At 33.1% G+C, this 136,411-nt stretch overlaps 22 protein-coding genes across 22 annotated transcripts in view; 10 read left to right on the forward strand and 12 right to left on the reverse strand.

The window, feature by feature from the left end:
* The window catches only part of TRIADDRAFT_26822 (uncharacterized protein), a gene marked incomplete at both ends in the record, with an annotated part of 7,517 nt that extends 3,320 nt beyond the window's left edge, over positions 1–4,197 (forward strand). The window contains 17 exons of the mRNA XM_002113250.1: positions 108–211; positions 446–563; positions 792–902; positions 987–1,084; positions 1,369–1,483; positions 1,656–1,737; positions 1,819–1,972; positions 2,063–2,143; positions 2,337–2,461; positions 2,550–2,737; positions 2,827–2,940; positions 3,034–3,159; positions 3,253–3,322; positions 3,413–3,471; positions 3,567–3,666; positions 3,804–3,903; positions 4,063–4,197. Coding sequence (XP_002113286.1) covers positions 108–211; positions 446–563; positions 792–902; positions 987–1,084; positions 1,369–1,483; positions 1,656–1,737; positions 1,819–1,972; positions 2,063–2,143; positions 2,337–2,461; positions 2,550–2,737; positions 2,827–2,940; positions 3,034–3,159; positions 3,253–3,322; positions 3,413–3,471; positions 3,567–3,666; positions 3,804–3,903; positions 4,063–4,197 — 1,880 coding nt within the window. The remainder of the gene's footprint in view (positions 1–107; positions 212–445; positions 564–791; positions 903–986; positions 1,085–1,368; positions 1,484–1,655; positions 1,738–1,818; positions 1,973–2,062; positions 2,144–2,336; positions 2,462–2,549; positions 2,738–2,826; positions 2,941–3,033; positions 3,160–3,252; positions 3,323–3,412; positions 3,472–3,566; positions 3,667–3,803; positions 3,904–4,062) is intronic.
* Positions 4,198–6,588: 2,391 nt separating this feature from the next.
* Positions 6,589–8,013, forward strand: TRIADDRAFT_57282 (uncharacterized protein; the record flags this gene model as incomplete). Its single annotated transcript, XM_002113251.1, has 3 exons — positions 6,589–6,864; positions 7,300–7,476; positions 7,735–8,013. The coding sequence occupies 3 exons, from the start codon at positions 6,589–6,591 to the stop codon at positions 8,011–8,013; spliced, it is 732 nt and encodes a 243-aa protein (XP_002113287.1).
* Positions 8,014–12,072: 4,059 nt separating this feature from the next.
* Positions 12,073–13,794, forward strand: TRIADDRAFT_57283 (uncharacterized protein; the record flags this gene model as incomplete). Its single annotated transcript, XM_002113252.1, has 1 exon — positions 12,073–13,794. One exon carries the CDS (start codon positions 12,073–12,075, stop codon positions 13,792–13,794), a length of 1,722 nt encoding a protein of 573 aa, XP_002113288.1.
* Positions 13,795–15,158: 1,364 nt separating this feature from the next.
* TRIADDRAFT_57284 (uncharacterized protein) lies at positions 15,159–15,657 on the reverse strand (the record flags this gene model as incomplete). The annotated part of the gene is made up of 3 exons (XM_002113608.1): positions 15,159–15,245; positions 15,328–15,458; positions 15,564–15,657. 3 exons carry the CDS (start codon positions 15,655–15,657, stop codon positions 15,159–15,161), a joined length of 312 nt encoding a protein of 103 aa, XP_002113644.1.
* Positions 15,658–16,080: 423 nt separating this feature from the next.
* On the reverse strand, positions 16,081–17,903 carry TRIADDRAFT_57285 (uncharacterized protein; the record flags this gene model as incomplete). Its single annotated transcript, XM_002113609.1, has 2 exons — positions 16,081–16,304; positions 17,228–17,903. 2 exons carry the CDS (start codon positions 17,901–17,903, stop codon positions 16,081–16,083), a joined length of 900 nt encoding a protein of 299 aa, XP_002113645.1.
* A 7,822-nt stretch (positions 17,904–25,725) lies between these two features.
* TRIADDRAFT_57286 (uncharacterized protein) lies at positions 25,726–27,704 on the forward strand (the record flags this gene model as incomplete). Its single annotated transcript, XM_002113253.1, has 5 exons — positions 25,726–25,779; positions 26,128–26,815; positions 26,906–27,052; positions 27,360–27,471; positions 27,662–27,704. The coding sequence occupies 5 exons, from the start codon at positions 25,726–25,728 to the stop codon at positions 27,702–27,704; spliced, it is 1,044 nt and encodes a 347-aa protein (XP_002113289.1).
* Positions 27,705–44,336: 16,632 nt separating this feature from the next.
* Positions 44,337–45,765, reverse strand: TRIADDRAFT_57288 (uncharacterized protein; the record flags this gene model as incomplete). The annotated part of the gene is made up of 2 exons (XM_002113610.1): positions 44,337–44,929; positions 45,390–45,765. 2 exons carry the CDS (start codon positions 45,763–45,765, stop codon positions 44,337–44,339), a joined length of 969 nt encoding a protein of 322 aa, XP_002113646.1.
* Positions 45,766–47,386: 1,621 nt separating this feature from the next.
* On the reverse strand, positions 47,387–48,783 carry TRIADDRAFT_57289 (uncharacterized protein; the record flags this gene model as incomplete). The annotated part of the gene is made up of 2 exons (XM_002113611.1): positions 47,387–47,979; positions 48,414–48,783. 2 exons carry the CDS (start codon positions 48,781–48,783, stop codon positions 47,387–47,389), a joined length of 963 nt encoding a protein of 320 aa, XP_002113647.1.
* A 2,153-nt stretch (positions 48,784–50,936) lies between these two features.
* TRIADDRAFT_27275 (uncharacterized protein) lies at positions 50,937–52,222 on the reverse strand (the record flags this gene model as incomplete). The annotated part of the gene is made up of 3 exons (XM_002113612.1): positions 50,937–51,514; positions 51,757–51,774; positions 51,853–52,222. The coding sequence occupies 3 exons, from the start codon at positions 52,220–52,222 to the stop codon at positions 50,937–50,939; spliced, it is 966 nt and encodes a 321-aa protein (XP_002113648.1).
* Positions 52,223–54,258: 2,036 nt separating this feature from the next.
* TRIADDRAFT_26230 (uncharacterized protein) lies at positions 54,259–55,965 on the forward strand (the record flags this gene model as incomplete). The annotated part of the gene is made up of 2 exons (XM_002113254.1): positions 54,259–54,637; positions 55,376–55,965. The coding sequence occupies 2 exons, from the start codon at positions 54,259–54,261 to the stop codon at positions 55,963–55,965; spliced, it is 969 nt and encodes a 322-aa protein (XP_002113290.1).
* A 1,291-nt stretch (positions 55,966–57,256) lies between these two features.
* Positions 57,257–58,731, reverse strand: TRIADDRAFT_27118 (uncharacterized protein; the record flags this gene model as incomplete). The annotated part of the gene is made up of 4 exons (XM_002113613.1): positions 57,257–57,495; positions 57,611–57,703; positions 58,021–58,188; positions 58,602–58,731. 4 exons carry the CDS (start codon positions 58,729–58,731, stop codon positions 57,257–57,259), a joined length of 630 nt encoding a protein of 209 aa, XP_002113649.1.
* A 4,189-nt stretch (positions 58,732–62,920) lies between these two features.
* TRIADDRAFT_57293 (uncharacterized protein) lies at positions 62,921–66,041 on the forward strand (the record flags this gene model as incomplete). The annotated part of the gene is made up of 6 exons (XM_002113255.1): positions 62,921–62,939; positions 63,836–63,934; positions 64,147–64,241; positions 64,567–64,682; positions 64,893–65,030; positions 65,147–66,041. The coding sequence occupies 6 exons, from the start codon at positions 62,921–62,923 to the stop codon at positions 66,039–66,041; spliced, it is 1,362 nt and encodes a 453-aa protein (XP_002113291.1).
* A 1,534-nt stretch (positions 66,042–67,575) lies between these two features.
* TRIADDRAFT_57294 (uncharacterized protein) lies at positions 67,576–70,588 on the reverse strand (the record flags this gene model as incomplete). The annotated part of the gene is made up of 9 exons (XM_002113614.1): positions 67,576–68,664; positions 68,823–68,903; positions 69,115–69,201; positions 69,343–69,396; positions 69,566–69,646; positions 69,925–69,972; positions 70,217–70,288; positions 70,432–70,484; positions 70,534–70,588. The coding sequence occupies 9 exons, from the start codon at positions 70,586–70,588 to the stop codon at positions 67,576–67,578; spliced, it is 1,620 nt and encodes a 539-aa protein (XP_002113650.1).
* A 3,083-nt stretch (positions 70,589–73,671) lies between these two features.
* TRIADDRAFT_57295 (uncharacterized protein) lies at positions 73,672–76,286 on the forward strand (the record flags this gene model as incomplete). The annotated part of the gene is made up of 8 exons (XM_002113256.1): positions 73,672–73,758; positions 74,041–74,122; positions 74,318–74,389; positions 75,014–75,081; positions 75,329–75,427; positions 75,629–75,914; positions 76,048–76,154; positions 76,221–76,286. 8 exons carry the CDS (start codon positions 73,672–73,674, stop codon positions 76,284–76,286), a joined length of 867 nt encoding a protein of 288 aa, XP_002113292.1.
* Positions 76,287–77,761: 1,475 nt separating this feature from the next.
* On the reverse strand, positions 77,762–78,277 carry TRIADDRAFT_57296 (uncharacterized protein; the record flags this gene model as incomplete). The annotated part of the gene is made up of 1 exon (XM_002113615.1): positions 77,762–78,277. The coding sequence occupies one exon, from the start codon at positions 78,275–78,277 to the stop codon at positions 77,762–77,764; it is 516 nt and encodes a 171-aa protein (XP_002113651.1).
* A 2,341-nt stretch (positions 78,278–80,618) lies between these two features.
* On the reverse strand, positions 80,619–80,945 carry TRIADDRAFT_7660 (uncharacterized protein; the record flags this gene model as incomplete). Its single annotated transcript, XM_002113616.1, has 1 exon — positions 80,619–80,945. A coding segment is annotated over one exon (327 nt), but the record flags the coding sequence as incomplete, so codon positions are not given.
* Positions 80,946–84,773: 3,828 nt separating this feature from the next.
* Positions 84,774–85,482, forward strand: TRIADDRAFT_57298 (uncharacterized protein; the record flags this gene model as incomplete). The annotated part of the gene is made up of 2 exons (XM_002113257.1): positions 84,774–85,075; positions 85,416–85,482. The coding sequence occupies 2 exons, from the start codon at positions 84,774–84,776 to the stop codon at positions 85,480–85,482; spliced, it is 369 nt and encodes a 122-aa protein (XP_002113293.1).
* Positions 85,483–88,532: 3,050 nt separating this feature from the next.
* On the forward strand, positions 88,533–99,134 carry TRIADDRAFT_57299 (uncharacterized protein; the record flags this gene model as incomplete). Its single annotated transcript, XM_002113258.1, has 43 exons — positions 88,533–88,601; positions 88,777–88,887; positions 89,066–89,187; positions 89,303–89,363; positions 89,470–89,547; positions 89,639–89,704; positions 89,829–89,967; positions 90,102–90,206; positions 90,429–90,472; positions 90,584–90,640; positions 90,716–90,757; positions 90,861–90,945; positions 91,039–91,117; positions 91,248–91,353; positions 91,443–91,571; positions 92,256–92,369; positions 92,447–92,512; positions 92,633–92,709; positions 92,824–92,860; positions 92,978–93,041; positions 93,149–93,276; positions 93,368–93,423; positions 93,504–93,606; positions 93,696–93,741; positions 93,828–94,064; positions 94,172–94,263; positions 94,435–94,670; positions 95,123–95,290; positions 95,426–95,472; positions 95,587–95,677; positions 95,742–95,900; positions 95,986–96,086; positions 96,190–96,271; positions 96,364–96,424; positions 96,548–96,635; positions 96,732–96,787; positions 97,222–97,369; positions 97,496–97,577; positions 97,670–97,812; positions 97,880–97,982; positions 98,189–98,266; positions 98,351–98,623; positions 99,026–99,134. 43 exons carry the CDS (start codon positions 88,533–88,535, stop codon positions 99,132–99,134), a joined length of 4,338 nt encoding a protein of 1,445 aa, XP_002113294.1.
* Positions 99,135–101,553: 2,419 nt separating this feature from the next.
* On the forward strand, positions 101,554–104,750 carry TRIADDRAFT_57300 (uncharacterized protein; the record flags this gene model as incomplete). The annotated part of the gene is made up of 4 exons (XM_002113259.1): positions 101,554–101,634; positions 102,876–102,919; positions 103,307–103,371; positions 104,257–104,750. 4 exons carry the CDS (start codon positions 101,554–101,556, stop codon positions 104,748–104,750), a joined length of 684 nt encoding a protein of 227 aa, XP_002113295.1.
* Positions 104,751–106,704: 1,954 nt separating this feature from the next.
* On the reverse strand, positions 106,705–116,082 carry TRIADDRAFT_57301 (uncharacterized protein; the record flags this gene model as incomplete). The annotated part of the gene is made up of 19 exons (XM_002113617.1): positions 106,705–107,228; positions 107,493–107,564; positions 108,457–108,570; positions 108,694–108,834; positions 108,944–109,323; positions 109,584–111,661; positions 112,118–112,167; positions 112,307–112,420; positions 112,548–113,006; positions 113,143–113,256; positions 113,332–113,448; positions 113,918–114,031; positions 114,184–114,300; positions 114,493–114,609; positions 114,770–114,889; positions 114,998–115,114; positions 115,416–115,529; positions 115,706–115,825; positions 115,932–116,082. 19 exons carry the CDS (start codon positions 116,080–116,082, stop codon positions 106,705–106,707), a joined length of 5,133 nt encoding a protein of 1,710 aa, XP_002113653.1.
* Positions 116,083–116,574: 492 nt separating this feature from the next.
* Positions 116,575–121,504, reverse strand: TRIADDRAFT_57302 (uncharacterized protein; the record flags this gene model as incomplete). Its single annotated transcript, XM_002113618.1, has 11 exons — positions 116,575–116,732; positions 116,815–116,931; positions 117,484–117,597; positions 118,365–118,481; positions 118,736–118,852; positions 119,259–119,372; positions 119,723–119,749; positions 119,783–119,839; positions 120,011–120,137; positions 120,235–120,531; positions 121,478–121,504. The coding sequence occupies 11 exons, from the start codon at positions 121,502–121,504 to the stop codon at positions 116,575–116,577; spliced, it is 1,272 nt and encodes a 423-aa protein (XP_002113654.1).
* Positions 121,505–135,203: 13,699 nt separating this feature from the next.
* TRIADDRAFT_57303 (uncharacterized protein) lies at positions 135,204–136,130 on the reverse strand (the record flags this gene model as incomplete). The annotated part of the gene is made up of 1 exon (XM_002113619.1): positions 135,204–136,130. The coding sequence occupies one exon, from the start codon at positions 136,128–136,130 to the stop codon at positions 135,204–135,206; it is 927 nt and encodes a 308-aa protein (XP_002113655.1).
* Positions 136,131–136,411: the final 281 nt, after the last annotated feature.

Here is a 136,411-nt window from a genome sequence, read left to right on the forward strand (position 1 = left end):
ATGATTTGCATTCTTCTCAAATTACGTAATTGCGAATTAAAAGCTTCATTAACTAATTGGAAGTGATGGAGCTTATGCTAACGGGTGATTCTCTAATGATTTATTAGGCAATTATCAAGAGTTATACGAATGGTCTGTTACAGAATATGCGGATTTTTGGGGATTGTTCTACCACTTTAGCGATATTGTTCATTCTCAACCATATACACAGGTAAGTTCATAAACTAATTATATAATCGGTAAAAATAATACTATAAATAATAGGTGTCCATCAAAGAGGTGAAGCTGCGATTCATATTTACTTGCGGCAGTTTAAAGTCCACTCTAGCGAATGTCTTGTACCATCAACGCTGTAGACAAACCATTTTATATCAGCTAAAACGGATTGATTACAATGCAATAGCAGTATCCTCCACACTTAACCGCTAATAAACATTCATCTTAGGTTGTGGATAAATCTAAACGCGTTGATGAAATACCTGAATGGTTCCATGGAACGCGTTTAAATTTTGCTGAAAACTTGCTAAAATATAGAGATGATAAAGTAGCAATATATTTCACTGGTAAGCTGTTTAATCCTTACATTTTTAATGCTAATGCTTTGCCTTTATATTTCTAGTAAATGGGTTTTTTTTATCATTTTGATACGCTTTCTCAAGTAGTAATGATCTGTAATAAAATAGCTTGCAGTAATTTTTGGTCTAAAATCGTTGTTAACTATTGAAAGCAAGCTCGATCTGAGTCACTTTGGTTTTAAAAATTTAATGCATCATTGAAATGTTATATTGTAGGGGAGGGAAGAGAACTTACCCAAATGACTTATCAAGAGCTATATCACCAAGTTCGCCAATATGCTGCTGCATTGAGGAAATCTGGTGTACAAAATGGTGATCGTGTTGTTGGTAGGTTACAATAGAGGAAGCATTCGAATATTAAACTGCATAATGGTACGTGTATACTTAGCACTACCATAACACTCTTCATAGGATATATACCAAATTGTCCTCAGGCTATTATAGCTATGTTAGCTACAGCAAGTATAGGAGCTATATGGAGTTCAACTGCTCCTGATTTTGGTACTTCGGTTAGTAAATTGATTATCGCGTATTATTATCTATATCAGTACTTTATTAGTCACCATAACTACGAGATAGACATAGAGATAGCGAAATTTCTATAGTTTAACCTTAGTTGCTTTCATCAATGTATAATGCTTTGAAACGTCTACGGTAATACATATAATAGAAATTTAGGCGCTAGTGTAAAAAAGTAGAACGACGCTGAATGTGATATTTTACAGCTAGCTACGAATTTTGTATACAAATGTTTAAAATTTTAATTCAAATACTTTATTATAATTATTTTTAGGGTGTCCTTGATCGATTTAAACAAATTAGTCCAAAGATTATCTTTTCCGTCGATGGAGTAACGTATAATGCAAAGCAACACACAAATTTGGATAAACTAAAAACTGTTGTCAATGGTAACTAACGATAACTATCATTTCTCAGAACGCTTCTTGCACTTTTTCTATTACGCAGTATGCAGTACAGCACTATTTTAACGCTAGCGTTGAAATAAATTGCTATAAAGATATCTAAAAATTGATCTTATTATTCTCATTTATTTTTACTTTTATCACCTTGTTCTTTTAGGTTTAGCAACTCTAGAAAAGGTTATCGTCATACCGTATATTAATGAAATTGATGGTGCAACAACCAAGAGCATTCGTAATTGGTAATGGTACAATTCTTTGTAATTAATCTAGTAAATTTGTATAACTGAACATGATAATAATTATAAATCTATTCCTTTAAGTATTTTACTGGATGATTTCTTAAAAACTGGTTTGGATGACGACGATACACTACCAGAATTAGTCTTTGAACAAGTACCTTTTAATCATCCCTTGTTTATAATGTATTCATCTGGTACCACCGGAATTCCGAAATGCATGGTTCATTCAGTCGGTGTAAGTAGCATGAATGTGTTCTGGATGTAGTGCAGATGTAAACAAGATTAGACCAGTTCCAGTTGAAAAAAGTCTTCTTTCTAAACTTAGGGTACTTTAATACAATTACTTAAAGAGCACATCCTACATGGGGATATGAGAAGAGACGATGTTATGCTATTCTATACTACAGTAAGTGAAATTTTTTCCAAAAGCTCTATTAATCTAAATACGTTATCGTAGTTTCCATACCTATCTATTAGTATCATGTTTATATAACAAACGATTTCTACTTCGGTAATAAATTTTTAACTAACTACGGAATAATGACTTTGGACTAGCGTTTTCCATTCTTAAAAAAGTTGTTTTACTGGATTGTTATTAGACCGGGTGGATGATGTGGAACTGGCTTGTTGCTGTATTAGGAACAGGAGCAGGTATTGTTCTCTACGATGGTTCTCCATTTGTCCCAAGAAAAACAATACTGTGGGATTTGATTGATGAAATTGGGTATATACTTGATGACATAGTAGTCGATTACTATTACTCTGTTCAGATTTGTTTTCGCACTGTACAAGTTGATAAATTTTTTCCTTAGTGTTAGTTTTCTTGGTGCCGGTGCAAAGTGGTATTTGGTTTCTGAAGACAATGATATTTATCCGATGAAAAGTCATAAACTAGAAAAACTTCGTTTTATCGCATCTACTGGATCGAAATTGATGCCAAGAAGTTATGAATATATATATAACCACGTTAAGAAAGATGTCATCCTTGCATCAATCACAGGTTTTTTATTACTTAGATATTTAAACTAAACCAAAATTAAGTTTTTAATTATAATAAAAGTATTTAACCACAGAATATTTGTTTAACAGGCGGAACAGACATTATATCATGTTTTGCTGGGCATAACCCATCAGTTCCAGTGCATCTTGGTGAAATACAAGCTAGAAATCTTGGTATGGCTGTAGAAAGCTATTCTGAAGTCGGTAAGGGTTTAAGTAATCTACTGTTGTATACGGTATGTAAACTTAATCAGTTATGATACTCTTTGACATAACAGTATTAATCATCTGCTATAGGAAAACCAGTATTTGGACAAAATGGCGAACTTGTATGTGTTAAACCATTTCCTTGCCAGCCAATTTACTTTTGGAATGATGAAGATGGCTCCAAATATCAAAAGGCTTACTTTAGCCATTTTGAAGGTAAATTTTTATGATACTGCAGTAAAATTTTTATTTAAGAAAGATTATTTCCGAACCGTTTAGTAATAAAATATATTGATTGTAATGTTATAGGCGTTTGGCATCACGGAGACTATTGTACAATTATTCCTAGCACTGGTGGCATTATCATGCATGGCAGAAGGTATGAATGTGATATAATATCGCAATTTTAATATGATATATTTGTCTCTCGGTTTTTCTTAAAACACGATTACACTATTTACTTTCGTAGTGATGCAACACTTAATCCAAACGGCGTCCGATTTGGCAGCGCTGAAATATATCGTGTTGGTATGTACTTTCATTTTATGCTAAATTGACATTTCGGCTGGTAATTGTAGCGATAATAGCTGGTAATTGATTGATTTTTCTACACATTATTTAAGTATCTAAGATACCAGAAGTAGCTGATAGTTTATGCATTGGTCAGCCTATACCTGATGGAGAAAGGGTAATTTTATTCTTAAAGATTCGGGAAGGAGAAAGGTATGCTGTAGTTTGCTACGTTGACATAATTAGTCAGTTAAAAGGTTTAGGATTGTAAAGTTTCATATAACCGATATTGTTATTCTACATATGCAATTATGGTAAATTCGTCATATTTTTCTTATCTTATAATAAAGATTTACTGGTGATCTTATTAAAGCTGTCAAAGGAAAAATCAGAAGTGAACTGTCTGCTAGGCATCTTCCAGCTATTATTTTACAAACTCCAGATATCCCAGTATGTATAATTGATTATCTGTGGATCACCTATAGGATAGTATTTGGATATTATTTAGAGGTTATCGTTGTATCACCAAAAATTTTAATACTGTTCTGATACAACACATTGTCATCAAAAAGTGCTTAGACGTAGTAACGTTCATATCTATAATTTCAGTACACGCTTAGCGGAAAAAAGGTTGAAGTCGCTGTTAAGAAAATTATATGTGGAGAAGAAGTGTCTTATAGGAACGCTCTACAAAATCCTACATCTTTGGATTTTTATCAGAATTTACCAGAATTAAGTGTTTAAACACTTACATCTGACACAAGTAACGAACTGAAATGTTTTACTTACACATCTTACGGCCTGATTAGCATGTTGAAAAATCTGGCTTATCTCTATTGCAATTCTACGCGTCTAAATGCTGTTAAGAAAATATAGATCTTTAGTTATAGATTTATTTGATACCATTTTTATGCGAAGCAATCGTCTATAAGCTGCAGCGATTAAGGTGTTGGCACTTATTATTGACCCTGGATTTGGCTAGCAGTGATATAATTACTTACATGATATATTTTATTGGTATTAAATACGTACATATAAATTAATTACTATTTAAATTTACAAAAAGTTATAGTACCTGTAGCAGACATATTACAACATTAGCTTAATTTATACTATTGGTAAGCAAAATTGAATAAAGTGAAGTTTTTCCATACGTACGTAGTACCTAATCAAAGATGAAAAATTTTATCAGTGATATATTCTGATTGAAGAGATTACAATTTTGCTATTGTATAGTGTATACCCTGCTGGATATTCAACAATTCAATCTAACAAGCTATGGAATGCAGTTAGATAGGTTCGAATATTAATACTGAGTGTTAAAATCACGGTATTCAAGCCCAGTACTTATATCAGGTCATTGACCTTACTTCATAGCTGCCATGAGGAGCTATTAATAGTGCACGCTTGACTTGAGAATATCTTAACTCTCAAGATCTCAACATGCAGATTGATTATATCTTTACAGCCCAAAAGGTCATTAGAATTGTTACTGGATCCAAATTGATGTTGATTTCAGGGATGTTTAGTCATTAGATTAAACTCAGTTGCAAACTCATTACTCCTCCTGTTTAATTGACATATTTTGTATATTTATTGAATTTTGGGGGCAAAGATGAGAACTTCCTTTGCCCATGCCCTAATAAAGTGATATTTCATGCTATCCTCGAGATAAATTGAGAAGTATCACTCCGTGTTTTAGGCTCTACATTACACATGGGCTACTAGAGAATTTGGTAATCCGTGACTGTCATCAGTAACACTGACCAAACTCATCAGAATGCACGATGATGAAAAATATAATGATAACTAGACAATTTCATGTCATTCAGAATTCATATTTAGTCCCAAATTCGTATTGCGCGTGAACTTTCTACACACCAAAGTGGCGAATTCACTCCAGTACAGTAAATCGTATACTCTACTGTAGTACTGTTTTCGATACATAGTACAGTCGCAGTCGAAATCCGCGACTGTCATCTGTACAGGCAACACTGACCAAAATCATCAGAATGCACGATGATTTATTTAAAGAATAAATAGCGATAAAGATCATTCGGAATTCATATTTAGTCCCAAATTCGTATTCCGTGTGAACTTTCTACACGCTATACTGTAGTACTATTTTCGATGCATAGTGTAGTCGTAGTCGAAATCCACGACTGTCATCGGTATAGGCAACACTGACCAAAATCATCAGAATTCACGATGATTTAAAGAATAAATAACGATAAAGATCATTCGGAATTCATATTCCTAGTGAACTTTCTACACACCATACTGTAGTACTATTTTCGACGCATAGTACAGCCGTAGTCGAAATTCACGACTGTCATCTGTACAGGCAACGCTTCCCAAAATCATCAGAATACACGATAACTTAAAGAATAAATAACGATAAAGATCATTCGGAATTCGTATTTAGTCGCCAATTCAAATTCCGTGTGAACTTTCTACACACCATACTGTAGTACTATTTTCGACGCATAGTACAGCCGTAGTCGAAATTCCCGATTGTCATCTGTACAGGCAACACTGACCAAAATGATCAGAATGCACGATGATTTAAAGAATAAATAACGATAAAGACCATACTATAGTACTATTTTCGATGCATAGTACAGTCGCAGTCGAAATCCACGACTGTCATCTGTACAGGCAACACTGGCCAAAATCATCAAAATACACGATGATTGATTTAAAGAATAAATAACGATAAAGATCATTCCCAATTCATATTTACTCTCCCCAAATTTGTATTTTGAGTGAACTTTCTATTTGATGCAACAGCGAATTCACGGCAGTATAGTAGCTAGAAGTAATCCTGTTTCCGATTTACTGTGTAGTGTATACTACAGACTACAGTCACAGCAGCAAACCGTATTCCGTCTGTCCGAGCATCCTTGCAAGAGGCAGCCAAGGCAGGTTCTGGCCTTTACGAATTAGTGTAGTCTCTTTGCTATGGAAGATCATGGTCGAGAATCTTGCTGAGTTATGATGCAGTAGATTGGCTTTTATGTTGTTTTGCCGCCATTTACTCACAGTCCCTTACCTATGTATATTATTATCTGATTGATTCGATATTAGAACAGAGCTACAACAACCGTTTATATACTATAATTAATAACGATAACGATGTTGCGAAATTTAGTCGGATACATATCCAAGAGAGCTGAAGCTCGCGTCATTGTGCCTCAAGACGAGAAAATCATATGGAAATTTAATTCCGATAAAGTAGTTAAAGAATTTTATTGTTTCACGGATGCCGACCTTGGTGGTAATTCAGATGGAAAATTTACATTAAATAGCCAAAACAAGGCCTTATTTTCTGGTACATTATCTACAAAGATAAAGCCTGGAATGCAATTAAAATATACTGGATTCTGTTCATTGCGATCGATTGTACCACGAGTAAGATTCATCCATTCTTTACTTGATTGCCAATAATGTTGATTATAAATTATTTGATAACTAATCAAGTGTAGTAGACTAGTATTGCATGATAGCTTGTCCAAAACTTGAAGTTAAAAGTAGATGTAAATTAAATTGAATAGAATTTTTTCACGCATCGTTTGTGCACTGTGCAATGCGTTTATGACCAGACGCGTCCTAGTCTCTCTTCTAGTACTAAATTAGAGTAGTAATCCCCAAGATACTGTAGTAGGATTTCAGCAATTAGCTACATTCAGTGGATGTAATGCGGAATAAATTCATGCATGATCTTACAAGTGATGCGCCATGTCGTTGTCCGTTTCATTGCATCGATTTCTTGTCCTATGTATTACAACGATTTTGTGGACTACATCGCGACTGTAATGGCAATTTTTTTGAATGATTTTAAATTAGCGTTTCCCTCGTGGAGAAATACTGCAAGACTGGAGCAATTTCGATGCTATTGAATTTCGTGTACGTGGTGACGGCAGAGCTTACCTCGTCAATCTACATCATCAAACTTTCCGTCCCGACGATTTATTTCAAGCTTTCATGTTCACACGCGGTGGACCCGACTGGGAAAGCGTTCGCGTAAGATAATCACATAACTACTCTATGGAATGGTGTATTCGTAGAATACCGTTGTAGCTATAGAGGATCACCTACTATTGCGATAACTTAGTAACTTTTACTGAGTTAGAGGAGATAGATAATAACATAGCATCTGCAATATAATATTTACTAGACTTTGGAGAGAATCTAATGTTCACTATCCTGAGCATGGATGGATAGTTATGCTTATCGTCGCTTTTTACAGGACATGAATTACAATTTTAATTATTTTTGTAGATCCCATTTTCCAACTTCTTCTTGGCCAATAGTGGTTATATGCAGGATAAGGATGCAGATATCTCATATGCTATAGCTAGAATCCGCACTATTGGCTTACTGTTGGCAGATCGAGTTGATGGCCCTTTCCAACTGGAAATCGACAACATTAAAGTGGTTCGTAGCGCTATGCATATAACTCGTGGATATCATCAAAATTTAACGTATAAAGTGAATATGGATCACTATCGTAAAACAGAAAAATACATGAAAAAAAATTACGGACCAGTGAGCGGTTAAACTAAGTGTCCTATTATTAAGGAGCTGTCTTCCTCTAGTTGTGATATTGCACTGAAGGTTGATGATCTCTAACGCGTGGACATGTATTGCGCTAGAACACTGTTTTAGAACGGCTGCATTTGTCCATTCTCTCTGACAAAATAGGTAATAAATTAAATTATAAATCTATTATTAATATACTAAGCGTACCATGATTAATTACTAGAACTACTTTCTTGGACTACTTATCAATTCATAGCCTGTCTTGTATACAATTTTTTTTATCATAGGAGCTACAATATTTGCATCATTAAATACTGTATGCACTGTACTGCACTTTGACAGAATAGCCTAGCAAAAATTATGTCATAATACACATATCATGATGAATGACAGCAACTCCTTTTTTGCACAACTGATCAATTTATGACTTGTCATGTGTACAAATTTTTATCGTTTGCGCTATTTACATGGCTTAATATTATTATTGTTTTGTTTTTATGGCGTAATGTCTCATCATTTATACCAGGCATGAAATATAGCGCATTGATTGCAACGATTACTGTTACAGGCTAACGTTATTGCCGTGCTGATTTTGATTAATATTCTTCAAATACAGTAGAATAGTAATAATAAATACGTAATCTGTGGTCGCCATGCTATCGAAGATCATGGATTTGCGTATTATTTCAAAAGAATTGGAATTTTAAGAATGAAATATTATCCTTATTACTTGTACGTATTGTATCGTTGATTACTCAGTCGTTCAGCGAATAAGAATAGTTCATGCAAACTCTATACTGTTAAGAATGCTGTAGTCAAGTCCATAAAGCCAATGGCTACGTCCATGCAAAATAAATTTCTGTATCGCCAAGTGTACCATAAAGAGGCGAACTTAACTCTGTCTCATCCATAGAGCTAAGAAAAAACCTCGATGATCCCATTAGAGAAATGAAATTCGAAATTTCAGCGTGCACTACAAGATGAATATATCCCCATATGAACTCCTTAGCCTACACTACAGGTCTACAGACTGTACACTCGCAACATCATTTTCTGTCGATGTAATTATATGTAATGGTCTGCCTGTAGTACAGTGATGCTAAGAATATGGGGCAGCTTCTATCATTATCATGATGTTTTGCAGTAGTTTGCACATCCCAGTTAGCAAAGTACGCTCTATCTTACTGAGATTAAATATTGCTTAAATATCCGCCTAGTACAATTTCAATTTTACTGTACTATCCTGGAGATTTTACCGAGCGAGACATGGTGCTGTCTATATCTATATATTATATAGAGGCCAAAGAAAAAGACCTCTGCCTTTTCTTGATCTCTATCATACCCATCAGTGCCGTCCACAGGTTGACAAAAAAGAAAGAAATCCCAAGTGTTGTCAGTAGGGTTCCGAGCATAATAACTATTTCAACAGCATGCTTGTTCATTAACCGTCAACAGGTGTCATGATGAGGCACTACAGGATAAAGAAAAATCCCTTTTGCTGTTATCATAGCTCGTATATACCGGTGTTGACACTTCCAACGCAATATTAAGTTTGCGAATTGATTAATGCCTTCCTTGTCAATCGTCTATACCAGTGTTGACACTTCCAAGGGCAATATTAAGTTTGCAAATTGATTAATGCCTTCCTTGTCAATCGTCTATACCAGTGTTGACACTTCCAAGGGCAATATTAAGTTTGCGAATTGATTAATGCCTTCCTTGTCAATCGTCTATACCAGTGTTGACACTTCCAAAGTAATATCAAGTTTGCGAATTGATTAATCCCTTCCTTGTCAATCGTCTATACCAGTGTTGACACTTCCAAAGTAATATCAAGTTTGCGAATTGATTAATGCCTTCCTTGTCAATCGTCTATACCAGTGTTGACACTTCCAAAGTAATATCAAGTTTGCGAATTGATTAATGCCTTCCTTGTCAATCGTCTATACCAGTGTTGACACTTCCAAAGTAATATCAAGTTTGCGAATTGACTAATGCCTTCCTTGTCAATCGTCTATACCAGTGTGGACACTTCCAAAGTAATATCAAGTTTGCGAATTGGCTAATGCCTTCCTTGTCAATCGTCTATACCAGTGTGGACACTTCCAAAGTAATATCAAGTTTGCGAATTGATTAATCCCTTCCCTCTCAATCTATCCTGTAGGAAGGCAATCGAACAATGACAGAATATACGTATAGCCTAGTAAATAGTGCTGAAATACACTATGTTTTACCCTTTAAGCCCCTTCAAATAAATTGAATTTCAAGCGATTTCATCTCAATTTTAACATTCTAACTGCAATCTAAAATACAGTGCCATCTTTGATAGCCAATTGATGGATTCTAACGTTTAGAGTAGAGAAGCATGGACGCCATGGACGACAGTACTAGATGGTCTTCTGGTTGTAGTCTACAGTACAGTAGGCACTAAGTGATAGGACTACTACTAACGTAATAGACCGCACTATACACTATATAGCTATTTCAGCGATGTCAGTGTACAGTGTACAGTACGAGATCTTGGTCTTGTTACTACAGTGTACAGTATTTTACTGTACAGTACAGTACTGTACTATACTGTACTGTAGGATCAAGATACTGTACGAACTATCATACCGAACCGCACCGTACCGTACCGTACCGTGCTCGGCGTAGCAACCGTAAAGTACTGTACTTACTGTACATTGTACGCTGTTATTAAGCAGGCTATCACTAGACTGCATGCTGATTGGCTAATTTCACACGTTGGAATAATTCAAATCGATCGAGGACCTCCTTCCATACTAAACCATAATATGTTGATCAATCCTTCCAAACTAAACCATAACATGTTGATCAAGGTTTTTTTGGTGGATAGAAATTTTTCTTGCTTCTACTTTGCACTGTATTATTAGTATCATTGCTGTTTATCATTGAATCTCATTGGATAGAGAGCTGCGAACAGACAGGATTGACTATTTCATATTCAAGTATTTCCCTATTCTCTCGTTCATTCTTGTAGAGACGTCGTAGAACCTCCTGATTGAAACTGATTGGAAACAAATCAAACGGTAAGATGTGATATTCAGAGTAATATTGAAATTCAAAAGTGAGTCCATGATTTATATGCCAATAAAACAGTAAGTAACGAGCAATATTATTATCCATCGTATGTGTCACTAGCCATCATCTACTGTACACCGTCTTGACAACTTTTGATATTGCTACAGATTTCAACATTTTTTCCTGTTCCCATTGAATATTCAGTAGCATGTTGATATTTAGTCGAAGACTGTAATACGATGCCTTTACAATCTGGATCTACAATAGAGCCGTAAATTATTGAATAATGTAGGAGTCGAATATCCATGTTAATCCATTGATAATGACACTATATCTTTTACAAGAGGAATAAACCTAGTAATGGCCTGCTTTCATTTAAAATACTGCACGGTACAACTACGCTTGATCAAATCAAACCACTTCGCGGATATTTGACCTGCCTTCTGAGTAGAATGCTTTACCTACTATAACTATACTGTAATATGCGCGCAAACGATTAGTGGCTGATCAAGAGGATCAGTAGAATACGCCGATAAAATTATGATGAGCTCTATCGTCATGATAAACTTTGACTTTTATGGCTAATTGCTATCGTACTAGGCCTAAAATGGCACACTACTGGCAAAATTGTTACGTATTGCTTATATAGTGCTGACTAACAACTCAAGAAATACCCTGAGAGTAGACAAAAACATGTGTTACTGTACAGTAGAGCACTCGTATATCGATTATGTGAACAAAATGCGTATGTGAATCGGATCTGCCTCCATTATAAAGGTATAAAATCGGGAATCTCCGCTTACAGTTTGCGGTGAAGTATTGAAATAGGCTGTCTGCTATAGAGTATTCAGTATATACGATAAGATACAGCATCATGTCCTTTCTGTAATACTATCCTGTCACCTTACACAACTACTATATTCAATTTTGAAATTAGAGTCGAAATGACTCATTTACAGTGTATCACCTTAACTTGTACCTATTCTATGGACGCGTATAGAATAATTAATTATTGATCAATTTTTAGATTCAACCATGGCTACCGAGAAAGCATTGCATGATGAAATTGATAGGCTTACCAAACTTCTTGCTAACAATGAAGAACAACTAGCTTTGGCAGCTCAAATTGGCCAACAGTTACTAACCGATAATGAAGAAACAGAAACTCGCTTCGAAAAATTAAGAATTGAATCAAATCAACGTATCGAAGAATTAGAACAAGAAAATCATATTTTAAACTTACGAAATCAAACTATTAAATGCAAATATGAAGATCTTGCTAATGATATGGATATTCTAAAAGGTCGACATGATGAAGATGTTGCTAAAAAATGCCAGGAATTAAATGAAGAGTTTAAAAAGCAAATGTCAAAAATAACAAGACAATCTGAAACAGCAGCTGAGGAAGCTGATCGTTATCGCACATTAGTAAGTCAACTAAATGAAAAAGTTGAGGTGTTACAAAAAATGGTCACCGAAGAACGAAATCACAATCAAGAAGAACTTACCACCAATGACGACAATAGCGAGTTACTGGAAGAATTACAACTCAATTTAGCCAAAGCAGTTGAAATCAATAAAGATATGGAGTTGGAAAATGTCGATTTACGTCATGACAAAGATTGCTTAAATCTAAAATTAGAATCAGCTGGTAAAGAAGTTAAATCATTACAAGAATATCAGGAAATAATAGAAACAGAAGTAGATACTTGGAGAACTAAATATAACGACATTCGGATTGAGTTAGCATCAGCAAGAGAACAACTGATGGACTACCAAAGTAATTCTAATTATCAAAGTAACCCCAGCAAATCGTTATTTTCTGAAGTTGAAGATCAAAGAATTCAATTAGAAGGAAGTTACAAATGTTTAAAAGTAAGATTTGATACTTTAGAAAAGCAATATAACGACTGCAGACAGCAAATGCAACAGCTGAAAAGTCGATATTCAAGCTTACTTGCTATGGGTAGCTTTAAAGCGGATGAAGCCAAAATGAAGAATTTAGAGCAAAATCTTTCACAAAGCGAGGCTGATCGTCGAACGTTATCCATCAAAGTACAAGAATTAGAAGAGCAACTTCAAGCTGTCACCAATAGTAATATTGAGCATGCAAAATGTTTAGAATCGGTCAATTTAAGTGAAAAAGACTATATTGATTTCCTTCGTCGCGATCTCAAAGAATATAAAAGTAAATTTTGTAAATTATCCAAAGAAATTGAATCCTTACGGTTAATGAATGCTAGTGAATCGCAAAAATTACGACAAACTGAATATTCGTTATCAGAAGCGCAAAAAATTGCTGACAAACTTAAAGTTGATAATTTAAGAATCCGTTCCAAGTTGGAAGAAGAAATAATCAAGAGAAAAAAATTACAGTATGAATTAGATGTCAAGCGAGAGCAAAATTCCAAGAAAATAGGAAATAATGACGGCAAAAGTTCCCAACAAAAAGAAAATCATCACAATAATATCAACAGTGACATTGAACAAGCAAATCTAATGAAAGCTACTGGAAAAAACTATCGGAAGGACCTTCTTGAGACTAAACAACCAGTTACAAAACATGTAAAATTTGCTGAAACTACTACTATCCATTATCAGCCTTTACAGGAAGTAAATGATGAATCGATCAATACTTCTAATGTTGATGACAGCGATCCAGGAAATTTACAACGAGATATACGAAATAAGCCGAAGCGTAATATAATCCACGTTCCAGCAATCGACGATAACCCAAACAACTGTAAACAGCAATAATTATTGTGATTCAATCAATTATAGTTACAGCATCTAATTTGCGAGCATGGGAGTAAAACTAAAGCCTTGAGCTTTTTCCAACATACGGTATAATTTGTATATAAAGTATGTTTTATATACCCTACTGGATTACCTTGATATTGAATTTTTAGATAGGCCATGATATGCTCGAATAATTTGATAAAATTGGAGACAATAATTGTATTCTTATCGTTCTATCATATTTCACTAAGTCTCATAATAATTTATGATCGTTACGCTAGAAAGTGTATTGCAAACAACGAATGCAAATTAAATTGATTCTATGCTACTTAATTACTTAGCTTTTCAATTATAAGATTAAATATTGCATCAAGGCTAAAGCTTAAAAAGAAATTTAAAATCTGTGAAAGCAAAAATATTTGTCTCGAAAGTTCAGTCGCATATATAATGTTGTACGGGTAGAGTATACCATATCGCTTTATTGTATTTTTATACTGTACACATACGCGTATGTTATAACTAGATTCTAAGTTACTTTTAGAAAACTAGTTGCAATTTATATGGTTGATATCCGTAAAATATAAAAGTGCAAGTTAATCTACATATTCGATTAAACTATACAGGGTCTTTATTGTTAATGTGATAATACAAGGAACCAATTTTTTGAAGCAATCCACATACAATACTACTGCATATGAATGCGTAATACCAACGGCAATGCATCAAGATAAAAACAACTTAATGCATGACAACTGCCCTAGAAACTGCTTAGCTATCACTTAGCAAACAAATAACATACAAGTATTGGCGTAGGCTTCCATTTGTTTAAAAATTCATTATGTTATCAATTATCTTGCAATATAACCGCTTCTATAATTATCAAACTGAACGAAATATGCAGTTCTCAACAACCAAAACTAAACACGTGAAATCTTTCGCTTATGGTAATACAAATACCAAACAATACCATCAGTTTTGGTACCTACATTTATACAGATATAAAGCCAATGCAAAAACTGATTAATTTCATTTTCATTGTTATTAGATAAAATAATTGCAAAAGGCAAAAAGCGTATGCTTAAAACTGACATAGAAAGTATGATTTTATGATTCTTCGTACATAAAGCAAGGAGAAACTTTATCATGTTAAGAACTCTCACATTTTCATGTGACAGAGATTTGAATACCGGATGTATCAAAATTTTAGCATAAATAAACAAAATTTGCGCATTTGGACTGCACTATTAACAGTTTATAGGTTTATCTTGAATATCATATGTGATATCGGTATATAACCTAAATATTTTAAATTGTTTTATATTAAACATAGTTAACTAATGCAGGATAGCATGAATTACTAGTAAACCAGAACGAAAAGATTATTATCTTCGTCCAGTAAAAGGATCTACAGGCTCCAATATTCTACCAGTTACGGGATCGATACGATTAGGAACGGTAGAATTTGCGTTCTATAAGATAGAATAATTAAATTAGGACATCTTGAGAATGGTGGTAGACGTTACAATTTAAAATAGAAGCTATTATGCTTACATTAACTGCATGACTCTGATCCATTTGATTATTTAGCTGGTTTGATGCTGAATGATCGGTTGCTGCACTACGAGTTGGCGATGAATTATTATTATTCATATAGTCTGGAGTTTCTGGTGACTCCGTAGCTCCTTTTTAAGGAATAAATTGCGTTAGTTCAGCTAAGCATGTTAACAAACACCCATATACGGTATATGATTGAAAATCTCTGGTACTTTAATTCACTAAGAATTTACCGTAGTCCATATCCGATTGATCAGGAATTATATCAAAGTCGTCACAGTCCAGGCTGGAACAATCATTAAGGACAATAAAGCTGTATACTCTCATAGTGCTATGAATATCATGTTGACAAGCATGTAACCTACTCAATTATTCAATCCATTACTGAAATAATAGTATCTGAAATGAATCAGCATATATATACAGTATATATCAAAATAGAATGATAGTACGTTGCAAAACTATTTGTCAATCTACTGTAGTTATAAGTTTTAATTTGAGCAGGATACAGTAACTGTCTAGACGAATTGGGTTTCTTTTTTCTATTAAATTTATTGGCCAACTGGTAAAACTTTTCTCTCGTACCTAAGATGAAACGAAAGCATTGCGCTCAATTTAATACGCCGGTCAATTTATCACCACTTTCATTTTTGTAGATTGCTTTACTGATTCTATGCATTATTACTAGAGCCGGACTTGTTCTTATTTTAGAATAATCTTTTAATACGATTATATTAATTATGCTATCCGCTAACTTGATCCCATAGTCTTGAGTTTTTCCCTAAATTCCGCGGTAGATAGTTTTTTCTTATTATAAGATTCATCTTCATCACGACCACCAACGGCTCCTGCATCTTCGGTATTTCTAGCAATTACTTCTGTTGGAGGTATAGTATGTTGTTGTGGTAGTTGTTGGTATTGTTGCTGTGGTCGATCGCCTTGGCGCCGCGAACGTCGATTATGATGATTATGCTCTAAAATGTATATCAGAAGTTACGAATGAATGGACGATATAGCCGTATATAGCTGGCATAATTTTATTTTCGAAAACAAATTTGCCTTTAATTACTTTATCATTCATTGATATACTGTACTGTAGTAGTTGTATATAATCGGGTCAATTTATATTATTCATACACTATCAGCAGCCTGCATTTATTTCAGTTTTTAGGGCATCGAAATAACTAAGAAATGTAAGTATCAAACGGAACGTCAATTAAATTGATATTATCAACCATGAACTCAATCATTCAGTTGCTTATAATTATACAGTATAACTGATTGTGATGATTGCTTGATGCGATTACTTTTATCGGATGTTAAAAGATATTCGTTACTTACTACGGTTTCATAACCTTATTGCCCTAATTGAATTAAACTAATTGATAAGATGACTCAAAAACTTTTAGTGTAGAGCTTCCATATCCATTACAGAACGAGAAAGTAACAACAGCAGAATAATATCAACCAATTTTTCTTTCACAGAGCCATAACATACAGTGGAGTACAGGTTTAACTACAGAAAGTGCATTTCCATCAAAAGAGATGCTTTCTATTATTTCCAGTTTCATGCACGCCTAAGCATATGACGTATAATAAAGTACTTTGAGATTAATTGACGTTCTAATTTATTTCTTGCATTACTCTTTCTCACTTTTAAATTAATTACCAGACATATCGGCGAAAATTGAGTATTAACACTATAAAATTTGCCTAGTACTGACATGTAATCTAGTCGTCCATGTGACGTTATTCAAATCGATATGGCTACGTTATCATTGATTACATTATACTGTAGTAAACAATCGATATTTTAAAAATGTTGAAAACGACATTATATTGCAGCTCATTGATGAACTACAATTGATAGGCAATATTTTACAAAGTATGTCCATACCGGTTTCTAAGCTTCGAACAAAGTCTTCGTTACTTTGTAGATGACGCATAAATTCTTCATTCTGTAGCCATTTGGCTAATCGTTCATCTTCCATCATTTGTAACGCAACAGGATCATACGTTGGTGTCTGACGGTGACTACTACGTGTGGGCTTAATACGTAAGAAATCATCGGGTAATCGACCAACTAATGGAGGATGATATTTTGAAGTATAAGTCGTAGGCCTACCGGCATTATTATTGTTATGAAGGTTCAGATTATTGTCGTAGATGTTGTTATCACGATTATTATTGTTATTGCCAAAGGACTGATCGATGGATAAGAGCATGTCAGGATGATTATTTTCTGTCGATCCGAGCGGCAAATTAGTGCTATTGGATGAAGTGTCTGTATTGGCCGATAAACTTACAATTTGAGGTTGATCGCCACCCGTAAGTATTTCATCCGTAGGCGATGAATCAGTCATGACCAATAATTTATCGATAGTTCGTTGTATATGGCCATTACACGAGCGTAATACAGCTTCAATAATCGAGCGATCCATGGTTGGAAACATGGTAGAAAAATTTTCCATCGCTTCTTGAAAGCCTAATCGAGGCCGATTACGCGATCGTGATTGTTCACTACCAGGTGGGTAGCTAGACAACGTTGATGTTGGAATATGCGATGTAGACATGATGCTTCAAAATGATCCCAAAAATGGACTCTGTTCTAAATCGTATAATAACAAATAATAATTAATGAATAGTATATGGTTGAATGGCGATAACGATCTCCGATTTTTTTTTGGAGGAGGGGGGAGATTATTCTTAGGCTTTGCAATAATATTATTTGTCGATAAAGAGAATGATAGATAGTAATTCTCTCTCTCTTTCCTCCTTTCTTCCTTTCTAAAGCGTCCAAGTACTACCAAGGGCCACTTTGATTTCTTATTTTAACAAGTCCACGTACAATGTAAAGTAATCGAATGACTAACTAGATTTAGAGTTCTCGAGATTAGTTTTGTCTCGATGATGGGACCGGATAGCCTTTAGGGGTATGTCTTGATCCATAGTCACGCATCACTCCTTTGCTATCATCGGTACCACTTGGCTGTGATAGATACTGAAATGGATTGTGAATCGTACCGTACCGTACCGTGCCATACCGTAACGTGCCATACCGTACCGTATCATGCGCAAGGCGGTCCAGTCTGCCAGTCAGAGAATAGTCTTCTTCTTCTTCTTCTTATGCGCGAATGCATGAGGGCATGATTCATACTCTATCCTTAGCACTGCTAGGCTACAGCTGTTGATGGCATCAAAACAAATAGCCAGTCTACAACCTCCTTTTTTGATCATAGGATTATATCTTGTAGAAGGTCGCAAACATGGCGCTTTATTTGTAGAGTACAGTATGCTAGAAGGCTAACACAGCAATTCTTTGGGCGTAGTTTTCCAATGACGTAATCGTTGTTCCCAGGGACCAGCTTGGAGACTGATCAATGGATGTCAGCACTACCGATCCCTGTTCACTAGAAAATCAACATATAATACTATATAGAGACTAGATTAAGTCATCCCAAATGTTTCTTTCCTTTAAAATCTCCCTATACTGCCCTACAGTTCAGTTGACCTTCAACAATTCGGCCAACTTAAAATGAAAAGGTGGTCAAATTGGCCGAAGCTGAGGATAGATTATATTATAGAAAGCTGTACACTAGTATGGAAATATATATATATATACTCCACTAGAGATTTTAAAGTCTTTTCTATCGAAAACTATAGAGTATGGTTTACTGTCATGCAGTAGCCCTCTTGACCTTTTGCAACTTTGGAAAACATACAGTAGACACGGTAAGAATAAAATCATATTTGCGGCATAAAGAAGTATGCTCAGCATGGAATGATATTAGGGTAGCCCAACGATCAAGCGACCGACCTATCGAGTATCAACTCAGTGTACTGTACAGTGGACAAGAGCACTTTCAGAATTTTTCTCTTGGAAGTCTATGACTGTTTCAGATGTTGACTGGATGTTTCAGATATATTGGAGGCGTTTCAGCACATAATCCGAAACATCAAGTATAAACCTGCAGGATCTAACACGCAATCACGGATTACTAGAAATTATCTTAGGATCAGGTCTCTTCCTAGTGATGCTGTACAGTGTATTACTACTCATGCAGTGATAACTACTACTGTATGAACCATTATGCCAGAAGAAAACTAGCTTTTCTCTCCTGTACAATGTACATATTATAAGACAGAAGTATCATTACAACGATGCGCCGAGTCCATTGTACATACTGTACTAGTAGAGCCCACATTTGCTCTGTCCTACTATGAGTAGTATGCACTTTTTACTTTATGTTATCGTGACAGAAGTACATATATGTATATATATATATAAATAAATATCAACAGCACCGAGATTATACAACATGTGCTTATTACATCATATTATCGTGGTAAATATCAATGTAAACAGCACCCAGATTATTCAGTATAACCTTTTTACTTTATATTATCGCGGCAAATATATATATACAGACTGTATAGATATAAATATAAACGGCACCGAGATTGTACTTTATATTATCGTAGCAAATCTCTCTCTCTCTATATATATATAAACAGCACCGAGATTATACAGTATATCCTTTTACTTTATATTATTGTAGCAAATATATATCTCGTATATGTTAAATGAGCACATTATCGTAAACCGTCAGTAAAGCGACGGGAGTTTGCACTAGTATATGTATGAAAAGTGTCGAGATTATACAGTATGTACTTTTTTACGTTATATTATCCTGACAAAAATACATACAAGTATGTTTAAATATAAACACCACCGAGAGTGGGTTGATTACCTCGCTTGACTAACTTTGTACCATTAGTTCCAAGTACTTCATATATTATATGATTTTTCAAGTCAAATCACTGAAGGATATTTCTTGAGTAATTTTCAACATCGAGTATTTATATGCAGTATATTCAGAGTTGAATAGAGTGCACCCGGGTATTCTACGAAAACTTTGATGCCCATACAATCCAATACAAACGAGTATATTAATATCATGATCAAGTACATCTTGTCCAAATAGTTTTTTCAAACTCAACTTTCCTATTTTCAAAAATAAGTACATCACGTCCAAATATTCCTCCCAATCAACTTTCAGCATTGTACCCATTTCAGAATTGACTAGGATACCATTATTCAGCTAAATTTTTTATATAGTCTAAATATCCAGCTTATCGAATTAGGATTACAGTATATACATAAATCGTTCAGGACATCTGCAATGGCGTATTTTTAAAATTAGCTGCTGAATATTAAAGCAATACCAGTGTTTTATAATTTCAATCTCGGCATCAAAATTTCAGTTATGTATTTTAAACAATTCCAATCGGTTATGTTCAGCTAAAATTGTATATAATTCAATCGTCAAGTTTGTCAAATTGGAATTTTTTATAAACTGACTATTTCCATTATTTCAACCTGTGCTGAAGTAGTACCAATATGTGCTAGCGTACCATTTACTATATATTATAAAATTTCAGTTTTTTGATAACCTGATAGTAAGCTACAGTATCATGCAGATATTTCTTCTCTTTTTCTGTAAAAGCAATATTGTTTATTATTTCATGTTTACATGCGATTCTCAAATTAATCTACCAATACTGACTTTCAAAAATTTTTATTTTAATTTGCATCCAGTATTTATTCTTTCGTAAAAAACATTTTAAACTCTACCCAGTATTTTAAGTATTTCCAATTAGCAATAGCTAACTAGTCTCCACAGATCGTGCAACGATCACTTTACTACTTATAGAACTACCGGTAGCTACTCATCGCTGTAATTTTAATTTTATCAAGAATAACAACTCTATCATTTTGTGCTATGGAACAATACATGCATGATAGATTCTTTCTAAGCTACAAACTCGTTACTTCCGTTTAGCAGCGTTATTTTACAATTATGGAACTTGATGCCAATCTCTGCAATTTTATTAACTATAACTCCCATTTTCTGCAATATACATAATTGTGAACGCTCATCTTGATAGAGTCCTTGCAGATACTAGTCGCAAGTTCTTAAAGTCTATTTAAATTATGACTAACATTAGTTAGTTTAAATAAGAGCGATTAGTCTATTCCGTATATTTAATAATTCGGTATTAGCTACTGGAAATAAATAACAACTAATAAGCAATAGGAAGATTGTCGATTTCTGTCTGGTATTCTATAAATATGGAGCATTCCCGATGTTCAATAATAACATAAACAAGGATCTAACAAATTCTGTTAAAAGACTAAGATTAATCCTATTTATTTCAAATATTACCGTAAGTAATCAAATTGCATTATTACAACTGTGGATTGTTTCTGCTATTTTAACCACTTTATGAAGTATCCTTATCCTTTGTTTTTCCAATGTAACTAGGAATCGAGCAATTTACGTTAAGAATTAATACTAATTATACTTATTTCAAACATTAAGAACGGTAAATTAACAAGTACTGCATTAGTAACACTATGGTATATCTGCTACTTTAGCTAGTTTTTACGGAGGGTCAAACCTTATTCTTAATCTTATAATTGAAGCGAAAGAATGAAACTTAATCTGATTATTCTACATATTAGGTAATCCAATAAAGAATGTGCTATTTCGCTTTCGTCAATCAAAATCGATGTGATGTCTTATAAACCTACACTATATGCTCTCATATTATCCCATCTACTATAGTTTCGATTACTACATACATATACCGTATGTAGCTCAATATCGCAACTAGCTGCTTCGGATATCGCTCAGAGTACATTTTAGATCGCTATAAATTAGATACTTGACTGCGATAGATTAATTTTATTTGATAATGTAGCGCACACAGTAAAACTATAGATTTCGCTTAGTATTCTTGCCGTATTCTTTACTATATTAATCTGCAATACCACGGATTTTTCGACTATCCCAGCGAAATTTCATATTGTATGCTTACTGTTTTCCTTTTTATAATTGATACAAGAACTTATCCTATTTTGTCCAAATAACAGCGCTAATTACACTTTGTACGCATATTAAGCCATTACTTAAGATTAAAATGCATCATTTTTAGGACAATCCTTGGTAAAATCGACATCAATCTATTCTCACGGAAGGGTAGAAAATAATAGTTAACCTCAAGTGCCTTTTCCTTTCCACATTCTCCTATAGTAAAGTCTAAAGTATCCAACACGTCTATTGTAGTTATGCAACTGAATACAGTATTTCAACTAAATTAAAAGTACTAGCCAAAAAAAATAAGAAAACAAGCAATCAAAATAGACTAATAATTAACTACTTTTTTACCCACTATCCTAGCAAGATTTTGTAAAGTATACTTCATATATTCTTATCATTTAAATTAGAATTTACCCAAATCCATTTATATAGCTATTTTCTGTAATATTTTCCATATCTATTCAGTAATAGAATAAAGATTTTATCATTTCTTATTTCCTTAAATTAATCTGTACGATAAAGTCTAGCAAATCGACATCAATCCATTTCGTATGGTAGAAAATGAATAGTTTCTCTCTAGTGCCTTCTACTCTTCTACAATCTCTTAATTTATAGTATAGTCTTGATTACTCTCGATATTGTATACGAGTACAAGTGAATACAGTATCTAACCAGGTTGAAAGGAGTGGTGAGAAATAAGAAGATAAACAGACAAAAATAGACCGTTAATCATTGTTATTCTATCTTTTATCTATTCAATTCTTGTGTTATACCAACCAATGAGATTATAAGAGATTTTTTTATTTGTCCTCATTTAAATTACTTGCAATCAAATATGTCATAACGGTAGCCGTCCAACCAGTAATAGAAAATTAACTGTTCAATAAATTCAATTTTATTACTTCTCTACTTGACGGTAACGTTTCCAATCTCGACACATGACATGACTTTTAAGACTATTATCCTATCTAAAGTCTATTAAAGAGTTATAACGGTGGTTTCTATAATTTAAGTGGATCAACCTTATTACGATTACTTTAGCCACATGCAATTTCTAAGTTCCATTTCTTACCTACAATCTTGACTATTGGTAGTGGATAGAAGAGGGAAAAAAACAATTTAACTTCTAGAATTAAGAAATTAAATGATATTAAACAGCAATTTTCATATTGATTACATACAATTGCCTATTTAACTTTCCGTCATTTTGGATATGAAACGATTAAATCCTTATTGTTAAGGTAAGTTATACTGTATAATTTTAGAAAAGATAGAGGGCTAAAAATTATTTAAGAATAGCGCATGAAAATTGGGCATGTAATCTTGGTAAACTAATTATTGATTATGAATTTATAAAAATAAATTTCTATTCTCTGCCATGCTTACACAACTTAATCAGCCTATTAAATGAGTAATATTTGACTTTATAACCTTTCATTCTTTTCTTCCTTTTTATTAAAATTAAGAAAAAAATATAGCATGACGTTCTTTCATAGCAGGATAAACGAGATGTTTTAAAATTTAAACCTCGTTATGTACAGTATGCCCAATCTTTGCTCTTCGTCCATAACGCTATCATCAGTAATATATTCAATTCTTTTTGATCTTTTCACCCAACTACTTAAGCCACTTTAAGATCAATATACCGTAGTTTAAATTGACTACTGAGAATACGATATGAGTTCTATAATCAAACAATACATGAAGATAAAAAAAACTCAGCTTGAAAATTGCACTCACCAAACGAAAACTACAGTCGATACGCTATCTATCCCAATAGCCTTGCCATCATTTTTCTCTACAACACGAAGCATAACGGCCAACTTTAGATAATTCTTCTTATTCCATTCTTTAGAAAGAAATAATCGACAATCACAGTAATCCGTCAACCATTTATATGCAATATTGAACAGTTATTCTTACGCTGCAATGTTTAGTAAAGTATGGCTATAAAATGGATAACCATTATTTTGACTGAAGGTTAGAGTGCTTTAGTCGAAATTGTTTCTACTTTACAATATTAAAAAGTTATGATTACCTTTTAATCCATTAATAAACTGTGACTATATAATGGATAATTATTCTCTTGATTGATGGTTCGAGTTTGGTAGTGAAAATGGTTTCCACTTCATAGCATAATATTGAAAAGTTATTATTACCTTCTAATCTGTGAGTAAACTATGGCTTTAAAATGGGTAACCATTATCTTGATTGATGAGTAAACTACCGCACTCGAAATTGTTTATACTTAAATGCATAATATTAAAATATGATAATTACTTTTTAACCTGTTAGTAAACTATGACCATCAACGATCATGACTGTCATATGTTGAGTTTAATCTGTCTACTTTCAATGGAAATTGTTTATACTTTAAGAATAATATTGAAAAGTTATGATTACTTTCTAATCTGTTAGTAAACTAGGGCTATCAGTAATCGTGACAGCCATGTGTTACATTTCATCTGTTTACATGTAGAATATAAATTACTTTTTGCTCTCCAAGAATAATATTGAAAAGTTATGATTACATTTTAATCCACTAATATAATACGACCATCACACATAAAAATGGTACTGTATTAAATTGAATCAGTCCACCTCAACTCGATTAAAATACGCTAAATTACCAATCTTATCCTCTCAATTTTTCAACAACATACGGATCTGGCGTAGCTCACAACTAATTTAAAAGAAATTGTAGCATTTTTTAAATCTGGAGTAAACAGGAAAGCTTGTTCCCTCTTGAGCATAGGCTAGCTATAACTTTTTATTCTTCAACATACTTGCAGCGCAGTTAAATTGACTATAGAAACAAGAAAAATCTAATTCTCGGTTACTCCATAGAAACTTTTGCAACCACGACTAACTTTAAATTGTTAAAACCCAGTAGTATATCTTTACTCTCTTTCAGAAATTCATTTTTTGCTCATATCTGCTCCAGCGACTGAAATATCAATAGGCACAGTTATTTTTCTCCACATTACAGCACTAACTTGTCAACATCATCTATTTAAACTCAATGCTATTCTTATTTATCTCTTTCATATTCATTACCTCTAAATTTGTAAGCATCCGATTGATGACAACTACATTTTTACAGTCTTAAAATAATTACTTAATTATCAATCGATATTAAGGATGGGAAAGTTAAATAATTTAAATATTTGCTTGCAATCTTATTTCGTGTAGCTGCTTTGCAAGTTATATTTAAGTTGCTTTATAAAGTGATTTTATAAACTGTATCCTATTGATGAACTACTCGCAATGCATTGCAGTAGAAGTAACAATAGTTTAAATAGTTTAAAAAATCTCCATAGAAGATAGATTGATATCGGTAGAGGTAGTAAAGTCAAAATAGGATTGCAATAAAAAGAAATTTTATTTTAAGTAATAACTATCCAAACAGGAAGCTATTCCTTCTTATTCAAGATGGTGATTTAATCCCCTGACCATATTGGTTAATCAATTAACATTATAGGTGCTGTAATCTGATTAAGTCTAAACAAAAATGAACAAAAGTGGAAGCAGTAAAATTAGCTTAAATACAAGCCAATATGAACAAGTAAGTAGAAAATGCTTCGATAATCCCACTTTGTCTGCTTGCATCTTCCTCTAATAAATTTTTGGTCAATACTATGTTGCTTTTGAATTATTTTAGCTCCATGAATAGTTACAGATGTTCAATTTCTTTCAATAGAGTAATGGCGTTATTGTTTGCAGTTATATTGTCGTTCAATCTATTTTTTACCAATTAAAATAACGTTAGTAAAGTCTTGCCATTTCCATGATGAAGTAATACACGATACGGTCATAGCTTCTAAATTATTACTTTTGCCTTATTGATGGTAAATGATTGAAATCAGTTCTTTCTTGCCTGATCTATTTTGTTTGTGTGCGTCTTAATTTGTAGAAATTTTATGGGAGTCCACTGAGCAAAAACTCGAATTTAGACGATACTGACGAGTTACTGCGGTATAAAATCGGAGAAGACAATCCATCTATTCATAGTGCCAGCCGAATTAGTGGTAGTTTTACACGCTATCGTGGCGGTAGTAAGTTATCACGATATCAATCTTCACCCAATTACCCTAGCCACTATGATGAAAATTACCAATATCCTATGAACTCCAATTCGCAATTATCTTTCTCGCCTAATCACTTTGCTAGTAACCCTGTCAATCGATATGATTTAGCATCGACTCCAGATAGCTTAAGAAATACCAGTTTACATGGAGAATCTGTTCTTGATAACAGCGTAGCAAATCCAAGCCTGGTCTATTCTCATCGAGGTGATGATTATAGCAAGAATTACTCTTTAGAGCAAAAGAAACACGATGAGCCAATTGAAGCTACAAATGGGCAAGCTTCGGATACAGCATCAACTCAACAGCAAACTAGTGATAGCCTTCATGATGGATTCGATTCAAATAGTCAAGATTTGCATCGATTTGGTCATCTCGACAATGAAGCACTCGTCAAGAGGACTCAAAAATTACTGGATGAGACATTAGAATCTTATGATAAAGAAGCTTATGTTCAAGGAACCCAATGGAGTGATCAAAGATATCAAGGACATGCGAGTATCACTACAAGTCATGGTAAGTCATTACTCTCCTTTATTACTAATATCTTGCAACTTTTATGCTGATGTAAGGAGAATTCTAACCTTGAAAAATGAAATCCTTCAGAATTGAAACATCGTCAAAAACAAAATGTATCGATGGAACATGATAGGTCTTATTCGAAACCTAAGATAACGGATTCAGCAACTAACAGAAGTGCTAATTATTATCCTGATCATCATAAACTCTCAACCAATACCAGTATCAATATAGGTAAGTTTCGATCAAGTCTACTTGGACTATATAAATTCAGTAAAGGAAAAACTAACATTTAATGTGTTTTGCTAAAGTTGCGATCTTTTAATTTGAAAAAAAATTTTAAAGTCATTTTGCTTAAATCGGAAATTAATTGTTAGACTTTATATCTTCACCGCTTTGCAAATATCATCACTAGTATAGATTATACTTCCCCCTACAGCTTTAAACCGGTTAAATTTCGACAGATTTGTTCAACTTTAATAACAAATTCTTATTCAGCTGTGTTTGATAGCTTCATCGTTTTGCAATATTCCCTGTGTAGATTATGCTTCGCCGAACGATTCTATTGAAACTGCCGATTTGGGAATTCGAGAGGATATGGAAGTTATATCGAATGTTTCATCTATACCGATGGATGCTGATTTATTGCAAAGGTAAGATTCTTCGCGCATTGTTGCCTATTAATTTTTGAATGTGCTCGCTAGATATCGATATACAGCACAAGTAAATACCTATCGAAAAATCAGCATAAATTTAAGTCTAAAACTACGATCTAGCCATGGAAAAATAAGATTCGACATTATAATATCACACGCATTCTAACGCCTTATCTTTCGCTCTAAGGGTTTACAATCATAAGGATAAATTCGTATTGATACAAAGGTAGCATTTTCAATAAAGGGATTAAATGTGAGACTGACAAGGGTAAATCTACTTCAGGATAGGTTAGGGATATTTCTGCGTTTGCTGCAAGCTTATATATCAGCATTACTGTAGCGTTGGAACCGAAGATTATGTTTCTTCTTGATAAATTTATTTTAGATTAGGCTAAGTTGTGGGATATTTCTAGATTGCTGCAGGTTTTCCTATCATTATTATCATAGTATAGTATAAGAAATGTCTAATGTTTCTTCTGAGCAAATTTATTTTAGAATAAGTATAGCAAAAATTCTCAGATTACTGCGAATGTTTCTATCAATATTACTTTTGTGCAGAATAGGGGATTATGTTTCTTCTGGATAAATTTCCTTTAGAATAAGTGAGAGAATATTTGTAATTGCTGCGAGCCTTTCTCTCATTATTACTATAGTTTCTTTAGCGAAAATACTAAAACTAAATTTCAAAGATGGTCCAGTTCATAGTATTTTACAGCTGTTATCCCAGACTAAATTTACAGTTGCATTGTATAGCATACAACTTGGCAAAAAAGTTTCTATACTTTAGCATAGGTAGTAGCCAATTGTACGTCTATATACACTGTCAAAAAATTAGACAGAAAATACTATTTCTGTAATAGTTAATAAAGGGAAGGAAATTTACTCTAGTGCTTGCCAACACGCATCCAATGGGCCATCAATCTTATAATCACCTTAAATTATAATTCAAGTAGTAATGAATCAATTTCTTCCTTTAAATTGAGAACTTTCCGGCTCAAATAGGCATAATGTCATTTCGAATTGAGCTTTGTCTCATATTTACCTTAGCTGCAGTTCAATTTTTACTGCCAACATCGTAATGTAGTAATTTATGATAACCTTATTCTACAACACTCAATCTATTCAGAATTATGATTATAGTCCAGGGATATCATCAAGGTAGTGTCTAATCTTCTCGAACTAATATAGTTTTATCTTGAAATTTGATTATCATCATGTTTATAACCAGGATTTCCGATAATTATAACTGACTTATTCATCATCATCATCACTCGAGCTCAGCAAATATAAATCATCAAATCATTAACATCTTACTCAGCCATCGCTGCTACTACAGGGTAGATAGTATAATCCATGACTATCATTCTATGACCTTAACATCTTACTTAACCATCCTACCATTAGATAATGAATCTATCGTTTTGATCGAAACTAAGTCCATCAATTTATCGAAATAGTTTATGATATGCTCATATGGTAGGGTAGATAGTATCATGGATGGGCTATCATTTCCTCATTCTAACACCTTACTTAACTACTACTACTGTAAAATAATCAATCATTTTGTTTGAAACCAGACCTATAGTATTGGCTGGAATAGTTTAGAATATAGTATGATGGATGGGCTATCATTCCCTAACTTTGATATCTTACTTACTGTAACCATCACTACTGTAAGATAATCCATCATTTTGTTTGAAACTAGGCCAAATAATAGTTGTTAAAATAATTTATAATAAAGTAGAAATCGATAGTATAATAGATAGGATATCATTTCGTAATAACTCTGATATCTTATTTAACCATCACTGCTATTAGAGAATTAATCGATCATTTTGGTTGAAACAAGGCCCTTGAATTCGTTCTAATAATAATAGAGTAGGGTAGATAATATGGTGGATGGGCTAGCATTCCCTCACTGTAATACTTTACAATTACTACCGTACTCTTCGAGAATTATATATCGTTAATTAATCATTATGGTTGAAACAAGGCTAATGCATTTGTTGAAATAATTTACTATACAGCGAGGGGAAGAGGAGATATAATTATAGATGGGCTATCATTTCCTCACCTGGCCATCTTCATCACGATAAGATAATATCCATCATTCTATTCATACTCAATCATCCCTACCGTTTCGATAGTTCATCATTCTCGTTGAAATCATATCCATTGAAATAACATGCAATAGAATAGATTCGACTGCAGAATGGATGGGCTATCATTTTCATGCTACAATAATGTTATACCAGCATACTACAATAGCTATCAAGATGTAAATCTCATACAACAACAGTTTAATACCAGCCGATCAAATACATAAATAACCCTTCCCTCCATTATTTCCTTCCAAAATGGGCTATTAGCAATCGATCCGTTATGCCGACAAGCCAATTATCATCACCAAGAGTTGAACAAGCTTTTGACCACGATAAAGTGATTGCATCTACTTTAATTCAACCTCATCATCCAGTTAAGCAAGAGGATAAAAAAGAGGATCACAGCAATGTTCAACATCTTCCTCATGATGCTGCTCATCATCAACAACAAGATCAAGCGAATCGTCCCAACATACAAGTAATTGATATGACGGATAAATCATCTCGACCAAATCAACTTAGCCAAGAAGAAATTGTCGCTGATGAGGATCGCATAGCTCAAAATCAACCAAGGCAAAAAGAAGCTGTAGTGAATGGTGAGGCTTTAGCTCAAAATCAACCAAGGCAAAGTGAAGTGGTAATGAATGATGAGAACTTGGCTCAAAATCAACCAAGGCAACAAGAAATTACAGTCGATGATGAGACCTTGGCTAAAAATCAACAAACCCAAGAAGAAGTTATACGAATATGGCGAGATATAACACGCGAAGGGAAACTGAAACGTGAACTATCCAATAATAATATAGCAGAAATGGAAAATGAAACTAGTCATGATGGCAAGACTATCAATACGGAAAAGAAAGTTAAATTTTCTATTAACGATATCAAAGATGATGATGATCTTAAGAAAACGATAATATCCTCTGAGGATAGCAATCAAGTTCAGAATAGTCAACATACACAAATCGACGACGATCTGGATAGTAGTTATAATAGCCAATATGGTCGAAGACGGCGACCATCTCGAAGTTTCCGTCAGCGAAGTTTAGAAATTAAAAGGCTAGAACTACGAGAAACTACGCATTCTGAATTTCGCAATCATGTACAAAATTTAACCGAATCACGTAAACTTAGCTTACCTACCGAATTAGATATGAAACTTCGAATGAATACTGCTGTTGCATTGCGACGACGTTCTAATAATGTTGCATTGCCGGCAGAGGTAGAAGAAAAGTTAAAACATTTACAACGATATCCCTCGATCGATTTTGGCGACGATCTGGGGATTGATGAGAAATTAATGCGATTATTTGAAGATGATACTGATTCAGCTGAAGATGTCCTTATTAGTTTAGGTTTTAGTTGTGCTGATGAACGCTTTATACCATCACGATTTGGCGATTCTTGGTTTCAACGTTTTCAATCGCCTGTCATTGAATTATCCAACTCCATGTTAACCGATAGTCCATCAGAAACAGCCATTTATAGTAGTAATTGTCGTGAAGTTACCATGGAAGAATTAGTTGAAACTATGGGTGATCGAATATCACTTTATGCATTACCACCCGATGCTGACGATTATGATGGTAGTGAAGAAAGTCGTATTCGATCTACATCGAAACTTGAAAATAAAGTCAAATTAAATAAATGGACTCGAGCTTTATCGCGATTAACGAAAGAGAAACGTGAAGAAATTTTACGCTTAACAAGAAGTGAAAGAACTGTAGCACGTTGGCATAAAGCTTTCCATCGATTAAATAAGCGAAAACGCCGAGAAATATTAAGTTATTATAATCCGCCTAAAGATACTTCCTTAACACCTGATGGCCAAACCGAGCTCAATGATCATTCTTCATCCTTGTTGAAACCAAGCGAGACAGGAACTCAGTTAAAGAGAGCAGTATCTGATACTGATATTATTCGACAAATTCGATCGGAAAATTATTCCATGCAGCTTCCATCTAATTTAACATTATCACAAAGTGATCATGGAGAAATGAATCTCAACCCTATCTCTATCAAGACATTAAAAAGTGAGAACCAAAAAGAAAAAAATCAACTTCAAAAGGATACTACACCATCAACAACAAGTAAAATAATCCATCAAGAAAATGATCAAGTTAATACTGAAACGATCAACGATCATCAAAATAATGAGCATCAACATCATCGATCATCAACCAGAGCGAAGAAAGAAAATACAGTTAATATTATGGATGATAAAGTGGACAATAATAATAATAATAATTATAATAATATAGCTAGATTACGTTCATTTACATTAGATTTAGGAGATGGTATCGACGATGATAAAGACGATGCAATTGCCTTGACCAGAAAGCGTAGTGCATCGGCTCATCAGAAAACAAAATCCAAAACAGCTCGACCTAAACTATCAGCAATTGGTAAAAGACGACAATTGGATTTTGGTAGTCCTAAGAGTATCGAAGAAGATCAAGCTGTATCATCAGCAAAAGCGGATATTTCTATTACTAATATCAATTTCAATCCAAGACCTCTTCTATCGAATCGATCTCAATCATTAGCGCAGAATTTATTGAATGATGGCCGCCAGCTGTATAAACAACCTCTAGACAAGCCAAAAAATGCAGAGGATGATTCCATTCAGTCTAATTCAAAGTCAGTACCTCATTCTAAGGATAATCCATTAGTTCTAGATCCTCTTAATAGTCAAGAAAGTCACCAAGGCGATCAAATATCATCATTGGCAATACCTGATGATAACCAAACGAGTTCCAATTCAATCCATCAACAGAGTAATGATCGAGTAGATTCGATTTATAATCAGAATGATCGATCAGAGGATAAAGTACCATCATCAGCAGTATCAGATACTGCTACTACAATGAGTCATGATGATCTTAATCTTCCTGTATTAAATCCATCATGGATGGAGGAAAATATCAAGGATCAAGATCAAGTGAATCAAAATAGAACGACTAGCCATAATGATAACAATCAATGTATAAATCAAATTAATGTTATACAAGCAAGTGGAAACGATCAACATCTTCTACATGATAATCAAGTCAATAGAAAGGATTTCAAATTGAATCAGCAAGATGGTCATGATCTTCCACTCTTTGGGAATGATTCAAAGATTGATCAACCAGTGCTTAATGATGATGATGATGATGTTGCAGTAGTCGTTAAGGATGATAGGATAGCCAATATAAGCTTGAAATCAGATAGTAGTCAGGGTTCAAGAAAGAGTCCCTTCTCCAACTCAACTTGGCATAGTGATAGTAAAAATAGTTGTAAAGACGAAAATAATAATTTAACAGATGATCAAAACAAGCCTCTACTCCATCATGAGTCCAAGCCACAAGAATTCATCGAAATGATCAACCATGATGGTAGTAATCACCATCATGATTGTAAATTAAATATACAAGATAGTTTAAACCTAACTAATGTTAATCGCAACCCATTGATAGTTAAGCAAGTTCTAACCGACCCAATTAGATCCAATAAATCAAGTAACATGAGCCATGATGATATTGTAGACATGGAGAATAAACCTGAGATGTCAGGGTTCAACAAGGGTAGTCCTTCTCGAGTTGACGACTGCCTATTGCAAAAGCAACAAGTACAACCACTACCACCAGAGCAACAACAGCAAATGCAAGATGTTGTCGATGTTGATGAAAGGGAGAGTCAAGACTTTCCTAACCACAATCATGGTGTTAAAATAACTAGTACAACAGCACAAAACACTAAACAACACGCAAGTGTTTTACACTCTGATTTGACATCACCATTATCGCCAAATAGGTACATGGATGATTTAGTCATATCCAATGGTGATGGCGTACAAGAAGACTCCAAGCTAAATCAATCCGGCTTAGTGGGCCATGACAGAGTATCCGAACATCCATCCGCTCAATTAGATGATTATGATAGCCATCCGATTAAAAATCAAGTTACGGATAGTAGTCGCTCTGGTGTTTTGATACCTTCTTATTCGCCTGCAGCCAATCCTTATGGTCGCTATTCAAAGCAAGAAAATTCAGCCTTTTCTTCATCCTATATCCCTTCTTCATCGATAGCAGGGGTAAGAAAGAACTTTCTATTATTTAGTATTATGTGTGTAATCTAGTTGTCGTCTATAACATATTTTATACATACTATAGATATCATCTAGAAACAGATATTTTTTATTGAACGTATAACTAGAATTCTTCTTTCATTATCTCAATATCTACTACTTGAAGCCTTCTTCCGCATATATAACGCGCAACTTGAATTCTTCTTTCAATATCTTAATATCTAACGCTCAATTTGCAATCTTCTTCTGCATATCTAACGCACAACTTGAACTATTTTTGCACCATCTTAATACCTAACGCACAACTGCAACTATTCTTGCTCCATTTTAATATCTAAGGAGCAACTTGAACTTTTCATACACCATCTTCATATCTCAAAAGCAAATTTTTTGTATAATCTTTAGCTTTAATTTAAGCTATATTTCCGAGCTATTTTCCCATTGGTAATCTATGATTTCCAGCTTTGCTTTCATCTTAAAGCCTATCGTGACTATTTAAAAATTGCTTTAGTAGTAAATTAAGCTAGTGATCTTGGATTAAGACAAACTAATAACGAGAAATTAGAGATTGAAAATAACTATGGATCTTAATCCTGTTTCTATTTTTAGAAATCACCTGGACATTCCAAATACCAATGGAGTAAGAAAGATTCAGCAAGTAGCTCTAACGGAGCACAAGAGGTATATAGATGCATGTTCAATTAGAATCGAAACAGTGTATCATTAATGTTATAGTTAGAATAAAGTCAGATTTCAGGATTTTATTCGTACCAATCATTTCTCTATGTGGTCGATGAATATTAGGATGGATCATCTGAGAAAGCTTCGGATATTTTGATGTTGAATAATATACGGTTGGATATAAAAAAAGCAACACAAGAAAAAGATGTTAGTACAATTTTATTTGATTCAATATTTAATCTTTCAATTTATATGACGATAGTGGATTAGTGCTACCTTTCAATTTTCATTCCATTCTCCATCAATTACAATTTATATCATAAAATAGAATAAAAACACAAGTATTGGTACATTCCTATAGCGTAGATAAAGAAAGAAAATTCTCTAGAATAATCCATTGATAACATTATAACGCGAAATATATCCATATTATAAAATATATTTACTAGAAATAGAGCCATAGGACAGTCAATTCATATCCTTAATTAGTTCAGAATTGCAAAAGATACCCAATGAGATCTAGTGGCTATAAAAAGTAGCGTTTGAATAGCATCTTAGTATAGTCGATTGACATCCTTAATGGAGTAGAAAATGCATCGGATATTCGTGAAAAATAATGAAATCAACCGTAGGAATAGTGCCTAAGATAGTCAATGGACACCCTTAATTGAGTAGAAAATGCAAAGAATATCCATCAATAGTTCTAAAAGGCATCATAGAGAAGCTTCTCGATATAGGGAAAAGAGTGAATCTCATGAAAAATCGAATATATGATGACACTAATGCTCTAGCATCGTCAATCTACTTTATTTGTTCGTAAAAAGACAAGGGAAATTCAACATAGTAATGAAATATAGCTGTAGATAGATCATTGTCTAACAGAGTACGATCTAGTATCATTAATTAAGAAGCATATTTCGACGAGAGCATATCACAAATAGAAGATATCTATGAAGAAGCAAAGTAGAACTGGATAATTCGCTAGGATAGCAATGTCCACTAAAAAAGAATAGTGTACACTTATAACGTAAACTATAGCTAACATATGATAATTTTGAAGAATTATAAAGGTCAATATCATGACCAAAAATGAATTTTTTTGATCTTGCCGTAATTTTATTCTTAAATGACAATCTTGTAGATTGTACGTCGCCAACTTCAAGTCCTACAAGAAGCGATATCACAAGCAAAGAAAGAGCTTGATTCCTATCAACAGCAATTAAAAGATTACCAACGTAAAATAAACGAGGCCAGGTAAAAAATTGATTAGGATAAAGCGACATTAATCATAGTAAATATTTCTAACTACATGAACTTTCCTCTATCTTGTCAACTTTTATTATATCAATACTGAATTTATATAATATTGTCAGTATTGACGTAACTATGTTGAAAGAGAAGAAAGAAGTTATACAGAATCAACTGGAAGGAGCAAAGCAAAAATTAATTCATACAGAGGAATTACTCCAGGATAAGGAAGATCGCTTGAGCTCCTTGACTCGCCATCAACCAACTTCTACAGACAATGATGACGATGATGTAAAGATAGCCAAAGAAGAGGTAAATAAGGATAGTGTACACATCAATATGGATATTTACTACAGTATCTACTTCTATTAGCACTTGATTTAATGGACGGTATCGATATTATTATCAACTTATATCTCTATCATTTATGATTGACGGTATTGTGTTCATTATGGCACTAGGTATTGCAGTTAAAAGAGGAAAAAGATCGATTAAAACGGGAGTTAAGAATAGCCCAATCAAGGCCATGGAAATTGGATGGTGGTTATAGCTCTTTAGAATCCAATGAAGTGGAATTAAATCGATATAGTCAAGAGGAATTTGCTAAAGAACAAGCTAGGCATGCCGAAATTGTCGATATTTTAAAAGGGGTTAGTATCTGTTAGGTGTCTAAGTTGTTTTTTTGACACGATATTATTACGGTATTTCAAAAGTAGCTTGTAAATTAGAACTTTTTATTACTATTTGCATAAGAAAATAAAATATGGCATAGAATTCGCGAACCTTACTACTGTGTTTATGATGATGATCTAGGCTAAGATATTTCATAGAGTCAATCTTACGTATTCAAATTAGGAGTTACAGAATGATTACATCAATAAATTTTATACATCTATATTAATTAATTTAATTAAGAGTTACAAAATGATTGTAGTCTGATATTGAGTATTATCATTATCACATTTTACCTTATATAATGAGTGATAATTATCTATTTTCATAATACTGTATATTTCAATATCTATATTGTCTATCCACAAATTTTCTTTTAATATAAATGTATGAACTAATTCTTACATTTTTGTATCTATTTTCAACGATCCGATATTGTATATAGGAGCTGGAATCACAGAGAAAGTCGAATGATGAAATAAGGAAGAAATATAGTACATTAGTTCAAAACATGGAACACCATAATCGTGTTGAAGATGAAATTGAACGCCATCGATTACAAATTCGATTAGAGTACAGTCAACAAGAAGTAGATCGATTGAAAGAGGAGCTTCAAAACTATCGCTGCGAAAGTAAAGAAGAGAATGATACAACTAAGAATTTAATGAAGGTAAGCATCTACATTCGATAAAATTTTTGTATTTTCACTAGTGAATTGTTCTATAGCTAATTCGAAGTAATCATTTGATAATTTAAACTGTTCTACCCCATTTTACTATCCGCTTTATTTCTGGATATTAGATAATTTAAATTATTATACCAAATTTAATATCTGGTATATTTCTTGATTAATATCTTTATAGCTCAACGAACAACAGATAGGCAGATTGGAAAGGGTAATTGATGACAAAGATCAAACTATTGCAGCGCTAAGTGATGAAATTGAAGTTCTTAAGCAACAGAATGATGAAGATTGCGATCGATTAAAGGAATTAATCAGTGAAACGCAAACTATTATGGTCGTAAAGGTAGGTTGGCTAATAAATGATTCGTGATTTTAATATTCATTCCAGTGAAATATCCTTTATTTTTGATATGGAAAAATTATAAAATCGTTGTATATTCCATTGCATTTCTAAAGAATAACATTGATAATATTGTTTTAGTTTAATAAAACTCAATGGTCATGTTCAATGATCGACTAATTTAATATTGTGATTTAACCGCAGAGCATCTATTTGATACAAAAAAGCTATAAATGGTTATACTGTAGAAATAGATGATCGGGATAGTCGCGTAATAATTCAACCTCCAAGATTACCCAATAATTGTTAAAGGCAACAATTTTAACGTAACATCAGTTTTATCAAGTTTCGTAGCAATCGTTTATTTTCTATTTTTTAAATGATGTAAATCATTCGCATGACGACTAAATCACGAATCCTAATTTCTTTCTAGTTTTATTAAATATAAAGTATTTTAATGTTATTTTAATCAACATTATAAAATTCAAAAACTTTCACCTAATTTCAACGTGAGAATTGTGACTTTCTTCATTTAAGTGGAATATTATACCACAGTTTAATTTATAATGATATGATTTGTATCTTACAGGAATCGGAAATGGAATCTCTTAAACAGCAATTTGTAGAAAAGGAATTAGCATGGGAGAAAGAGGTAAATAGACAATTTAATGATTAAAAATTTTTCTTGTATACTAGCTTAATGTGTCTGAAGTAGTGTAACTCAATAAAAATGATAATACAGATGGCACCTAGTTGCAGTTTTTAATCTATTAAATCCAATATTGAATTGCAATTCTCTATAATGGAATATATAGAAAGAACTGCTAACTCTTTCCCAGCAACAAGCGGCTGAAGAAAGATTAAATAAAAAGTTATCTGAGGTCAATATTTCTTAATTGTCTCTGTACTCTAATGGTTATTTTTAGTATGGTTTAGTGAAAACTCTGAAGTAGAAGATAACTGCTATATTGCTTTATGCCTACTTTTAGCTTCGAAAATCTCATGAAAGCGAGCAACAACACTGCCTAAGCGAACAGAGACTTTTATTTACCGCTCAATTAGAAAACAAAGATAGTATTATTAAGGTACAGAATCTCTCACTAATTTGCCATATATTCTATCTATATTGCCATGGATTATGGCTATTTCTGTTATATTCTAATTGTTTATTTGTTTTTAACTCTCAATAAAATTATTTTTGAATGATAGAAAAACAGTTTTCTTTCACGCCAATTTATTCAGATTCCATTAGATCTCTGGAGTTTTAATTTTATTAGTAAAGTTAGATAATGAATTTAATACTTCATATAATATTGAATAAGGTCCGAGAGAATGAAATTGCTCATGTTCGAGAGCTGTTAAAAAAACAAGAAGAATCAACTAGAGCTTTAGGTGAAAAACTACGAGCACAAGCAAAAGAACAGGTATGTTTAGCCTTCTACTTTTCTAATTCCTTGACTGTTGACCGGTAAGCGATGAAATCAATCTTTACATTCTCGTTGGTGTTCCTATGAACTTTTTAATAACAACATGATGATAATTGCTATCAAAATCTCTATAATTATCTTTAGTTTTACTGTTTCTAGGCACTCTTTATCGCTATTTTCACTTATTCTTAAAAGTATTCGCAGTAGTTGTTTGTTAATTTCCATGATGGCTTTAGGCATGATAAAACTTTCAAACTGATCTTGTAGTAAAGAGGTAGAAATAGTTCGCGGCTCATTTCGTACTTTCCTGTTACTTCAGTTGTATTAAATCTACTTCAACCATTGCCATAGTTAGAAGCAGTTAAAACTGTTGTACCCAACTTATATATCCATAAACTACTGAATATTCCGCAGTATTGAGTAATCCATGATATGTCGAACGATTGAATAATTTTTTGCTTGGTGTTAAAATTAAATAGTTCTTGACGGTTTAAAGCCCTTTTATAGAATTTATATCTAACATTACGTACTTGATCAATAGATTTAAATAATCTTTGCAATAAAAATATGCAGAACATTTGCTAAAATTAAGTGAATCTAATGCTGTCGTTATGATAAATGAAAATATTGACTAGATTGAATCTGCTATCAACAAAGAAAGGGAGAATAACGAAGAGGATACTAAGCGGCAATTAAATCGAGAATTAGATGCTGCAGCTAATAAATTTACAACATCATTGACTCTGGCAAAAGAAGATTTATCTAAGGAGCGACAAAAAATTCAAATTTTAGAACAAACTATCGCTCAACAAAAATCCGTAAGAAATGCTTAGCTACCTGATAGAAAATACCTCTCTGTTCATCCTATAATATTAATTAGAGTATTATTCCAAATAATTTCCAACAGCAATAGTAATCATCGGGCTTATTTTAAGTTATATTTATCCTTTCTGTTTAATAGGAAATTCAGGAATTATATTTAGAGAAAGAACAACTCGAATTAGATGGTAATGATAGACTTTTACAAACCGAAGAAAATTTAAGAAAGAAATTGGATGCTCAACTTGAAGCTGCTCGTGATCAGTTCCAATTTGTAAGTTATGACTAAGCATGAAGTCGCTCTTTCGGTTTATTTGAATTATGTCGATTAGTAGTTAGATACATAATAGTAATAATTTATTTTAAGATATAAAGTGCGCTTAAATTACCTTAATAACTAGAATAGATTTATTCAATTCTGGTATTTTTTTTCATTTTACTCAAGGAAAAAGAGCGTGATATTGAAAGAATAGTCGATGAAATGAAAAAGAAACATTGGAAAGAAATCACCGATTTAAAGACTGATAACCAAAATGAATTGAAGAAATTGGGAAGAGAAAAATCGAATGTAGATAAAATTGATAAATTGATAATGAAGGAAATCGAAGAAGAATGCAAAGAATGTTGCCAATTTCTTGGTTTAAGCAAGTCTTGGCATAGTGAGGAAACTGATAATGTTAACATACAAGATCGAAAGATCAATGCACTGGTTAGTTGATGATGGATATCATTCTGATATTGCCATCTTATGGCTTAGATTACAGTTCAAAGGTGTTTGTTGATCAATATATCTGCATGATATTATGCAGCAGCTTAACGCAAGAATTCTAAATTTCTACATGTAAACTCATTGATCTGTATTACTAAACTGTCGGTAGCTTAAAAATCGTAAACTTCTTCACGATCATACCATTCTATTTGCGGTCAGTTGTTAATTATCATGATTCGGTAGTTGTATTCAGTAGTTTAAGCATCGCAAACACTACAATTGCCATACCTTCCACTTGCAATTAGTTACTAATTGTCGTGGCTTAGTTATTATAAATTTCACAATAGCTAAAATTCTGCAATGCTTATTCTTAGTCGTTAAACTTTTGCATGCTAACATAAATAATTTCCTATAATATTCTTCTCTATATACATATGAGAATTAGCACAGTCTTGTGATACGTATGATTCAAGTGAGCGAAATAGGATAGATTTCGAATAGCTCTGATTGTAAATGATTCACTTTTCCATGCATTTATGTCGTAGCAGAATTAGTTTTGCATCTCACTGAACTTTATCTAATATTCCAATCTATAAATTACACAATTTGATTCGTTTTTAGGCAAATTTACGTCGATGCAATGAAGATTTACGTCAACACATGAGCAACCTACAGCACAAATTGGCATCAGACAATAAATTATTAGAGCAAGCTCGATTAGAAAAGGTACAAGTATAGAGTAAACTTATACAGTGGACATGAATATCTCACCAATACAAAATCAATTTTAGAATCGGTATCTCTAGATTCTAAACTGAATGCAAGTTTGCTAAATATCATTATTTCTATATTATAAAATAAAAATTTTATAGATTTCCGAAAGGCAAGCACTTGAAAGAAATTTTGAAATTCAAAAAACTAAGGAATTTGAAGCTTTTCGGGAACAGTTAGTTCGGGTACGACGGTAGCTATTTTGATATTGAATACTTAAGTAGCTGCAAATAAAGGATTTAAATTAATACTATTGTAGATATCCATGTCTTAAAATCAGATTTAATTGTTCTATACTCTAGGATCATTTAGAAGAAATAACAAAACTGCATCACGATGTTATTCGTGGCAAAGATGAGGTAGAACTACGTCGAGACTTAAAAGAAAAGGTAAATTGTTGCATGAGTGTATCTAATTATATTATAATCTGAGAGCACTGAGATGTACATCTTTCCCAGCGAGGCTAAAATTTCATTTAAAAATTATCTTCAAAGCTTTTAAAGTACTCTCTTCTGCTGTTATTTCATATTTAGGAGCTAAAAATCAAAGAATATGAAAGAGAAATGCAGAGTTGGAAGGAGAAAACAAGTAGAGGCCTGAAATTAAAATTTCAGCATGAATTTGATATAGAGATAGAGCGGTAATGACAATGCTATTGGAATTGCAATATCAAAATATTTTTGCATTGATCTTGCTATAATATAAGGAATAAATTCTCATATGGTCATAAAATGCTTTTAAATAGGCGCATGAAAGAGATTCAACAACAGCAAAACATAAATTTAAGAGTGAGCTAATGTCTTAATTTGCGCATAGTGGTGCTAGTGTAGTAATTCCACTTCGTAACCATTGTCAACGTTGGCTTTTTAGGTTAATGTTAATAATAATGAGAAACATGATAGCAGCCATATTAACAACAGCTACAACTCTCATCCATCAGCCAATACAAGCTATATAAGCAATACTAGTAGTTCTACTAGCCCAAATACTTCACGGCAAGAGAGTACGGCAAAATTATTACGGCATCTACAAGGTCGAGTAAAAGAATTACGCCAAGCAAATGAAGATTTGAGGCGTGATGGCTTAGTTGGCTCAACAAACAATTCTGAGGTAAATTTCAACAATTTTTTTATAGTAAATGGTTATACTACTTGATAAAGGTAAAGTTATTACAACTATCCTATATTTACTGCAATTATCATACTATCATACAGGTAGAAAATAGAGAAGGAAGTGGTGAAGTTGTCCAGCTTCGTAATGCCATTCCGTTGTCAGAAGATAAACCTCAGCGATCTTCAATATTATTAAATCAGAAATTGGAAGAATTAAATAAAATGCAAGTAGCTCTGCAACAAAAAACTAAGGTTAGTAGTAAATTTAAGCTCAATCTTTATATATTAAATGTACATAATATTTATTTGATCATAGTTATGCCAAACGATTAATTCCTTATTAAATTTCTTTCCATTATTCATTTTAGGATCATTTGGCCCTCGAACATGCTTATTCCGCGCTTAAAGAGAAAATTTCGTGATGAAAAATCAATAATTATACCAGTCAAAATAGAAGCCAAAACGCAGTAGATCAGTGGATTGGCAATTAAATATTATCCTCTTCAGTCAGTAGTACTTGATAATTTAAATAAATTATTTATACCTCGGTATGATATTACTATTTAATTATATCATATTCGAGTACGCTATTTTATTATTATATCGGATTCCTGTCACTATACTTTCTTGATTCTTAATGATAATAGGAAATTATTTTATATCCAATGCTACCAATAATTGAAAAAAATCCCTCAATAGTAATTAACTTAACTTTCTATGATGTTGTAATAAGTATAGTAAAGATTATCTGTTTATATTCATTCTGGAAGATGATTATTTCCCGATAGTTAAGGTTACCAACATGCCACTCAATAACATGTATAAATGCTGATTTTATTTCCTTTTGACCATACTACCCATAGGATAGAATATGTAAATAAGTAAGTTACCCTTTAATTCATTACTGTTTCAAGATCTAGCACAAGTCTTCGAGATCATACATTTGATTTAGGACTATTAAAGTGATAAGATTTATTAAAACAATACCAATTATGGATGTTTTTATTCAGCGCTATGAAGTACAGTTATGAGAAATTGCCTATATATCCGAATAGAGTTGCTAAAGTCCTTACAAGTTTATGAAGTGCAAAAATCGAGAAATTTCTTTGCTGAATATTTGCTAAATATTGAATAAATCCTTTTAGCAATCTTAATCGCATTATTTCACGTTTACGTTCTCGGTATCAAATAATTTTTGACTTAAGATAGTGAAATTAAAACCAGAAGTCATGATGGAAAAGTTGTAACTAATAGTTGCACTGCCATATACGTGTATATTCACTTAGATAGCTGTGATACTTTAATTTTTCTTAATTAAAATGGTACAGTATGTTCAAAATCTTAAGTTCCGATCGAAAAGTCGTAAGTAGTATTTGAACCGCTATATTTCTTCCAAGCGGTTTTACTACCTAAAATTTTCTCAGTTAAAATGTTACTGAACTCCAAAGATACCAAATGCTATATTTAAAACCTTAAGTCATATATATAAAATTGTCAATAGTATTTGCAGCGCTATATTTAGTCCAAGCAGGTCATAATACTTTAATTTTTAATTGAAATCTTATGAAGCCTTGAAGATATTAAAAGGTTGTATTTAAAAGTTGTAATGAATATCTGCACCGCTATATTTCCTCTAAGTAGCCAGAATATTTTAATTTTCTTGAATTAAATATTATTGTTAAACCCTAAAGATACCAAAATGAAATATTTAAAATTTGAAGTCATAGATAGAAAACTAATGTAACTGATAACGAATATTAATTATTAATATTATTATTGTAACTAATATTTGCATTGCAACATTTCAGCTAAGCAATTATACTACTTTAATTTTTTAATTGAAATATTAATAAACATTAAAGATACCAAAAATGATATATTTAAAATCTTAAGTCAAAGGTAGAAAAGTTGTAAATAGTACTTAAACCGCTATATTTACTTCAAGCTATTATAAAAAATTAATACTTCTTAAAAAAATGTTGTTAAACATTAAAGATACCAAAAATGATATATTTAAGACCTTAAATCATAGATAGAAATTTGTAATGAATATTCGCACCGCTATATTTACTCCAAGCAGTTATACTAGTTCAATTTTTCTTTAATAAAATGTTATTAAACCTGAATGGCATACATTCTTGAGTGAGAAAGTCAAATATCTGTATCTTACAGTAAAAGCTGCATTTTACTTTTATCGAGGTAAAGTTATAACAAAGTTGGTAAAGATCTATGGGGATAAATTAACTAGTTTTTGACTAATATCCCATAACATCTTTGCTTCAGTTTCGTTAGTAGCGGCTTCTGATGTTTCATAAATTTCACATTCTTCAAAGAATTGACCAGATACAGATTGAAGACTTTTATCGACAGCAAGGCAAATCACTGTTTGTGCTCCTTGACGGGCATCTCTTAAAACTGCCGATAGCATCCAACGCAAAGCTTTATTTATAAAAGACGGAAGTTGCAGGTAATCTTCAAAGTATCGAAAAACCTCTGTCATAACTACTCCAGGATGTAAAGAATTTATTGTTACAGAAGTACCTTTTAATCTTCTACTCATTTCGAATGAAAATAAGACGTTGGCGAGTTTACTATACGCATAGGTTGTTAGGACAGAATAGGACTTTTCACTCATAAGGTCGTCAAAATTCATGCCGGGTACCATGGTATGAGAGCCCGATGATACAACGACGATTCTGCTTGGTTGTGATTTCTTGAGTAAATCTAATAGCAAATCTGTTAATAAGAAATGTCCGAGGTGATTAACACCTATCATCCTTTCGAAACCATCTTTAGTTGTATCTCTGTAAACAGGTCCAACTGAAAAAAGAAATGCAGAGTTGGTAAACTTAAAAGATCATTTTAATTCGGCTACTGTAGAGGCGCTATCTTAATGTATTAATCTAAGTTAGAATACAGATTGTAATGTCTACTTCAGCCATGTTACAAAAGTAAGTTATCTTTATAACTACGCTCTATATCCATATCAAGTATAACGACTGCAATGTATACTAGCATGATTGGCAATTCATTTATAAACTAGTATCCATTCTATTGTCCACTATCCATATTAGAATTACTATTTTAATTGTTCTAGCTTAACCACACGGCGTAATAATTTTAGCTTAATATACAAATATGTGCGTTGTTTTATTCTAAACATTTGCATTCTAATAGCTGTGATGGCTCTATGCTACAATTTCAAGCATTCTTTTAAGCAGGTAGCGTAGGTTTCTATCGATTGTAATAGCTGTAGTCCAAATAGTTTTGATATAGTTACCTAATCCAGCATTATTGATTAAGACATCTAATCTTTCCTCTTTTGCATAGATATCCTTGGCGAATTGTCGCACAGACTTTAAGGAACCTAAGTCTAACATCATTAAAACTACGTTATTACTACCGCTAGTCTTTTTTATATCTTCTATAGCTGCTTCGCCACGCGATTTAGATCGACAAGCACAAATCACTCGAGCACCACGTCTTGCTAAATCGATCGCCGCTTCTTTTCCAATTCCAGTATTAGCTCCAGTAATAATGACAGTTTTTCCATCTAACCTTTCACTTCCTTCATATTCCAATCGTCCATAAATAAAGGTAAAATATCCGTAGATTATCATTGCTAGCACAATCATGAAAATACTAGACTTGATCATTATGGGATTGAGTTATTTGAGTTATGAATTCTTAGCGAACCAATGGAAGAATAATGATATTTTTAATTTCTATTTCAATGACTAAAGAAAAGTAATTTTATGTTGGATCATGCACTAATCGTAAAACTACTGATGAGGACTTCAAAATTTCGCGAATATCTTTCGATAGAGGCAGATGCCATCCAGAAATACAGTTCATTAGACAGATCCGATTACAAGATCATATCTAATCGGTCGGGAAAGACCCTAAAGGGAATTGTTATAGCTTTGATCAGGGAGATTTCTCAACTTCACCATGAGCAAAATGTGTGATATAAATTTTCGTTTCAAGTCTATACTATAGCGAGATAATTATATATGTTTCGATCTAAATTAACTTATAGTTGTGTATAACATATACAGTACGCAAATATTTTACCACATTATCAATAATAAATAAATATACTATGTAATGTAATGTAGTGGCTAAAGTTGAGAATAACGGAAAGACGGCCACCTGTTTTGGTCAGAGCATGGACTACTAGATAGACTGACTTAATACTGTATGTTCCTGGGACATTCGCTTATGGTAAAAGTAGAATTTACCTTTATGCTTAAAAGGAAGATTTATATCTTCTTGTTTTCATTTGTAAACTTATTTCTCCCATTAAATTGGCCATCTTAGTACACATGATTCATTGTTTTAACCGTTCAATTTTGACCCATATAATGAGTATCAATGCTCTAACCGCTATGGAGTCGATTTCCATGTTAACGCATAAAAGACAAAACATGGCCCATACGTATTATGGATTACTACAGATCTAAGCCACTGAATACAACATATTGTAGTTATAGCACATTTTATATTAAAGAGAAAACATGACCCATATTATAGATTATTGCAGATCGAAGCTACCAATACTAATATTATATTGCCATGATTTTAGTATAATCAAAGCTTGGTGATATTTTAACTTAATGGCAGCAATTATCAACAGCACGTAGACATTGCTCTCACAACACAACGTTTGACAAGAGCTGTTGAGTTACAGACCTCCAAGGTATAGAATTTCTTTCTATCAACAGATAAAATTGAATGGTTGTCTAAATGTTGCATGATGTTATGTACAACAGAAAAACAGCGATAGCTTATGCATCTGACGATGAGCCGTATCTGCACTATACTATAGTGATCAAAGCGTCATCTGCAGCAATCGCTAACTTATACTGTAAGCATTTATGAAGGGTCTTTACCTTTCCAGAATCAATCATGATAATCGTTACAGAAAAATAGAGGTGACTTAATTATCATTCTGGAATAATAGGTTATCGTAGATTTATTGATGTATATTTAATGTGATCCATTGACTTGGATATAAGCGTACTTGCATATAACTTCATTTTTTGGCAGCTACTTAATGAAATAGCTGGATTAATCATCAATCCAATTCGAATACAATATTGCATGGTAATTGCTATACAATCATTTTACGACACATGCTTTAAAATCTAGAATTTTATAAATCTTTGTCTAGTTTACCTAAAATTCTATCATTTTACATTTTGCAGTAAGGTACTGTGTATAGCTATGCGAATAGGCGTTAATAATAAACTTCCAGCAAGAATGGTTTCTAATGATTTAAGCAGATGGATTAACTAATTTTTCACTAATATCCCACAACATCTTTGCTTCAGTTTCGTTCGTAGCTGCTGCTGTTGTTTCAGAAATTTTACATTCAGCAAAATATTTGCCAGATACTGATTCAAGATTCCTATCGACAGCAAGACAAATCACTGTTTGTGCTCCTTGACGGGAATCTCTGAAAAAAATTGACATTGTCCAGCGCATAGCTTTATTTAAGAAAGGTGGTAATTGAAGGTAATCATCAAGGTGTCGACCAAGCTCTGTCATCACGGCTCCCGGATGTAAAGCATTTATTGTTACAGAAGTACCTTTTAACCTTTTACTCATTTCTAATGAAAATAGGATGTTGGCAAGTTTAGAGTACCCATATACGCTAGTACCAGAATAGGATTTTTCACTCATAAGATCATCAAGGTTCATACTAGATACCATCCTATGAGCGTTGGATGAAACAACGACGATTCTGCTTGGTTGTGACTTCTTGAGTAAATCTAATAATAGATCTGTTAACAAGAAATGTCCGAGATGATTAACACCCATCATTCTTTCGAAACCATCTTCAGTGGTATCTCTGTAGGCAGGACCAGCTATGAGAGAAATACAGAATTGGTCAATTTATAGGATTATTTGGACGTAGTAACTCCAGAATAGCTAACTTACTTGGAACATGCAATACAATAGCAATAATACAACAATAATTTATCTTTAGCTCCATCGTAGGTCTATACTGTACTGTACAATGTACACAATTCCGTATAGTATACTCATCTGTGTGGTATTCGCAAATTCTACTTACTAATTGCTATCACTTAACGAATTAGCATAATGATGCTAGCTTAATATGTATGAGTTACGCCATTTTGAACTTTTGTATTCTAAAGTTGTGCTGGTATATATATATAGTGTGGGCGCATGATTGAAATTGTATCGTCGAAAGCAGTTTCAAGAATAGTGATAAATGCACTAAGTGGATGAGATCTGCATGATTTCTATTGCAAACAAATACAATGAGGGTTGTTACCTAATCCAGCATTGTTGATTAACACGTCCAATCTTTCTTCTTTTGCGTTAATATCCTTAGCGAATTGTCGTATAGAATTTAAGGAACCTAAGTCTAACATTTTTAAAGCTACATTGTTATTGCCACTAATATTTTTGATGTCTTCTACAGCCGCTTCGCCACGCGATTTAGATCGACATGCACAAATGACTCGAGCTCCACGTCTTGCTAAATCGATTGCCGCTTCTTTCCCGATTCCAGTATTAGCTCCAGTAATAATTACAGTTTTTCCATCTAATCTCTCATCCCCTTTATATTCGCATCGTCCGTGTATGACGAAATAATAGATTGCAATTGCTAGAATAATAATGAAAATTCTAAACTTGCTCATGGTGGAATTGGGTTATTGCTGCTATGCAAAATCCTGTACAATACATAAAGAATAAAAAAAAATCAGGTTGATTTCTCATTTCGTGATGGAAGCAAGGAGGAAAACAATTTAAAACTTGCGTAGTCTATCGTTTTATCGTGGACACTTTACTGGTATCTTTACAGTACAGCACAGTTAAATCAAGCTATCAGGTATATTCTTAAAACTTGAATCAGGTGGCGTTATTTTCAACTTCAGCACGTGTAAAATAGCAAAAAATACAGTAGCATCTTGTCCAAAGTTTTGCATTGCTACGAGATAATTTACAGTGCTGTACCTACGTTTTATCTACATTCATTTATATAAATGAAATACGTGCAAATGTTGATTATAGCATGATGTATAGTCAAGACATGACTGCAATTTCTTATTACCTGTATGCTGTAGAAGGGTTAAATTGACGACGATCAGCTTCGGAGGGTAGAAACGCTGATTATGTAAATTGGAGAAAATTACAAGCTCGTAGCTGTCGAAGGTCCATTTAAGGTATAGTACTGACTGTACCGTATTGCCTACCTGTACGTAGGTGGTATTAGCCAATAGCTATAGTAGTCTAACTGACCGGTATCGTTTAAAGTAAATACAGCTACGGTTACTACTGCACTTCGCTACACAAATAGCCCTCGGCCTCTCAGTTATGAGCTAGATTACTGAGTTCCATCAGCAATGGTGGCTACTGTATACGTCTTTTTCCAGTTGCCGTTGTACAGAGGCAGCAGGTTATATACAGTACTTGTACAGCTTATTTACCGCATATTTATTCATTGCATTTACTTCTGGTTAAACTTGTGCAAGATAGAACTAGTACAACTATTTTCTGCTTTTCTTTCTATCCAGCTAAAATGCAGCCATACAGCTGTAACAGTTAAACTGTTGCTTGGTAATTTACTTACCGTTAATAAAATACACTTGTACAAGAAGGAATCCGTAAAACTACTACATTTTCTTCTCTTCTTTCTATCCAGCTAAAATGCTGCGATATTGCTATTCTGCTCTTCTTTCTATACAGCTAAAATGCAGCCATACAGCTGCAACAAACTGTTGCAGGGTAAATTGCTTACCGTTAATAAAAAACACTTGTACAAGATGCAATTAGTAAAACTACTACATTTTCTTCTCTTCTTTCTATCCAGCTGAAATGCAGCGATATAGCTACTCTGCTCTTCTTTCTATACAACTAAAATGCAACGATGCAGCTGCAACAGTTAAACTGTTGCTTGGTAAATTGCTTACCGTTAATAAAATACACTTATTACAAGATGCAATCAATAAAACTACTGCATTTTCTTCTCTTCTTTCTATCTAGCTGAAATGCAGCGATATAGCTACTAACTGATGCTTGATGACATTACTCGATTAAACATTGCGTTCAAATTTAAATAGTTAATCATAATTATAATCAAAATATTGCATGGGTGTTACTATGCAATTATATAGTATAATCTGAACAGGTTACGTATATCATTTAGTTGAATTACCTACATGAAAATGAATTACTAAAATAGCACATTTCCTTTATTTCAAAGATTGATAATAGCTTAGATAACAAATAATTGTAAACCTAAACAGGAAAAATTGAATTTTGAAAACATGAAGAATCGTATTATAATTAACTAATAGTCACAGTAACGAATGCATGTATTTGTTGTATAACATTATCATGAATGTAAGATAAAAAAAGGTGATATTATGATCGTGATCGCCTACAAAAACTCGTATATAATGGTTTCTTCGCCAAATATCTGGATAATAGTGGAGTGTAGTAAAAAAGTTACGATATATTACATTTCATAGAGAAAGCTCTGCAAAAGGTACTGTACTGTAGTATATTGCATGCATGTATTCATAGATAAAATTTTGAGTATTTGAAATAATATGCTATCCATATTTTATGTTATACTAAATAGTCTATCTTATACTCCAAAGTTTTAAACTAATGCTAGTAATCATTTATTCCTAGTTAATGGCATCTCACGGTATGAAGTATAGATCATAAATGTATTGAACCGAACCGAACCTTTCTCAGGTCTAGTATGAACTTCTAGAATCTACAGATTCTAGATGTCTACGCCTACACTATTAATAAATTTCGAACAGAAAATACCGATTGCAATTTAGGTAGATAGATTAACTAATTTTTCACTAATATCCCATAGTAGCTTTGCAGCAGTTTCGTTCCTAGCAGCCGCTGATTCTCTCGAAATCTCGCAGTCAGCAAAATATTTACCGGATACTGATTGGAGACTCTTATCGACAGCAAGACAAATAATTGTTTGTGCTCCTTGACGGGCATCCCTTACGAAGATTGATAACGTCCAACGCAAAGCTTCAAGTAAGAAAGGTGGTAAATGTAGGTAATCTTCAATGTGTCGACCAAGATCAGTCATTACTGCTCCAGGATGTAAAGAATTTATTGTTATAGAAGTATCCTTTAATCTTTTGCTAAGCTCCAACGAAAATAGAATGTTGGCGAGTTTACTGTGCCCATATCCACTAGTACCAGAATAAGATTTTTCACTCATAAGATCTTCCAAATCCATTTCAGATACCAAGGTTCTATGAGCTTCCGAGGTTACAACAACAATTCTGCTTGGTTGTGATTTCTTGAGTAAATCTAATAATAGATTTGTTAATAAGAAATGACCGAGATGATTAACACCCATCATTCTTTCGAAACCATCTTCAGTGGTATCTCTGTAAAAAGGTCCAGCTGCAAAAATTAGGAAGTAAAAAAGTTTATATGTTATACGAGTATACGTTAATTATGCGTGCCCTATTCCGAACCTTAGCCAGTATAGTCTATACTATAAAATTCTTAACCACAATAAAGTCAATAGGAATAGCTTTTTCTATTGTGTTAAAACTACTTCTACGGTACAACTATTAAAGCATTAACAATATTTTAAAAGCATGTTTCTCTCTAGATACGCGTACTATAGTTTGGGCAAATGACTAAGTTACTGTTAGAGAAGATAGCGATTGCAATATGAGATATAATGTTTACCGACGGTTATGTGTAATGATTATTACCTAAACCAGCGTTATTAATTAACACGTCTAATCTTTCTTCTTTTGCGTTAATATCCTTAGCGAATTGTCGTATAGAATTTAAGGAACCTAAGTCTAACATTTTTAAAACTACATTGTTATTGCCACTAATATTTTTGATGTCTTCTACAGCCGCTTCGCCACGCGATTTAGATCGACATGCACAAATGACTCGAGCTCCACGTCTTGCTAAATCGATTGCCGCTTCTTTCCCGATTCCAGTATTAGCTCCAGTAATAATTACAGTTTTTCCATCTAATCTCTCATCCCCTTTATATTCGCATCGTCCATGTATAAGGAAATAATAGATTGCAATTGCTAGAATAACAATAAAAATTCTAAGCTTGCTCATGGTGAGACCGAGTTCTTAAAGTTCTTAATTCGGAGTAATTCTACCAATAAAAATGCAATACAAAATCGATTACATTTTACAAATAGATTTCAGTGATAGTCAGATAAGATAACTATGGAGTGGATGAATCTATTCGTTTATGCAGCAATTCATTGAATCATAAATACATTAAATCACGTTAATACAGTAGAAGACATGTCTATAAAATGTCTTGTATGCAAGCATCCTTTTAAAATTGAAGCTCAATAGACCGATCGAGTAAGAGTGTCCTTACATAAAAACTGAATGGATGATGAATATTTTGAATTATGCTGATATATGAGTATCTACACCAATGTACAGTATGGTATGTATCAATTTAGTAATATATCTTATATCCAAAAATCAATCGAATAAAAGGTAATCACTGTACAGTACACTGTATTTTCAGTTTAGCAACATGTGAACATTTAAAAATAATCCATTCTCATGGATAGTTGGATGTTGCTATGCCCTATACTGACTGAATACTTCCAACTGTATACTTCCCCTATTGAACATTATTTCAACTACAAGCATTTGTAAATCAAATCGCTCGCACGCCTAGCACTTATAAAGTAATGTTATTTGGTTTTCAGTAAAGCGACTCTGCTTTATCGATGAGACGCAGACGACAAGGACTGCCCTTAACCATGGATTACTAGAAGAAGACCTGGACTTGTCCAGGGACTACTTCCTACTCTTCTAAAGAGAGCGAGAGAGAGAGAAACGCTGAACGATCGAAATGTGAGACACAACCTAACTTAAACAACATTTACGGTCGTATATAACTGTTTTCAAGTAGAGTTTAGCAATAGACAATAAGATTCAACGTAATACTACTTAATTTAGAAAATCAGTCAGTTCAGAATCGACCGTCTGCACACTAAGGTACTATCATAAGGAAGTATTTAGCACAATCGGTTGACGAGGTGGGGCCTTGTAGTAGATCATATCAAGGTAAAACATACGATGATGCGGAGATAAACACTGAATATTTTATTTTAAATGGCAAGCTTTTCCTCATTGAACATCATTTTAACTGAAAGCATCCATATATCATATCCCCTGCATGCTCATTTGCTCATTAATGATCTATAGTACATACTGTACTACCCAATACTCTCTGAGTCGTACTTTAAATTGTAAACTTTTCCTTATTGAACATCATTTAATAACTCGAAAGCATCAGATCACCTGCCTAAATTGGTCGGAAGCAATATTTTAGAGCTGGAGGGCTTTCTTGAGGCTGATTTAATGCAAAGTGGCATTCAATATTGTAGCAGCTTCCAATGGTTTCCTTGTCTCACAACTTAAGAGCTCTATGACGTAAGCTAACAGTGTTGTAGGGCCCAACAGTGCTCCAACCATTTGTTTCTTTATAGTAATAATTAATTAATTAGTAATAGTACCCCATGCATAATTAGAATATGCAAAGTACTTTGTACTCTTCTGGTATCTGCATCCGGACGATTACCTCCCGGACAACTGCCCTCGAACATTGTACAATGTTCATTTCTAGTTAAATCACTTCGATTAGATTTAACAATTTCATAAGCTATCTCGCTCAATGACAATAATTTCCTAGGTAACCCTCCTTTGCGGAAGGCAGATCGATTGCATCATCCATAAATATCGATCATCGAATGCTATGATAGTGTACACGGCCTACAGTAGAGTAAATATCATTTTCCTAGCATGGATAGATCACAAAAAGGAAATTTTTCTCGTGATCCATCTTGCGGTGCAGTAGTGCCTAATTAACAGGATTATCTATAATAATCTACACAGGGCGATTAAACAGTAGATGAGGGATAAGGATTTGACTAAAGCGATCAGAATCATAATTGTCCCTTTAAAACGGAACCCTGCTGCATGCATTCTATTCAAAACTCCCCTTTAGTATAGTAGATGCAATACTGTTGGCCTATCATAGATTTGTCATTAGAGGACTTGCTCCTTGTCGAAACAATCAACATTGCATTTTGCTACCCCTATTCTAAAATTCACTTCGAAACATGTTAAAAACTGCGATTATCGTTAGTGTTATTGGCATTGGATTGTATTATTTCTTCATTCCTTTCGCTACAGGTAGTTGTGAGTATTATGGTAAAGAAAGGTTAGATGGCAAGACCGTCATTGTAACCGGTGCTAATACTGGCATTGGTAAAACGGCGGCGGCCGATTTAGCCCAACGAGGTGCTCGAGTTATTTGTGCTTGTAGGTCCATGGAACGTTGTAATGCTGCTGTAGCTGACATCAAAAGAGAAACCAACAACGTGCAAGTTGTTGCTGCAAAATTAGATTTAGGTTCAATGAAATCAATACGAGAATTTGCACAGATGTTTAAAAATACTGAAAAGCGTTTGGACATTCTGATTAATAACGCTGGCATAGGTGAGCTAACATTACATAGACGATTAAACACTCAGGAGTGTTCGCGTTGACGGTTCCTACTTGTACAGTAGCCCATGACTGAAAGAGTACTAACACCAATAAAAATGGATTAGATCAGTGACACAATCCAGCTTTCTTCTCAGTGAAAAAATGCGTAAATTACTTGTATGATTTCAATTAAAACTGCATTACTGATGAGATGTGTAATGTATATGTTTATGATCTTACTAATGTGCACATACTACTGGTATAGCAGTGAAGCAATTTACAAAACGAAGCAAGAAATCTATCAAACTTTGACTTGCATAGTTTTAGTATAATGGCGATTAGATTGATACTTTTGATGGAGGTGTGAACACAGAAGCCATCGTATTTACAGATAACAGATTAATAATATAATATAATTAAGAGTGTAATCCTCTGATTAATTAATTATCATCTCTTCATGAAGCAATTATATGAATTGCATTTGCGTTATACTAGCCTAGTAAGAGTAGAGTTTGTAGGGCCTGCTGTGAGTATTCCATATTAGCAGGGAGATATGACTTGATTATAATATTATAAATTGAGGTAACGCAAACCTATTTTATTTTGTAGTATGATGTTTAAAATTAGATACGTACATGACTCATGGATACTAAGCTTGCAAAATTATTCTAGCATATCTGTGGACAAATGAACGGATGCTTACTGTGCAGTATGTACATGATTTAACAATATTCTCCTTCTTATCCGCAGGGTGCAGAAACGTCGATAAGAAAACTGAAGATGGATTCGAAGACAGAATGGGTGTTAACCACCTTGGACACTTTTTATTAACAAACCTATTACTAGATATGTTAAAGCAGTCACAGCCTAGTCGAATTGTATGTCTTACATCTCTTATTCACTGGACGACAACAGATCTCGATTTTGACAATTTAGCCAACCATACATCTACTAGTTCATGCGATAATTACAGCCGTAGTAAAATAGCTAATATATTATTTGTACTGGAATTAAGTAAACGATTGAAAGGGACAGGTGTTACCGCCAATGCCGTTCATCCTGGTTTAGTTCAAACAGAAACACTTCGATCAGCTCGTGAAAGTGAGGGTTTCCTTGCTACCAGTTATACAAAATTTATGGAAGTGGTATTTTTGTTAGTCGGCAATGATGCTCGGCGAGGCGCACAAACTACTGTTTACGCCGCAGTAGATCCATCGCTGGAGAATGTTAGTGGTCAATTCCTGGCTAGGTGTAAAATCGATACTCCATCGCCTTATGCAAGAGATGAAGCTGTTGCCAAGAAATTATACGATATGAGTTTAAAACTTGTAAACTTATAGATATTGTACTGTAGTATTGTCACTGGCATGTACACGATAATATCTACGTGTAATAATTTGTAAAACAAAAGTATAAGTAAAAGATGTAGTAGACGTTCTAATACAACCATTGAGTAGCTATCGGTCAAAAAAGAATAAATTCTACTTGTTTTTAGGTAAAGAGATTTTGGGCCTTAGGTTTACTTATCATGAGTTATAAATTGCTAAAGAATTTCATCATGCCTCTATTTTGTGATGTTAATGTTGAAAGAACCCATATAAGTAACTGTATAGTCGTATATCATATTCACTCTATAAATCGGATACAGGTTTGAATTTCTGTAATTGAAGCCATTAGAAGTTATATACTACTTTAGACAAGTTTCATAGGGCGTCTGTATCTAACTTCTTATATCTGATTTACAGTTTTAATTTCTTTAACGTGCCAAACTACGACCCTGTATATTTGTCTGCGTGATAATTTCGCTCCTATAGTTGGTGTACATTGACTATTAGCCGTGCTAGCTACTATCATGCTATCCATTACCATCTCATACGGTATACAAAATAAAGGATTTAGTGACTGATTTAAAAAATTATCTATTATATGGTGCCTGTAGTCATGCATTGCTACTTAGCCTAATTAGTGGTACTTAATCCTGCAAGTTATGAGCTCTCTGAAGAATAGCATAATCCTCATAATGAAATCATAATGAGGATTCTGAATTGATTCAGGATTTGAGGATCCTCATCCTCATAATCCTCGTTCATCTGGGTGATAACTTCGCTCCTATAGTTGGTGTACATTGACTATTAGCCGTGCTGGCTACTATCATGCTATCCATTCCAATCTCCTACAAAATAAGGGATTTACTGACTGATTTAAAAAATTTTCTATTATATGGTGCCTTTAGCCATGCATTGCTACTTAGCCTAATTAGCGGTACTTAATCCTGTAAGTTTTGAGCTCTCTGAAGAATAGCATATTTAATGGGAACATTAGGCATAGCATAATAACTTCAACCTGTTAATTTTATTATTTCTTGTAAAGTATAATTATCCTGCTATGAAAATAGCTTTATAGAGTTCAGATTTCTTGTTACAAAAACAGACAAATACTAGAATATTAATGCAGCATCATTTACGGACACGTCTTGGCAGTCCTAATTCACACTACTGTAGTTTAAATTGCTGAAACAAACTATCTAAATGTTGTAAGCAAAGTTGCAGTTAACAAAGTAAACTAGTAGTTAATCTTAGTTATGATTTTTAATTATAAAGAGGTTACATTCAAAATCAGTAATCGCGTATATTATGGACAACGCTTTTCATCTGATCGGTCTGAACAATCTTCAAAATTGTCACAAAACCTTCTTGCAGAGATGCATCTCCCAGTCCTCCTGCATTCGAATTTAAATAAGCTACACTGACCGCAAAATTTCTCATCCGATCGATCTGGGCAATCAAAGCGTCGGTTGCATACTTTCCGCCTAGGGATACATTTGCGACCATCGAAGCATGCAAATTGCGTTGATCTGCATCGTACCTTACCTAGATATCAAAAATAATTTTAATTTAAACGATACTGTAAAAGTTACACGAATCTTTATTCAAAATATTGAATATCTTGTGGCGTAAAGCCAATTCAAGACGGAATGAAACCAACAGTTCCTTTCGTCTGAGCCATCTCGACAATCTCGGTGATCATCACATACGAAAGATTTTGGAATACACTTGCCACTGCGCTTGCAGCGAAATTCTCTTCTACGGCATCTACCTAAAATATTGAAAATCAAATAGGAATGCTTTGGGTATCTACCAAGAAATAGATACGTGGCGCTGCCAGTGCTTTAAGATACGTCGTTATCACAGTGTAAATAAAGCTTACAGTTTTTCTCGTCTGATCGATCCCGACAATCACGAAAACCGTCGCATCGATATGCTTTTGGTATACATTTACCGCTACGTCTACAACGAAATTCGTTTCTTCGACATTTTTTAGGACCTATTCAGAGTATCAATAATAAAATCAACGTTTGAAGAATGAACAGATTGTACTATGCCTGTTTTAGCTACGCTGATTTTTTGTAATATAGAAAGAGTAACAAGATCTATTGTTCAAAGACGTACAATTTCTTTCATCCGATCCATCCCTGCAATCGCGATGAGAATCGCATTTATAAGATTTTGGAATACATTTGCCACTTCTTTTACATTGAAACTCGCCTCGCCGACATGTACGACCTAACTCCGTCAATGCAAACTAGTAATTAGGGCTATTATATTAACTGCTATTAGCATAATGTTGAGAAGTTTACAATTTCATTCATCTGATCCATCTTTGCAACCCTAAATTTATCGCACTTGAATATATCTGGAATACATTTACCACTACTTTTGCATCGAAATTTTAAAGGTGACATTGTCTTTCACCTTTAAAATTGCAAATAGTAACTATTAATTGTCTTTAGCTTTTACTAGATATATCTGGCCTTTTTATCATAACGAGATTAATGAGAGAGCAAATGAGGTAGAACAAATCTCAAACGTATTACGACAACATTTGCATAATACTATTAAATGCTTTCCTATCGGCGTGGTTTAAGATGTCAATAAGATTCCAGAATATCAACGCTATATCGAAATGCTCCACTTACAGTTACGTTCATCTGATCCATCTCTACAATCTCGCCTATCATTACATCTTCTAGATGCCGGGATGCATTTGCGACTACGTTTACATCGAAATTCATCTTCCGAGCATCCACGTTCACCTAAGTAGGACATTTAAAATAGACAGCTTAGCGCTAATAAATGATGATTAGAAAGTAACAATATTCTCACAGTCTTCTCCATTTGATCCTCTAAGGCAATCAGGATCGGCGATGCTCATTTTTTGAGATTTTTGTATACATGCTTGATCGCTGCAATTCTTTACGTTAGATAATTCTACAACAAATACAATGCATTGAGTGTGTTCCAATGATAAAGATTGGTGGTTTGACTAGCCATTTGCATGTACGTATACAGTATCTTGATATTATTTCTAGGTGAAACAGCTCTGATAGAATTAAAAAAACTATTTGGCCTACCTTTTTCCATGCAAGTAGTTATTGATTCATCGGTCATATCATCGCAATCTTGGGAATTATCACAAACTTTGGACATTTTTATACAAGTAGAATTGTTGTCGCATGCGAATCCTGGACATCCCAAAACTATGAAAACATAGTAGTGCCTGTTACTACTTAGCGTACATCACGATCTTAGTATTTAGAGTGGTTCAAAACAAGCAAGGTAGGCAATACGTTATCAATATCGTTTACCGGCAATAGGTTTGTCCAATCCAAGGCATGCGAGCATCATCATCGCAAGTATGAATAGCTTTAAAGACATGTTTTCTGTTTGATTTGGTTGGTACGATATTTGTTGGTAATTGAAGAATTTTAGATAATCAGCTCAGCTCTTAAGGAAGGAATAATACTGCAATATTTTAAGCAGGAAGAGGTACTAGCATCATTTCTAGCTGGGCTTTTTATAGGTTTGTACTATGCACTAGCGTGATGTTAGAATACCGTAACTATTGTGGTGCAAATAGCTTTAGATGTATTTTCGTATATACGCATTCTCATAGTTATATCATAAATTTAATTCTGTGCATAGAAAATCAAATGTATAGTAATAAGCCTGTAAATGCATTTATCAGAGGTAGAAATTGACCGACTTGGCCTTTGGTGCATACCTTTTGCAAATATTGCTGTCATTGTTAGTAACTTCTTACTAGTGTAAGGTTACTTGTAGACTGCACTGGTCTAAAGTTCAATTGTTAACACAAACAGTTAGTCTACTGTAGATTAGTTCAAACATGTGTGATTATTGATATCTTGTTATTATTAATAAATTAAATCTTATACAGTTAAATTTATTAGCGTATAGTAGCAGCTTCCACGGGTCGAATAGCTGTATTATGATCGACTTAATTTTTTCAACCCTTGAATTCTGTTATTATTCATCATTCTATTCATCAATTAAATGTTTAAATCTTTTCTGCTAGATACATTAGCGTATACTAATAGCTTGCTGTCGCTGAATAACTGTATTGTTAGTTTGTTACTTCACCCTTGGATTATTCAGTTAATTATCCTGCAGTTAATTAAATCTTGCAGTCCTTTTCACTTAGATACATTAGCATTTACTAACAGCTTTCTTCCGTCTAATGGCTGTATTTATGATCGACTTAATTTCTTCACCATTGATGCGATGAGTTCGGGCATTGCAAAGGTAAAAATTTTTTGCCCAGGGCCAGGTACCCGTTTCAGATGAGTTATTAGCCATTGCCCCATCACATACGTATTGATTATAGGATAAGCTTTAGGATCAATTTCTCGAACAATGATGATAATATTTTATGCTTCATTGATGCTTGTCATCCTAATATGAAAGGTATTAAGGGTTTCAGTTACAATATTTTAAAATTTATGAATGTTGTAGGGACAAAAATTGAGGTTTAAATGATATAGCGACTTAGATGATAGTCATACATACGTTTGAGTATATTATACACAGTACATATAGATTACAGGTTGATGCTAGATTAATTATTACAATTCGGTTGCTTTGTAAAATAAAGTTTTGCGATATGATAAGCATATAGATTACGAATCGACTTAGGGCATGGATAACTGCTTGATACAAGTGGACTGGGAACGGAGTTGGACGGTCGGATTTTTGCCTTATATACATGGGTTAAATACATATAAAACATATATATTATATATCGTCAAAATACTGTTCCTATTCGTAAACTCTCCTATTGCCATGACGCAAATATGTCGATGCTCGGATTCTGTTACTAGTTGATCATATTTTCCGAACAAAGTTTGACTAACTTCTGCTTAAAAGTAGCTATGCAGTTCGTCATCAATTTCATTTAAATTCTTAGTAGTAATTGAAGAAATCAGACTCAGAGAAGATCCATACTAATACTGTAAGTCGCATCTTTTCGACATTTTTAGCCTCATTTAATCGAGGAAAGTCCGTCCATCCGAGATAGTTTCTTTTTTCAACCATTTGCTTCCGATTCAACTTCAATTTATAAAGTTTGAAAGTTTAACAACAAGCAGCCTGGTAAAATTATTTCAGTTCCATTTCTGAAGATGTTAGCTACATGGCAATAAGAGATGGTTGCTTATTTCTTATTGTCATGTAACTCTTAATCATTTCTGGATTTGCCAAGATATGGCTGAAGTTAAAAGAAAGAGAGAGTAATCAATTTTGGGTGAAATTTTACTAGTCCATGATAGTGCTCTACGGTAGCAGTGAAACCGCCTACCGTATTAGTACCAAACCAACCCGTTTATTACTACTTACGACTTTTTACTACCACTGTACCGCTTGGGATGACAATGGTAGACAGAGTAAACAGTACGTCAGTCGACCAGTGGTCAGTGTTACGTGTTACACCTAGTTACGGTTTACGGTACTGTACCGTCTTGCAAGCGCTTCAACCAAAGTACTATGATAGTACTGTACCGTCATGCAAACGCTTCAATCAAAGTACTATGATAGTACTGTACTGTACCGTTATGCAAGCGCTTCAACCAAAGTACAGTACTATGACAGTACAGTACTGTACCGTCATGCAAGCGCTTCAACCAAAGTACTATGACAGTACTGTACCGTCATGCAAGCGCTTCAACCAAAGTACTATGAATGTATTGTACCGTCATGCAAGCGCTTCAACCAAAGTACTATGACTGTACTGTACCGTCATGCTAGCGCTTCAACCAAAGTACTATGACTGTACTGTACCGTCATGCAAGCGCTTCAACCAATCACCTTGAGGTAGTGGACAAGAGGGAAAGTTCAAACATTCAAAGATAACAAGCATTGCCAAGTTTGGTCTAGTAGTGTACTGAAACAAGACTCGATCACTCATAGCGTCCTATTGATTTGAACAGGCGAACGCTGTGTTTGCCCTCAAGGGAGGAAAAAAAAGGAAAACCTTTCTCGTCCATCTTCCTTCTCAGTGAAATATTGAGAAGGAAATTTGTTAATGTCGTAAAAATTGACATTGGATGCCACATTTTATCCTGAAGATTGAAGAAAATCCAGGCAAGACAAGTTGGAAAACACTCCTTTCCATTGATATAGATTAATACGTTGACGTAAATTGGCTCAATGATTCTTTAACTTGGGGAAAATTCAAGTTGTCTCTTTTTTTTATCCATTTGTGGCTACCTTCAAAGCAAAATCACTGGGTAAGTATGCCGTAAGCAGGACAGAGTTTATCATGATGTTCAAATAGTAATCACCAATATGAAATGATAAATAATGTTAGTAGAGACAAAATAGATCCTATTTCTACGATAGAATGTTAGGCTAACGCTATCCTAACTGGCATAGTACGTTTGAACAACAAAATTCCAATTACTTTTATCATGGTTGTTTATAACTCAACTAACACCTTACGAGTTGGATCACTGTACGTTAAGATGACTCTAGGATAGTAATGTTATTAAGTCCTAGAAGTAAACTCCACTCCAATTCATCATGACGACAACATCAGGATAATCGGCTATAAAATAACTAGATCAACATCAATAGACCATCAGTCCTTTACTTAGATGTTCAATAGGAACATCGATCCATACTTGACTCCGCGAATGATATAGACTAACTGATGATGAGACATGATCAACTAAGAACAAGGAAACTTGATATCAGTTCTTCGTCTGTTTAGTCTTTCAATAAATCAATGGAGTACATTCAAGCTAGATGGCATGAACAGTATCTGTAGACCATTGCAATATTGTTGCTATGAAAAAGTTCAAAAAAGTGGTATACAGCTAAATACAATGAAAATCATTGATGAAATGGATCATCCCCACGCAATAATTACACTACTGAAACGGCAGCAATATTTAACAGAAATACTGTACTGTAGTTCATTTTTAGACTTAGTTAGAGCGGTAAAATGATTAAAATAATAAAAAGTAAGAAAAAATCTGAACTATGCATTGTCTTCAAGTCTGGCACACTAATAAACGAAGCGGTTGCTCATTCTTTCAGGCTGGTAGTGCTGTTCGTTTAGATGTTGATCTGTACATGCGATACTAATTTTCTGTGGTAACACTTCAACGTTGAAAAAGACAGGTGTTAATGACAAACCGCTATAGCTTAGTATGAACGTAATACAGTAAACGGAATAACGTTGACATACAATCTTGCCATTGAGTTTCAACAGTGAACGTAGTAGCCATCTGTGTGTATACTAACGGTTCTTGGTGGTAGGATCAGAGTCATAGTTGTTAAACAAGTTGGAAATTGGAAATGATTTATAACAATTGCACGTGTTTTAGACCATGAAAATGGATAGGTGCAGATGTAGTCATTCTTAGCGCTTCATAGATGACAATGAAAGTGTTTAGAACTCATATTCTTAATCTGACTAAAGACTACTAGAATAAAATGTCCTATTCCTTTAGTAATCAGTAATCTGATGCACGTATAGAATATTGCTAAATCATAATTTGAAACGGTAATCACATAATTATCATATAAGATATTGATTTAGCAATGTACAATGTTCTAATGATCATAACAAAATCTTTTCTCAGCTCCGGTTTGAATGGCAGAATAGCCGGAAGAGGTGTTGTTTAGTAGGTAACCCAATGATTACCCGAAGCAAGAAGGCCGAGACCAGTCCTAGCTCAAATGGAACAATTACCTCACCTTTTGCTAGTAAATGATAGAATTTACGAAGGAAATTATTCAGGGCTTAGTTATGCCTGTGTTGATTAGTTTTTACTGATACTGTATCTAGTGAATCACCAGCAGGTGTCTAAATGTTGATAAATTGTAAATATGTTATTTTTATTTTTAAATTTAGGCCCTCTGCAGAATACACAGTCCTCTAGTAAAGATCAAGAAACTGAAATAACATGGGATAGCAGTAGTCCAAGCCCCATTCGATGCGTTCTATCCAAAGGTTAGAAGATATAGTTATAATTACCATGAAATTTTTATTACTTGAGTTTAATGAGCTATCGATAGAGGTTATAGAGTTGTAATTGAAAATGATAGCAACTATTGATGTTAGCAGTACAGCGAAAAGATTGTAACAAAATAGATCGTTCGATTACTTTGGTGATTATACTGTATTGTTGAACAGTTATGCTTATTCCTTAAATTATCTTATAGGTAAAAAGCTTAAAAGGTTAACGCTAGGTAGCCATAATCGTCGTAGTAGCTCTGTTTCGGACTTGGTTCGGGTATTATCAAAAACAAGCTCCAACGTAAGATGTTAAGAGATAACTTATAGGCAATGCTAAATATTAATTTATTTAAATTATTATTATACGTATAGAAAAATTAGTGTTATTTGATGAGTAGCCTTTTGATCGCTACGTAAGTGTCAACCATTTTTAAGTTGGTTTACACGAATATGCATGTAGTTTTACTAAATAGCTAAAATGTACCCTTAGCAGGGTACTGCATGATACCATAAGTACTCTTGCCCCTAGTCGTGTTAAAATAATTCAAATTGAACTGGTGTTGCTGTACTTACTGTTACGAATCAATTGTAACAAAATTATGACATTTCATTACAACGTTACACAGAAAAATAGCCAGTTACAACAAAGGCCTAAGACTCCACTATTAGGCATCTGGATGAATAAAGAAAATCAGAGGGATGAAAATATCGATGTTCAATTAGTGAAAACTTCTAAAACCAGGTAAAAGCATATTATCTGGCTATAACTGTTTTAGAGTTAGCAGTTCTAGATTTTGTAAACGCTATCGCCAATATGTTTTGATTTACAATTTTAGTAATGCAGTCAAATGCCAAATAAAAACTTTCATTGACTTACTGTATGTGTGTAAATAAATTGTTGCTTTGATTGTAAATAACTTAAACGGTTGCGTTGGCCTAATTCTTTATATAGAAAATTATTCAGAAAATCGAGAGAAAATAAAAATGATAAGTTTTTAGAAAAACTGCGAGAGGTCGTAAAGGATTTAGATAATTCTGACGATACAGCCAATATCAATGTAAACGAAAGGATACAATTGCAGAAACTTTGGTAAGTATTATTTTAGTATTTAAGTTTACCTTTATCGGAATGATGTCACGAAACCCATACAGAATATTTGATGTCATGATTTCTAACGTGAAATGTACGAATGTTAAATGTCGCAGTCAAGCACCAACGTGTCGAAACGAAACTGAAGTTACGCCAATTAGGAAATATAATGAAATAGAAGGTACTGAATCATGCTCAGGTAATGGTCTTGATGTTAAAAAGGGAAACGCAAATGGTAGCGATTCGATGTTCCAACCACACTTGCCCATAGTCGGGGAAAGCCCAAGTTGCAACAAAAGAGTTAGAAGTGATGATAGTGTATGTAGATCTAATAATGAAAATGTCAATTTACGGAGAAATCCTGTTGCAAATCATGTTCAATCACATACAGAAGGTACTAAAGTTGAATTGGTACACTTGTTACATTCTGGTAACGATGATAAGGAACATTTAAATTCTGTAACGCGTGTAGCTTGTCCTACAAAGTGCGTAAACACCGATGTAAATACTTCAAAATCCGTCTTAGAAAAGCCTTATAGCGTCCCAATTGAGGCAAGCAAGTCAGATCATACGCTGACAGATTTTGAGCTGTTTAGCGAGACTGATATACTAGATGATACAGTTCCAGAGGCCTTTACAAGGAATGAAGCAAGCGGTAATACCAATATGATAAAAGACCATGATACAAGCATCGCCGATGATATTTTATTGGCCGTAGCGGATGATGCTATTTGGGATGAAAGTGTTAGTGATGAAATGTTGATAAGGTGCACCCAAGAGTGTCCAGGAATCCCTAGTGATGCCTGCTCTATTGAAAATGGAGACAATTTAACTCCTTCGAGCGAAAATAGTGTTGCAACGTGTTCTTTTAAATTAGCTAATAGCAAAGCTGGTAGTGTTCAAGATATGCAATCTGGTACGACAATTACTTTATTTAATGATCAAGATGGGACTCATGATCTAGGTTTAACGATTGAAGATGAAGAATTACTGATGGCACTTGCAACATAATGAAGTATGATCACGCAAATTCTAGCTACGTTTCAATAAAAAAATTGTCATTTATGACTATTTTACTAATTGATCTTTCGAATTTATGGTTCTGGAAGGTATTCTATTTAAATTTATAAAGGAAAATATCGTTAATGCTAAAAGCAAATGGATCAAGCTTATTTTAACGTTAAAAGTTGCTGTATTCGTGAATTTTAACTTTTTGAGCTAAAAATGTAAACGTGGTTGCTCGATTACTGCTATATATAAAGGGTAATTATTATTATAGTGATCACTTTCCAATACGGCATCATGAACAATGTAATATCAATTGATTAGGCATTTACGTAGTTCCTGATAGCTATTGAAGAGGTGTAGCTGTTTGTTTTTTGATCAGAATTGTGTTATAAAATACAGCATCAATTAAATTAATGAGATAATCATTTAATTACTGATATTGCATCATGGCAATAGGTACATGTGCTGATATGGAAATAGGTAATGTAACATAGATCACGCGGTGTAATTTGAAATACATCGTGCTGTAAAAAAGTGTTTCAAAACAAAGACGAATCTATTTGGTCGAGTATCGATTTGGATAGTTACTATTGGCTAAATCTACTGCATTTTAGCATTGTATATCTTGTGTACATCTAATAGACTCATTTTCAATTACTTACTTTTATATCGTTGTATATAAATTTTTACCTGAAATGTATAAATTTGAAAATTAAATACAAAGCAAAAAAATGAGTGTTTATTACCTTATTTTGTGATTGCCTTATGATAAAGACGCTTACTCGATATAGCTGGGGCCGAGTATTACTTGTAAGAGTATAATGAAAATAGTTAATTGTTTTTAAAGTGGGGTTACAGTAGCTTTGTATCATTTCCTAAATAAGTAACATTAAGACTTATTCGTGCGTCCGCCGATATAAAACTTTATACCACTTATCTCTCAATGACTACAAATTTATTTACGAGAGTCATGAATCATATAATAATAAGAATAGCAAATTGTCTGCGATTAATTTAGCACACAATGTTACAAGCTAAAGTACTAGTATATTCATTTATGTACATCATCTACACGATACCCTCCTCGATTAAATAGCGGAATGTACTTGATTTATCATTGGTATGATTATGGAATCCATTTAAATTAGCATAAAATGCCATGATTTCTGCCATAACATAAACGTCTCATAAACTTATCTTCATATATTAAACAACTTACGCTAGTTGCGTATATGTATGTTGTACATGGTACACATAAGTTAGTTCACAATTAATAAGTTGGCAAAGAAGCATAAAGGTTTAGCAATGTCTTGACATCAAAATCGTTAGCAATGAATCAGAATAGAATAGGTATAGGTACACTATATAGCAAACCATCTATGTTAATGATCACATACATACTTGAAATAAAGATTGGTAATGCAAATAAGATCTAATTGGTACAGCTGTCGTATAAAATACACAGTGATGGTTAAATTTTGATATGGATAGGTGCTTTGACGTAACATTTCCTAATGGAGGATCTTTGATTTTGCGTTTATTGATCGTAGTCGGCCCAGTCGCCCACTTCAGGTGCATTATTGCTGTCAAATATCGGCGGAAACTCACCTGAATCATCGGATTTGTTAAGTGTATCATCATCTTGCTTACGTTTATCCGTGGGAGATGCAGCATCTTGATCATTTTTATCGTCCGGGTTTATATCTTGCTTGTTGTCTGTTTGATCGCGAGGTCTGTTTTGGTTTCGACCACGACGACCTCGACCTCGACCTCGACCTCGACCACCACCACGTTGAGAGCGTGGAGCACCACGATAATTTGGACGTCCACCTCCTCTTTCTTTATTTTTGCTGTCAGGAAAAAAGAAACGCCCATCAGCAGTTTCTTCTACAGCTAAATCAGCAGGAGTTTTCTCAACTTGCGTAGACTGATCATAGTTATCTGCTGTTTTTTGATCTGCGTACCTTTCATCATCGTGATATCTCCATTCTTTATTTCTTGAGTATGAATTATTGTAGTTGTTATTATCTCTTGGTTGCCAATTTCGATCTCGACGATCATTACGGGAATAATCCCTATCATCATTCCAATTTTGATGATAACCTCTGTTATATGGTCGATTTGAATATCTGTTTTGCCGACTTTGCCGTCGATCTGTTTCGTTACTATCTACTTGTGTGGTATCGTAGTCGTTTCCGTCATTTCTATCGCTTTCTTTATATCGATTTGGCTGTCTATATCTGTCGTTACGTCCTTTACCGCCACCATCTCTTCCTCGACGATATGCATAGTTGTAATTGTCATCTTGCTGCTCATCATAATCTTGATACTCTCTTTCTTGCCGATTTTGCCTTTCATCTGTTTCGTTGCGATCTGTTTGTGTTGTAGCATAGTCGTTTCCGTCATTTCTGTCGCTTTCTTTATATCGATTTGGTTGTCTATATCTGTCGTTACGTCTACCACCACCTCTATCTTTTCCTCGACGATGCGCATGGTTGTAATTATTATCTCGATGAGCATTATTGTTATAATTTTGATAGTCCCTTTCTTCGTCAGCCAATCGATCTGAATATCTATAATTCGATCTATCTGAGTTAGAGATTTCTTGCCGTCCTTCCCGTTTTGGCTGAAATTCAACATTACGATGAAAGAATTTTAGATTTAAAACTAAAAGTCTTGATAACTTTTCAACAACTCAAAATATCCTACAAAAAGCTAAAGTATTCCGACTTTGGAAGAAACAATAATGAAATACAGGATTTAATAAAATTAGACTAGACATACCTGTTCTCTTTGATAGTCGTTTGGGCTATTTTCTTCTTCAGGCTCATACAATTTCACGATACGTTTACCTCCTTGCTCATCCTAATTTATTAGAATAAACGCGCAATAAACGAATAATTGCGTAAAATTATTCAGTTAAGTCATATATGATAACCACATCATACATCTATTCGACTAAATTTAACCGGTATAGTAGTGATGTGCATTATTAATATAGTTACAAAATTAATAAAAATATTATGTCACTACATCTACTGTATTAAGTTTTTGTTATCTATCATGGAGTACTAACTCTGACTAAACGAATTTCCATAACTCTTCGTGTTTCTGAAGCATCTGATTGAAAATTTTCATTTCTTCCTTCAGTACTAGTTTTCCTCTAGGTTGTAATAAAAATTCGCGTATTAGATAGCTCTACTACAGTATTTTGATAGTTATGTAATAGCAATATTCGGTAATATCTTTTTTATTTTTAGTCGAAACTTTTCAGCAGATAATTAATCTGCATTGATATGCATACCTGTCGTGGATGAGAGTTGCGAAATTTTACTTGACGCGCAGGGGGATCTTCGCCCTATTATGATGAAATTTAGATGAAACATAGGTAAAAAATAATTTCGTATTCAGCTTAAATTTAATTAAATTAAAATCGATATCTTATATCATATGGATAAATTATAGGCTGAATCAGACTTGAAATATTACATTAGCTTAAATGATACATCATTAATTGTATAAATTACCCTATCATATCGTCCTTCTGATTGCCTGCCGCCTCCAGAGTATGAGTATCGTTCATTGAATTGGTCCCTTCTATGCCGTGTCTGTCAGATAAATAAATACCATATAAAATTACTAATGATAGCAAAAAGGTAATGCTCTATCTTTCGAATATGCATTATATGCGTACGCAGTAAAGTTTGACGGGTTATATTATGCTGTAATTTCTGCTATAATTAGCAATTAATACTAACTATAAGTTTTATTTTTAATACCGATTATAATTTGATCACGAGAATTTTATATCTGCAGTTTTAATCATAATGCATGTGAAGGGTATAGAACACTAACATATTGAGCACTCAGTTTATGTAACAACTACCTCATGTTGATCGGTTCTCTCTTTCGTTGATGACCCTCTTGTATTTTCCTAGTTCATAGAGTACGTATGTTGAAAGAGGAAAAATATCAAAATTTAAGATTTGCGTTTATTTACGATACTTTAGGTGTATAATATAGATGTTATCGATAGTAGCAATGGCTTTTCTGATTTACACTCTTGAAAAATTAATTCAACTGATATGTTTGAAATTAGATGGGAAAATTTAAAAGATATCTAATCTATCCTGTCTGTCGTTATAGTAACATCTTATTCAATGTTGCGATAACTGTACCTGCTTGAATTGCTTTTGATTTCGATCGCTACTTGGTGAGATATAGTTTGATATAGATGTTAAGTGACTTTGCTATTAAAAAGGTCATTGACAGAGATGAATGAAAACAATATAAATACTTGATCTTGCAGCATAAATTATGATGAAATTTTTTTGTTAATATCACAGATTGGAATTACATTATTAAAGAAGATTGTTAATCTAGCGTATCTTACCGAAAGTAACTTTTGCTGCCTATTTTCATTGGATTTTTCATCGCGATTCCTTCCTGCAGTTGTCAGAAAAAGGAATAAATTTTAGTCAGGATCAATCTATACGTTTTAGCAAGTAATACAATAGAGAACTAGAATTGCCATGAAAGCTTAACATCATTTTAATTAATTTTTAAGATATTAGTCCCAAATAAAATTTTTTATTTTTAACTACTATGGTTAATTATTATTGGTCTTACATACGGTAAAATAAATTGATTTGTATGACTGAATTGAAAGTAATGCAGGACAAGAATTGCTTTAATATTATTCAATTTGTCATCAGTAACTAAATTACAGCGCTGTGAATTTAAATTTATTAAGCACTTTATAAAATTTGGTGTAAACTATCGTGTAATGGATGGTAAAGAATGCACCCATCACAAAAATACTAAATACGAACATGATCTTAGTAGATCGTCGTAGATACCGCAGTAACTGATAAACGAGCTCATAGTACTGTATGTCCTACGCGATATTTTCGAATAATATTGTTACGATCTGTAGGTAAATTATTGCTGTATTAATGTAAGTACTGTAAGATAAATAACCAATTATTAATAACTTATATTGAAACATCAACGATCTTCATATTAAGAAATCCTAGCAGGAAAGCCATATCAAGTGGACTACTCGATATAACTTTCGTGGCGAATGTTGACTAAAGTACACTATGATCAAATATTTTGGTAGATATTGAAATGTTCTACTTGTTTGTATTAACAAGAGTATTCTTCTATTAACTGTAATTAAGCTATTAAGCTAATATTTGATGCAGCTGTTTTTCTATCATTGGATAAATGAGGTTATTACTAAATTATAGAATGATTTCGATATTAGTCTTTCTCGTTATGGGTATATTAGACGCTTGTATATTGACGAAAATTGATCGAACATTGCTAATGCGCTCCCTTCTAGACAAGGCGATAAATTCATTTCACGGAGGTGACAATATTGTAAGTTTGTTAATATAATCATCAATTGAAATATTAGGGCTTTTGGGCGTCGGTCGCACAGGCAGCTATTCTATACCTTGGAAGAATGGGATTTACATATACAGATATTGAACGGCAATCAGCCTCAATATCCAATTATCCAGTCAAATTGATCAGAAGCGAGCTAATAGCTCTACTAGGTCTAATAGATAGTTGATTGGTGAATTTTATGTTGAAGTCTATTTTCTTATAAAGTGATTAATTCTTTAGGATAGCGCTGTATCTTAAGTTATCATTCGAGCTAAATGCACTGCAAGGGCTATTGAATAACGCGAGAAGATGCTTACCTACCTATTACATTTATATTATCTCGATCAGATTGATGTAAAATATCCAATCATTGCTATTGAATTATAAGGTCGATCATTTCATTTCTAATTTCAATTCATCAGTAATATGGATGTTGATGATTCTTTATTAACGTTGAACAATGTTTATTGGATCGAGCAATGATGACAGAAGTAGGAAATGGATAAGGAGAAAATCGAGCATCGTTGACTACCCGTGCTACTTTTACTATTCTACTCTGTATCCATCCATATCAGCTTGCTTGTAGCATAGTCCAGTGATACACCGTATTCTCTTCGCTGATTTGATACACAAAAAACAGATATCACGGATGTAAAACTGTTGTACAGTATATCCTATTAGGATTTACTTTCCGGATACGCTGTGCTATGTCAACTATGCGTCTACTCCGTAAACTGTCTACTTTTACGTCAAGCGATTATCATTTATGAGAGACGTACGTTGCCATTCTGCCTTTGCATAGCGACAATAATATCACGACTACCCTCAAAGTAGAAAGAAACTATTCTAAAAGTATATAACAGCAGCAGTATTTCCCTATTACCATCGTCCTTATCCTATAAAATAAAATATTTCTTTTGGTATAATTCATTAATTAATTAATTCATCAGCACGTATGTGTTGCATTTCTATGTCGACGGACGCTTGTAAGGGTGGCGTATACGCGTCTATGTCGCATCTCTGTCATTCCTTGTCGATGGTAGGACTACTGAGTAAAAAAGGAGGATAAAAAGTCTGTCCTAAGGGAAGATAGGCTAGCAAGGATAGATGCAAATAGTAATCATCGACGAGGTTAGCGGCTACTTTACAGCATCGTTTATCGTTTATCTACATAACGGTAGCAAGAGCCCATTCAAGCGGGTAGAATCGAGTACCCACTACACCGTAGACTGAGGGTAGCATTGGGGTGGGTGAGATGGTTAAATTGTCCCCCTGGGCTAGGTCTACGCCAGTACTGTAGTCTATAAAGTACCGACCAGGGTGGCAATGTGGGTTGGTCATGGCAGATCGTGATTTGCTTTCCATCCAATCTATTTTAGCTTTAGTTACCTACCATGTCTTGTATCCATTGCAGACTAGAAGTGATTGAACTTGATGATGATTTGCAGGGCGGATAGACGAGGAGATTTCAAAACTTTTGCAATTGCTTGGGCTCACTCTTCTGACTGGAGGCGTACTGTCCTTGCTGTAGGGTGTATACTGAATAATTATTGTCCGACGCTGATCCCTTTTGGGAGCATATACACATACACAGACTGCGACTTGCAGCCCTGTACGAGTGGGTCAAGTAGGTAGCATGAAAATGGCGAAAGGTGTTTTACCCCTACCTCATGCCTGAGGTACCCCCCCCCCCCCGGTACACAGCCACCCCGGGCGCAAAGGTTGCTTCTGAATGTCATTTTTCAAAAGTGACAATATCACTGTCATTCATGTATACGGCCAGTACTGTTCTCGACCCAAGCCAGTCATTGTAACCGCTAGCTGGTGACCAGTACCATACAGCAATCTCCCCTCTTTCGGTTGTCCTTGCATACAGTACAGTACCGCACACCCTACAGTGTATCTCCATGCTAAGAATTTTGAATACTGTACAGTACTGTACAGTACAGTATTCAAAACTGTACAGTACTGTACACTGTAAAGTAGACTTTAGTCCTGTGCTGTACTGTACTGTACAGTACAGTACGCCAACTACAAATTTCAGGCTCTCGATTGTGTACTGTACAGTACAGTACAATACTGTAGCCTATTGTACTGTACACTGTGCAGCAGACAGACAGCAGACAGACCCATCGATTCTGTACAGTGTACAGTACAATACTGTAGCATATTATACTGTACACTGTGCAGCAGACAGACAACAGACTCATAGTGGAACCTCTTCAAAACGGTCGTCAACATGTCCTTCAATAAAAGCAGTAAAAGCAAAGTCAAGAATAAACGTAACACTTCTGCAATAAAAAGTGAAAAAAATCGAAATAATCAGGTTATGTTTATTCAAGTACTATGTACGTCTTTCTGCATATTTTTAATTTGAACACTGTAGATTGATTATTCGCTTGCATCGACCGCTGATTCTGAAAGTAGTTTATCAATTTGCATAAGGATGGAGATATGAGCTCTGTGACAATAACAATACTGAAGCCCAAAGTATACTGACAATCTACCAATGCCATTGAAATCACTGATCGACTTATGGATAACAAATAAATTTCAAGGCACTTTGCTGTATAAAGTTGAAATAAGTATGATCTTAATTGTGTCGTAGGCAGGAAATTTTCCACCGAGAAGCAACGATAAATATAAAAGAGCAATTACCGATAATCACCATCGATATAGTGAACCATCAGGTATTGTACAACGTCCTACCTTGCAAACATCTCAATTGCTCCATGCTAGTGCTATATCCTGCTGATGTATTGATTTAGACTAATAATTTAACTGACTATCCAGCATTTTACAAATTCCTCTACCAATAGACTGTACTTGTTATCATATGGATCGATACGATTCGTATATTAATCACCTACTCGTATTCATTTTAGAGGAATTTTATCAAGACGAGGATGATGGTACTATCATAACGCATGAGAATATCCGGTCATCTTTAACATTGGGTAAGAATAGGTGTAGAGCTGCCAATGATGACATACAATTCCATTGTTAAAAATACCTACACTTATTACTGTTAGCTGTGCTAAGGTAGTTCTGCGATCGACGGGTAAATAAGATACTACATTTCTTAATCTTCTTTCTGTAACTTTAAAATAATACGGATGACATATTGGGAATAAAGAATACCAAGGTTATACTAGCGGTACTTGGATGCAAATTCTTCTTTAAGTTAGCAGTATAATATTGATCGTAGCTGAGTAAAGTTAATTATCCATATTGTAATGGAGAATTCCTAGTTCAGTACACGCCTGTTCATCTACTAAAGCACTTTGAAACGAATGGTATTATTCTACAGTACTGTATAGCACCTGGGAGTATTATTTGTACAGTATAATTTTATAGTAGGGATTGCACCTGTAAAAAATTTTGACTTAACCTTAATAATCATACTTGAATGCATAACAGCAGTATTTACCGGTAAAAAAATTTTAAAATTACTTTAACATGGTACTGTTCATAGAATATATACTGTAGTCTATGATACATAATCGTTATTGAATTGATAATATATTCACATTGTTCTATATACAAACAGCTAATTTAGTCACTCTCGATGTTATATTCAGCTAATAGCAGTTCTTACCTTCGATTTGATGAATGTGAAAAGGAATGGGATAAGATTAAAGATAATCAGGTATTTGCAATACTGGAAATCTAATTGCAAGGATATCTTTGGCAAAGTATACAATTTAAGAAAGTAACTTTTAAAAAGCGATGATGTTAAATTTGTCTAATTAATTATTTTTACCAACGCATGAATTGAAAGGGTACAAAATTTTACGCTATTTATTCGTTAGTAACTACACCTTAAACGTTGATATAAAAGCTGATTATTATTCTGTATAGTCATGATATTTTTCTACGCCTTGTTTGATTAATAGTTTTCATCAGTGATGAAAATCAATTTATCGGGGTTAGCAAAGTCTTTAGAAACTATTCCTTTGCACACCTTACTCAAAATAGATGATGCAGATTTCATGGTTAGTAGCTTTAACATAATATTTGTTCTTTTATTAATTTGCTAGAGTTAATATTTTTTATAATACTGTTATACTGTATTATGCTGTTTTAACCCTTAAAAGTATACAACTCTTAATGTACCCTATAATAGAATCAATTTTTCGTGTAAATAAATAAAAATAGTGATGTTGTTGCATCTGCACTCTTTTTCTCTCTAATAGCCATATATTACATTAGAGACGCATCAATCGACAACTACTTCACAATCAAATATAGTGCCCGTCGAAAATGTTGAATCTGAAGAATTGAAAAAAGAAAATGAGAATAGCTCTTTAGGCAGCAAAAAGCGCCGTGAAAAGATAAAAGAATCAAGTTTGCATATTAAGCTATCTAATATAGACAGCCGCAGTTATGCAATAGAGGATAATCAGAAGGAAAATGAAGAATTAGATCAATTATTAGCATTGGATGAACTCGATTTGCAAGAGCCAGCCGTGAATGAAAATGGTTGTTGCAACAGTCATAAATTCATAGTTTAACAATTGCATAGACTGTTTTCGTAGATAGATTAGCATCTAAAAATATGTTACAAGCATAAGAATGTGATTGAATCTTGTATAATTTCTTGATTAATACTTAGTAATATCCGATGACGTGCCTACTAATCCTGTAGCTGTTGAACAAATCCCAAACGTATCTGCAAATTCGGAGCCTGAGGAAATTACGACCGTAGCTTCTAGCGATAATGTGAGTGAATAAACGAATAGGAATTATATTTCCAGTGTAATCACTTACATTGGCTATTTTAAACAGGATCAGGTCTCGAAAAAAGAAAGCGTGGACGATCTAGAGTCCTGGCTAGACAGCATCATTGATTAGACTATACGTGAAGATTGGTAAAAGAAGAATTATATCTTCTGTAGAACCTTTGACTCTTGTAATGCTGATTTATAGTTTTATTGGAGAATAATGAAGACGCATGAATAATGTATAATATTGTATAAATCATTGAGAGATTCTTTACATTAGCAACTATCAATGTAAATTTTTATTATTGATATATATATAATCTTAGCCTAAGTACTATATTGGCAAGGACTTCTAGGTTGCATAATGAAATCTTTGTGCTAAATTTTATGTCAACTTGAATTATCTGGTACCCACCTTAATATTTGTCGACCAATTAGTTACAATTGAGATATTTATATTGTATTCAGCGATGATGTTAAGATAAAAAAATTTTCCATTTCAATGACGAAGCGAAAATAAAAATATAAACAATATTTTTATTGATAATAGATCAAAAATATTTGACTCCTTAATGGTGCAAGTACATGCATAAGCGGCTTACAAGGATTTAACATGACAATACTACCTTTAATTAAAACAATAATGCTTATTCTTACTTTACTAGTATGTGGAAAAGGTAACAGTCTTAGAAATATAGTAAAGCAACTAGCACAGTCTAGTCAGATATCAAGAGGATAACTGTAATAGAACAATATTGATCAAATTTGCGTAGCACTTAAACGTATCGAATACTACCATTACTTACGTTACTACAAGATAACTACAAGTACGCCATTTTTGCACGATTGAATTATCATTATGGTTGATAAGTTGAATCTTATGCTACCTTGTTCATTAGTACTATTTAATGCAAGATTAATAACGTATACGTACTTTAATTTGATAATTATGTTCATTACACATATGTTAGCTATCAATTTATCATCATACTTTTTAAGTACTTGGATAGTGATGGCTACATCTTTGGTTAAATTAAAGTTGATTAACGCTAAGAATAATTTTCCTTGTAGACAACGACGACGTACTGTTTGATAGAATTGTCTACGCATTCACTTAATATCATGTAGGTTGCGACATAACTCACAAGGTTATATACTGCAATAATATTTGAAAGTTTCTCAAAGAAAGGACCAGCTCTTCTCTTTCTAGGAGCAGTCTTGGCTACTAAGTCAATAATTACAATGGAGGAATGATGCCCATCAGTCTCGTCAAATTTCTCCACTTAGAGTAACTACTGGAAGAAGTAATAACGTCGCGTAGGCTCAATATAACCATTCTGCTTATACTATAACATAATGTATAAGACTTTTGAAAGATTACTCGCAAGGTTATTACTATCAAGACATGAATATCTGAATCGGGGTTGTCTTGCGCATAATGGGCTTCATAAATTTCTGTTACAGCAACTTTGTATACGCGAATGGAGTATTTCATGAGGTAAAAAAAAAGTTATTGATGTAGAATCGACTTTCATCCATCTTTTCATCACAGAAATTGACAACTACACATCTATATATATTTAAATTATTGTTTTTCGGTGTAAGTTACAGTAGCTCAAATAATATTTTCAGTAACGTTACAAAAATACGATGAAAGGTATCTGAAGCAGAGCCATGTTTATTCGAGTTATACTTTTCAGCTGCGGCATTAATGGCGTCATCTTTTTCTCCCATTACTACTGTTAATTGGTAAACTGATTGTTCATATGACACATGACCATAAATTGCAACGCCAATAGGTCGCTTGGCACTTGAAGAGATGGTGATTATATCTCGTCCGCACGTATTGGAAACATGAGAGTAGTGATCGAAGTCAGGCTTTTCGTTCCCTTCATCAGCGTATATATCAGCATCTCCGGATATGGAATCTAAGATTAGTGTATATGTTCCACCTTTTGTGATAGTATAGTAAGTATAATTACCTCGTCCTATAGCCCCGTCAAATACCTTGACATTGCCATTTGCGTCGACCGTCCTAACAATGGCCATAGAAAGGAAGAACATGGTCATAAAAGCCATTGCTAAGTTTGAACGGCAATTTTGACGAAAAGACCATGTCATGATGAATGATGTTATGCTCAATTTGACTTGTGTTTCAATATAAGAATTCTATTCGAATACAATCACTTTCGGCCAAGATCAAGTCTTTAATTGCATACACGATGTCAATAAGTCTATTGTTGTACTTGTCTTGGCACTAAGAAAAAATCTCTTCCATTCCAAGTTGATTGTATTTCCTGACTAAAAAAATGGAGGCCAATGTCCAGTTCTTAATAAATCACTCTTATTCTAACATACATCTACGCATCTAGAATAAGCAAGAATTGCAATTCTATTGACCTTGATACTATATGATATCAATTATCTTTCTTTCCTTGATAACTGACGACACCAATTTTAATCATCAAAATCCAGTGCACTACTTGCATGCATGTAGGAGAAAATGGCCACCTTTACGCGTCTCTTTCAAAATGGATGCTGATCATCGATGCGTATAGTATGTATTGGATAACTGATCACCAAATCCACAATATCCTAATTGATTGTCTGATGTACTCGATCCGATTGCTTAAATAGTAAACTAAAACCTTCAATATAAATCTAGTCAACAAATGGATTGCTCGAAGTTAACGAGAATTTTGAAGGGCCGAATTTGAGGAAGGCGCAGCTTTGAGAGTACGGTACAATACTATACACTACATTACGGTAATGTACGGTGAGTACACGGTACAGTACCCTTATCGTTAACCTGATACGGTACAGCGCAGTACGCATGTCCAATATTGCACAAAGTTACACTGGTACAGTAGCTTTTAGGTCCGTACGGACTGGACTGTCTGTATGTAGTCTGTGCAAAAATAATATCATTGGTAGCAATTCATTTCCTACTAGTTTGATGTCGGTGAATCTTGAACGAACCTTAAAAACCTCACGTTCAATTTAATTTTTAATTTTTATACGAAGTTGCGACTGTCTAAGCATTGGTGTACTTTACCAGTATATCCAGCATAATGCTATTCAATAATATCGAATAATACAGATTTATTACAGATCAAAAAGAATATTTATTTTACTTATATCCGATAGCATGATTGAATGGTGAGCAAAACATGATATCACCGTACCTCAATGGAAGGTACACCGTGCCAGTCTCTATTAATATGGACTACTAGTACAAATAGTTGATCTCCTCACTTGTTCTGCTTTGCCTGTCATACTGTACCAACTATAGTTATACATCTGTTTACGGTTAATATGCGTAGTAGTGTACTGTAATTAATTAATTTTATTAAATGGAAATTCGACCGGTGATTCCACCTTTCCTAGGATTTCATTTCGATCCCCTTATTTAGTTGTCTTTGGCAATGATGGCGTAGTATCAAACAGGCCCCTCCGAATATGGTATTGGTAATAATGCTAATAACTACAGTATTTCATGTTCACAACATTTAGTAATTCATGATCCAGGCTGTAGTACAATATCATTGATCTTGAACGCACCAATATCTACTATAGTGACTAGTGCTAAACGTTCATCTACCCTAGGCCTGAAGTCGCAGTTGGAATTCCAAACATTGTAGGCTATTAAAAATAAACACTATCATATAAATTCGACATTTAGTCACAGCTTAGTTTTATTGAGCTATCTACAATAGAAATAACTACAATATATATTAACTTCCTCTTTGTAATTGACATGATTGGGTTTATAAAATTTTTAAAACTTCTCGATGATATAATAATAAAGGAAAATGTAATATTGGAAACTTGATGAGTCACTAACGGTCATAGTCGTAACGTAGACATTATTGGGTTTATAAAATTTTTAAAACTTCTCGATGATATAATAATAACGGAAAATGTAATATTGGAAACTTGACGAATCACTAACAGACATAGTTGCAACGTAGATATTTCTAATAATTGTCTATACAATAACTTATCATTTTTCTTGGCTCCTTAATAAGGTACCGTTCATTTTTACAGTCATTAAATATTAAAATTGATGTTACGGAAGCGTGTAAAAGGCAAAATTCAAGTATTGAATCTCATCTATTTCACGTCGCCTCCGCAATAACTCGATTGTGAAATCATAGTATTACTCCAATATATAAACAGTAATACAATTTGTACCAAATAGGTAGACACGTATTATCAAATAACAGATATACACATGCTGTACACTATATGCAAAATTTTCACTTTGTTTTACAACTGACGGGTTGAAAACAATATAACATGCATAGCTTAACAGATTGATAAACTAAAAATTACAATTTCTGAGCACGTCCTACAAACATCTCATCGTAAATAGATATAAGCAATATCATAAAAAGCAGTCTCTACTTGTAGATCAGAATGGATATAAGAGTATCAGAGTGGTGTTAGGGAATTAGCTATCTGTATGCTTTTGTTGATGCTTACTTAAGTTTCTCTTAACGCGAAAAGATAAATCACAGTCACTGCATTTATACGGTTTTTCATTTGTATGCAAACGAATATGCTGTCTTAAATTAGAGAGTACAGAAAATGCTTTAGCACAATATTCACAAATGTACGGCTTTTCTCCCGTATGAGTTCTAGTGTGTACTTTCAAGCTTTGCCTTGTTGTAAACGCCTTGGTACAATCGTGGCATTCAAACAGATTCTTCTTTTTGTGTATATCTTTAGCGTGTAATAAAAGTTGAGGTTTAGCATCGAAGGTTTTTTTACAAATTGTGCATTCGAAAACGTTCAGATTATGAGTTTTAGCGTGCATAGTTAGATTGCGGCTTGCATCATATTTCGTTTTGTAAATGGTAAATTTTTGGACTCCACCGGTTTTTAGAACGTTCGATGCTGACTCATCACCAGCTATTTCGCCATTTAATGCAGCTGTCTCCTCTCTTTGCTCTGTTCCCTCTGTGGTACGATTGGGTATTTCCTCAGCGTTATCTGAATCTATATCCATTTCTTTCGCCAAAGATTGCGGAGCAACTTCGCCATCGTTTGTACACGATATTTCATCTTCATTCTCTTCCTCCTGGTAATTTGCAGTTGCAAACGCAGTAACGTGGGAAATAATAGTAGTGAGCAGCGTTGCTAATGCAATACAGGTTTGGCCATAATCGATTTCTTCGCTGTCTCCTAGTTCGCTGCCAATGCATTTCAACAACATCGTTGACCAATAGGTTAACTGTGATAAAACGATATGTCTGAAGGTAGGCATTTGACGATTAATCACAAACAGTTGTGCAGTAAGTTGTTCCGCAATATCATGTAAGACCTGTTGTAAATGCTGAACATTTTGTAAGGTCTCCTTTCTAGATTGGCTATGTATTGAATCAGTATTAGATCGTGAAGCTACTGCCACTTTTTCCGTCACTTTTTCCAAAGTTTCTACCAACTTGTAACAAGATAGACCTAAAACTTCTGCTGTGGTATCATCTCTTGTTAGAGTCGATTTTAGATCGCATAGTTTGGTCGATAGCTGTATAAAAATAATATTATATCATTAACATTGCAATAGTACTATTAGTAGATTAGACTGTCTTACTATTCTTTCTTTGCTAAAAGTATGTATTTCGCAATGGTTTTACAATAGACTTTAGAACTTCTACCGGTTTCTGTAGAATAGATGTATGCGTAGGTATAATAGTCAGTAAAATAAATTGTCTTTATGATTGCGAATTCGTAGCTAATTATAGTCAGAATGCTTTTTTTAATGTTGGTGTCGTTTATGGTAGTATAGAATAGGTACTACGGGAAATGAGATATTGTTGGTAGGATAAATTTACAAGCTATACAATATAGTTACTACAGTAGATTGTATTGGAAATAAAGGAATCAAGTTCTTGCACTATTTTGATAAATCACTCGGTAGAATTGCAATATTGCGGCGTTCGCTGTTGGCATTGGAGGAATAACGAGGAAAATTTGTCTCAATAATGGAGTTACAGTACCGTAGAAGAAGTAGGATCCAAACAGTAATCTTTATTTTCTGTGAAGAATAACGCAACAGCGTACGTCATCAATTCTGAATTGCAGTGATTCTGCATGTCGACGGCAAATTACTCATACTATTTTAAAACCAGTACATAATCTAATTGAAGCAAATGTCGATTTAGGGTGATAACTAGCGGGTAAAGACGGTCAATATGATTGTATAAGCTACAAGCTGGATGAGGAATGGATACTAGAATGGAGTAAGTGCAATCGTAATTGTGAAATCGGTTGAATAAATAAATAAAAAAGTGATTCAATTATTCAGGGCACCAAGGGTATTGAACTCTAACATTAAGAGGTCATTGGTTGCCACCACGTTGCATCTAAAGGCTTTATAAAACATCAGGATGTTGTACTAAAATTTTACAGCTAGCTTCATTTGATGAGTTACTTGACGTATCTGTAGTTCCATTGAGTAATTTAATCCCAAAAGCAATATTTGAAGGGCTTTCTCGCGTATTAGTGCGCAGAATTTGTAAGTTTAATGAAGACTCATATCGCGAGAAAGGAACTGGTCCCTCTCGCCTTATTATAGTTGAATCATAGACCAGTCGATTCTCCCACTATTTCGATAAAATTACGACTTTATTTAATCATCATCTAGCGAATAATAAACTGCCAAAGTGCTCACGCTATGCTCACTCCTTGTTCTTAGTGTAGTGGTATTGTGCATGCATACCAGAATCATCCTTATTATCTCGAATTTCTCTCAGCGATCAAAGAGTAATGATGGATTGACATTATAATGAATATTCATGATCTTATACGAGAAATTAGGAAATTGCTTATTAAGTTAACCATCCTAGAGCAGATTCTCGTTTATTACTCGTTCATTACTAGGGTATTGTCATCATAACAAAAATAAATACAGTGGTGAAGTCTTCAATGAATGAAGACTGAAAAGTTGTATTTTGGGCAGAGTCTTTCCTCTTTGAGTTGATACTAAATTCAAGAGTGCATGGCATTGATGTTTGAGTTTGCAAATTGACAATGTTGCAATATCTTGATAAGCCATAAAAATCTTTTTACTATCCTTAATGAACAGTACACACGTTCTCAATTGCAAACTCTGCTATAACACGGTAGTCTATTACGCTTTATTACGACCGCTATCTTCGTAGTCAACGCGATCAATTAGATTAGAAATAACAGATAATCAGTCAATGTTAGTCTAGTATAATCAAGTATCATCTGCCTCTTTATCTCAGCTTTGATAAAGTCTCATAGTACAGTAAGTTAGTCAACAATTTGATGGCAGGGTAGATACTACAAATATTACTGGTATAGCAATCAACGATGAGGATCCATTGAAAGAAAGTAAAATATCCTTGTAGTCAGTTATGCTTAGCCGATGTCTTACTGTACAGTGTACAGTTCGGTAGAGTACTGTATGAGGTGATCGTCTGCATTCTTCTTATTCATGGCCAATTTCATCGTTGGTCAGATAGGACTATACTCGTACCCATTATAAATTGAATCTACTGTATCAACTGTATCAATAGAGTTTCTATTAACTTGGATATACAATGTTAAGGAATTTTGATTTCCTTCATTTTCTACCAAGTATAATTGCATCATTCAACCTATCCGAAACTTACATCCGATACACATTCACCGGTATTTGGACTGTGTTCTTTGGTGATTTCATTCTCCATGGCAAAACTACTGCTATATCGTGTACGAACAGTACAGTTGATCGATAATGTATGTAATCAACGTAATTCTATCTGTGGCTATGAATACTGTAAAAATTTTATGACGAGATGGTAAAGGAGGAACTTCCTCCAAGGAAGACTTTGGAAAATATATTTCACCTTTCCCTTTAGGTAGAATAGTAGAATCCAGTAAGTACGAGGTTATGACGAAGACTGATATGATTTTGCGCACAGTGTCCAGTCTACTACAGTACTTACTACTGTATGAAGTCGATCGGACCCGAGTCGTAAGAAATGGAGATTTCAATCCATTTTTGATTTATTTCTCTGTTTATTTTTTATTCAATTCCATTCCTGAATTGGTCCATTCACACGACGGACTCTTTAGCACTGGCGATTTTGAAAATAAAATAAAATAAGAGAAAAGAGACCATTTCTGATAGACAAGTCTTGTCATAGCCTAACTGTACAGTACCTCTCACAGTACTGTACACTGTACAGTACCTAAATCTAGTGCAGTACTGGACCGCTACTACTAGAATCCGTTATGGTCTGGAACGGTCCGGTTCCGATCAGTTCGTACCGGTATGACAGACTGACGGAAGCTCATCGCACTAGCATAATAAGAGGACTGTCGCGCAGGACACGTTAACCGGTACCGTGTAGTTGACGTGCCGTGCCGTAGCGAGCCCAAACGATCCAAAGTCAGTACGGTGCTGTACTGTATATGACTACTAAGACTGGATATCATTTTTTTTTATTTATTTATACTACTGTGCTACGACTGTCTTAAAGCAGAGAGTGTGGATACCTAGCCGACCATACTGTTCCTCTTCGTTGTTGGATTTGTAAACGCCGAGTTGGCAAGGATACTTCTATCATTCAAGAAATAGTCGCCAGTAAAAGGTTGGGGTAACATGGATTCAAGCAATTTAGTGGCCAGAAAATGGCTGCAAGAATATGCATCAGGTTATTCGGATAATCAAATAAGCGATAGGATTGTCCATCACTTGGAAAATTTACATACGTTATTGGCCGACAAGACACCTGATCTCAAGTCCATGTTGACGGAGAATATCATCCGATATTTTACAACTCCTTTAGATTACTTCATCAGTAATGGACAAATGAAAGAATTGAAAGACTATCTGAGCACTAGTAATAAATCGGCAATATGTGGTAAAGTTTTCAACGCCGGTGAACCAACTTACACATGCAGGTATAGCATGGTCGGACTCTACAATGGCAAGAGTAGATTCACTGTCAATAATAAATTCCATTTTGTAATGCAGTATTATTATGATGATGACGATGATGATGATCAACATAAATAATTATTTTCATTGCTATCCATCTCCTATCGCGCTTTTATGCCTTCTACTCGATACACTAGACCTACGTTATCAATAGTACCAAAAGCATACTCTACATATTGCCTAAATAAGGAAAAATATCTTGTTGCTGAAAAGACCTGTGTCATCTTAACCATTGCATTAATTAGACATCATCGCCCCCCCCATCTTTGTTCTAGCTAAAAAATCACATCTTTTCTACAACAGCGTCTTGATCAACGCTCGAAAGATCATTTCTAGTTGGATCATACATACATCCTTTAACGTATTGTAGATCCATCACGGATAGTAGCAGTACATAGTAGGTATACATGAGATTTGTCCATTTGAACAGCTGGACGATCGTTCAAAGTAGGATTGCAAAGTCTGATACGACTACATGAATGGGATAAATTACTATATAAATAATAAACTGCGTAAAACTTCAATCACTGACTCAATAGCTGATGACTAGTGAATAGTTAGTTAGTTAATCATCAAGCTCGTTTGATTTGACATCAGCCCAATCGGTATTCAATGGGATAATCATATCGGATCATATTGACGCATATTCTGCCTTGATCAAGCAAAATTTCACGTCGTCTGTACGGCACTGTTTGCGCTTGCATGTTTACAAGATGGACATGATACACGTACATACAGTATGTCGCGGGTAAATCCAATGTTTAACCCACCAAAGTATAGAGTAGATTTAATAATTATAATTGGTTCATGGACCATTATAGTTTGTAAGTTAGAAGAAATCGGACAATCCAATATTTCTCAGCCGTTATCTAAAAATTTTACAACAAACGCAATTCGATAATATTTTATTTTTTCTCCATTGATCAGTTCTGCCATGTCATCTCGCATGTCTATTTTTACGATCTGTTATGAGCGAATGTTACTATTAGTCTAGAGAAGAGATTTGATTTTACTGAATTCGTTTGATCGTATCTACAAATTGATTCCCCTGCGCTCACTCTATGTACGCGTATATTTTCCAATCCACGCAATGATACTTCCTTGTTGATTCTGGACAACACACTACTATTGGTATAATAAGGGACAATATTCTGCACCATATATTCTGTTCATTCTGAAAAAGTTCCTAAAATGATGCATCATTGTTCATTCTTGACAGCACACTATTGGTGTAATAAGGACAATATTCTGCTCATTCTGAAACAGTTTCTAAAACGATGCATCATTGTTCATTCTTGACAGCACACTATTGGTGTAATATGGGACAATATTCTGCTCATTCTGAAAGAGTTCCTAAAACGATACATTAGTCAAGTCAAGATTGAGGCTTGTTGCAACATGTTTTATTTTCTATTCTTAGTTATAACATCAATATCAAAAATTACTACCATATAAGCGGACTAGAAGTATTATCCTATTTCTTGTTAGTGCAATGCTTCCATGTAGGTTAAAATAGTTGGCTAGGACACATGAATACTTGGATAGATCTATAGAGTCAGGAAGTGATGTACGACATGATGCCATAAAGCCTGTCGACAGTACTGTAGTAGTTCATGGTAATGGAGGAATTTGCTATATTCTGTATGTTGAGATAGAGTTGATAATGGCACTAAAACTAATGGTAATAACCAAGACCAGATGGGTTTTCGGTTACTATTTTTAATGATTTTTACTTTCCCTTCCGTTTTAATTCTGTCCGTAATAAACTATAGTACAATTGCTTCTGTAATCCATGCTAGAATCTGACGCGACAATTTCTTGACTGTTTTTTATTATTTTTCGTTTACCAGACACTAAGCTAGGATCAGTTATTTACAGTATTTATTTGTAAACTTTAATACCGAGTAGACCCGATCTCGGCCATTTGTCAAGACTCAGCAAACACCCACTTTCTATTGCTTGAAACCGTTTCTGAAAAGTACTGAGTACAGTCGGTACAAACGAAATACAATTAGAGTATGCCACAGTTGAAATAAAAAGTCAATGAAAACGATAAGAGTTAGACAACCTATGCATAATATACTGTACTGGTAAATTGCAATCGCTTGTGGACATCATCTTACGCCAGTTGCAGGGTTTTAGTAGTCGATTAGGTTGGATAATTCTGAATATAGAATTATTATGAATGTACTCAAGCAATGCTTATAATTCAATTGAATATATAAGAATAGAATAGAGCAAAAATTGAATTACAAATACTGTACATTAGTTTAGACTTCCTTTGCAAGTCAATACACTTGATCAAGTTTGTTCAACTGTACAATATTCAATAGCTTGTAAACTTACTCAATCTTTGGGGGGCTATAGTTTACGTAATTTAGCGCTATTAAACTCTACGGATAGGCCGCAATGATCTATACGTATAACTATAACAAAGTAAGAATAGCGATAATAAATTAGAATGAAACGATTAAATATTTTATCTTCTCTATGGGAAAATACTTTGCAATAGAAATTGTCATGCGCCAGCAATACTGGTGTATCATGTACTGCAAAGCAGATTTCTCAATTGAAATTGTACAGTAGTATAGATGGCGTACCGTGCCATGCTGTGCATAAGATTGACATTGTCGCTGTAGTATAGTAAGATGATTATAACAAATATAACTCGCTCCATTTAATTAGAATTGAATTGAATCACTTAATAAATGATCCATTTAATTTTTTATATTCGTTACACTGTCACATGCTCGATACTATTGAAAGCTAGACGTGGGATAACTCACAGCGTTCGTTGAGTATGCCACAGATCGCGTTTAGCAATAGCCTGGTACAAGGATTTCACACCTGATCATCAGTCGAGCATAAAAAAGGCGCATTCTGTATAGTATGCTAGACTGCTATACTATCGAAATATTACATTCCACGATTAGATAGTGCAGTACGCTGCAACGGTATTGTTATGGAGAAAAAAAGTGGTATTGAGTTAGATCATATTATTATGTTTATTTTATTAATGCTAAAACATTGATTTTATGATCGATAAATTAAATTTTACATTAATAAGATAGAAAAAAAAATTGAGTATTAAGCACTGCAGAAAGCTTGATTAGTGGCTATCCTGACTGTATTGATCGCTTATAATGCTTGCATCGATGATTTACTTTAGTAAAATTAGGCTATATAAAAGCTCAACTTTTAGTAAGAGCGACGTGAATGTCTTGTCTATTTTAATTCAATTCAATGTCGACGTAGATGATTACTGATAATCTGTAAAAAAAATTGAAGTTTCTGATATTTTTTAACAATCTCGTCATTCGGTATTCATCTGCATTTTTGTTACAATAGTTTAATCTTATGCTAATAGTACCGAATTATTTGTATACTATATCCTTTATTTGCTTTATCAGGGATTGTGCCATGGATCCTACCTGTGTGATGTGTAATCAATGCTTTCAAAACAGTATTCATAAAGATCATCGTTATCGGGTTAGTAGCTAACAATATCACTGTATACTAGTATTACTCAGTCGATTATAATTTTAAAAAGATCCCCAATATCCGTAAAAGCAGGATAGAGAGTAAAAACTAAAGCAGCGTAATTATTAAATTATATTTACATCACAATGATCCTCTAATATGACAACATAAATTATATGTACAGATGCATACCTCAGCAGGAGGCGCAGGATGTTGCGATTGTGGTGATGCCGAAGCTTGGAAATCCGGATATGCATGCGATTTTCATCTAGCAAATGATGTTGAGGCAGCTCCGGTATGCTATATAAATTGGTTATGAGATGAGAATGGCAGTCTTTGTATATCATGATGCGAGTATATTGTCGCAAATATTATTGCTATTGGTATTTCTACTACATTTAGCTCGCTTTAAAAATATGAAATATTAATGTACTAGAGTATGTTAGTCCTAACATGATATTCAATTGATTTAGGTGCAATTACCGCTTGACGTGGAAAGAAGATGTTCAATAGTATTTGATGCTGTCCTTAGATATGCTATTACGGTGCTATTGTATGATGGTCCGGATGATATGCCTGCCGAATTATTTCAAATGTTGGTGGTGTTTTAGATGTTTATTTCATATAACACAAAATAGCCTGGACTACTTTATTTTTTGGGTATCATTTTTGCGCACTAATTCTATATTTAACATATCCAATATTCATAGGTCATTGCCACCGCTATATGTTACTACATTATATAACGATGAAGTCCATACATATCAAGAGGTGTGCCAACAAAACGAATTCGTTGACTGTAGACAAACTTAAAAGTTGTATTTGCATGTAAAATTTACTAGTTATTTCAATAATTGTTATGGTTATCATCAAATAGGTCATAAGACAGTTACAATTGGCCATTAGTTGTACTGAACTGCAAGCGTCTCAGATTGCTGGCATAGTTGATCGAACGGTTAGGATTTATACGTGTATTCTTTAATCGTCAACTTGTGTTTTATATAGTGACTATATTCCTAATTTGTTGCCATCCTTTACACCCATAGGGTAGAGCGAGAATAGGAGTTGGCGATGCTATTGAATGCAACAGAATTCGAAGGATTATACAAAAGGTTGTGTATGATAAAATTCAATTGTATTTTATATTCGTTTTGCAATTAGCAAATATTGCTACTCGATAATGGTTAATAATCGACTACCAGTTCGACTTACGTATTGCAACTATTACTCTGACAGCGCAATTCAGAATTGCCTCATATACCGATAAGAGGAGCTAAACCGCTTGTAATCAAGATATTACATACGACTCTATTTGAACATCAAGAATTGGCTATCAACCTGCTTAATTGGCTGAATGATTTTACATCTTCATCTAGTAGGCAGATAATAATAAAATTTTACATGCATGCTAGATACATTTGCTACTTATCACTAAAATTAAATGGTATTGAAGTGGTAATAAAACTACATAATTTATTGACTGATGCATCCTTCTAATTTTACTTACAGGTGCTTTGATTTTATTATTCGGTAAAATTGCTATGGACTCTAATAGTCATTTTGATAAAAGCTACTTAGAAATACTATTACATTCTGATACACAGCTTTGGAAGGGTAATGATCGAATTTAAAATTTCATCGATACTAGTGATAATTTACCTGTATATCAGAAAATAGTATTAATTACTACTTGGTCTGTATACTTAGATGCAAGAACTGCTTGGCATCAATTGTGTATGGCATGGTAATGATGTGGTTTATGATGTTATTTTTGTCTGTATTATTCCTATGCTATACTTACTTGTATAATAATTGTTTCTTTATTTAGTATTTTAGGAAGTTCTGATCTCAAACATCAATTTAGTGTATTATACGTAAAGGTAAGGCATTGCTCAAGTTTAAATGGTCATCATTAATTAAGGATTGAAATCTAAAGTACAAAGTGTGTGCCATAAGTCCCTTATTTGATCAAGCTCTCTTTACTGTTGCAGGAGTATGCTAAAATCCAGAAAGATTTCATAGAGGACGATCATCTTCATTCAGTATCGGTAATTTTTTTTCCAAATCATAATGGAATACAAAGTTCGATCCGCATATTTACGCTTATTTTGTTCATGATACAGATCACATCGATGTCGGTTCAGCTATTTACTTCTAATTCATTGGTAAGACAAAATTTGAGAAATATAACTTTTAACGTCATGAATATTACTGCTAAATACATAAACCTTGTTTTACTAAAGAAAAATTTTTAAATTTTCCTATTAGTCGCGCTACTTAGTGATAGAACATGATTGCTTGGCTAAAATTTTATCGACGTTTTGCAATGCAATTAAACCTAGTATAAATCCCGGTAAAACATTGTAAATCTACAGCCTATATTCGTCAATTCAATTCTAGAGATGTCGAATTTGACTAAGATTTAATGTTTAAACTTCATTTTTAGTTGCCGCAAGAGATGGAAGACTAGCCCAACTTCGAATTCACGAACTATCCAGATTAGAATATATGATAATAGACGTAAAGTAAGTTATCTATTTAGATCTTATGCTTGGTTTATAGTATTGATTGACATTCATATTAAATAGTACAAAAATATACAATAAAGTAGTTTTACTAGATATCTTAATTCGTCCAACTAAATGACTTTTCCAGATATATCTTAAGTCAAGTACCTGATGCAGAGTCATGGACTGATGACTTAAAACATGCATTTTTACGTGGTTTTGATGAATATCTCAAGTTGTTATCCATACTTGAGGTGATGATAAATTTGTGTGATTAATTTTAACTATATTGTTGTTATAACCTGTACTCAACTGATACATACTTCGTATTTGAATCTTTCAGGGCATGGAAAGTTCCAAACGTGTTTCTGGCCGTCATATTGAATATGAACCCAATTGGGAATTTTCTGTCCGAATTTATATAACTTTATGCATTATTGCACCTTTAATATTACAGTGGTGTACCAGCAATGTATGTAAACTAGCAGATCGTTGTCACTATCCCAGTTAAAGTATAATTGTTATAATAATATTGATTAATTTAGTTAATATACGCATAGGTAACTACGGCATCGGAAAAAATAATTTAATTCGTTGCGTTAATTTGTTGGATTAAAAATTATTACCATTTAGTTGGAAATTCTGAAAGAAGCGACAGGAAGAACAATAAAAATATTGTGTGAAACTTGTTATAGCGATTCAAAGTCTCTACTAGACCATGCAATAGGTTATAATTAGTTTTATCAAATAGTATTAATTGATCATTTTAAAATATTATAGAAATTTATTTTGATTTTTATTGTGTCCATTAACCGACGATCATAGTTGATTCTATTGAGTACCAAACCATCAACTATGATGTCTCTTCGGAACTAGTGTCATTGGTGTATCCTCTTTCTCGATTGTTAGCTGGTATGTCTATAAAGATACTAAGAATCAATTAAAGTTAACATTTATGTTACGACAAAGTTATGGATATTTTAAAGAAGGTATACTCTTTGATTGCAGGCCTAATGTCCTCTGGAAGCCGGCATAATCATGAATCTATATGCGAGCTTCTTCCTACTGGCGTAAGGGATTTATCAGCAACAATTAATGATCGTGATCACTATATGTTAGTAAATCTCAAGACAAATTTCGTTCTGTTCATTTTTAGAGGGAAGAAATACTTCCAATTCTGTTAATGGAGCATTCCGTAAGAGCTTTAGTATTAGCAGCCCAGGTTGCTTCCTCTATGTGGAAATTTAATGGTTATTACATTGTTAATCAGGTAACCTTTTAGATTTCTACGAATGAGAAATGGTTATTACAACTATATCGGATGTGATTAGATCTATCTTATTGCAGGTTCATCATTACAAAGTTGGCAAATGTCGCTCTCAAGCCTATGATAAAGATATACTTATGCTTCAGGTAATGCTATGTTTACTCTAGTAGTAGAGCATTATAGGATGCATGAAAGATTTTGTATTCTTCCTGAAAACTACATTTGACATTTCTGTTGCTCTTACCGAAATATTTATTCGTAAATAGATCGTCGGTTCTATAGTAGATCCGGATTGGTTCCTTGCTTGCCTTTTGCAGAAATTTAAGTTATTAGATTGGGTGGAGTAAGTTTTAAACTTTTAATTAATGGATGATATCTTGTTTATGGCACGAAATCTATAAGAGCCACTCTATCTTCTACTTATTCGCATAGTAATATTTATTTCCCTTATCTTTAGTATTCAAGGTGGCTCTCGCATTGACAACTTGAAAGAGGTGCATGCAAATAATTTTATAAGAAGTTACCTCTAGAATTACATTTTTTCATTGAACAAGCTGTTTATATATAAAAAGAGTTTTACGTTTTGCTAATTTATGACGTTCTCAACGTAGGATATTTGGGTTGCTAGATCATCTTTAGCCAGAGAATTTTTATTATTATTAATTGCGGTTATAGGTGAGTGAATAAGCAACAGCGCAATATTCCGCTATCTTAAAATTATAGGTGTCGAAAAGTACTTACGTAAATGATGAACAGCTAAAAGTTATCTTTCTATTATTAAGGTGAGAGATATCATGTAGGCATTGGAGACGTCACTCCTGCAGATACCGTAAGACACGAAATACTACATTATCTCTATGTCAGTCCAAAAGCTCACAGTGAAATTACCAAATTTTTATCAACGTCTCAAGTAAGATAATACAAATTTAAGCTATTGGAAAAAATTTTGCTTTATTGAAATTACTCATTAACACAACCCTTGCTAATTTTCAATCTCATAGGAGGATTGCGCAGAAGTTGACATTGATGAAGTATTATCTACTATAGCCAACTATAGGTAGATCGGTTCTATTGATTGTATTTTTCGAGGTATAATATATGTAGCTCTTAAAATGGTTGTATTTTTAATTCCGAAAGAAAACCTGGATTAACTGGTAGAGGGGTATACGAATTAAAACCAGAATATTATGAAGAATATAACCCTTTCTTCTATCATTACTCTGTTTCGGATCATTCTAAGGTATTTTAGTTCCATAATTTATGTAGTTTCATTAACAGTGATCCCTGCCGCAAGATTTGTAAAGTTTAGATTTGAAAATATTTTTGTAGGCAGAGGAAAGACGAAAAAGAATTAAAACGGAAAGCGATAATCGCAGTACGTTTTATGCTTGACATCACTTATAATAGTAATCTTTCGTTACTAATATTGTTAATGTATATGGCTAATATTTTGCTATGTAGATCAATCGCCGCCATCTTTACCGAAACTTACAAAACCTTTCTATAGCTTGAATAGAATTCTTCAATCCTCTCTCTTACGTAGAATGCTACTAACAATATTAACTCGTTGTTGTGAGGATTCACAGAAGAATTGGATCGATCCTCTATTACATCCCACTCTATTCTTGATAGCTATGAATTTTGGAGAAATAGAAAGTGCTTATCGAGAAGGATTTATTAACTTAAATTCGGAATTAAGTATGTACAATTAGATGTTATTGTAACGGCACTAATATATTGGATATTATGTAATTGATTATTCGATGTTTCGATGCGAAAGTTACGAATTATCGTTGCAATTGTAGGCCTTCTTTCAGAGATCATATCGAAAATAGATATATTAAAGAATGAAACGTCAGCAAGCGATTTTTCAAAGTTAATAAATTGGATTATATCGGTAAGTAGTTTTGAATGTGGGATCTATGAAAAACTTATTTCATGCTTGCCTCGGAAATAAATTTTATTCCGTTTATCTGGTAGCAATGTGATAATTGTAATGTTTGTATGCTGTGATCATGCTTAAATCGTAAGTGATAAAAATGATATAATTTTTCGATATTAAAAACAGACTTATCGAAAGTTGGTATCTTTCACTGCTGGTTCTAATTCAGTTACTAATGTAACTAGTGAGACTACTGGAAAAAATAGATTTGAAGAAGCAAAAAGAGCAAGAGCACGGTTAGCTGCGCAACAGCGAAATAAAATCATGGCACAGATGTCTGCTATGCAAAAAAATTTCCTAACACGAAATGCTGATATCCTGAGTACTTTACAAACTGACTCTCTCACCGATCCTGAATCTAGGTATCGAATTATATAATCATTCCAGTACTTTTTCTACAAACATTTAATACAGATTCTTTACAATATTGTTATTAATATTACTGTAATACAGAACTTATAATGATGCATGCAAGGAGCTGCTGCGACTTCTACGGTCGACCATAATATAATCTTTTATAATAATTGTTACGTCTGTAGTTGTAATGCGTGTAGAGTAACGTGCAATACAGTTGCAGTACCAGTAAACCTTGTAATTGTAATATAACTTCATGATGTGTACATCTTTATGGAATAGATTACGGTACAATGTTGGGTATCGTACTGTTACGACATGCATAGATACAGTATATAAAGTCGCGAACAACTTGAATAAAATCACTTCTTTTCTTTACACTAGAATTGAGGAGTCTATGCGTTAAGTTATATTACTCGTCTCGGAGCAGTTCTTTAACAATAATCAATTTTTAATATAGTGAGACATTAATGGAAATGAACGAAACTGATGAAGTTATTGCTGTTGGTGCCTCTCGTTCATGTTTCCATATCGGCGCGCCTGAGACGATATCCTGTATTCTCTGCCAAGAAGATGAACAAATAAAATTAAGTGATCGTCCTATGGTTTTGACGGGATTATCGCATAGGTAGGTTATTACTGTTAGCAATTACCAAGTACTAGACTTTAAAACATTTTTATTAACTTTATACCGTAATTAAGTTAACTTAACTATTTCATATTGTAAATACTATATACAATAACGTTGATATATATTGAAAAGGTCGGTAGTTTTATCTCAACTCGGTTCAGAAAATGATACTAAATTAGGTAGGCAATGCAATGTTTTGTATTTCCATTAACTTTAAAACGAAATTATCGCATTTAAGTGATCTATTCAATGTTACTTTATGTATATTTTAAAAATATATTTTATGTCTTTAGAATTTAAACCTCTGTGGACGGATACAGCAATAGCTATCGGCGTACATACTGGCTCGTGTGCGCACGCTATGCATTCTAGCTGTTGGCAAAAGTACGCATTGTAGTTAAATTGCTGGCGCCAATTATATTCTAAATTGTTATCTTTTCGTCTTTAGTTATTTTGTTGCAACAGTTGACAGGCAGCAAATTAGGAGATTTAACGCAAGAGCTCCACCTAGTATCAATGTTACTAAAGGCGAATATTTATGCCCGTTATGCGAGGGCTTATGCAATTGTGCCATACCTATTTTACCTCCCTTACCCTACTTCATCAAGTAAATCTAGAATCTGGCTATGGTAAAGTACTTAGAACATTCTTAGGCATCTAATAATATTAATTTTTTATGTTACTATATTTAGTAATGACAACATGAAGGAATATCCGAAATGGCTTGAAGATCTCCGTGTACATACGATAAATGAGCTGCAAAATATTAGAGGACATACAGGATCAAATGCAGGTGAGTAATTCTTTGTTGCTGCAACTGCTTAATACGCGATATCATTGTCGAAAGTACCAATTTTTAGCTATAAAAGTTTACTAAATTGTCATAATTTTACTAGCGATGATAGATTCGTCAATATCCTTATTTACTCCGCTGGACCTTCTAAATCGAAAATCTTCTCCGGAATTAAATCAGTTAAGGTACATTGTTAAGCTGACTGTAAATTTCGTCGTATCGATATTGTTTTTAAGGCTATAGTAACATGTATATCCCATTTAAATTGACATTGCAGGTACGAATTACCGGAAGCTGCTATCGAGGCAATTAAGGCATTCTCTCAATCAGTTTATACCGTGAGTACTACTATAACGTTTATTGTATGCAAAGATAACTTTCCAAAATCTATCGACAAGTTGTCCTACCAAGGCGCGGAAAGTTCCAACGGCTAAGACGTAAAAACTTTCTTTATATTGTAGTCTGGCTTGCTTGCTAAACCATGTGCCGATAATGAACGTATACTTTATGCGCTATGGAGTTCATGTGCTTATTGCATTGGTGTCGCAGGTTAGATGAATCTTTGCAATGCGATGAAGAAATAGACATACGTAGCTATACTAGTAATGCACTTTTATCACTGAACTATTTTCGTTTTCTCTGCAGTAAACTTTTTATCATTTAGATCAAAATCTGTAGAAGAAGGACTCACCACTAGACAGGTATAATAAGCTATTTATCTAGTAAAATATTGTGATATCAGTGAAAACTAATTATTTATCCATATGAATTAAGATTTCAAGCATGTCTGCACTGTTGAGAGCAGCTGTTGCCTATACGTCAGTTAATTCGATCAGGTTTCAGACGTGGAAAACTTTACACAACCATATTCTTAGTGGTAAATATCATCTCCAACAAAAAATGTTGGGTTCAATTTATGATATGAACTATTCAGAACTAAAAGCGTTAAGTCAATACATTGACCGTGTTACTTTTACATTGACAGTTACTATTGGCTATGAAGTTGAAGGTGTACCATCTGTGTTGAATTTGGATCCATTTCATTTAATGGCACGTATTTTTTTTTGTAAAGGTTACATGGAAATGTCTGCATGTGTGATAATGTTATCGTTTGTGTTTCTTGTTCTATCACTAGGTAAATTTAATCTTTTCGCTGCAAGCATTGAGTGATAGCCCTGGAATAGTTGCTTTTGGTACAGATCCTGTTATGCATCACTACTGTTTAAAAATTGCATTTATGCTAAAAATTACTCAATCTCTGTTAGCGATAACTGACATTGATGGTTAGTAAGTTGAACTGTTAAATTGGTTTCTTGTTTGTATTTGACTTCTTAAGTTCATCAGCCTATTTTTTGTAAAATTTTTTAAGACTAAAATGTAATAGAGGCTTTTAAAATTATATATTATAGTTTCTTCAGAAAATGACGAGAGCAGTGACGATGACTCATCATTTTTAGTACAATATTGGCAATTCTTACAGATGCATACTGGGTAAGTCGCTTATTTTATTTAGACTAGCAATTTTCCTAACTATGTATCGAAAAAAGTAGTAAATAATCCACGTATCTTTATTATCCATGCAGTAAAGGAGCGATCTCCTTTCCATATTCAGCTTCGATTACCTTATGCAGAAAAGTCAAAGAAGTATGCTTACCATTTCTTCGCATGGCCTCATTATTTTTTCATCTAATAACTTCAGTACCAGTACCAAAATTTGATCTCGATGGTATGTATCGGTCTTAATGTTCTAGGAAGATGACAGTATAAAATATAACTTTAACTATTATTTGTAGCTGCTCAAGAATATAGTCATCTGCTAAAGTATCTCGATCTTCCGGCAAAATTATCAACGCTACTTGACTTATCTAACTCTGAAATATCAGGACTTGTCATAAGGTAATGTGTATAACTTGTAATAAAACTTTTGACGTTATCTTTAAAAGTAGCCGCTTACGTATTTTTAAAAAATTACTTTTCAGATGGTGTAATACAAAAAATGTAATTCTTCCTATCAGGTTAGGAAAGAAAGTTGTCTCTTTATTACTATTTCTTTATTGAAATCACAATTTAATGATGTAAATACAATTATATGTTTAATATAGAGAATTATCTCCATGTTCTACGTTAATCAATTTACCTCGCAATTACGGAGAACTAATCTGTGGGACAGCCAATTATAGGTTAACTTTCTATTCTATTATAGCTAAAGTATGCTGAATAACTTGTAATTTATTGCTCAATGTTATTATTTTTGATACTTGTAGATGTAGCAACTCCAAAGCAAGTTTGAATTCATCTCCTGCAATGTGTTTAATTTGTGGCAAACTTGTATGTGCACAAAATTACTGCTGCCAAGGGACTCTTGGAGATGACAAGGTTGGGTCGATTACTAGCCATATTTATGAATGCGGCGCCGGAGTTGGAATATTGTTGTTTGTGAGGGAATGTCGCATCATTCTGAGATTTGGCCAACGTAGGGGCTGTTTTTACTCACCGCCTTATTTAGATGAGCATGGCGAAACTGATGAAGGATTAAGGTATTGTTAATGACTCATTATTGTTACTAGACTAAGTCAATCAATCAAATGAATAGTACGACTGGGTATGGTATTTACTATATACTTATCGTTACTGAATATTTTGCTGTTAAGACGTGGTAATCCTCTCTTCTTGGATGACGAACGGTATAGCAAATTACAAAACATGTGGCTATTACACGAGGTATCTGGAGAAGTTGTTCGCAATATGGAACATAATACACGTCACGCCGCTTATATCGATTGGAGTAATATGTAGTATTTCTTTAATCGTCTGAAACTTGTGGAATTTATGAATGCAGGTTTTGTTTCTGTAATAGCTTTGTTCGATAATAAGTTCTCTGTACTATGGTATATTATATTTTATACATACTTATTCTATATATATATACTCGTATATAGGCAGATTGTTAAAGTACCGATTGTATTTCTGTATACTGCTTGCAATAGTACACAAGCTATGATTATGGAAATTATAGAATTGCTTTTCCACAAAGATCCAGTGGGTTAATGACATAATTTGAATAGTAGCATACCTTCATTTATCAAAACCATTCTGGTATTAAGAATGACATACTTTCCGCTTTGTGTACAAACGAATTTTGTTACATTTTGTTAACAGCACTATACGCGTACGTAGTACCGGACTTTATATCATTTTTCTTGTATTGCAGTTTACACTTTCTACGCTCTGTTTACATTATGGTCATTAGAATCTTGATAGATTTAAGTATCCTACTTGCGCTATAAATAACGTACAATTAAATAATCAATTGCGATTGAATTGATTGTACTATGTACAGTATCCTAAGATTGCATCTAATTTTAGTATTGTTAGGGTTGAAGGTATTCCTAGGCAAGCATACGCTTAGAATACTCATATAACAAATTAAGCAATTCTGTTAATATTTCCCGCCAAGATATTAGTTGTGTATAACGTATTAACTATAGTTACGATTTAAGCTTGGATTGAATCTATAGAATACGCAGCGATAGTATACTTCATGCAGTAGTTTAAAGTGCAAAAGTTGCTCTGTCTTTATATAACAAATGGAATTGTGTTTTTCCTTTATCCATGTTATTGATTCATTGATAACGGACCATTTAGCATTTTACACATCCATAAAATACTATGAAGTAAATAAATTGTGAATGCTATCGTATTATTATTGTAAGTAATGATGCTGTAATTAACGAGATTGTATTGTTAGTAACAGGTCATATTGGGCCTAACGGGTTTCTCAGTTTTACCCAATAAATTTATTTTTATTTCATTGATAGTAACTGCGGAGCAAGCACACATTGCAATCGATTTTCTATCCTTTCATCCTCAAGCGTAATTTAAATATCATGTTGTTTGAAAGGGTTGCTATTTTATTCTATCACCTACAGTTGTGTATGCCGGGAATATTTGTATTTTATAGAAATAGATGTTCTACATATTGCAGGAGCGACAAGTTAGTTACAATACCATGATAACCGTAGTCAATTTTCCGATTTTCCTTCTTCGCTCATATACTCGTATAAGTGTTCAGAACTGGTCGATGACGAGTAATCTGCCTTAATACATAGACTCCTCGACTCTAGTGTGAAGAAAGAGATGATTTCATTGAAGTTGTGCGCGACTTTCTATACCTTACTTATGTATACCAGTAACACTTCTATTTCGTTAGAATATCATTATAAGGGGATGCTCGATTCTATAATTGTCTTATTTTACTTAATTAAGTAATATTTCACGTTATCAATGTTCTTGAAGGAGTAGAAGTGATTACGAAATATTGACACAGAAGATTTGATACTGACTGGAAGTAACTTAATTTTCGAAATTTCTACCCATTTGATCGAAAAGTCTGTCCGTCTGAGAGTTTCCTTCTACAGTCGTGCATTATGTCTATTGTAAGGGTCAGAGCAGGGACTACTCGACCTATATCATGGATCTCTCGAATCGAGGGATTCTACAGGTCCATGCCCATATTCACTCACTTTCACCCCGTTACAGTCCTCCTCAGACAAAATTGGATTTTCAACTGTTTTGCCTCTTCCCTACCTTAGTCAAAATTCAGCCGATTTTCTAGTAAAAAAGAAAGCCATAGCATGACCAATTGGCCATAAACACTGCTATTTAGTTGTCCAAGGTAGTGTACAGCGACAGGACCAGTACAGAACCACTTCATTGCGTCTAGCCATTTGTCCTGACGTCCTGACTTCCGTCAACTTGAGTGTAAAAGAGAGAAGAGTAGTACCAGTACAGTACCAGATCCGTCCCAGTACAGGACCAGTACAGAACCACTTCATTGCGTCTAGCCGCTTGTCCTGACGTCCTGACTTCCGTAAACTTGGGTGTAAAAGAGGGAAGTGTAGTACCAGTACAGTACCAGTACAGTACCAGTACATGGCAGCTTGCCGCTTGTCCTAACTTTCGTCAACTTGAGTGTAAAAACAGAGGAAGAGAAAATCTTTCATACAGAGTGCTGGACGCTACCGCGTACATCAGTAGTAGCCCTTACATAACTTTAGGGGTCAGCAGAGGTTGACGTTGAAGCAGCATGTGCTTGCTGGTCCGGTCTGCCCACATGCGTAGACAGCCCCCCCACGATCCACTTCCAAGCCATACTGTAGCCTATAGTTGTAATCACCGCGGAAGGGTGGCACTATTAAGGCGCGGCGACCTCATCTGGCGTTCTTGCATACTAGGTCTCGAGGTCTAGCAAACTGATTTGCTTCGCCATTCATTCAATTTTGTCTTTCCACTGTAGTCTAGGCTAAAATCTTGATTGATTCTCCATTTTTATCGACTACCAACACATTGGACAAGGTGCAATACAACCCAATTTATGTGATACCCTGGTAATCCATTGAAATCAAGTACGAAATTGGGGTTCAATTGGACCTGACTGCAGTGAACAGAATTCTCGGACAGAGGCAAAATGGATCAAATTCGAAATGTCATCGTTGGCCCTTGCGGCGATTCTGCATTTGTTAAACCACGTAGATTAACATTTGAACAAGTAAGTGAGGACTGCTTCCATGACCAAAATAATTGAAAATCGAGAACAAGTTGTGTATAGGCTTGTCACGTTTAGTTGTGTAGCCGTTGATGTTGTTGATGTTCTGGATATTGACGCTGGAGGAGGAGGATGATGAATTTGGTTAGTATCGAAAATACGCCTAATGTTGGTGCCACCAACATATTACTTGTACGAGATGGTCGAAAAAATGGCCTACAGCAGAGCTCCATTTACTGTAGTAATATTGTGCCACTCTCTTCCACTTTACTGAACTAATTTGATTTCGTACCTGACTTGAATCGTGTCAAAGGATAGGAGATCCATGATGTTGATTGGGAATACTGTACTTGCACCCGCCTGGGCATCACCATCAAAAATCAAAAGCTGGCTAGTCGATATACACTGCACTCTCAGGTCTCAACCATGACTTGTACTGTTTACAAGGACTCTTGATTTGATGCTTGTGGAATAAATGACTTGTAGGACATGCAATCATGTTGTTTTCCATCTTATAGTACACGTTTATCCACATTCCTTGCTGTATAAAAGAGTTTTCACGTTGATCCTGTGGAGCTTTTTAGTCTAGCAATTCTCCATGCATACGCTTGGCATGATTTGCATGTTAAATTAGATACTCAACGCTCTCAGTTTTACAGTATACGGCCGGAATAAATGACTTGTGGGACGTAGAATCACCTTTTTTCCATCTTATTTTTCACGTTATCTACTTTCCTTGTTGTGTAGAAGAGTTCTCCGTTTGATACGGTAAAAGTTTTTTGTAGAGCAATTCTATATACAAGACGTACAATCACGTTTTTACCACCTTATTTTCCATGTCGTCAACTTAGCTGTCGAGAAGAGCTCTCTCACTTTGATGCTCGTAGAATGAATGATTTGAACGACGTGCAATCACGCTTTTCCACCTTATTTTTCATGTCATCAACTTTCCTTAAGAGCTCTCAGTTTGATGCTTATGGAATAAGTCAAGAAGTCAAAAGTATACGCGTGTATTACGCCATCCAATTTGGTAAATGCTGTAAAGAGAGAAATAACGCTAATCCTCTTCTAGATAGGCTAAGCGATATGTTATAGACGATATACACCGCCATTGTTATGCCACAATATTTGCATTTATATGCGTCAATATATTTCATCATAACACATCCATTCTAGGGTAATAGCCGTCAGGAATCCATGAATGTCTTTATACTTACATAAATAATTTTATACTTTTCTTGTAGAACGGAAGGAAAAGGCAATGGGATTATATCATTATGCACGACAGGTAGGGTCCAAAATTTCATTACAGTATATGGAAACAATCATAGATTAACTCAGTTAAGCCTTATACTTTATAGGATAAAAAGGAGATTATTTTTAAAATTTCATCGAGAAACACTTTTTGTTTCTTAAACTTGCATGCGATCTTGACTAGAACAAGGTCAAATTAGATTCTTTACTAAATCAGTAACATTTTTATCTCGTTATATGCATAGCGTTATAATAGAATGCTTGAAAATGTTGTAATTTTGGCTAGCATGACTTAGCCATGACATAGATCTGAAAATTATACGAAGATGTATTCGTATTGTGTGTCATTATATATACAATGATAAGAAGATAATTGCTAATGGCTATTTTCTTGATTACTACCTTAATATAAACTGGTCAGCGTATCCATCCTGCTGTTGAATACTACCAGACAAGCTTTTATTTTGGTGAAACAATTGAGACCAGGTAATGTATAATACGGTCTTTATAAGTTAAATATTGGATGCGCAGCTTAGTTAAAATTCAGTTCTGGATCGTTTTTAACACATTGATGTTGCAGCGATACTGTAGAACCTACAGTAGTTCCTGGTAATTCCTTCATGTTAATATTATACTTACTAGTTGAAACCTCTGATCTTGATACTTCGCATTAATCATGCTCGTTAATAAGCAAATTTAAACTATTTGACATTGATATCATGGAAGTTAGTGTTTTAAGTTAATGATAGGGCTGTCTTGATGAACCATTCGATACATTAGCAGTTGTCAAGACTGTAATTGTTAAGCATTTCAACGATTTGACTGTAAAATGCCGCAAGGTAGTATAATATTTATAATAGTTCTGCCATTAAGCAAACAAATTAATTCATTACAAACCATCAACAAAGTTTTAATTACTGTAATTGACATTCATATTTCACAAGTAATACCATATCATCACTGCATTAACAAACAAAGTGATACCGTAGCAGTCATCAATAACATGATCAACTTTTAATTACTTGACATTCTATCTCGTAATGCATAGCATGATGATAATGAGCCATTGAGCACCTTAATGGTCACCTTTAAATAATATTCTTGTTACCGTATAATGTTAATATCTCATAAATTAATGCATGATGGAACCGTCATTGATAACAAACTGCAGCCGAACCCATAAAATGATTAACCCTTTGACACCGTTATCTCGTAAGATAATAGCATGATATATTGCAACGTTGAATAAATTGATACTCTAGAATCAGTAGCATGCCTAGGAATTGTTAGTAATCAATTTACCTTTCAATATCATCCCAATAGCCACGCATTTATTTAAGAAATTGCAATTTTCTTGATAATTTCCATTAGTCCTCTTTCCATATCTACATGGAGACGAGATACCATCGCTCTTAAATGACAAAGATGCCCAACCGAGACGTGAATTGCCAATGGAAATAGCTAATAATGCTATTACTTATGAATTATGTTCTGGTATTGTCGATAAAGATAAATCACTAGTTAAAATTGCGCAAGATGAGATTCTCGAAGAATGCGGTTACTTCATCCCTGAAGATAAAATTCATCGGATTACTTCCGGTCGTCGTGTTGGCACTTCGGGTTGTAAGCAAACATACTTTTACGCAGAATGTACAGACGATATGATAGTTAGTTCTGGTGGCGGTGTTGAAGCTGAAGGTGAAATGATTGATGTTTATTATTTACCCATAGATGAAGCTAGAGAGTTTATTTTCGATGATAGTCTAATTAAGCCAGCTGGTTTAATCATGGCATTTCTATGGTTTTTTCAGTATTCACCAAATTTGAATGGTATTAATGACTTTGTTAATGCTAAAAATAAGTAGCGTATGCATATTGAAACCCTTTATGGTGTATCATTGTAATTACAATTCAACATTAGACTGATGTACTTATTCTAATGCAATTAACTGTGCAACGATCTACATTTATAAAAGTATAGAAAAAATTGCGATATAATTTGAATATGTTTACGGTTAGGTTCCAAGTTCAACAGATATCATTGTCTAATTGTATATCACTAGTCCTGTAGTTAAATGACTTTATTATATTTATTTCGATTTGGTAACTAATAACTGAAATGAGAGCTGCTTGCTGTAATTGTCTTAAGAATAAGCTATTATCAAACCTTGTAAGTTCCTAACGAAATATTCAATTCATACAATGCTTATAGTGATGCAAAATATATTCTTAATGTATTGCTGATTTAGGATTTATTTGTTTCAGCTAAAATCAGAAGACTACTGTACTTGCGTTTCCATTTGTTATGGACTACATCTTATTTGTAGCTTTATATCAAATTTTCATTTTAGATTTGCTACTGTTATAATAATTAAGCAAAGCAGTCGATGTTGAGTTAGATGCATACGTGTTCTTGTATATAATTTCTTATTTAAATATATTCTGATTAATTATTATTATCAATTTTTACGCTAAACGTTAGCTGTCTGATATATTGCGGTCTAAGCGGTATAAAATCCATACTACTAGCATTAACTATAATTTACATCAGTAGGCAGAATCATTTCACTTTAAACAATTTATTTCGGAATTTTATATGAAAATTGATTATGATTACGTTGATAGCATACTGTATCATGATTGTCTTATTTGCAAATTGGATTAAAAAAGATAGCAATCAAGTTAAGTCATAAATAACGGACGACTATCGACTTTAATTTGTCAGTAATAACGTGGGAAGATCACCCTATGATAACTATATATTTCATTATTTGTAGTTTATTCTTGCATGCTCTATTTCATTGCTGATTGGATTTACAAAGGTCAGTTATTACGTTATCGCTAATAAAGTATAAGCAGTAATGATTATATTGATACTGAGAGTTTTTAAGTTATTACATTTACTAGATATTGTTAAAAGTCATGCAGTAAATGAAGTTGATACCTGGATCTGTAAGATATACTAAAACGATACTCATGGCTTAATTAACCGATCACTCACGATATTAGCAAGGATCAATTTAAACATAGTTAGGAATTTAACTATTAATAATTTCTAGTCTAAATAAATATAACTGCCAAAACAGTACGATAAGATAGTATTTGGTAACCATAGACGATTTAAATTATGCATTCTATTGGCATTGTTAATAAATAGTTTATCGATCATTTCCTAATTGAAATCAATCCGGAAAATATAGTATAACTAGCAATACTCATGCAGGGTAACTACAATTCAAGCAAGGAATTCAACAGTTATTTGCCAATCCTTCCGTAATGGTTGCGATCAAGTATTTCATGAATATTTTACAATAAAACCATAACCGACTTGTGCTCCTTGCCATGGTCAATCAAGATGAAATGAAGACTAGAAAGAAATTTCTAGTATAATAGTAGCTTAATGATAAAGAACATTTATAGGGAAAATTATAATAGATTTACATCTCTACCTAGTATGTTTTATATATCTTATAGTATCGATACAACAACATTCATATCTTGGATTTTAATTTTAAACATTTCTATAAGGCAGTTACATAATAGTATTTACAATACATGCAACAATTATATTATATACCTTGATTGTAAAAATTGTTTAATATTTACTCTGAGAGGAAATAGCTAATAGATAGTCTATACAGATAAATGAAACATTCATTAGTTGTTTATATATATATATAATTATGATTCATGTTTTATATACAAATATTCGTTAGAAAACACCATCAAGCGTATGCGTAAGCTAAAACTATAAGTAACAAATTTCATCAGAAAATACCGCTTTCTGTTCCGGATAAGACTACAAATTTAATTCAATGGTTAAGTATAATTTGTTAATCGTTCGTATATATGGTCATCTTGCTCGTTACGTTGATTAACTGTTGCTTGGTGAGTTTGAGAATTGCGTCGGCTATTAGATGGTCGGTAATACAGGGAATCATAAACATGTACCGATGAATCATCCGTTTGATCAAAGTTCGGATTAATATAAGCACCTGAAGAATCTTCCTTTAGTTCAAACTCCATAATAGAATCTACATCCCCTTCCTCAGAACTAACCGATATTCGGAATTCGTTGGATCTTGTAGTAGCGTTTGAGACTGTATTATCATCTTCATCTGAATCGGATTCAAGGTGTTGATATTCACCATGAAGTGAAAAAATTGGATTACGATAAGGTTGAATCTTTTCCCGATCATGATTAACTCTACGTTTACGAAAGAGTAAGCTTTTAAACGTCATTTTTCGTCTTCTGTGGACACAAGTATAATAGGTTGCTAGTAACGCAATGAGTATACTCCCACCCAGTCCAAAGATAATGAAAAGCATGATGGAATGGGATTCTATTTCCAGAAAGCGGAAGGAAATAGTGTAAATTACTATTCTTAAGTACTGAAGCTATTTAGAATTTGATCATACTATTACCTCCTTTCTCTTATATGAAATTTACTAGGTTAATGTATAGAAATAAAATAATTTTAAAGTTTACTACATGCATGCTACTACAGTAAATTAAGTTAGTGCTTATTTTACTTTCAAATCATTTTTCTCCTAGGATAACGACATGCGATGATTTTGTCAATGTTGAAATATTTTCGTTAACGTACCTTGGCCAGTGTGTTTTAGCGTACCAATAGATGATAGGCTCAATGACTTAGATGCAGAAGTGGAAAATAAACCTGTTTGAAGAATTTTAACATTATTATAAATGTTACTAAGAAATAAATGTAATTAAAATAGTTAGAACTATCACGGTACAAACGGTAAACATCGTCTACCTTTAACTTTAAATGAATAGGTTGCATAATGAACGAAATATTACGGCTATATCTTAACGAAGAAACCGTTTCTCTCAATATCATAGACAAGCTACTACATAATATTAATGAAAAGATTTTCTAAATTTATCTGTATCTAAACTTTAAAATATTAATTAAGGATGATTATATTTTTATTTTAGTGTTAAATAGATCTAGTTATATAAGCTAATCTTTCTCTCTTTTTATTTAGTTACCATATTTAACACGTATTGCAAGATAACGTTTACTAAATTATTCTAATTTCTATAAATACAGCATTTTAGATACGTGTATATTCTCTTTAATTTTCTTGTGCCTTCTTTTGACTATAACAAACGTAAATAATATTTGCCTCATTCTAATTTTATATAGATGCGCTACAGTACAGTAGATATATTACTTACAGTATTTGCATACGCTAGTTTGATTATAAATATTGCAATATGAAGGTCAAATTACATTCTAATATTAAATGCCGCTACTAAATCATTTATCCAAATTCTCTACGTCTACATGTAATTGTAAAATAATAAGTATGCTCATTTTATTATGAAAGATTGATCAAGATATACTTGCCATACTGTAATTTTCAGTAACGTAATTAGGTATTCGTCTCATATCTCTACATAAGTTTAATTGTATCTTATGCCAGGACATGTTTATCCGTTCTATGTATTACTAGATATTTTATGGCAATTTTTGTTTATGTAATTGCATCTTTGCAGAACTTAGTAGCACTCAGAACTATAAAATAATTTCTATAGAAACTAACCTTGCTGGCATAATTCTCCAATGTATCCATCGCGACATTGGCAAGTATAGTTACTTTTACCCTCTAAGCAAGTTCCACCGTTGCTACACGGATTTGGATCACATCTTTTTATTGCTGTTAAAAATGAAAACAGTTTAACAAATGTAAGATTCAATTTGTAGCTAGTGATTCCAACAGTTCACAAGAAGAATTTAATTGGTATATGAATACAAAAAAAACAAATATGTAATCTCATACCTCTTTGACATAACAGCCCCGTATAACCGGGATCGCAGTTACATTTATATCCATCTGTAAGGCTAATGCAAGTACCATAATCACCACATGCCAATGAAGGAATCAGCATGGTGCCATTAGATGTAGAACAATAATCAATTCCTATATTTCAAGTACGAAACAACAGAAATAAAAGTTAGCTATTAAGCTTGGCAATTAATAAATTGATCGTTAAAAACAAATGGATATGGAATAGTTAAAAAGGACTAACTTTGTTCACAAAATCGGCTAGTAAATTCTTCTGTACATTTGCAGATATAACCGTTAAACTCATCTATACAACTAGCACCATTTTGGCATTGATTTGCAAGACACTCGTCAACTTCAAGGCTGCAATCATTTGTTGTCCAGCCAGGTGGGCAATGGCATGTATAACCATTAATTTCATCACGGCATGTAGCATTATTAAAGCATGGCATTGAAGAACATTCGTTCATATTAATTTGGCAATGAACACCAGTATAACCCAATCGACATGAACACTGATATTGGTTGATTAAGTTATGACAAGTTGCACCATGTTGGCAAGGTTGATTGGCTACTTGGCATTCATCAATATCAGTTTGACAATGGCTTCCAGTAAATCCAGGCCTAAATATGATTTAATTAATTATACAATGCAGTATTATCCATTATAAACAAGTTTTATTGGAAATGGGCTTCAATTTTTTGGTACGATCTACAACTTTCTCAGTAATTTAATGCCATCCATTACAAATTTACATAATTTAGCACACTGTTAAGTCTGACTAAATCTATTCTCATTGCAATATGTATCCTATGCAATATTATGTGCTATACGGCAATGTTAAATAATACATAAGTTGTTCCTATTTTGTGGTCTAATTTACCTGCATTGGCAATGATAACCATTAATGGAATCATTACATGTGGCATAATTGAGACATGGGTTGGATTGACATTCGTTGATTTCCAACTGGCAACGAATACCGTGGTAGCCAGATTGGCAATGGCATTGATAGCCATCAACTAAATCAGTGCAATTACCGTTATGAAGACAAGGTTGACTAAGGCATTGATTAATGTTGGTCTCGCAATGGAGACCAGTAAAATCTTGATGGCATAAGCAATGGTAACTGTCAACATTGTCCATACATGTGCCTTGATTTAAGCAAGGTTGGCTGTGACATTCATTGATATTAATTTCGCAGTGTCGACCAGTAAAGCCAGATTGACATTGGCAAGAATAATTTGCTTGCAAATCGTGGCATTTGCCACCATTTAAGCAATAATTATCTTCATGAAGACATTCATTAATATCATTTTGGCATTGATTACCAACATAACCAGGTTGGCATTGGCATTGATAGCCGTTAATTAAATCGACGCATTGGCCACCATGTTGACATGGTAAAGATGCACATTCGTTAATATTAACTTGACAGTTTCGATCGATAAAACCACGCTGGCAACGACAAATATATTGGCGGATTAAATCTTCACATTGGCCGTGAACACAAGGTGAACTTAAGCATTCATTAATTTCATTTTGACAGCGTTGACCTTGATAACCAGTTCCATTACAATCACATCGATATTGATTAATGCCTTGATAGCATAATCCACGATGTAAACATGGTGAACTTTGGCATTCATCAATATCATGTTGGCATTGCTTACCATCGTAACCTAATGGACACTGGCAGCTATAATCAGCTAATAAATCTTGGCAATGGCCACCATTTTGGCAAGGTCGGCTTTGGCATTCATCTATTTCAACATGGCAATTTCTACCGGTATAACCAGGTCGGCAATGGCACTGATAGGAATGAATGCCATCAATGCAAATACCTCCATTTTGACATGGTTTGCTATGACATTCGTTAATGTTGATTTGGCAGTCAGATCCATTATAACCAGGCTGGCATTGGCAATGGTATCCTTGAGCAAGATCACTACATATACCACTGTGTTGGCATGGTGCATCAGCACAACTATCGATACAAGATTTGCCTTTAATACCCCTAGGGCAATCGCATTGATAATCATCTACTAAATCGCTACATTTTGCATTAGAATGGCATGGATTAGGTGTACAATCGTCAATATTAATTTGGCAATTTTTGCCTGTATAACCTGCTTGGCATATGCATTGATATTGATTCAATAAATTTAAGCAAGTACCATTATGATGGCAGGTATGATATTGACATTCATCAATATCACTTTGGCAGTGGATACCTGTATAGCCAGGTTTGCATAAGCATCGATATTGATTGATTTGATCGATACATTGGCTATTATGGAGACATGGAGAGCTAGCGCATTCATCGATATTAATTTGACAATTTTGACCCATAAATCCAGCTGGACATTGGCATTGATATTGATTCACTAAATCTCGACATTGACCACCATGATAACATGGTACTGATTGGCATTCATTGATATCACTTTGGCAACTATTACCTGTAAATCCTGGCCTACAATAGCATTGATAGCCATTTAACTGATCTTGGCATGTGCCATTATTTAAGCATGGTGAACTTGCACATTCATTAATTTCAGTTTGGCATGATTTACCCGTATAACCTGATTGGCATGAGCAATGATAATCATTTACTAAATCACTGCAATTGCCATGAATGCATGGCGCTGAAAAACATTCATCGTGATTGATTTGGCAATTGAATCCGCCATAACCTGGTTGGCATGAGCATCGATATGAATTCGCTAAATCATGGCACGTTGCTCCATGTTGACAAGGCTGAGAGCCGCACTCATTAATATCCAGCTCACATTTTTTACCTGTATAACCTTTTGCACATGCACATTGATAAAAGTTGAATTGATTGATGCAGATTGCATTATTTTGGCATGGATTACTGGTACATTCGTTGATATCTATATTACAACTTCGACCTTTTACTCCATCTGGACAATTGCAAGTGAAGTTATTAATTTCATCCTATGTATGGATAAAGATAAGAAATTTTATTAAGTTTGAGTCTTTCGGTTTATTTAAGGTGATCGCTTTCTTGTAGGTAGAGTAAGGCGCTCAAAGTATATCTTTATAACTGATTCAACTTCTACATTTAATCAGATGTAGGTTCATTTTTAACGACATTTTTTATCTGTTTGAGCAATAGTTTAAATGGTCTCAACTTTTAATAATCTAGTAACTATAGTTTTATGTAACAAGATATAGTTTTATAACGGTATTTTTGATCTGTTTAAGCTATAGTTCAATTAAATGATCTCACTTTTCAGCAATCTAGTAATAATGATTTTATGTTATAAGATATAGTTATATAGTTATAGTTCTATTTTTGGCAGTATTTTTGATCTGTTTAAGTTATTGTTTACATGAATTCATTCTTCAGTAATCTAGTAATGATAATTTTATATAAAAGAGATTATATACCTTACAAGTGCCATTATGATAGCAAGGATTAGGGGAGCAATCGTCGATATCTGTATTATTTTTTCAAATTGTGTTCAATATGAATTAATTAGAAACTCTAGAAAATCCATACGGTATGTATAGTCATACGTGATATTTAAGTTAGTAAAAATTTGACTCTGTAATATGTTGAATTTATTACAATCTTACTTGTTTCACAATAATATCCAGTAAATCCTTGCAGGCATTGGCAACGATAATCATCCAGCAAATCGATACATTTTGCATTATTCTTGCATCGATGCTTAAGGCAATCGTTAATATCTTAGGTTATAGGGAAGAAAAAATGAGTAAGATTCGTTTTTATAAATGATATAAAGTGGTAATAGACAATCATGGCGTATCCCTGACTAACGGAAACTGTTGTAAATCTCTTAATCTATATACTTACTTTTCTGGCAGTGATCACCTTGAAACCCACTTCCCGTACAGTTACACGTATAACCATTAATGCCATCAACACAATTTCCACCATTTAAGCAAGGAAATGATTGACATTCGTTTATGTTAATATGGCAATAAGTGTCATGAAATCCTGGCATGCAACTACATTGATAACCATGATTACCATCAACACATGTAGCATTATTCATACAAGGTTGGCTAGAACATTCATCAATATTAACTTGACAATGATGACCAGTAAATCCTGCAGGACAGTAACATTGATAGCTGTCGACTCCATCAATACAGGTGGCAGAATTTTGGCAAGGTGATGATTGACAGTTATTGATATTAGTCTCACAATGGATACCTGTAAATCCTCTCTTACAAGTGCAAGAATAAGACCCCATAGTATCGTGGCACTTTCCTTGATGATGACAGGTAGTTGGTGTACAATCGATAATGTCTAAATAATTTTTAGTAGATTAGTTAGTGTATAGCTTAGAAACACCAGCTATGGATAATGTAGAATAGATAATAACTTCAACGAAATATAATAGACATTGTCACCATTATATCCTTCACATACAAAATGATTTTACCTTCTTCGCAGTGGCTACCAGTAATTCCTACGGGACAATTGCAAGAGTAGCTACCAAATCGATTAATGCAAGTACCATTATGCATGCATGGATGTCGTAAACATTCATTAATATCTGAACGATAGTGCAGGATAATATTTTTAAGGCATGCTGAATTTTTCGTTTATTTATTGTAAATATTATTCTTACCTCCTCGACATCTTGATCCTGTTAATCCTTTTGGACATTGGCACTTATATGTATTCACTTGAGTATTGGTACATTTAGCATTATTTTCGCATGGAAAACTACGACATGGATTCATATCTAGAGTATAACAAATGGGAGGAAAATATAACTAACAGCATATAATGCTACTTACTGCCAAATAAATAGTTACTGTAACAACGTTATCCATGTATCTATTAATTAGTATTAACATATTACTATCAGCTGTAAGCTTATTAAAGATTTATATGTATACCTTTCATGCTACGATTGTTATATTAAATATGATAGAATTAATGAATTTATAAAATTGACATAAAAATGTTAAAATTATTTGGCTGGTATTTGGTATAGAACTAGTAATAATATCCTAATTATTCCTATAACCAATCATAGCATTTTCTCTTTAAAATAGAATCAGTATAGAATTTTAGGTTTTAATCCCATCTATAGGACAATATTTTAATATCAATTCGGGGAGGAGAGCATTCTATCATACAAACAATTTCAATCTTTATTAAGCGAAATCATATATAAAATTTCTTATTGAGTAGAGTTGATATCTTACCGTCGCTACAAGTCTTTCCTGTCCAAGATACTGGACATATGCAATGAAAATCATTTATTCTATCAATACACGTGCCATTATTCCCACAAGGATTGGATACACATTCATTAATATCTAAAGTTAAAAGAAGACACTCGTAAATAATGCTGAATACACGTATGACGGCTCTACCCACGAGGATGAAAAAGTTTGTCATGACATCGCTTATGAGAGAAGATTTAGCTATGGTACTTTACATTTGCATTATACTTAAATATGAGAATTACCATTCTGGCAACGTTGTCCTTCATATCCTTGAAGACACTGACATTTATAGAGATCTGGGCCATCATTTTGACAGCTTCCTTCATTAAAACATGGGCTTAAACGACATGAGTTCATATCTAATTTTAATAGACAAGGGTAATTGCAATTTAAGTGCAATAAATTCAACATAAATAACGATATTAAACATCAACTAGTCGCTAAATAGTATTTCACATTTTATTGCATGTAGACATAAATTTAATTCATTTGCTACATAAATTATTATTGCTCAAGGTTTAGCCTACAGTTAATTTTTGCATTCTTGTTACCTTTTTCGCAGTTTTCTCCCGTCCAATTAGCAGAACATGTACATTGATACTGTTCAATACCGACATTTGTACAAGATCCCCCATTTTTGCAAGGCGAGCTACGGCAACTATTTAGATCTATATATATATATATATACATTATCCAGGAGAGATTTCATACAAATTATTTCATAGATAAATAATTACTGACACGTGTAAACTTAAGCTTGCGATCAACTTCCAGTGAATGATTTATACAAGAGAAGACAATCAATTAGATTCATATTAAGACAATCACCTTGGTCGCAATGCTTTCCTGTCCAATCGGAAGGGCACAAGCATTGGTAATTATTAATTTTATCGATACATTTTGCGTAGATATGCTTGCAAGGATTTGACTTACAATCATCAATATCGACTATAAAATGTAATATAGGAAATTTTATCACGGTTAACCTGAAATTTACACTATTTATATCGACAGACTAGACACTGGATTAATTTGATACCACTTAGAGAAACTTACATGTCTCACAATACGATCCGGTATGATTACTAGGACACTGGCACTTAAAACTATCAGGACCGGTATTATCACACTTTCCACCATTTCTGCATGGGCTACTTTGACAGGAATTTAGATCTATATTTAATTATTTACGTTTTAGATTCGATCGATGTACGAGTCTAAAATCGGTGTAGTATAATAATTGCGAAAATACCCTATATGTTTACGCTAAGTCATCTGATATGAAATTGCTTTTATCATGGTTAAATTGTGATGTAAGAATACATGAAATGCCTGTATTAAACAACGTTATTCAATATAAGAGCGAATAAATGATCTCGTCCAAGAAGTACTAGAGTCTAAATCGGTATAGTATAACAATTATGAAAATATCTTGTATATTTAAAACTTTAGTAGAAGAAATATTTAAACTCACCACTATCACAGTTAATTCCTGTCCATTGATAAGTGCAATTACAATAATATTTATCTGGACCAGTATTGTTACAACTACCGTGTTTACAAGGTGAACTTCTACAAGAGTATAAATCTAAAGCATGATAGAATATCAGAGATATGTGAAATCATAAATGATAATAAATATATTGGCTTTAGCCATAATTTAGGCTAATTTAGAAATTGTTAAACATTTGGTAGATTGCACTGTATGAATATTGGGAATAATTGATCTAAACTTTTAAAAACTATAAAATTGGCCTATCTTACCTGATTGGCATTGTTTGCCTGTCCAGCCTGAAGGACAGTGGCAAGTATAGGATTGTATACCATCTACACAAGTTGAATAAACATGCTTGCATGGATTCGGATAGCAATCATCGATATCAACTGCAAATATAAATATCCATAATTGATGTGCTTAAGCTTTAAAGACGAGTACCGATTTCAATTTATCAAGGATATTATTAGTCTAACTGAAAGATTAAATACCAACATGTTTCACAAGTAGATCCTGTGTAATTGGTTAAGCAATTACAAGAAAACTGATCTGGCCCAGTATTAAAGCAAGTTCCTTGATGTTTACATGGATTACTTCTGCAGGTATTTAGATCTATTAATAGATTAATCAAGTTATTTTCTGCCATTATTTGATTGTACATATAATACTAATGCTAATAATAATCCTTTTCAGCCATCTTTATATTTGTATATAGTCTACCTAATTATCAATTATTAAAATTGCTGATTCTCACTCTTATGCCTAAATGAGTGCTGATCGATGCAACACCAATTCTATCTATCGCCTATAGTTAAACTTGTTAAGCCAATTTATTATATGAGTAAAGCAAAACCAATAACTGCTGGCTTGATGCAAAGAAATACTATATTAATTTTTTATAATTATTATTCTGATTTAATGTTCTTTCATCTATAGTAGTCATAATTCTTTCCTGCCAATCAGTGATATATTGTAAGTTTAGGAAATAAACGTATGTCCTTCAATTGGGATATGTAAGATAGTTTATTGAGATCGTAAATTTTCATCGTATATTCTTTACTGATACTGTAATACAGTTATAGATTCCAATTCTTTGCAGGACATTATAACATCTTCTATCTATCAATCGGTGTAGTTGCTATCCAGCATTTGGTAGTTGTAATTTTCTGAAATAATAACCTTGTTCGCAATGTTTTCCAGTCCAATCTGATGGACATAAACATTCATAACCATGAATTCTATCTAGGCATTTTGAACCCTGTCGATGACACGGATTTGAAGCACATTCATTGATATCTGCAGATAAAATATTTTCTCAAGATTTTTCCTAATTAACACTAATAATTATCTAGCTCAAATAGTAATCAACCTAGAATACCTGTCTGACAATGTTGGCCAGTAAAGCCAGCTCTACAAAGACACTTATACTGATTAGCCCCGTTATTATGGCAACTTCCGCCGTTATCGCAGGGTTCGTTTCTGCAAGCGTTGAGATCTAATTAAAGGAGAACCATCGCGTATAAGAATAACTCATAGTATTCTCTATCCAATTTATGATAAACAATAAGCTATCACATTTGTCGTAAACAAGTATTGCAGATTATTTATAAGCATATTGCATATCGGCCTGAATTTACGTCTCATGTAAAATTTCGAAATTGAAAATTATCTAAAAATCTGTATACATTAACGTGCATAACATACTGGTTAATATCCGTAACAAAATAATCTTAAACTTATTGTAAACATAGCATCCATTTTGAGCTACAAGGTGCTTTCAGCTTTCAACCTTTACAGTCTTTATAAGTAAGAGTATATTAAAACATTTCTTAAAGTATAATAAATATAAAATCCTATTACAAGACATTTGATATCCTTTAATTCTTTTGTCTACACCCAGGTTCGATTTTGTAGAATTTAATACTCTAACATAGTCAACTTTCCCACTGGATATGGATAGAGTAAACTGCTCACATTATCATTATATTTTTTTAAATTTAAAAATTAAAATCTGATTGCTATACATTCAATTTGAGCTACTTATTACCATTATGGCAATGTACGCCGGTGTAATTGGTAGCGCAAACACAACGATATCCATTAATATCATCGACGCAAGTAGAAAATCTGGAACATGGACCGGATGCACATTCATCAATTTCTGTCAATAATTACAAATTATCTAATTAGCGCCATACTAATGCTTTATAGACAAATTGGCAATGAATGAATACGATTTAGACTTGTATGAAATTAATTAGGATGATGATTAAGCTCCTAAAATCTAAATTAATCAAGGATATGTAATTGTCCTTTAGTCATACTTATAGTACAATTCTTTCCAGTATAACCCGGTTGACATTGACAACTGTAGCTGTCTCGTCCAGTGTTAGAGCAGGTAGCACTGTGCTTGCATGGATTATGGCGACAAAAATTTAAATCTAAATACAGGTATATTGACTTTGTTAAATCTCATAACAGAATTATTCCATTAATATTGACCGGATACTAGTAAATCATGATAGATTTTAAAGATAGCATAGGTGAAATTGAATATTGATGTAATTGAAATTGCATTTATAAATTCGATTTATATCTCCATGTTTTTATACAATGTGAATTTACCATGTTGGCATAAGTTCCCTGTTCTATCGTTAGGGCATAGGCAGCGAAAATGATTAACATTGTCTTGACACGTAGCGTAAGAAGGACATGGGCTTGAGGCACATTCATTAATATCTTCATTTATTAATTTAATAATAGTCATAAAGATTGCGTCAGATTATGAGCATTCTCTTCAATTAAACATAACTATTATCTAGTGCAGCAGAAATTTACCATATTGGATATGCTATAGTACCAATAAGATTTAAACGCTGACAGGAAAATTTCGTTTAAATATCAATGACAAAGCCAAGTGTAACTTACTTATGGAACAGTCTGAACCATTATGTCCAGGAAGGCAATTACATCGAAATTGATTGATACCAATGTTGAAGCAAGTTCCACCATTGCGACAAGGTAAACTTCGGCAGGAATTTAAATCTATCGACATTTAAAATAAATTAGGCAGGATATTATTGTTACAGAAACTTTCATTAAAATAGATCGATATTATAGATGCATGCACAACGACATTTTTAGTTTAGAATAAGTGCAACATGCTATTTCTAGAATTACTTTAATTTTGTGTTAATTAAACATCATAGGCAATTATATTTGAATTTTTATGAGTAGAATAAGATTTCTAAAATAAAATCTGAAATAATTTGCATTTCTAACTAGGAATAATTGCATACCTTGCTCACAGTGTCGACCAGTAAATGAATGGAAGCAAATACAAGTATATGCATCTGGTCCTGTATTGCGGCAAAATCCTCCATTTTGACATGGTGATTTTCGGCAGATATGAAGATCTGTTTTCAAGAAATAGAAAAATTAAGTCTCGACTTACTTGAAAAGCGATTTATCCTGCTTATTATTCATTATTACTGTATAAGATCTGTTTCAAGATATAGAAAAATAAGCCTAAAATTGATCTGATAATAATTGATTTTACATATTTTGCGTGCTGTTATACATATTGCTCGTTGTTACTGTTTTTTCAAAATGATACCCATTAGTTTTTACTTTAGCCGCTGTTGAAATAACTTTTAAATATATTAGACGAATCGTGTCTTAATCCATATGCTACTATAGCTGTAAACTTGATATCATTCATATCAAAAATAGGTAAAATGACGGATGTAATAGTAGAAATGCGAAAATTGATCTGAATGTGCAGTTATAGGAAAGAAATAATTCAACAAATATGGAAGCAACCTTTTTCACATCGAATTCCAGTCCAATCATTAGGACATTGGCATGTATAACCATTAATACCATCAATACAGGTTCCGCCAGAGAGACAAGGGCTAGATAAGCACTCATTAACATCTATATAGTGACATAAGTTCGTTATATTTAGAAAATATCCCAAAAAGCAGGAATGATATTGCTTATTAATAACTACATAAATATTCGATTTTGGCACTGCTACAACTTAAATACATTTTCAATAATCGAATATCCGTAAGTAACAAACATATTTATTCTAGATAGAGTAAATCTTTCAAATATAAAATAATAATACTGCATATTCGAATAGTGTGTATGGAACAGCAAAATATCAAGCTAAAAAAAAATGTATTTTGATATGATCATAAACGGATTTGATATAGCTTTTATGTATTTCTAGAGCTCCATCATGAACTATTTCAATGAGTACTATGGGAAAAAATACTTACTATTTTCGCAGTTTTTCCCCGTATATCCTGGAAGGCACGAACAAAAGTATTTATTTATACCTGTATTCATACAAGCAGCTCCATTTCGGCAAGGATTTGTTCGACACATCCTGTAATCTGTCAAGTAGATACAAGTTTATACGCAGGGATGGAATATAGTACTAGGGATGATGATGCAAAAATTTATTTCAAAAATACCATCTTGACATCTGCTGCCGCTATAACCATTAGCACATTGCATCTGGACCTTGATGCGAAAAATAGATTTGTAATTTATTGGTCGCTGACCGGTTAAGACAAATGTCTTGGTATGACCAGGTGAGACGTCAATATTATTATTAAATCTATCTAGGAGATCGTCTTGTCCATCAAAATAATCTTGATCATAGGCCGTGATATGAAGTCGAAATTTACCCTATCAGTAAATTCAATAACGTGAATAAAGTTTCTATTTGCATAGAGTAATCGAACGTTTAAAGCTATCATTCAACGAAATTGTTATCATTTTATACCGTCCAAGGCTCGTGAATTGGAAAGATAATTGGGTTTTTACGGCCACTATCAGTTAATTTTACATCCGATGGAAAATTGACATTTTCACTTCCATCAAACATAATGGTAGTAAAAGCTGCATATTGGCAGCCATATTGATTGGATTTACCGATACAAAAGTAAAAATAGTAATTACAAGCAGAGAATGTATCGCATTTCCCCCCAGTCCAATCTCTTTCGTGTTGATTGTAATACTTGAGCAAGTGGATTGTCACATAGCCACGAATTTCAGCTGACCAGACGATCTTAATACATCCCTAGGATAACATAATTGAAAGAATGGGAGAATGAGATATGTAACTTGGATGATAACTGAAATATAGATTGCGAAGAGCCAATGTTTCAGATAGAAAAATATTTATGCTGTACTAGCTTACATAATCATAGTGATGAAAAGTAAAAGAGAATAACACTCTAGTTAGCAAATAATGGGACACGAGACTGATGCGTACGTATACATGATCCGACTAAAATCCAAATTAAATGCAAAAATATTAGAATTTGGGGCTTTAGTGGGCTATGCCAGTACTTTAAGTATAATGTTAATTATACTAATAGATTTTATTGCTCTACGTAAATGTTTAATAATACGTAGTTTGGTTTTTTTTCTTTAGCAAATAGTCCTTCTTGAACTATAGGACTATGAGTACTCCTAATTCGAATTTTAGCGGTCTATTGTAAATAACAGCCGGGATTTGGGTTGCAGCTGTAACATATACAAGGTCTATAAAAGTAGCTACATGATTGAACAACTTTTAAATATTAAATTTTATTGGAGTTGTTTTGATAAATTAACAGCAACAGTCGTGTTTAGGGCCTAGCTGGATGTAAATATGCAGATACTTGTAGAAACATATTTGATATTTACGAAAAGCAAAACTGTACTAGATATACCGTACGACATTGCTAAATTATAAGGTAGTCTTCTTAAAATGTATTGATTCCAGTATTTCTAAATTAGCAATAACTACAGATCAACATTAAAGATCGTAAGCTAATACATAAAGTAATTTAAATATGGCATGTTATACCGGAACTATAATCCTCTTAAATGTCTTGATACTAGTATTACTGAATTAGCAACAGCTACAGATCAGTATTGAAGATCGTAAGCTAATATTTAAAGTGATTGATGATCTGTTACATACCTTTTTGAGCTTGAATGTTTAATAGATAATCTATAATTGACAACGGTATTCGTACCTTACTCGTACAGCTGAACGTGTGCATTGCTAATACTAACATAAACTGAATATTTTTACTAGATACTCGTACATATGGTATATTTTATATAGTAATTTTATAAAAATTTATTCTGAAATAGCTTTAAATCAACAATGCTGATTAGTAGGCTGTTGTATAAGACCTTGAATTTAGAGCTTATATTATCAACTAATATTATTTATGCGCTGGGCTATAATATTGGAATTTCATTAAAATTTTGACTATACTTTTAAATTGCATCAATTGTAAACTAGAATTAGTTTTATTAATAACTAATGTATTATATTGTGAAAATTATACAATCGTTACAACCATCTACTGTCATAATGAGGATAGATGTAGGCGATACAATTTTGTGGTTACTTTAGTTTGATAGAAGTTACTTTTATTTATCCGCATGTAGTGGAATAATAATTCTAAAATCTACCCTAATAAAATTTATTTTTCTATCCGCTAAGTATATGTTGTTGTTTTTTGGTTATAGTTAGCGCTTATAAAGGCCCTTTTGATTGATCCTTTTAAGCTACCTCAATTTTCAGGATAGAAATGAAGTGTTGCCGTTAGTTCTTGTATAAAATAATTTATACTTACGGAGTTGCATTGTTATTGATATAAATAATAAAATCAACATGAGCTTCCTACTAGGTTTACAGGAAAGTAATTCAATAAATATACAAGTACTGCTACAGCTAATAAATAAGTTGATACGGTGAAAAATCATGAAAGATCTTGATAAATGAATATGCATAGATGTTATAATTTATTCCGTTCTTTATGTAAGTTTAATTTGTAGGGATAGATCGAAGTGTGAAGGTCGAATGTCGATATATGAATTAATGTAAACTAAGTAAAAATTAACCATGTCCCACAATTGCAATCATCTGTTGCTAACATCTATGATAGACTTTTCTGAACAAAGAATACAATGACATTTTATGAATTAATTAATGTACTTAGGGAGGACATAGTTCTTTTCGAAATTAATAATGTTTATATTTTTATACTATAAGGTAATTGTATATGAAAAATCTTATAAAGCATATACACGTATATCAATATCAAACATACTTAGATTGGAGACTTTGAGTTAATTTTCATAAATACATACGTTATAATTTCAAGTTATAACAACTATTAACAAGTGCCAATAATATTGTTACATAAAACTATATAGTACTGAAATCATGCTACGTAGCTCACAAGTTAACCGAAAATGACATTTTCGGAAATTTAGTAATAAATATACATAAGTTACTCATCATGATGAAATTACTAAGCAAGAAATCTCCAAATATATTAACACAATATATCGAGTTATTCAGTTTAATCCTAGATATTGAATAAAGCATTTCCTATAATTGAGACAGATAGTAAAGGTGCTATTAATGCTATTTATAATAATTCCTACTTAGCAGTATAGAATACAAGTTGCCATTAAAATCAATCCCTTCTATTTTCGTTCTGTAATTAAATAGATGATCTCATCTAATCTCCTTGATATGCTAATAATTGATCAATCAACTGTGAAGTGATTATGATGATCTACAAGTATTTCTATTTTGAAATACAACTAGGTCAATCATAGATTACATCTATTTGATTTATCATACGAATGTAATTATAAATCTACACGTAATTTCTCAAGTTTGGTTCTTGTATAGTTAACTTGAGTCATGGCCAATTTCACATATTTTTTTTACCTTATTATTTAAGTAATCAATACTGGTCTTAATAAAGTACTAGGTAGATCTGTATTATCCAAGTCTTTATTGCCCTTAATATATAGTATAGCCCATATAGAAGATAAAGTAATGGACGTGGCACGAAACTAGATGATTTATTTTAAGGTTAAATTTGACTGCATAAGTTGCATTAAGAGTGGTTGGATCATATATGCAAGTCTCTATCTTTCTCAAAAAATGCTAGAGTCAATACTGTAGTAGTTAATTTCTGTGGGTTAAATCAGACTTTATCATACATGATTTTAGACACTAAAAGAAATATAATAGGCAGGTAGAAATGCTTTGGTAGCAAAATTTCCCATTAAATTGGATCTTGATGAGACAGCATAGATGAAAGAAGTACCGATCTACTTGATGTTTAATTTCTCACTATATTTCTAAAGATACTAGCTAACGAAGGTAAAATATTAAACAAGTGGGAATCGCGTAAGGATACATATTTCGGTTGAATTTAGTTTTGGTGGGATACATTGGGTAAAATTTTAGTTTCGTGTGAATTTTCATTTCAATAGAAACTTTAATCAATACCGAAGACATGATAGACAAGCAGTAATATTGTAGTAATTGATTTTATCATATAATTAACAAGACCTAGATGATATTAGTCTTGATCAATTTCAAATATGTTTACTTCCTTAAAATATGTCCAAGGAATACTAGATGTAGGCAGATACATATACGATATTACTGCAGTAGTTAACTTTCTTGCTAATCATGAAGTTTAGCTTGGCACATTAACAAACTAAACATATTCCCAAAATAGAACAACAAGGCAGATTGCATAGTAAACTAATGGATGGACGTAGTGCTTTCGTCAGTAAACGTAACTATCGCTAATAGTACTATCAACGCCGTATTTTGGCCATTGCTATTTATGCTAATAAATTATCACTCATAAGATCACGCTAACCTTAAAAGTTATCGCACTTTGATCGTATGATCAAGGTTAGATATAATGATCCTTACTAATACTACATATATATGTATAGTAGTTTACGATATTTGAAATAATTTAAAGTAGATATACAATAGACAGCAGCCTAACAGCAGCCTAACATAAGTTAATGACAGAAAAATGGTGTTCAAATTTTCAGTTTATGTATATATTTTACTTACTGAAAAGATTGTGATCCATATTAATAGTAACTTTAAGAACAGCATGATTTGTCCCTAGTAAGCGGGCAATAATCGCACGGACAAATATTTTGAAGCTGTGGATCGGAATGAAGATCATGCTAAGATATAGCCAAGAGTTTACCTGCCTATTTGCCAATATTATTATTTTTATTGGTCAAAAGAAATTCCTGTGGTGTTCATAAATATTTACATACCTAAATTTATTTATTAACATAAATATCCATATTATAATGAGATTCTAAAACTATCGTACCAGTGATAAATATTAGATTAGATCAATAGAAGGATCAAAATTATGTTATGATAGTTTCTATGTGACTGATTTGTTATGCTTAAGGTTAATAATTCTTGACGTATATTTTTTGTTACATTTTGTTTAAATGTAATTTTACTACCTTATCTCGACATCGATCAATAATTTTATGCGCGATATGTTATGAAAATCACTAAAAGAACTAAGAAGAACAACAATTTGTACAGAAAATGTCTTAAAGGGATTTTATTATCAAATGTTATATATGGGTATGCAATATTTTTGGTCTATGCGCATTCTGCCTGAGCAGTATGGAATTAGTTATTTCATATCATAAAAATGTTAATGTAACCATAAGAATTTGAATCTACCGCAAAATTAGAAAATTTAATTTGCTACTGCCTATAGTTATAATTATAATTAATTATGCAATTATATAGGGGAACTACTCTAATTATTCGATACATCATTACTTATTTATTATTACAAAGAAAACTAATTTTGATTTATTTATGGCTTTGAAACAAATTAAAATCAATGGTAGTAACTGCTAATACTGTACTTGTTAGCGCAATTAATGATCTACTGATCCGGTATTGGATACTTTCATGATTTACTATTATGCCGTGATAGTTTTCAGATATTCTAACTAACACTGCATCAAAATATAGATATACTATTAGAAGTGTGTAAATCTATAAGAACCCATCAAGATATGAAGCTGTTTAGTATATGTATTCTGCGTTCTTAAATTGCGCGCTTAAAATGGATAGCGACTAAATTGCTATAGAAAGAGTTTTTCTGAACTTGGTTGAATTAATCTTATTTCCTGAACTAAAACTAGTAGAAATCCTTTAAGCTCATTGCCACTGTATTTAAAAATTATTTGCAGTTCAGAATCTAATAATGGTAGAATGTGCTATGAGGAGAATATTGTAAGTCTATAATTTACCCTATTCGCTAGTTTTCAATCTATACAAACTTTATTTAAGAAAGCAAAACAGAATGTGCAACATATAAATGCTTACCTCTGGAAGTATAAAAGTTTATGAGACTATAATATGAGCAGTATCTTTTAACTTACTCACGAATAATTACTACAAGTAATGATAATATAGCAAATATTAGAGGATATAACAAAATATTTCCAGAGGCGGTTGTCGCCGAAAATATCCTGGATATTCATAATTTAAGGAAAGATAGAATAAATCCTATAATGTATTATTTTTATTATCTAGATATTCATGTTGGATTTGAAGAGTAAATTAAGTTAGCTATTTATTTAAAGAAATCATGTTCATGAGGAAAAGGTGTTGCTCAATTAGATTAAAAACTCTGTAGCTAACCCATCTACTTAGGTTCAGTCAATGTAGTCGATCATTGCAAATGCATTTGATTTTAGGGAAATAACTTACTGTATCATTTAAATAGGTGCCAAAGAAAGCGAAGGCTATTTCTTGATATGTGAATACTGTCTTGGTTTTGGGTCATAATATGACAGTAAGTGGGGATCTAGTTGATGATAAAGAAGTATACTATTTAGAAGATAAATCAAGAATCTCCAGGATGGATTGCCATATAACTTGAAATTATACGTAAGGCAACAACCCATAAGACACCAATTCTTGAAATATCTACTTCTGACTAAAATTCACGATAGTGGATAATACTATAAACAATCGTAGAGATGCAAAGATTTAAAGATTAAATGGAATATTTCGGGCTATAACAGTTACTATAACTACCTTATATACTTGTGATATATCACATTGAAAAGTAGGATGATGCAGTTGTATGAGACTTTATAGTTACATTGCCATCGATTTTTTTGCAGCTAAATATTCTAATCAGGTCGAAATTATCTCATTCGGAAATAATCCGACTATTGATTTAAAGAAGATTACATGAATGCTACTTCTGTTGCTTGCTATGTTTGTATTATCTTAATTATGGATGCTACAAATGCTATTAAGAAGGAAGTAAAGGTTAGAATGACGAAGTGAAATATTTCCGGATATGATCGTGGCATAAACTGTCATTTAGACCTAGTTATGTGTGGTGTTGAAAATTAAAATGGATAGTGATTTAAATTCTATGCTATTCTATTTCTAAAGTTAAATACTTAAGAGAAAACAAAGAAACTATAAGATTAAATTTATTATAATCAGCCAATTTGTTTGAATTAGAATCTTCAGTATCTTTAAATACTTTTATCAGGGAGATCTTAGTCTAATATCTTCAAGGAAAGCATTTGATAACTACTGGTACTATTTGTACTATTTATACTGCTATATTATTAAGTATTAATGATAGTATCAGAATAAAAAATGATCTAAAATTATTATTATTACAAGTTATACTAATATTTAAATTCAATAAATTGCATATTATTAGAATAGTAGAAATAGACTGAATTTATCCAACTAGTAATTTTATTTATTCAATATATTTTGACGCCACTTTACGGTTGTTCCTTCTACGAGTATTATACGCTGTTGGTTAAAATAGGTGAAATCGTTCAGAAGTCATCATTACACCTAAAAGTTAATTATATTAAATATAATATATCCTTTATACTGTACAAAAGTAAGCAAGCAGTTCTTCTATAATATAGGTTGTTTTGTAAACAGTTTGAATGCTTCAAAAAGTATTTATTTTAACTGAAAGCTAAATAATATTATTTCCTACTTGCTCAAATTAAGTATTATAAACCCTTCCATAATATATGCTGTCTAATGAATAGTTTAAATAATTCAAAAAATATTCACTTTAACTGAAAAAAATATAAGATATTGGTTCCTACTAGCTTGAGCTAAGCATTATAAACTCTCCTATATTACTGTGAAAACTGTTGGATGATTTACTTTAGACAATGCTATAAGCATTTATTCAACGACAAATTATAACTATGTTCGGATAAAATTATATTATTATCGTAATTTGAATAAAATAAATTATACCCATTAAATTAGGTTTCTAAGAGTTGCTGCATCTCTATGTGAAATTCTTTCATAGTTTAAAATCATTAAAACTGAATATATGCATTACTTATTGAACGTCAAGTATTAAAGATGGATAAAATGGAGGACATTTATGTTGTTGGTAAAATTTCAGCCCATACACTTTGTTTAAAACTTATAAATTTTATTTTTTTAACCAGCTTTTGCTCCAAGAACTCTGAAAAAGTCGACTGTTGCCATGAATAATATAATATCTTCTAGACTAAGGTCTCTTTTCTGGGAACTCTACCGTACGTTTATGATCAAGATAGGAAGACTCCGAGCATTTTGGCGCCCTATTTTGTCGGAAGAATTTATTTATTATTCTTACATCGATGATTTATTGTTATGCTTAATATGGTTGTCACGTCACTAAAGTTACTCAATGATCACACTAAATTGCTTAGCGATTTTACAAAATGCCTAATTTTTCATATAGACAGTAGCGTTATGGGAAGTAACTAATAGAAAAAATCGTTCAAATTAGTTCCTAGTAGCCAAGCAAGATTAACATAAATAAATCCTATGGCAATTTTACAATAACATCTATCTTCGTTGTAGTCACGCTAATTGCATTATTCTTGCTCTAATTGTTTTTCAAATCATTGAATGAAGTTTCGTGCTAGGCTTTTAGGTAGCCGCCATAGTTATGACTACCTTCGTCTTTTCTCACCTTAGTGACAAATTCTTTGGCTTAATGCATTCCTTGATTTATCATGTAAATCTAAATTACTTTCTTAAATATAATATATTACATTTATTTATTTGCTGATGAATTCATACATTGACACAGCATTAGCATTATGGAATAATTTTATTTAATCTTATAAAAGTACCCCGTTCTTTGATGTGTATTGTTTCAAGTATTCATTTCAATCAATAAAGCTTGTTTAAATAGTTAGACCCTTTTTACTTAAAGGAATTTTGATTCCTGTTTTTCTTTGTAAATCGCCCAAATTTTATGATTATGTAGTATGTAGATCTGGATGTAAGGTGAGTTATGACCTGGATAGAAATTAGTTGGTGTAATGGACTCGTATGCATATTATAACTCATGAATTTCTTCTTAGGTCGAAACAAGTTGCAGAGGTAAAATACTCTCTAGACTTTGAATAAATGCAAATCTACCTTACATTTAGTAGTATCTCAAATTCCCAGAGTAAAGATTTTAGAGCTACTTGTATGCAGATATCCTATCTAAACATGCAGAATCGATTAGTTAGATTGAAATAAATTTCTTTGAATAAATTTAAATAAGTTTAAAATTCGATCTATTTTACGTTTAAGAATGGTCTGGATGATTAGGAGGATCAAGACGTTATTCATACGAAAGTTAGCACTATAAATGTAAAGAATCATAGCCTCGATTACGATTAGTTTACTGCTATATTCGTATTATATGTATACCTTAGCTATATGAGCACTAAATAAACATATGTCCGATACCTTTAATGATTGCAATTTGGATTCACATTTTAAGAATACTTTAAATATCTCGGGTCAAAGGCTTGTTTTTGTCTGTTTACGTATATTAGGCATACCAAACGTAAATATGCGCATAAAAAATAGATGATTTAGGTCATATTTTAGGTTACTTTGTACAGTAAGTAGTCATGATAGCTGATTTTTTCTACCCCCTACGTGGTAATCTACTGGTTAAGATTTTATGCATATATTTTAATACCAAGAATAAAGATTGATAAATGGATAAACTTTATTAATTCGAGCTGTTCAATGCCTAAACAAGGCCATCAAAATTATCAATTCTCATCAATAAAATTAAATCATAAAGATAACTCGTGTACCTATTTCCTACTGATTTAGTTCGCTTAGTTGCATGTCAGAATTTAAGCCACCGTTCTCCTGATTGGATAATTTCAACAAGGTCTTTACAAAGTTACTTGGCAATGAAAATTGCAGCCTTTTAATTGCTACATAACAAATAAGCTGGGCTAAATTATCATTTAAATTAAATCCAAATTTTTATAATTACAGCATAATTCTTATCTTAAAGTATATCAAACGATATTGGTCTTATAAGCTTGATTTTTTGTGCGATTTTTAAATATAGAAATGACTAATAATAGACTATTTACGTACAATTTTAGAGAATAAGATGCAGAATTCCTCTTTTTTTCGTTAACTCAAAATAAAGTAATTTTATATAGAAAATAGAAAACAGCGGAATTTATATCTACTTGTATGATACAAATATTTTTAACGCGGGTAAAAGTCTATCTAGTCTTACTAATATAATACCCAACTATTGGTTTTCGTCAAAAAGTTTTAATCAGCTAGGGATCTCTTTTCCATATCATTTTAATAGTGACGATTATTAATCTAGATATTCAAGAAGATTAAAAGAGCTTTCAATTGACATTATTTCCATTTAAACAAAGTTTCCCATCTATTTTATCTAATAGCGCTGTAAACTATTTACATTATTGTCAAATGGTGTCGTAATATTCCTATCTTTAAATTTATCGACATTTCAAGGCTAAATGGTCGTGAAAAATTGTAAGACATTTGCTATAACTTGGTTTATGAATCGACTACCGTACTCATTTTCTTAGCAAGTATGTTGACAGGCTAAATTTTATTATTCTAGTATTCGATATTAAAATCGAAAATCCATAATGGATCGTTGACTTTCGTTAATAACATAATTTAGCGATGGTAGTACATCTATAATAGCATGTCATAATTTTATACAACACTCATAATAAATGTAAAGATAAGAAATACACAAGTAAATCCATGGAAAAATTAGAAAGTAGAAATCCTAATATCCATGGTTCACGTTATTTCAACATTACAAATAAGGAATTTTTTTAATATTTGTAAGAGGACTGATACAACATCCGAGTACTATATTCACGAAAAATTAGAATATGGACCAAAATTAGCAATTATTTGATGCTTAGTTCTACGATATTCTAAGAGAGTAATCATCAATCAAATTTTATTTATATAATGAGCAGGTGCGAATTTCCGTCTTCATTGATAAAGTGATAGTCTAAACTGTTTCCTTTATTGATAGTTGAGTGATAATCAGCTAGAAATGCCTAAAAAATACAAAAATAAGCGGAAAACATAGCAGTACTTTCTAATATCGCTACAAATGACTAAAATATTTCTTGTCTTCGATTAAGACATTTCAGATTACAATTTTTAAGACATAATATGCAATAGATTCCTTCCATTATTATTTAATTGTATAGTGAAAGTAATAAAGGACAGTATTGGCTATAAAAATTACATTGCAAACACTTATAGTATTGGCTAATATGATCTTCGATTTGATGCTGTACAACTTTGAATAGCAATGATAATTAGAAAGTTATTATGAATTAATGAATTAACCGAATATTCTGCTGCAAGTGTACGAATGAACCTATTTCTTCTTGAAGGTAGTCAATTAAAGCATTTCTAAGTTACCACTACAGTATTTGACTATCAATTGAGAAAGTTGCAAAAGAAATAAATTGAAGAATAGAGTTCAATCTATTCTAGCTTTTTGCTTTGCAAGTCAGTTCTTAACTACCACAGCAAATTACAGTAAAGAATTCTTGCTCAAATAGTGCAAAATTCAATCTTACATATGGCTAGCCAGTCTAAATCTAGAAAATTGGCCTATTTTCCACTGTAAGTTACAATCAATTAAAATTCTCTTTTAGGTAGTGTAGTGATGTTCCTATATTTAATTATACGGATAGCTATATTTGATATAGTTAGGCTACTTTGAGTAGATATTATCGTGAAGCTAATATTCGATGATTACTAATTACTATATTCGAAATAATTGATGACTAATAGTAGCCAGTTGACTAATTATGGTACAAGATTTATGCAGCTAGAAATACTGTAGTTGTTAAAATGCTCTTCGGAGAATAGAGCTAGAAGTTAATATAAGAGTAGTGAAATCTTAAGTAGAATGATTTATATTGTAGAAGATAATAATGTACTATTTGAGAAAAGTATTTTGTTTGATGACTCATGTCTGATGTCTGATTGTAGATTAATCAAGTTGTCGTAAATGAATGTAAGGAAACGTTTATAAGAACTGCAGAGATGATCTCAGGAGAGAGAAGAGGCTTGTATTCGCTTTGAGCTCGGAATATTTTAGGCTAAATTCTTGTAGTAATTAGTTATTGCTCTACTATTCATAAAACCTTGTAATAAAAGCCTTTTAGAAAATATCATTTGATGAAGAGTTATTGTAAGACACATTTTTTACAAGTAGAAACTGATTTTACTTTATCCAGCTAGCCATGTCTTACAAGTCAGTCAAACGTTCGATCTCAAATTGCAAGCAATCATTATCGAGCACTGGCTCAAACTAATTAAATAAATAACATCAAATTCGAGATATTTACTTAAAGAAGAGAATGATTGTAGTTATTTCAGTCATTTATATCTTACAAACTGGCTCTATCTTGCTGTGAGTTCAATTGCAGCCGTAATAGTTATTTTGGTAAATACTGTTCAATTTCAGCAGCAAATTGTGGTTAATTATATTTACTAACGCGTAAGTATAGGTAACTGAATCCATTCTAAGACTAGCCATTTATGTATGTTTCATACTAGCTCGATTTTTCTACAGTTAATTACTATATTTATCTGTCTTATTTTTATTAGAGTAAGATATGTTATATTATATTTGTTCTCTTATACCTGATCGATAATTTTCATTAATTGAACCTGAGTTGAGACGGTTAGTACAAAAATTGCAAGAGAATAATTATCCTCAAATTTTTATTTTAATCTTCATCTGTATAGTTCCTTACATAGCGCTTTTGTAATTCAGATTGTAAATCTATTTTAAATAAATTTTTTCTAACTGATACTCGATCAGAAATAATTGTCCAAGATAGTTGATGGAATAACTGATCTGATAATGATGATGATCTATGCTATTGTTATTGCTGTTTACTTACTCGTTGTTGTGATCTTAGTTTTGTAATCAAGAACGGTTTAGAATATAAATGATGCGTAAAGGATGTATCAGTCTTGTCAGTACGCAAGTGCCATCACGAATATATGTATTTAAATAGTATATATTCGATTTTCAGCATTCAGTTGTTTCCTCAGAGCTCGTGATCAAGCGTGTGCGATTAGTAAGTTTAAATTTCTCCTCAGAGATTGTAAGTCCTGCATCGCCAGGCAATAATTTAGGATTCGTGTGCATTGCATTATTTTTAGCTCGCGGTTACAGTTTATAAAGAATCCTAGATTACGCTCGCAAATATATTAATACCTATATTCTATATGTTGGATATTTGTTTGTTTCCTGATTTACAGTCTTGATAGTCGTATGATCTACTATCAGTAAGTATCATACTGAAAAATTAAAAATATTGATCGATGATTTTGTCAATATATTTACATCTGCATTGTTAAAAATATCAATATTTCGTTCATTCCATGACTAATAGGCAATGTTACCGATCATCAGGCTTACGATTACGATTGGAATCATCTTGATAAGTAAATTATCTATCGTTGATGATAATTCCACATTTATCTTACTTAGTTAATCTATGAGACATCTTAATTTCCCTTGTCAATAAATTTGGAAGGAAAGCATCTTGACGTCGAAAGTACCGCCATAAGATGATATCGATAGTCTTATATCAACCTTGTAAATTTTAAGAATTTTATTTTTGATCTTCATCGATTAGCTATTCTGATAGTGCAGATATCAATATCATAGTTTGATGTTTTGATGAATTCAATAATCTTGTAAATAATGTATAAATAAAATTAAAAATACTCTCGTTTGTTAGATTTCAAATTGTATTGATTGATTACGAAGTGGTAACCGGTTTATTATTTGTCATCGGCACAACATTTAAAATCTACTGAAATAAAGATGACAACAGAATTTTATTGTTGTTAGCCAGAATTCATCAATAAAAACAAGTGAATAATTAAATTACCAAAATGGATTATAGAATATTTTATACTATTTTTTTCGGATATACTAATCAACTATAGACTACTTATCGATTTATATCGTCACGATCATGAATAGCAATAGAAGTAGAGATCAAAATCTGATCTTAAGAAATTTTCTAAACCTTTTTCACACCAAGCTATAAAAGATAACAAAAATGTATTGCGTCCTCATGTTTATATCGCCCAGTTTCAATATTATATCTATTTTTCATCCATGAACTTTTTGTCAATTTAGCAATTACTCTCTCCTCACTATAATTACGTAGATTGTCTACAGCTGTTTCGTAAGAATTAATTAGATAAACTGGATTAAACTAGTTACATATCTTAGCTACATAATTGTAATTATCGCTAAAGGCTTTGTACTACAAACCTGCAATACTGTACAGGAGATGCTTTATGATTTTTGTGCTTGTTTATTTACGATATTTTCAGAGAAGTGTGCAGCACTACAATCGGATATCGTGTTGCGGTACAGTCCCAAATATAGCTAAGATTAAGATTGTACGACTGTACAAGAATTGCTTACCTTTATACCTTAGATTGTGCAAGAATATGTAATTGTATTTGTGAGAGATAATTGCAGTACGTTTTGCAACAATTCTATTTTTATTTATTTAAAGATTGGGAGGAATAAAGAGATTGCAGTAAGTATCGTGAGTGCTTTGAGATGTTTATTATAACGCTTTAACTTGTGATTAAGCATAGAATATTGGAGCCTAGTGGAACTGATTCTTTTCATTGTATATTTTTGTTTAACTTATAGTATTATGACTTGAAGCTGTCTTTCTTTATAGATCCACATATCCTATTTTTATAAGATTATTAACCTAGAAGAAGGCATCTTATGTATTCAAATCATTGGATCTCGACGAAAGATACCGATAGCTAGTCGATCGAAGGCAGAAAAGAAAAAGTTATTACGCTATTGCAGTCTGATAAGCATCTCTAAAAACTTTTATTGCAATACTAGTTTTTAAAATAATTAGATTATCTAAAAGTATTTTACTGCATTACTTTACAGCTCTGAAGCAATTTCTGAACAGCGATAAACCAGTTGATAGCCCATACATCTTTAATTGATTAACTATCATAAATCTAACGCTATTTACTTCTCTATTTTGCAGTCATATTTAAGTTAGCCGAAGGATATAGAAGTATGTTAGAAATGAATAAAAATAGACAGCAAACTAAATAACTAGTCTTAATGGTGCGAGGAATGGGAATGAAATTTTGCACCTCATTGCCATCATAGTAATCACTCTTTATATAATTTACAATTTAAAACTATACCATGAAAATTTAATTTTACGTCCGTCTAAGTTACTGTATAAGATGTTAAGAAGGCAATAAAGTATCAGAATCAGTTAAAGTAATTCCCTATGATGTAAGAATTAGCTCTATGATATATTTGACACGTTGCGATATCAGTTTAGGAAAGAGGGTTTGCTAAAATCAACAAATCTCTTTTACGTAGTATATCAAAATATAAATTTTCCCAGACTGAAGCCATTATTCCTGCAATTAATTAAATTTCAATTGAAATTGATTATTGTACTAGTCATAATATTCATATTTTACGAAATGGAAGAATGTGCAACTTTTATTTTCTTTCTTTACTCATCGCTACCGTCATCACCAGGTGAATTCTTCTCTTGATAATTTTCAGCTCCAACTTGATTTTGTTTACGCCCATAAATTGCATGGAAGATATCATCATAATTGCCACTACTACTGCTAGCAACAGAACTAGAATCTGAATGATGATCTTCATCACTCTCATCCTTGTGATCAGCTTGCTTGTTTGATTCAGTTTGAGCTGAAGGAATATCCTTAGATGTTGTGTCAGCTTCTTCTACTGGTTGCTTCTTGGCAGAAAGCGGACTATCCTTAATTTGATTCTGTTTTACATCATTATCCTCTCTCTTATCATTGACGTTTGCAGATTCAGGTCCAATATCGAATGCTTGATTAACATATGCAGTAGAAAATAGATCTTCAGTATCATTCTCAATCGGATCATTTTCAAATGGACCTGGTCCACTACCAAAAGGCGAATGATCTTCGCCGGTAGTTGGAGGTTTATCACAGGATTGGAGGGGTGCATCATAATCACTTACTGTTGTCTCGAGATTATGAGTCGCATTTTGTGTTGATTTTACTTCAACTTCAAGTCCAGGATTATCAAAACCGCCTGCACCACTGTTGGTAGTTTTATGATCTAATTTATCATAATCCACTAATTGTGTTGATTCAGCTTCAACTTCAAGTCCAAGATTATCAAAACCAACTGCGTCACTACTTGTATTTTTATCATCTAATTTATCATAATCTACTAATGGTCCGCATGGACTATCGCCTTGCGTATCCTCTGAGCTAGTACCATAGACAACATTGAGGACATCATTTAAATTACCACTACTACCGCTAACCAAGGAGCCTGCATCATCTTTGTTATGGTTAGTAAGTTTAGCATCCTGATTATCAATAAAGGTAGTTTCCGCTTCAAGAGTAGTATCGGAAAACGCTTGAGGTTTTACCATCGAATCGTTCTCTTGATTAGATGATTGTTCAGTAACAGTATCATTTAAAGTATCGTCTGACTTATAGTTAAAATCTAATTTCATGTAATTGCCTGAATCGCGTCGGATAAATTTTCGCTTGCTAATTGGAGTTTCATCACGCTCTTGGTGGGATAAGTTTAAGATACGAGGTTCCGATCGATTGGTTAATGCATTGCTAGTCGATCCAGATGATAGTAAGGTCGTACTGTTATCATTTCTAAATGGTCGATCATAATCACTGCTACTACCATTCAAGCCTC

This window comes from Trichoplax adhaerens, genomic scaffold (assembly GCF_000150275.1).
Source record: "Trichoplax adhaerens TRIADscaffold_6 genomic scaffold, whole genome shotgun sequence".
NCBI lineage: Eukaryota > Metazoa > Placozoa > Uniplacotomia > Trichoplacea > Trichoplacidae > Trichoplax > Trichoplax adhaerens.